The sequence below is a fragment of the Mauremys reevesii genome, linkage group 2 (genome assembly GCF_016161935.1).
Source record: "Mauremys reevesii isolate NIE-2019 linkage group 2, ASM1616193v1, whole genome shotgun sequence".
NCBI lineage: Eukaryota > Metazoa > Chordata > Testudines > Geoemydidae > Mauremys > Mauremys reevesii.
In genome coordinates this window covers 274,362,820-274,506,998 of record NC_052624.1, presented here as the reverse complement: position 1 = coordinate 274,506,998, position 144,179 = coordinate 274,362,820, and the positions used below count along the sequence as shown (strand labels likewise).

The 144,179-nt window shown below is 43.9% G+C and overlaps 3 long non-coding RNA genes across 5 annotated transcripts; 2 read left to right on the top strand and 1 right to left on the bottom strand.

Moving 5' to 3' along the window:
* Window positions 1–76,120: 76,120 nt before the first annotated feature.
* On the top strand, window positions 76,121–92,852 carry LOC120396903. The gene is made up of 3 exons (XR_005593518.1): window positions 76,121–76,245; window positions 79,898–80,173; window positions 92,641–92,852. It is a non-coding gene; the product is annotated as an uncharacterized LOC120396903 (long non-coding RNA).
* A 26,134-nt stretch (window positions 92,853–118,986) lies between these two features.
* On the bottom strand, window positions 118,987–120,965 carry LOC120399632. The gene is made up of 2 exons (XR_005595261.1): window positions 120,928–120,965; window positions 118,987–119,944 (listed from the first exon to the last, which is right to left on the bottom strand). It is a non-coding gene; the product is annotated as an uncharacterized LOC120399632 (long non-coding RNA).
* Window positions 120,966–121,132: 167 nt separating this feature from the next.
* On the top strand, window positions 121,133–131,230 carry LOC120398852. Of its 3 annotated transcripts, none has more exons than XR_005594748.1 (3): window positions 121,133–121,198; window positions 127,267–127,319; window positions 129,687–131,230. It is a non-coding gene; the product is annotated as an uncharacterized LOC120398852 (long non-coding RNA). The 3 variants fall into 3 exon arrangements; XR_005594746.1 differs by lacking the exon at window positions 121,133–121,198 and adding an exon at window positions 121,569–121,816; XR_005594747.1 differs by lacking the exon at window positions 121,133–121,198 and adding an exon at window positions 125,354–125,413.
* Window positions 131,231–144,179: the final 12,949 nt, after the last annotated feature.

Genomic DNA, 144,179 nt, shown 5'->3' with positions numbered 1-144,179 from the left:
AGAAAAGAATAAAAGTTAGGACTTCTGAAAAGCACTCAGATTAGTCAAACTCAGTCGTGCTGGGTCAGAGATGGTTTTCTAATCCCACAAATATTTTTGACAGTTCAAAATTGTTTACCATCCCAAATTGGGACAAAAAGTCAAAATCTCAATGTCCACAAAATCAAAATGTGAAAACCAACTAACCAAAATAAAAAAATTCAGTTTGGGTCAATTGCAGCATTTTGTTTGGATATTTTTGAAATGTTTTTTTTCCTTCCATTTTTCCTTTTTTCCCCCTAACTAGCTGAAATAGCAAAACAAAATGTCATTTCAAATCAGTTTTTTTTTTCAAAAATGGACAAATGAATTGTTTCAGCAATTTCAATCTTTTTTGAGTCACGAGAACCATCAAAATCCACCCTTGTTTCTCAAACAGTTTTGGTTTCAATGAAACATTATCAGACCAAAAAAAAAAAAAAAAAGTAGCAGAAACCTTTCCAACCAATTCTAAGCTCTTTGGGAGTAAGGTGAATCTTCTTCTTTGTGAGTGCACATAATGGGGCCTGAGCCTCTGACACTTACCAAAATACTCCAGCTATGAATGTGCCACTCCACTGAATTCAAAGTAAATGTGTCCTCCTTATTTCTCAAAGATTATTCTGAAGTCTTTGGATTCTGTTTTTCTATTAAGCACTTAGCAAAGGGTGCAATAGAGATACTGACCTGTCCTTAAAGCCCTTTTATGTTGAGATGCCTACAAAACACTTGACATTGGTTAGATAGCAGGGGTGCTACGACTGCTTATTACATTAATCACAATCATCCTGCTGAAGCCCTGTTCCGTGTGTTGTAGTCACCTGTTATCATATACTTGGAATGTAAATTTCTGGTGGCATGGACTGTCATTTTGTTATTTGGAGGCCTTAAGACATTACTGAAACACCAATGTTAAAGAAGTAGAGGTACCAGGATTACAGTCTGTTAGTAGATTTTGTACTTCATTTTGTACTTCAAATGATTCACCGCGCGTTAAGATGGCAATGCAAGTCCAGTGAGAGAGGAGTCTATTTATGCTACACCCTGAGAGCAATGTGGTACGTATACACAGACTGGAGCCATATGGCAGATTAAAGCATCAGACTAGCCTAAGCACTGCTGCTTTCCCACAGCTAGTGTTGAAATATTTATTTCTGCAGGGTGTTATAAAAAGGCATCAATATTGCACTTGACAGAATAACAGTAGCATGGCCCCAGTATAGTAGGTGACATGACAAAACCTGAGGGGCTGAGAAGCAGTCAAAGCAGAATAAAGTCAAAACCAGTAGAGAGGGGAGGACAGTGTAAACTGAAAGGCATCTTTAAAGACTAGAAGGGCAAGAAAGATCAACCAAGACTCTGCACACAACATGAGGGCTAGGCAAAGGCACCAATCTTGACAGAACATTGTGGGACCTTGGATCATTCAGGATATGTCTACACTGCACAGCTCTGACTCAGGTTTGAGCCCAAGCCCCCTTTTCATCCACACACAAGTCAGTCTGACTTGGATGAGCAAGTGTAACCTGTGCCTCTTTGGTGTGGTGCTATGTCCCACTCTAGTGGCACCTAGACCACCTAGAGATTGATGAGTCTGCTACAGCTCCCCACCCCCCTGCCCCAGGCTGGTGAAAGTGAGTGAGAGTGGGGGAGAGCAAGCAACAGAGGGAAGGCAGATGGAGGGAGGGGGGCAGGGTGTCAGAAAAGGGGTGTGGCCTCGGGGAGGGAAGAGCAAGGCCTCGGGCGGGGGGCAGGGCAGGAGTTTTCAGTTTTGTACGACTAGAAAGTTGGCAATCCTACTGTAAAGTGAGGATAATAACTCTTCCTTTCCCGTCTTGCCCATTTAGATAGCAAGCTCCTATAGTCAGGCACTTTGTACAGCACCCAGCACCCTGATCTTGGTTAGGACGCTTCTGAGCCACTGGATTATAAATACTAGTGGCAAATAGGCTGTGTAGAAAATGTAAAAGTGTAAAGCAAGCAAATAGAAGGGGGAAAGCAGCAATGTGGAGAAGAAACTGTGAAAACTACTCAGTGAGGAATTCAATGTATCTAAGCACCAGGACAGGTGTGGATTGAATTGTTTTGATTGTGCTGCACATCCTTTTAAAAAAAAAGAGAGAGAGAGAGAGATCAAAGCATACAGGTAGATCACTGTCCTTGTTCACTGAACAATGTAAATGTCTTAAAATGAGGGCTTGCATTTCCTATGATCTACGTCGTCCCCTGGGCTAATCAGGTACACTTTCTGCTCTTTTCACCAGTAAGCTAGTTACCGCATTAGCCTTCACAGAGAAAATGGCACAAAATATTAGTGCACATCCCAGATGCTGGAATCTGGCAAAGAAGGGACAGATCCTCAGCTGGTGTAAATCAGCATTGCTATGTTTAAGTCAAAGGAACTATGCTGATCTACACTGTTTGTAAAAGCGGTTCTAATGGCCTTCATTACATTGCCCAGGCTGACGGGGAAACATAATTAATGAAGCTTGCTGAAAAAAACCCATATTGCTATGAAGAGAATGAGTTACACTAATGCAGCTTCAAATGAATGCTAACAGGTTGTCTGCTTTTAAAAAAACCAACAACACAAGGATGTAAAAAGCAAGTTGTTTGTGTTTCCTTCCCTTTGAAGAAACTCAGGGTATGTCTACACTACAAGAGTAGTTCGATTTAACTTAGGTCGAATTTGTGGATTCGACCTTATGAATTCGAATTTGTGTATCCACACTAAGGACACTAATTCGACTTTGTGAGTCCACGCTAACGGGGCCAGCATCGACATTGGAAGCGGTGCATTCTGGGCAGCTATCCCACAGTTCCCGCAGTCCCCGCTTCCCATTGGAATGCTGGGTAGAGCCCCCAATGCCTGCTGGGGGAAAAATGTGTCGAGGGTGGTTTTGGGTAACTGTCGTCATTCAACCGTCACTCCCGCCCTCTCTCCCTGAAAGCGCCGGCGGGAAATCTGTTACCGCACTTTTCTGGTCAGTGACAGCGCGGACGCCACAGCACTGAGAGCATGGAGCCCACTGCGATCATCGCTGCACTTATGGCCGTTGTCAACTCCTCGCACCTTATCGTCCACCTCTTCCACAGTCAGCTGCTGAGAAATCGGGCGAGGAGGCTCCGGCAGCACGGTGAGGACATGAAGTGTCAGAGTGGCACAGACCTCTCACAAAGCACGGGATCCCGCGCCGCGGAGATCATGGTGGCAATGGGTCACGTTCATGCTATGGGACGGAGAGTCTGGGCCCGGGAAACAAGCACGGACTGGTGGGACCGCATAGTGCTGCAGGTCTGGGATGAATCACAGTGGCTGCAAAACTTCAGGATGCGTAAGGGCACTTTCCTTGAACTGTGTGACTTGCTGTCCCCTGCCTTGAAGTGCCAGGACACCCGGATGCGAGCAGCCCTGACTGTGCAGAAGCGAGTGGCCATAGCCCTCTGGAAACTTGCCACGCCAGACAGCTACCGGTCAGTAGCGAACCACTTTGGCGTGGGCAAATCTACCGTGGGGGTTGCTGTGATGCAAGTAGCCCACGCAATCGTTGACCTACTGCTCTCAAAGGTAGTGACCCTGGGAAACGTCCAGGTCGTCATAGATGGCTTCGCCGCGATGCGATTCCCAAACTGCGGTGGGGCTATAGATGGCACTCACATCCCTATCCTGGGACCGGCCCACCAGGTCAGCCAGTATATTAACCGAAAGGGCTACTTTTCAATGGTGCTGCAAGCACTGGTGGACCATAGGGGACGTTTTACCAACATCTACGTCGGGTGGCCGGGCAAGGTTCATGACGCGCGTGTTTTCAGGAACTCTGGTCTGTTTAGACGCCTGCAGGAAGGTAGTTTCTTCCCGGACCACCATATAAGTGTTGGGGATGTGGAGATGCCTACAGTGATCCTCGGGGACCCAGCCTACCCGCTAATGCCCTGGCTCATGAAGCCCTATACAGGCGCCCTGGACAGTGACAAGGAGCTCTTCAACTACCGGCTGAGCAAGTGCAGAATGGTGGTGGAGTGTGCTTTCGGACGTCTCAAGGGGAGATGGAGGAGCTTACTGACTCGCTCGGATCTCAGCGAAACCAATATCCCCATTGTTATTGCAGCTTGCTGTGTGCTCCACAATCTCTGTGAGAGCAAGGGGGAGACCTTTATGGCGGGATGGGAGGTTGAGGCAAATTGCCTGGCTGCTGATTACGCTCAGCCAGACACCCGTGCGATTAGAAGAGCCCAGCGGGAAGCGCTGTGCATCCGGGAGGCTTTGAAAGCTAGGTTCCTCAGAGAGCAGGGTAACCTATGACTGTCCAGTCTCTTTACAGAGAAGCTGAACCTGCCCTTGTTTCAGTTACTATTCACTTTTTTCAGCGGTTACATACCCCGTTCCCCAGGTTTCCCCCCTTCCAACAGACGTTTAAAAATAAATTTGTTGGAACATTTTTAATTCACAAAGTTTTCTTTACTAACGAATTCGCGTTAAAGGGTTCAAACAGGGACGCAGACTGTGGTGGGTAGGGTGTGCAGTGATGTACAGACCACTTCTACACTCGAGGACTGACAGGCTCCTGCTCCTACAGAGGTCTCTGGGGGGAGGACGGTTACAGGAGGGTGTGCAGGAAGGGGTGGGTTTGCAGGAAGGGGTGAGGGGTGTGTGGGAAGTGAGTAGGTGTAGGGGGATGATGGCTCTGGCTGGGGCTCAGGGCATCGGAGAGGTTCATGGCTAGGGTGGAAGGGCATGGTACGGGCAGCCTGCCTTGCCATTTGTGGATGCCAGGCACTCGGACCCTAGGGCAGCATACACCTCCCAGACTGACCTGGGGCAGCAGACACTCCCACAGTGACCCGGGTACCTAGTGACTGCACTCTGTGTGTGACCTGCTGTTGATCCTGCCCCCATGTCTGTACCCTGGTAAAGGAGGCTGTCCTATGCAATTAACAAACCCCTCCCCCGCCCTTCACACAAAGTCTTCTGCAAAGAAACATGACGGAAACAGTAATGAACAGCAAACTATTTTTAATACTCAACTACACAGCTGGGGGATGAAACTGGGATTTGGGATCGGGTGAGCCAGGAAGGGAAGCAATTCTCATACTTTAGGGAATGAGAGCTGTTTGGTACATGAGCGCTCTGCTGGGGTGGAGTGACAGTTTTCACGGCCCCTAGCGCCCCTCCTTCTTGTGATTTTGGGTGAGGGGGGGACAGGACTTTGTGGCGGGGGAGGGCGGTTGCAGATACAGTTCAGGGGGGCTCTTTGCTCCTGCCTGTGGTCCTGCAGAACATCCACAAGGCACCGGAGCGTGTCCGTTTGCTCCCTCATTAGTCCAAGCAGCGTTTGAGTCGCCTGCTGGTCTTCCTGCCGCCACCTGTCCTCCCGTTCACTGTGTGAGCGCTGCTGCTGAGAGAGGGTCTCCCTCCACTGGCTCTGCTGGGCCGCCTCGGCTCTGGAGCAGGCCATCAGTTCAGCAAACATCTCGTCCCGAGTCTTTTTCTTTCGCCGCCTAATCTGCGCCAGCCTCTGTGAGGGGGATGCCGGGGCAGTTCGGGAAAGAGCCGCAGCTGTGTGATGGGAAAAAGGAAGTGATTTCCTTGCAAAGATACATGTTTGCAAACACTGAACACAGTCTACTCAGTTTCTGTGAACAAGACCATACAGGGCACCTAATCTCATGTGCTCTCAGGACAAGTTCGAATTTTCGGCATTCGCTTTCATTGCCTGGGGTCTTGCACTGGAGATCGGACAAGCGGGGCAGGACAGCAGAATCCGTGTAGCAGCCAGGCCTGGTAAGCCGTAAACTTTAGGCTGCTTAACAGTTAATGGATAGCAGTGCCCTCCTGCTGCAGGCAGTCTGGAAAGCATAAAGTCTGACCCTGTTCCAGCCCCTCGCGGCTGTCCCCGGGAAAGATCCCTGTATGCTTTTCCTCTGCAGCCTCCACCACATGGGTGTTAAACGACGGTCATTGTTATGCAAAGGAAAAGTCAAGCATTCACAATAGTAACATTAAAGTAATTCCCCTAATTAGATGCAGCAGTCGCCGAGCGAGATCACCCTGAGGCGGGTCACCAGGAGAAACAGAGAGCGCATGCTGCGTGAATCCCTGCACAGACCAGGGCCCTATGCTGCCATGCTGGTCGAGGCAATGCTCCCACTATACCTCAGGATGGCCTGGCGCGGAAGAGTGTGCTTCCACGGAGCACCCAATAAGGCACCTCTCCCCAGGAACCTCCTGCGGAGGCTTTTTGAGTACCTCTACGAGAGCTTCGTGGAACTGTCCCAAGAGGATTTCTGTTCGATCCCTATATGCATTGACCTTCTTTTCATATAGTTTTTATTCCTGTTTTTTAAAAAATAAATGTTTACATGTTTATAGCACTTACCGACTGATCCTTCCCCTGATTCAGAGTCCGGTTAACGGCCGGGAGGGTTGGTAGGGGATCTCTGTGAGGGTGATGAAGAGATCCTGGCTGTCGGGGAAAGCAGTATTGTAAGCGCTGTCACCTGCCTCGTCCTCCACAAACCCTTCCTCATCTTCCCCATCGGCGAACATCGCCGAGGAACTGCCCGTCGACACTATCCCATCCTCAGAGTCCACGGTCACTGGTGGGGCAGTGGTGGCAGACCCACCGAGAATGGCATGCAGTGCCTCGTAGAAGTGGCATGTCTGGGGCTGGGCCCGAGCGTCCGTTTGCTGCTTTGATTTTTTGGTAGCCTTGTCTCAGGTCCTTGATTTTCACACGGCACTGTGTTGCATCCCGGTTATATCCTCTGAGTGCCATGGCTTTGGAGACCTTCTCGTAGGTCTTTGCTTCCGTTTTTTGGAGCGCAGCTCCGAAAGCACAGACTCATCGCCCCACACAGCAATCAGATCCAAGACTTCCCGGTCAGTCCATGCTGGGGCCCTCTTTCTACTCTGAGATTGCATGGACTCCTCTGCTGGAGAGCTCTGCATCGCTGCCAGTGCTGCTGAGCTCACCACGATGTCCAACCAGGAATTGAGATTCAAACTGGCCAGACAGGAAAAGGAATTCAAATTTTCCCGGGGCTTTTCCTGTATGGCTGATCAGAACATCTGAGCTCGGACTGCTGTCCAGAGCGTCAACACAGTGGTGCACTGTGGGATAGCTCCCGGAGCTACTAAGTTCGATTTGCATCCACACCTAGCCTAATTTGACATAGCCCTGTCGAATTTAGCGCTACTCCCCTCGTCGGGGTGGAGTACCGAATTCGAACTAAAGCGCCCTCTAGGTCGCATTAAATGGCTTCCTGGTGTGGACGGGTGCACGGTTAATTCGAATTAACGCTGCTAAATTCGAATTAAAGTCCTAGTGTAGACCAGGCCTCAGTGTATTGGGTAAGAACATTAAACAATACACAGTGTGTGAACTTTGAGATGCTACATTAAAATAACTCACCAGTACCGAGTGAAACAGAAAAAACAAAAGTGTGTTATTAGGGAGAAAAATATCATTGTTCATATTCTAAAAATATTAAGCAATTGAGTTGTTGGTTTGGTACACAAGGCACTGAGTAACATTTTCTCACTCCCATATATTTCAGCAATGATGCTCTTTGGGGAAAAAAAATCATGTCCTAGCTAGACATGATCCACCTTAAGACCCTCATGAAAGCCCAAAAATGACCATGTGAACCTTGCCTGGACTAGGGCTACTGGTGTCAGGCAAGCCTCTGGTGTTTGGGCCACCCATGTTACCTGGCTGGGCCCAGCCTGAAAAGGCAACGTGACCCTGTCTTGTGGCCCATCACCCGTGAGGCTAAAGGGGGAGGGGTCGGATGCGATGCCAAAATGGCAGCAAAGAAGAACAATGATGGATTGGCCCTCCACAATGGAAACTGACTCTAGGGATGTGGAATGTCACCTCACTGGCAGGGAAGGAGCCAGAGTTGGTGGAAGAGATAGAAAGGTACCAACTAGATATAGTCGGCCTCTCCTCCACACATAGCATTGGCTCTGGAAACATACTTGTTGATAGAGAGTGGTCTCTTTCCTACTCAGAAGTGGCCCCACAGGAGAGGCCCTGGGCAGGTGTGGAGATACTCACAAGTCCCTGGCTGGGTGCTGCACAGTTGGAGGTTGCCCGGATAGATGAGATGGTTGCCCCAATGAGACTCCGGGTCTCAGAGAGGAAAACGCTGACTGTTGTTTTTGCCTATGCACCTAGTAGCAGTTCAGAGTACTCAGGCTTTTTGGAGATGATGGGATCGGTGTTCAATAGAGTGTCACCTACCGACTCTGTAGTTCTACTGGGGGATTTCAATGCTCACCTGGGGAATGATGGAGATACCTGGAGGAAAGGGATTGGGAGGAGCGGCCTCCCTGGTCTGGACCTGAGAGATGAGCTGTTATTGGACTTCTGTGCTAGTCATGGATTGTCCATAACAAATCCCACGTTCAAACACGAGATTGCTCATAAATGTACTTGGTACCAGAGCACCTTGGGCTGAAGATCGATGATTGACTTCATAGTAGTCTCATCAGACCTAAGGCCATATGTTCTGGACACTTGGGTGAGGAGAGGGGCAGAGCTGGCAACCAATCACCACTTGGTGGTGAGTTGGATCCAATGCACGGGATGCTGTCCAGATAGACATGGGAGGCCCAAACCATCAGTGAGAGTTACTTGGGAATGTCTGGTGGAGGACCCCGTATGGAAAGACTTCAGTTCTCGCATACGGAAGAACTTCTGCATTCCAGGTGATGTCTTGGATATTGAGTCCAAGTGACCATGTTCAGGGACTCAATTGTTGAGGCAGCCATGAAAAGTTGTGGCCTGAAGGTGTTTGGTGCCTGTCATGGTGGTAGCCCAAGGACCCGCTAGTGGATTCCAGTGATGAGGGAAGCTGCCAAGTCGAAGAAGGAGGTCTTCCAAGCAATGCTCGTTAACCAGATTCCTGATATGGCTGAGAGGTACTGGCTGACTAAGAGGACTGAGACTGGGGTGGTTGTTGAAGTGAAAGCTCAGGCTTGTGAGGAGTTTGGAGATATCATGGAGAATGATTACTGGATAGCCTCAAAAGTGTTCTAGCACACCATTTGTCGTCTTAAGAGGGGCGAAAGAGACATTGCCCAGGCTGTACACAGCAAGGGTGATGAAATGCTGACCTCAACTGAGGAGATCGTCAAGAGGTGGAAGGAGCACTTTGAGGAACTCCTCAACCTGATGGGCAAGCCCCCTTTCAGGAGGCAGCATCGGAAACCTCCGGTGCGATTGGATCTATTTCTGATGCTGAGATCAATACAGTGGTAAAGTGCCCTCATAGTGGTGAGGCAGCAGGGGTGGCCAAGATTTGTCCAAAGATGTTGAAAGCACTGGACACCGTAGGAGTTTCATAAACACTCACATTTAAAATGATTCCCTTCTACCTCTTTTCCATTTGCTTCCCAAGATTGCTGAAGTCAATGCAAATATGCCCAATTTACCCCTAGCTGAGGATCTGGGCCTGAGTCTCTTGACTTTCAGTCTTATGCCTTAATCAGAAGACTGTTTTTCCTCCTCATTTTGCAGGTATTCTATAGGTGTCTAAACTGGTTGGAGTTATCTGTAACCTGAGAGGAGAGATGATGGCGTACTGCGTTCAGTTATACCTATTGGCTTGAAAAGGTGCCATGCATACACTCAAGGTTATAGGTTAAAAAAATAATCTACCGTATTTTCCGGCGTATAAGGCGACTGGGCGTATAAGATGACCCCCTAATTTTACAGTTAAAACATAAGTTTGGGCCTATACTCGCCGTATAAGACTACCCCCCCTTCCGAGGGGGGGAGCCCAGAGCCCTTTAAATCCCAGCCGCGGCCGGGAATCAGAGGGCTCTGGGCTGCCCACTGCGGCGGGGAGCACAGAGCCTTTTAAATCCCAGCCGCGGCTGGGAATCAGAGGGCTTTGGGCTGCCCGCTGTTTATACCCGGCGTATAAGACGACCCCCGATTTTTGGGGGTTGTTTTTTAGTATAAAAAGTCGTCTTATACGCCGGAAAATACGGTACTTGATAAGGATTTAAAGTAGAGCTAGCTGAAACTCCTTGCATGAAAATTTAATTCATCAAAACTTCCCTTTCCTCACAGAATGACACAATTTTATAAAACAAAAAATTGTTAATGTCCTTTTTTGGGTTTAGCAAAAATATATTATGCCTTTAAAATGTTTTTAATTAAAAGGTATTATCAAACTGGTTATTGCAATGTTTAATTTCCAAAAATAACCTCAGGTCTAATAAAACAAACTAACAAAAACACAATCATTTCCTCTCCAGACAGTTTTTTTGGTGGAAAAAAAATGAAAATTGTAGACTATTTCAATAAGGCTTTCAATAAAAAAACTCAGACTTTTTATATTAAAGCAATATTAAAATGATTATTTTTTTTAGATGAAAACAAGTTTGATATGTTGAAATTTTTAACAAAACTACTTTGGGATTTTTCTGCAACCTCTGATTTTAAGCCCTATTTTTTTAGAACAGAAATTTCTGAAAGCAGAACAAACCTCACAAGAGCTGTCATTTGGATGTTATTTTCAAATTGTTGATTGTGGTGGCACTGGCATTTCAATGCCAACTGACTCCTGAGAGACTCCAAACAAATAGCATTTTTCATATTTCATGACACTTTTAGAATGACTTTTCTTAAACTAATGGGTAGGGGATATCAATATCATGGTGCTCTGTACATTAGAGGAAACAGGGTTTAAAGTAGCTGCTATTTTTTCCTAAAATGATGTCACTTTTTCTCCCCAGTGCTTATAGAAAATATGTTTAGTGTTTCTTGCATTAAAAGAAAAGCAAACAAACAAAAGAATTATTTCCCTTTAAAATGAGGCTTTGGTTCAGATCCTCAGTTGGTGTAAATCACTGTTCTGCCCTCCAATTTTATATCTGCTATGGATCTAGCCCAATATCTTTCTCTTAAGTCGTGGAACCAGTTTTCTAGCAATGGCACAGCAGTGGATTGGTTGGGGGGGGGGCACAATGGGCATTGGCTGTACCACCTTAAGTTATACCTGTTGTCTGGATAAGATGCCATACATACACCTAAAGGCTGCAAAGGGAGGTGGTCACCCTCCCTGTTTCTCCTATTAGCTCCATTACTGCCTATTTTCTTAACTATATTCTAAGCTGTCCTGGAAATGTGTCACTTTCAAACAGGGCTATAACAATGCAAACGAGGTATCTTTTCATATGCGCCGGCAGTGTCCAAACGGAGCAATTAGAACACAACTCCTTGGCGTGCTCTGCAGATAAACACGTCCATAGTCTGCACTGTGGCACAGTGTGGACAATCCGTATATCTGGTGTCAAGAAGGAGCTGAGAGCTCTGTTAAAAAACAGGCCCCAAGTGATTTCCCAAAGGTCACATGGGAAGTCAGTCATAGAACTGGTAATTAAACCCACTGCCTTGACACACTATACCAGCCTTACTCACCTTCCGTTTCCCAAACCTCACGTGCTTATCAACTTTTCTCCTTGGTTTGTAGGTTGTTTTTCTTCCTCGTCAACTTATTTGGCATGCGAAATAAGCTGCCAGCTGCATTGTGTCTTCTCTGGGCAGTCATCAGAAACTAGTACAGATACCACCTGTCTGATTATTCATCTAGTCATGCCAGTTCTGATTCCGCTTGAATGTGTCCTGAGCAGAACAAAAAAAACCAGGATATTCTGCTTTTCTACAAAGCAAAATTAGCTCCAGCAAATGTCCAGACTTAAAGGAGCTATGATCAAAACTGCTTATAGTACCTAACCATCAGACTCCTGGTCTCTGATTAGTATCTTCATAATGCTTTACTTGTATCCCATTCCTCCCCCACAAACTGGGCATTTTATTTAGTTGTATTGGGATGATAAGGCAGATATACAGCCAGCAGTGCTCCTGGGAGAAGAGGAAATTAGTGTGGGATGAATAGTCCTACTTATATGTAGGGCCTGCTCCAGTCATGCAGTGCTCTGTGCGGAATACCATGGTAATGGGTGCAGACTCAGAGATTAAACTTGTATAAATAGTTCACTTACAAGTTCAGTGGTGAAATCCTGCTCCCATGGAATTTGAAGAGAGGGTGGCCGTTGACTTCCATGAGGCCAGGATTTCACTCTAGATGCTTTGCACAACTAGACCTTCTGGTGACATTTCCAGTGATTCCCACTACTGAGCCAGAAATGAGATAATAGGCTTTTTAAGTAGTTTGGGTCATTTTTGTTTCCAAGCCTTGATACTGGGAGCCAGACTTACCCTGCTCTGCTGTGAGAACCCCCACTCCTGGGCTGTTCACACACAGCCTCTGGCATGTAAGCTGCTCCCAGCTACTTGCAAGCAAATGACACTAGCCAATATCTCCGGTCCCAGACACAACCCTAGGAACCTCCATCTTGGAGTGTCCAGTTATGCCCACTGGATACTGCAAGCTTATATGAGTTCATACATTTAACAAAGAAATTGATATGTACCACCCTTGTTATCCCAAGGGGAGCCTCTGACACACTTCAAACCAAATGCACTGCTTTCAGAATAAACAAAGAGATTTATTAACTGTAAAGATAGATGTTAAATGATTATAAGTCAAAGCATAACAAGTCATATTTAGTCAAATGAAATAAAAGCAAAACACATTCTAAGCTGATCTTAACACTTTCAGTGTCCTTACAAACTAAGATGCTTCTTACCACAGGCTGGTTGGTTGCTCTTCAGCCAGGCTCTCCCCATAGATCAGCGCTTCAGTCATGGTGGTGTCTGTAGATGGAGGTGGAAGAGAGAAGAAGAGCATGGCAAACATCTCTCCCTTTTTTTAATGTCCTTTCCTCCCTCTTGGCTTTGCCCTCCCCCCACACCCTTTCAGAGTCAGGTGAGCATTACTCAGTCTCTCCAAACAAGGTTGAGAAATTCCCCTGGTGTGGCCTCATGCAGGTGAGTCATTGCATTGTAGCTCCCTTGCTGGACAATGGCTGTTGATGGGTTGTTTGACACCCAACCCAGGCACTGGTTACTTTCCTTGCTGTTGCCTCTGTGGAGCTAATATCTGGCTGATTCCTGCAACTTACAGCATGTTTTAGTGACAACCATACAACACAATTCTCATAACTTTATATGCATTAATGATATACATATATGGATAGAAAAATGCCTTTCAGCAGATCATAACCTTTCCTCTGATACCTTGCAAGGCATCCTTTATACGTAAGATCACAATTATATGAAAATGTGGAATATGGGGGTTACAGTATGCTTCCCCAAGGTGTAGAATGTCACAGACACACAAAGGCAGAAGTGATTTAAAATAAACAATAATGTGTGTATGTGTGACACAGCTAGAGGTTAAAAAGTGAGCCAGACCTCTTATCACTCAGGCACCAGTCAGCCCCCTAAAGAAATCTGATTGGGGAATATACAGCTATTTAGTTGATCAGTCTGGGGGCTGATGAACTAATTAGACATCAGCTGAGGGCTACAAAAAGACACAGGAAAGGGGGGAGGATTGGGTTAGGTGAAGCCAGTATGTGCTGAGTTCCCAGGGGAGGGAGATCTCTGTTCCTCTCTTGCCCTGTGCGAAAGTCGCAAGAAACATTACAAATACTTGGCTACACAAGGCTGTATGGGTGTTGTTGGTGAGATTAGAGTCAGAGGTTTCTGAGCTTCAGAATACAGGGATGGTGTGCACCCCATCACAAGGACGATAACCCATGCTTTTTAACTTCAAAAATTGGTTCAGATTTGGTTATTGGCCCAGATTCTGGGAGGAAGTTTTCTTTGCTTGAGTCAGTCCAGTTTGCCTTTTCTTAGAGGAATTCAGCACAGGATCATTAATGAGAGATGCACATATCATTTGATATGCATCTGGGTACTGACAATCCACCACTAATTATAGGGTGAATTAAACCAATTAATAATTCAAACAGCTTTATTGAGAGTTAATCAACCACAGCCTGTGGCTCTCTACTGTATGTAACTTTTACTTTGTGTAGTTGTCATTGTTCACACGTTTGTGATAACTATTATGTACACTAGCTACTATAACATTTTACAATTTAAATCAGGTCCATCTGTGAGATGATTAACATAAGAACATAAGAACATAAGAAAGGCCGTACCGGGTCAGACCAAAGGTCCATCTAGCCCAGTATCTGTCTACCGACAGTGGCCAATGCCAGGTGCCCCAGAGGGAGTGAATCTAACAGGCAATGATCAAGTGATCTCTCCTGCCATCCATCTCCATCCTCTGACGAACAGAGGCTAGGGACACCATTCTTACCCATCCTGGCTAATAGCCATTTATGGACTTAGCCACCATGAATTTATCCAGTCCCCTTTAAACATTGTTATAGTCCTAGCCTTCACTACCTCCTCAGGTAAGGAGTTCCACAAGTTGACTGTGCGCTGCGTGAAGAAGAACTTCCTTTTATTTGTTTTAAACCTGCTGCCTATTAATTTCATTTGGTGACCCCTAGTTCTTGTATTATGGGAATAATTAAATAACTTTTCCTTATCCACTTTCTCAACATCACTCATGATTTTATATACCTCTATCATGTCCCCTTAGTCTTCTCTTTTCCAAGCTTAAGAGACCTAGCCTCTGTAATCTTTCCTCGTATGGGACCCGCTCTAAAGCCCTAATCATTTTAGTTGCCCTTTTCTGAACCTTTTCTAGTGCTAGAATATCTTTTTTGAGGTGAGGAGACCACATCTGTACACAGTATTCGAGATGTGGGCGTACCATGGATTTATATAAGGGCAATAATATATTCTCAGTCTTATTCTCTATCCCCTTTTTAATGATTCCTAACATCCTGTTTGCTTTTTTGACCGCCTTGTTGAATGTCTAACAAGTGTTTCTAATGAAATGACCACAGTAAGGCATAAAAAACACAACATGATTTTAATACCTCTTAATGGACATTAAAAACATGAAATGTTTTGTCAGTTTTAGCTCTTATAGAAACACAAGACAGCATTCAGTACAGAAAAGAATAAAAGTTAGGACTTCTGAAAAGCACTCAGATTAGTCAAACTCAGTCGTGCTGGGTCAGAGATGGTTTTCTAATCCCACAAATATTTTTGACAGTTCAAAATTGTTTACCATCCCAAATTGGGACAAAAAGTCAAAATCTCAATGTCCACAAAATCAAAATGTGAAAACCAACTAACCAAAATAAAAAAATTCAGTTTGGGTCAATTGCAGCATTTTGTTTGGATATTTTTGAAATGTTTTTTTTCCTTCCATTTTTCCTTTTTTCCCCCTAACTAGCTGAAATAGCAAAACAAAATGTCATTTCAAATCAGTTTTTTTTTTCAAAAATGGACAAATGAATTGTTTCAGCAATTTCAATCTTTTTTGAGTCACGAGAACCATCAAAATCCACCCTTGTTTCTCAAACAGTTTTGGTTTCAATGAAACATTATCAGACCAAAAAAAAAAAAAAAAAGTAGCAGAAACCTTTCCAACCAATTCTAAGCTCTTTGGGAGTAAGGTGAATCTTCTTCTTTGTGAGTGCACATAATGGGGCCTGAGCCTCTGACACTTACCAAAATACTCCAGCTATGAATGTGCCACTCCACTGAATTCAAAGTAAATGTGTCCTCCTTATTTCTCAAAGATTATTCTGAAGTCTTTGGATTCTGTTTTTCTATTAAGCACTTAGCAAAAGGGTGCAATAGAGATACTGACCTGTCCTTAAAGCCCTTTTATGTTGAGATGCCTACAAAACACTTGACATTGGTTAGATAGCAGGGGTGCTACGACTGCTTATTACATTAATCACAATCATCCTGCTGAAGCCCTGTTCCGTGTGTTGTAGTCACCTGTTATCATATACTTGGAATGTAAATTTCTGGTGGCATGGACTGTCATTTTGTTATTTGGAGGCCTTAAGACATTACTGAAACACCAATGTTAAAGAAGTAGAGGTACCAGGATTACAGTCTGTTAGTAGATTTTGTACTTCATTTTGTACTTCAAATGATTCACCGCGGCGTTAAGATGGCAATGCAAGTCCAGTGAGAGAGGAGTCTATTTATGCTACACCCTGAGAGCAATGTGGTACGTATACACAGACTGGAGCCATATGGCAGATTAAAGCATCAGACTAGCCTAAGCACTGCTGCTTTCCCACAGCTAGTGTTGAAATATTTATTTCTGCAGGGTGTTATAAAAAGGCATCAATATTGCACTTGACAGAATAACAGTAGCATGGCCCCAGTATAGTAGGTGACATGACAAAACCTGAGGGGCTGAGAAGCAGTCAAAGCAGAATAAAGTCAAAACCAGTAGAGAGGGGAGGACAGTGTAAACTGAAAGGCATCTTTAAAGACTAGAAGGGCAAGAAAGATCAACCAAGACTCTGCACACAACATGAGGGCTAGGCAAAGGCACCAATCTTGACAGAACATTGTGGGACCTTGGATCATTCAGGATATGTCTACACTGCACAGCTCTGACTCAGGTTTGAGCCCAAGCCCCCTTTTCATCCACACACAAGTCAGTCTGACTTGGATGAGCAAGTGTAACCTGTGCCTCTTTGGTGTGGTGCTATGTCCCACTCTAGTGGCACCTAGACCACCTAGAGATTGATGAGTCTGCTACAGCCTTAGCTAATAATAAATGGAGATATACCCATCTCACAGAGCTAGAAGGGACCCTGAAAGGTCATGGAGTCCAGTCCCCTGCATTCACTAGCAGGACCAAGTACTGATTTTGCCTCACATCCCTAATTGGCCCCCTCAAGGATTGAGCTCACAAACTTGGGTTTAGCAGGCCAATGCTCCAACCACTGGGCTATGCCTCCCCTAAACCATGTGCCTTTTAGCTCATGCAGTCAAGGCTCATACACTAAGCTACAGCGGTCCCAGGTTCGATCCCACCTACTAACAACCAGGGCCTGTTGGCATTACACAAGCACTTAGAACCTGAAAAGTTAATTAAATTAATCTCAGATATGATACTGTGGAATTGGAGAGGTTCAAAGAAGAACAGCAAACTATTAGGGGCATGGAAAAAATTCTCATGTGAAGAGAGACTGAAAAGATTGAAATTATTCACTTTAGAAAGATGAAAAAGGGATGATAAAAGTATATAAAATAAAGAATGTTATAGAAAAGTGAAATCAGGAGCATCTGTTCTTCCTGTCTCATAACTAAGACTACGTTTTAATCATAGGAATTTTTAGTAAAAGTCAGAGAGGTCACGGGCAGTAAAAAAAATTCACGGCCCTGTCCACAACTTTTACTATATACCCCTAACTAAAACTTGGCGGGGGCTGTCTGGGGGCACCGCAGGTGCTGGAGGAGGGCAGTCTGGGTGCTGGGTTGGGAGGGCTGGCAGCAGCTCGCAGCCCGGGATCCCTGCTGGTGCTGGGGGGAGAGGGCAAGCAGCAGTGATCGGTGGGGGGGTATTGGAACATGGCCCGGGACCCCCACTGGTGCTGGGATGGGGTTTGACGGGGCCTGCAGGCTCCCTACCTGGCTCCGTGCCTCCCCTCCACCAACAGCAGCAGAGTTTGGGTGTGGAAGGAGGCAGGGGGATGGGGCACGGAACAGGGTGAGGCAGGCTCTGGGCGGTGCTTACCTGGGGGGCTCCCCGGAAGTGGCAGTATCCACCTAGCTCAGCTCAAAGGCAGAAGTATGACCAGGCAGCTCTGCATACTGTCTCCACCCAGAGCACTGGCCTCACAGCTCCCATTGGCCAGGAACCGCAGCCAATGGGAGCTGCAGGGGCGGTGCCCTGGGTAGAGGCAGCGCACAGAACTGCCTGGTCATGCCTCCATCTAGCAGCTGAGCAAGGGGGATGTTGCTGCTTCCAGGGAGCACCCCAGGTAAGCGCCGCCCAGAGCCCACCTTTCCCCGTCCCGTGCCCCAAGCCTCTGCCCTCTCCCACACCCAAACTCTGCTGCTGGGGGTGGGGCCTCAGTTGCTTGAGACTGACCCATCAGTGGCTGGTATGACTGGCGCTGGGGCTGCCTGAGCTGCCCCTGAGGCAGGTGCACCGGCTGCTGCAGAAGTCACAGATGTCACAGAAACTCACGGAATCCGTGACTTCCGTGACAAACTTGCAGCCTTACTCATAACATAAGGCGATAAACAATGAAACAGAAAAGTGGCAACCTCAAAACTTGTAAAGAAATCCTTTTTCACTCAAAACACCAATAGCCTGCAGAACTCATTGCCACACAATGTTGTTGAGTTGGAAAACTTAGCAAGATTAAAATAGGAATTGGATGTGTATTCGAATAACAAGAGTATCCAGTTATATTAGTTAATGCTAACGAAATTTTGAAGGGACAGTAAACCTCATGCTTCTGGTTTTAGTCCTATTAAGGTGAAGATCTAATATGGAGACAGATTATCCCACAGCTGTCTAAGCAAGATTTCTTTGACCCGCCTCTGAGGCATCTGAAGCTGGCCACTGTTGGAGACAGAATACTGGAGAATAGCTGGACCATGGGTGTGATCCAGTTGCTATGAATAAATAGGCTGACAGAGCGATGTTAGGGATCAAACTTGCCCGTTAAGCTTTAGTAGCCTGCTAGAGGTTTGAACAGATGACATTTCTTTTGTGCTAGAGGCAAAATTATGCTTTGATCTCGCTTATTATAGAAAAAGTGGGTGATAAAACCTCCTAACAGAACGCGGTATATTTCATACTCTCAGAGCTTTGACAATGCCTTTATTTCCAGTATACACAGGGAACTTGCTTTCCACCTCCACTCCCATTTTTTGTCTTCTAGCCAGACTAGAGTATTTAATTCCAATGACAAATTGAGCAAATTAATGTTATTGAACAGAACAGGGATAAGATATAAAGTTCCTAATTTTAATGAACATAGAACATTTTATGAGCTATAGAAACAAGAATTTCAAGCAGCTTTATTTACCCATTTTCTCAACCGGTGGAGTAACTGGGCAGGGTGTCCTTCACAATTGTTGAAACAAGGTTAAGTAGCATAACATACTTTTCCATATTTTCTACCCTTCCCAGAGATTAATTTATGGGATGTAGTAAATACATATGGCACCATTTCAATCTGTTTTATATCATTTGCTTTTGTGTTTTATTGCAAAAAGAAAGTGGCTACTAATGTATTCATATTACACTAATACCTGGAAACAATCAACCATATAATTCAGTCATTACACAGTGAGTAATAAAGACATAATGCAATTTTTAAAGTGGAGAAATAAATCTGCCTAGCTAATATTTTTCTAAGATGTGTAGAGATTTCGGGTGTCAGTATGTATATCTCCACCCTGACTGAAATCTATCTTTAGTGGATGAACAGGCAATCTGAACTGTTATGCAAATGTGACCTTCAAGACAGTTGAGACAGAAAAAAAAAAGATATCATCTGTCCAAAAGTATCTTGCAAATGCTTCTGATTTTTAAACAAAGGGGTTACTTTTAGGCTGTATGATCTCAAGATTAATCATCAAAACAATCTTTTTGAACTCTGTAACATAAAAGGCATACTGAAAAATGCCATTCCCGGCCTGTAACTTTCAATTCTTAGAAGAAACCAAGTAAGTTGAGAATTCCTAAGGCACAACTGATATGCCTTAATATTTGAAGGCTTTCATGGATAGCTCATGGTTTGCAAGTCGTATAATCCAAAGACCAATACTCCAGCAGAATAGCCTTGTCAGTCAAAGCATTTTTTTCTTTTGAATATCTGTACAAATTGTACATTGACTACCGTGGTTCTCTAAGCCAACTTTGTACACAATGTTCTGACTCAAGCAAATATATAAAATGTGTGAGATGAGCACTAAATTAATTGTATTCCCAGCAATTTGCAGAAATGTGACTCATCTACAAGTTATCAGGTGGCTGGAGTAACTGCTGCTGTGGGCAAAATGCATTACAGTTCTATAGTGGTGTTTTATGCCACTATACAATACACTCCAGACACTAAAGATTCAGAGCTTCATTCATGTGCATCTTCATTACATCCAAGTGCTCTTTTTCACTTTTGTTTCAAATGCACTAACCAAGAATTTGGTGGCTCGAACAGGAACGTAGTCAAATTTGGGGCCTACCAAGTTTGACCAATTCTTACAGGGCCTAATCAAGAAACCTTTGAAGTTGAAAGGACTGGGAGAGTCCTTTCAAGCAATTCAATACATTTTGGACTGGACCCACAGTTCCCGTTCCTTCTCATATTCAATTTAGTTGGAAGGCTCTGACCTCGGTGGTACAAAATCGGACACTTTGTTTTTAGAATTGTTTATAACAGGCCTTCACCACTTTTCTGGCTCATCTCACAACTTTATTTTCTTTATTATTGTTTGTTGTATGTATTATGGTAGCACCTGAACTTCTTATTTAAACTACAAAACTGCCTAAAGGCTCCAGTCAAAATCAGAGGCCTATTGTGCTAGGCACTGTACAAACATAGATTAAGAGACAGTTCCTGCCCCCAAAGGGTTTACAATCTACATAGGCAAGATAAAGGAAAAAAGAAACACAAAAAGGTGAAATGACTTGCTCACGGTCACACAGCAGAACAGTGGCAGAGGTCACCAAAGAACACAAGTCTCCTGAATTCCAGACCACTGCCATACCATCTGGACCTCGCTGCCCATAGACCTCAGTGGGGATCAGAGCACCATTGTGCTGGGTGCTGTAGACACACAGAGTGAAAGACCAGAGTTGGCCAAAAATAAACATTTCCATTGTATGGGAAATGCCAATATTTTGACATTTGTTTTTGTCCTCATTTGGGAGAAAAAGTCAATACCAAATTTTGCATACAATGGAAAAATTTATTTTGACATTCCCAAATGGAAACTTTTCTTTTCATCTCAATTAAACACTGAATTGTACCCACCTGAGCTGTTGTGGTGTCTCATTGGAGTTGTAGCACAGATACCTCATATCCCTATTTTCCTCACTGTGTGGGGCTTCCTGATCAGTCTACATTTTCCATGATGCACTGAAATCACTGGACTCATTATATCTCACAACGATTCAACAAAAGGGGAGCCCATGATGCATCATGCGAAATATAGTCCAGCCATGGATCCTCTGCCATGAGGAGAATGGATCATGAGGTACCTGAACTAAAACTCCCATGAGGCACCACAGCAGCTCAGGGAAACCCAGATTAATATTGAATTATCCTGAAATAGAACATATGAGTTTGGATGAACAAACCAGAATGTTTTAATTTGGATCAATCTGAGCCAAACTTCCCCTCCACCCCCATTTTTGTTTTTTTTTTCCTTTAGATTTTGCCAATAGAAAATAAAAAATGTTTGGCAAATTCAACATTTTCCTGTGAAACAATTTGAATGAGTAGAAACTGCATTTTCTGGAAAAAAAATCAATGGACAATTCCCTGTCCTGAAGTGCTTACAATATAAATAGACAAGATGGACAAAGGGTGAGAGATATTATTCCCATTTTATAGACAGGGAACTGAGGCATAGAAATTAAACAACTTACTGAACCTCTCCAAGGAAGAGTGTGGCAGATTCAGGAATTAAACTCACATCTCCTGAGACCCAGCTCAGGGCCTTACTCAGAATATCCATTTTCCTCTCTGGCTTGTCTTTTGGAGTAAGGACCTTTTACTCTGGAGCTTCTGCCATCATCAAGCATCTTCTTTATTTTTCCTTCTCAATTCTCCATCTCTTTTCAAATCACATCACAAACAGCCTTTTTGTCCACTGCCCTCACCCTTATTTATGTAGCTATAACTGTATTACCAAACTCCGTAAAATAATGCAGTTTGTAGAAAAGAGATTATAAAATATGGGCCCAATCCCGGAAACTTTCCAAACCTCAACCTCCTGCTGCAACTGTGGGGCCCATCTCTCACAATGACCCCTATCATTTCACTGGTAGTCTTCAGATATATTGTTCTTTAAAGCAAATGCATAATGCATCAGGTTGCTGTATTTCTGAAAACGAACAAAGCCAATACCTGCAGCTCAGACCTTACGAGCATCCCTAGAATAACGAATCATGTTATGCATCAAAGAGAGAAGGAGTTGTTAAGGAAACAGATTTTGGGTTCAGCTTCCTAGGGATTATTACAAACCAACAGTGAATTAAAAAAACACATTATGAAACAATCTTGGCAAATAACATGATAGCATGTTTTATGCTGGGCATTAATTTATACGAAGTTCTGAGAGAAATCTCTTATGCCATTACATAGCTCATTCAATAGTGAATGAATTCAGCGTGATTAACATTATTACTGTGATTTGCAAAGGAAGTAATAACAACTTGCCATTTATTATAAAGCCTTCCCAGAAAATGCAGAGATCTCTCACATCATCCATTGACAGCATCTACACACAGCGCATGTTGTAGCAGCAACAGAGGGGCTGGACGGGTACAGAGCTTCTGTGGGCTCTAATTAATGTATGGAGCATGGAGAGGCTTTGCGGGGTAAATCTTCAGTGTGATCCAGAGGGTATAGGACTGTGGCCATACAACTCCTTTTGGACTCAGTTATGAGCTGGCTATGTGCTTGGACGGGGAGTAAGGCACTTTAAGGATCCTCACTTAACTGTACTCCCCATGTGGCTATTTGCATCACAAGACCTGGCGCAGGGGCAGAGAGCAGCTGCCACCAGGATACTAATCCCCCACACACAGATGGGAACCGAGGGAGTGGACTAGTTGGGGTGCAAAGTAAGTGTAGCCATAGCTCCATGCCCTCAATGCACTGGCCACCACAGCTGGGTCAATGCAGAGGAGGAAGTCGGTTGGCACAGCTTAATTTCCCCATGGAGTAAGAGGGCAGCAGGGACTAGACTGTGGCTCGGAAACCCTGGGGCAGGCAGTTATGCACTTCCCCTTACTCAGGAAAGACTCTAGGACGATAGTCTACCCCATTGTTGTGAAGCTGAAGGCGTTCTCAATGGTTAAACTCTAGCAAAGGCACTGAGATACATTGAATTATCTGGATTTTGCCAGCTAGTTCTTGATCGAAAGCAAAACCTCTTGTAACCCCATCCATTGACAGTACAGTCCACAACATGCTGGACACACATGCTGGGAAGCAAACAGAGTAACAAGGAAAAGGTACGGTATGTTGCCACTGTACAATGGATCCTTTTTATAGTAAATTCAGAGTGGTGTAGAATGATCGTCACTTTGATGCTTTGCAATATTCCTACTGCAAATCTGGTTGTAAGCAACCTTTGCTTTTTAGGGCCTGATCCAAAGCTCACTGAAGCCAATGGAAAGACTACCCTTGATTTCAACAGCAAAAGCTCATACAAAATTAGTGGAGAGAAAATAATGACTACTTTCTGGAGTAAGCCTCTGCAGTGAAAGGATCTTGCCTCCAGCAGAACAGAAGTGGTTCTGCTGCCTCTTGGCTGCTGCAAAGACCTATTATTGGAAGGCCCTTCCATAGTGCATCAGAGAGGGCTTTGGAGAGTGAGGCTGGTGGGTCTACACTAAATAGTAAGAAGGGGTCGACACAGGGACTTTGAACATAGTACAGCATGGGGATGGATTCCTTCCCACAAACAGTGGTACATGCAGCTATGTAATTAATGTGACTTTTTTGTGACCTGCACCTTTAAACACTGACGGCTGGAGGGCAACAGACATTTTGCGAAGCGGAGTTGACGCAGCACATCATGGAGATATACACACTCCCAGCTGATGTAACATGGTACAAAAATATACACTCTCTGTGCTCTGCAGCTACTTTTGTTCTTTCTCAATTGTTTCCTTTAAAATAAAGCTAATTTTAGCCTGGACGTGCATGGTTACAGTTTGTTTATGGAGAAACATACATAATTCCCCACCTCAGACCTCAGTACGTGGGATGTGTCCTAGGGCTTTGACCTGATCAGATAGTCTTTCGCCATTCAGTTTTTTGACAGAGAAGGGATTTGATTTGTAACAATGCAGAAATAATAAAGCAGAATGATGGTGGACTTTTTATGCAGCCTCCACTGTTTTTTGAATGTTGCATCATTGCTGCCGAAGTGGCTTGTGTTACTTGTCACATCACCATCTCGCTTTTGCAGGCTGCTCACGAAATATTGAAAAATTACACAACAGGCTGATGTTTATTGGCATGACTGTTTCATTTGCTTCAAGCGTAAATATTTATGATCAGCGCATGGCTAGCACTGTGACAAGGCTCTTTTCAAATACAACACAGCGTCATGTAATTTGAAGAGAAGGGGCCATCTCCACTACAGTGACTGTATATAAACCTTTATCGCACTGACAGTGCAATCTCTGTAGACGAAGGTTTGGAATCTTGACACTAGATGGTACCCCATTACAGAAAGTAGCTTTCTGTTTGGGAATTAAGCTCAAGAACGTCATTAATATTGTTCACTCATCATAAATGAGCATTTGACAAGGAAATCCATGTGAATTATATATTCATATAAGTTAATGAATAGGCAACTTTTCTACATGCTCTAACACTAGTTACATATTTTATTTGTTGTAGTTATTCCTATCACAGTAGCCCCTAGAGGCTCCAACTGAGTTCAAGGCCACATTGTGCCAAAATACATAGTAAGAAATTGTCCCCGACTCATAGAATTTACAGTTTAAATAGATAAGATAGACAAGGGGTGGCAGAATTTTCCACGGGTTCCAGCCCTGCTTTAACCATTAGAAGACCTGCCTTTTATATGATGCTTACAAGAGTAGAACAAACCAAGGCTTTCATGGCATATATGCGTAAAGTAACTGCAGTAACATATAATTTACCTTCCATGCTTCATTAAAACACTGCAGATGTATCACTGGTAATTGTGAAATGTGACAAAAATGGTTAATATGAATTTTTGAAGCCTTAAAAAAATCTATTTATTCGATGGGGGTAGAACTGGATGACTTTTTTATCTCCTGATTATTATTTTGTAATGAAAAATGGTTCTGTTACAAAAAGTAGTGATAACATTTCTGTTTTTAGTTGGCCTTTTTCAGTTGAACGGACAAATGTTTGTCTTTTCGTATTTGGAAACCAAAACAAGATCATTTGTCAGGTTTTCAACAAAAGGCCCCAAAAATCCATCAAATGAAATTTATCACTGAAAATAAAACACATTTTCCTAAGACATCCAGAAAGGAGTTATCAGCATCAGTGACTAACAATTAGCTAGTGTATACAAGAAACTTCTTTTTCACAAAACAAGTAATATTCAAAAAGTGCCAGGAGTATAGCTAGGCTGGATTGCAGCTGCTTTATTGTGACTCTCAATTTTCTATTTCTATCTATGGATTGATCATGACGGTCCCTTCCGGCCTTAAAACTCAAGGAATCTACTGGAACAGAATTTAACTACAGCAATGTAACCCGCATGTGGAGTTTGGAGCTCCAATCTGAGCATCAAGGGGCCCTATCAAAAGGCCTATGATTATGATGGCTGTCATAGTCTTCTGTCCGCATTCCCAGCATCGTTGGAATGATGGGTGGGGAGAGAAGAAACTAAGAACACTGCTGGGGCCAATAGGGAGGCTTCTGCATGGGTGGGCTGGATGAGCAGTCCACTGGACCAATGAAAAGCCAGGGTCGAACAGCTCCCAGTGCATTAACGGGGGAACGGGCAGCCAGACTTTACAAAAAAGAGTTTGAAAGCTGGGAGAGAAACAGTGCAGCTTAGGGAGACCCTGCTAAATCCCCCTGTCCTCCAAAGGGAGCTTTTGCATTGTTCTGAGCCTGGATAGAGGGAATAGGCAGTTCCAGCACTGCAGTGACCAGCATCCAGAGAGAGAGAGAGATTTGACCTGGCACCAGCTACTGGTAGCCAGCTGAGACCCCAGGAGGATTCCAGACCAAGGAGCCAGTGAGCTGAGTTGGAGTCAGAGGACCCTGCCCCACCCAGGGATGAAGAAGAAGTAAGCCAGCTATTGCAATAGCCCTGCAAAACTCCATCTCACGACAGATGACCCTCGCTAAGCTAACTACCCTGAGAAGGTGCCATTGAAGGAGCTGGGGTTGGAGTCTGTGAGCGTGAGGAAGTGGAGAATTGGCTTATTTATTAATGTTTGTTGCTTATAAGCTAACCTGAACCCTTCCTTCTCAGATCCTATTTTCCTGTTCCTAATAAAGGCTCCTCGTCTGTTATGCTGTTATTACAGGGGTGTTATTTCTTCGCCGGGATTTTATTTATCTATTGTCCCTTGGGATTTACACTCCATGCCAGCTAGTAGGAGTATCACTGGAAATCCCATCCTTGTGTGTGTTTTTGGTGGCTGCTACACAGACCTCTGCACAGATGACATTTGCTCCTAGTAGGGAGGGGCTACATAAAGGGACATGGTCATGCATTAAAACTGCTTTTGCAGCCTATCGCTAAATCCTCAGCAATGGCAACAGCTCCACAGAGCTCAAATCAAGGGGTGCATGAAGCAGGTTTAACCCCCTGCTTTGTAATGCCCTGGCCCCGGTGCTATTCTCTCTCCCTTCCCCCTCACGTTGTATCAGAGAAGCACTCTGAGCGTTCTAATTTACGCTGGCCTTTAGTAGCCAAAAGTGGCTGAAAACCTAGTCCAGGATCACTGTGGAATAGGAGCAATGAGATCACATTCCCTTTTCTCTAACCATGTGCCCCTTTTTCCTGCTATGCAGGCAGCAAGTAGAGCATATGGAACACAAGTCCCTGCCGCATCAGTATGCTGTTGCAAGATCAGTCTGGAATGATTATTATTTATTTGTATTACCTCAGCCCCTAGGAGCCCACGTCATGGACCAGGTCCTCTTTGTGGTAGGTGCTGTATGAATGACCCTCCCTGGGCTCGTTACACAGGTCTTGTGGGCAAGGTACATCATAGCCATTCCATGCCCAAGGTTCTGGCCCTAGGTGTGCACTGTGGGGTCACTACTGTAGTAAGCTGGACATGGCCCTGCATGAACAAATTTGGTTAAGAGAGATCAGCCAGATCCTGAGCTGGTGTAATCAACATATCTCCATTTACCTTAGTGGATCTAAGTCCATTTGAACCACATGAGGATCTGGCCCATTGACTTAACTGGAACTACACCCACTTGCCCCAGCCAAATATCTGACCCATTGACTTCAATGGAGCTATGCCGATTTGCACCCCTTGAGTGTTTGGCCCACGGACTTCAGTGGGGCCACATTGATTTGCACCAGTTAAGGATCTGGTCGAAGGACTTTAATGGAACTAGGTTGATTTGCCCTACCTGAGTGTCTGGCCTAGGGACTTGAGTGGAACTACATTCCTTCACGCCATCTGAGGTCCCTGCATGTTAATGGCAGTATACTGATTAGCACCACCTGTATTGCAATTCAGAAGTTCCTAATTAAGAGCCAGCCCTTCTTATGAGCTCACCCTCCTCTGCTCACCAAAAACAACCTCATGCTTGTTGCTGCAACAGGAACAGAATGAAGTGCCAGGTGATGAGTGCTTCTGGCAGGCTTGTCATCCACAAGGAAATGACTTGGAAAACATTAATAACCCTAGAAAACATCCACTTTGACTGTATTTGATCTTCCATTCATTCACATAGGAGAAACTGGCAGAGAATGAACACGCAAGCCTATTGCATGGAGACAGACAGCAAGGCAAATTAGCTTTGATGTCCCAAGTGAGTCAAAGATCTTTATAGGAAGATCTTTTCATGAGCTCATATATTACTATATCACATAAAACATGTCTGCTAAAAGCAAGCACAGTAGGTTAGATATGAGATGGAAGTCTACAGGAAATGTACATATTGAAGAAGTTTCCTCTGCCAAACATTATAGGTGGGATTTTCAGAAATGCAAATATTGGCTTAGACACTCCCTCAGAAGACAATGAGAATTTACTGTCAATGGAAGCAGAATTAGGCCAATGCCATGCTCTTTAAAAATCCCACCCAGTGTTTCCAAAGGGCTTTTGTTAACACTCCAGTGTTCAGGCTCACCAGAGAAGCCAAAGATTGAATGTCATGTAGACTGACCCAACCTTTCACTGTAGAAGTAATGCCTTCAGAACTGCCTTGAGACATATGGGTGGGGAAGCTTGCAAATGTCCCAGTCTGCAAACCTGGCACCATTAAGCAGCACTGAAATTCAGCAGTAGCAATTCATTTTAATTGCATGCTTAATTCCTTATAATTTGTGAAAGAAAGAGAATGTGGTCTGATGAGCTCAGCAGAGGAGCCAGAACCTCCCAAGTTCTAACTCTGGCACCAGTTGTGAACTTAAATAGGCCCCTCCTCTACAACTTCTTGTTAAGGTGCTGGCTGCACTGTTCCCTGCACCTTTTAATTCATTCACAACTGATTTGTGGTCCTGCAATGTCCAGGGAGCTCCTCATCGACCTCCTCCTGGTATTGTCCAAAACAGCAGGAATGGGACATCAGACAGGGCAGGTTCTCTGCAGCCTGTTTTTTTGGCACTTTTACACTCATGTATCTGGGCAGAGTTCCTCTTGGCAATGTCTACAGTCTCCCTGTGTTCTTTCTTGGAGTGGTGAGCATTGCCTGGGGTTCGCTTCTAGGTGCCCCGTTCTGACTCCCTCATTTTGACCCTAGCAAATTCAGTCTCCTTCCTGGTTTTTTTGTATTATTTGGCCGCCATAATTAATTGAACCTTGGATTTTTGTAGCTCCTCCCTATACACCCACTTTCTTGTTGAGGGGCAGCTACTTACATTCCATGTAGACGGAAGGAGTTCGACCTATTCCTGGAGGGATCAAATTGGTTGGCATCATTAAGCAGCCCTCATGTTCTTGAGGTGCTTTTATTTTCAACTCCATGATTTGTTACTGAGAGAAGTGTGGGCTATTGGGCGGGTCACAGGACAGGGAATGAAGATGTCTGTTAGGGGGCTTTCCTTTCACTCCTCCTCTGATTCTTGTCATGCAGACAGAAAGCAGATGACCAGAAGTCTGAAGTGCAGGCAATGAGGTGTTTATTGGGGTTAGTTTCAAGCAAGCATATGCATAGCTGTAATGCCACAGAGCCTTAACCCATGTCCCCGTTTTATATTCCCATTTCCTCCTTCTTAGCAGGCCCAAATATACCTACAGTGCACATCCGTGGTCCCACCCCTTACAACTTATGGTCATGTTCTGTTTTGGAGGATCATGAGCCTGGGGTCTTGGTGCCACCTCTTTTGTATCCCATGGGAGGGGTAAGGAATGATGTGTTCTGGCCAAGGCCATGCCTTTCTTTGGCTTTTAGTGTTTTTTATGCTTCTCCTCCTCCCCGTTCCATTTTGCTCCCCTCAACCCCCGATTGGTTGCTTGACCTTGGCTTGAGAGAGGAACCAGGCTGTTTTCCAGTGTATGCTTGTATATTACACTCCCACCATACCCAGTAACACCTTTAACTCTATCCCTTATCTTTTCTCATTATACTAACAAACCCATCTGGCTGGGCAGAGGCAACACACAGTGTCATTGTTCTTTGTTAGTAAGGATATAAAAGTATCAAAAATCAGACCCAAAATTCTATCTCAGGCTAACAAACTGGCCTATACACTTACAACCTCCCGAGTTTTATTCCCAGCATCTTTGTGGCCTGAACCAAGTGCTTTGGTGGTGAGTTCCAGGTGAGACTGAGGGTGTGAGAGGCCTAGACTGATGAGATGGTGTGTTAAAGGAATCTGAGGTGCGTGTATAGTCTCATATGGTTCCTCTACAGGAAGAGGAGATCAGCTCTGCCATTGCAACAATGTGTGACTGGAAACAGCCACTCTGTTTACTATTGTATCTAAGAATGGCCTTGCCTGAGTGAGAGAAAAGGAGAGAATGATTTATTTTGACTGCTTTGTCTGAGGGTGAGCCTTTGGGGTCTGATCCAAAGTTGCTGAGAATTTTGCAACTGGCCCTTTAATCAGAAAGTGTTCCTAGTTAATCATCCTGATGGGTATACTGTGGGGTGGATTTCCAGCCAACCAGAGGGTATTTATGTTTTCCTCGTCCCACAATTCTACTTCCTGTGGCTGTCTTTCTCTGTTAACACAGCTGCTGCTTCTCTGTGAATCACTACATCACAGCCATCCCTTCATATTATTGGACAATGCACTGATAGAACTAGAGAAAGGGAGAGGGAGCGTGTCATTAAAATATGGGCATGGGCATTAGGCTTTTGAACAGAAATACATGGTTTTGAGCTAGATAAGGCCTATCTTTTTCCACATGGCCAAAGCTCAGAGAGGGAGGAGACTTGGTCACCACACTTATCATGAGATGACAGCAGCCCGGAGGCAGGATTTTCAAGTGTTTCACAGGTAACACTAGAAAGTGTTACACTGCAGAAAAAGATTCCTGTGCCACTGTGTCAGTTTGTGTCGAGGTTACCACAGGAATGTTATGAAGTTGGGGGCGGGGACAATTGATTTAGGAGCTGGCTACACAGCTGAGTCCCCTATGCTGAGGGAATTCTCTGCTAGGTTGGTAAGGCCAGATTCCATCCACTGCATCAGCATCATACAGTCACTGGAACAGAGGAGAGACTCTAACCCTGTATTTCTTCTTGGACCTACCTCACTGGGGTGTTATTGGGTTCGGTTAGTTAATATTTGCACTTTGAGAGCCTCAGAGGTACAATATAATTGCAATATATGGACATTTTTAACAGAGTCCTTTTCTCTTTTTCATTCAGTAAATAGTTAAAGAGAGCGATGGACTGTGGCCGCAGTTTATTTGAGACTGGATTATTTGTGTCTTGGATTGCGTATCAGGTGCCGGATTTCGTTCCAGGTTCCAGCTTATTTAAAAATCAGAACATCTGCCCCCGAATTCAGTCATTCTTCCTTCTAAGGTCAGAATGAAAAGCCTTTTCTGCCCCCCGGGTTACTGTCTGACAGTGACTCATCTCTGCTATTTCTGTCTCTCTGCCCTCCTTTCTCTCTCAGCTGGAATTAAGCAAATGCTGATATATATATATATATATATATATATATATATATATATATATATATATATATATATATATCAGCATTTGCTTAATATATATATATTATATACACACTTCATACTAGACAAGCGGTCTGCACTTAAAGATTTGCTTCGCTCCCCGCTCCACCCCACCCCTTGCCCTTTACATGAGTTTTGTATTTGAAAAAGTGAATCCTGGCGGTGCCTTAGGCACGTCTCCCAGACTTAATGAAGTCCTGGAGAGGGTCACCAGATCAGCTGCTTCCCTTGACCTCACCTGTCCTGTGCCAAGATAGTATTGGATAGTTTGACGCACTGCAGAGCTAAAACCTGACTCTTTCAAAGAGCCCACAAATGATTAGGGCAAAGGATAAAGATCACGGGGCAGAGCCTCAGCAGGTGCAAACTGTCAGAGCTCCACTGCCTTAAGTGACAATTTACACCACTGTGAGGAGTCTGGGTCCATCATTTTTAATGTAGTCAATTGATTAAAGCATTTCTAAACAAGCCTACAATTGTGCAAGGCCCTGAACAGGGGTGGCTCTAGCGATTTCGCCGCCCCAAGCACAGCGCCACACCCCTGGGGGCACTCTGCCAGTTGCCGGTCCCATGGCTCCGGTGGACCTCCCGCAGACGTGTCTGTGGAGGGTCCGCTGGTCCCGCGGCTCTGGTGGACTTCCCGCAGGCGACCCTGCAGATGCTCCACCGGAGCCGCGGGACCAGCAGACCCTCCGCAGGCACACCTGCGGGAGGTCCACCGGAGCCACCTGCCGCCTTCCCGGGGACCTGCAGAGCGCCCCCTGCGGCATGCCACCCCAAGCACGTGCTTGGCGTGCTGGGGTCTGGAGCCACCCCTGGCCCTGAAAATGACCCTGATCAAAGAGCAGAGGGCGCGCTTTCAGCCCCAAACTCTACCAGACTCTATTTTCCTCTCCCTATTTCGCACTATCTGTCATTCACCCAACTCCTTGCCAACCCCCTTCGCCTCCCATCAGACTGGCACAAGAGTGGTAGCTGTTCCTCCTTCTCCTTTCCTATGCCCTAACGGGAAGGCAAAGGTTTGGGGGAACATGGCACTTCACCAATTCATAACTGGCATATGATCCTATAGGACCATAGCCAGCTGGTGTAATTTAGATTGGCTCCTGAGCTGCTCTAACTCAGGCAATTGACCAGGACTGGCACAGATATACCAACAGGAATTCATATGTAAGGAATGGTCCTGTTCTACTTGGCACTGGTGCAGCCTTAACTGTAGTACCGTTTCCAGTTTTGGCACCGCATTTTGAGAAAGATATAGATATATTGGAGAGACTCCAGGGGAGATCAACAAAAATGATGAAAGGTTTAGAAAACCCGACCTATGAGCAAAGGTTAAAAAAAAAGCGGGCATGTTTAGTCTTGAGAAAAGAAGACTGAAGGGGGGACCTGATAACAGTCCTCAAATATCTTAAGGGCCGTTATAGAGAAGACATGATCAATTGTTCTCTATGGCCACTGACTGTAGGACAAGAAGAATTGGCTTAATCTGCAGAAAGGGCCATTTACTTTAGATATTAAGAAGAACTCTCTAACTATAAGGAGAGTTAAGCACTGGAATAGGCTTTCAAGGGAGGCTGTGGAATCCCCATCACTGGAGAGTTTTAAAATGAGGTTCGACAGGGATGGTCTAGGTCAGGGGTCCCCAAGCTTTTTTGTCCGTGCCCCCCTCGGAGCCACGGTCGGGATCCAGGGCTGGGAGCGTGGCCATGGCTGGCACTGCATGTGGAGTCTCGGCCAGGAGTGGGGCTGCAGTCAGAGCAGGGGCCATGTCTGGGAGTGGGCCCACTCTAGGGGCTGGGAGCCAGGGGGCACAGCTGGAAGCAGGGCTGGGAGCAGGGCTACGGTTGAGGCCAGGAGCCTCAGCTGGGAGGGGGCTGGGAGCAGTGGCTGAAGCCAGGGCGGGGGTTGGACCTGCGGCTGGGGCTGGGGCTGGGTGCGGGGCTGGACTGGAGCTGGGGACAGAGTGGGGCTGAGTGACGCTCTGTCCACACCCCCCATGGGGGCTGGCCTGGGCCCCACCATGCCCCAATGAATGTTCCTCCACATCCTCCTGTGGGGGTGCGCATCACTGTTTGGGGGCCACTGGTCTAGGTGTATTTGGTCCTGCCTCAGATCTCAGCACAGGAGAGTATCTGAGCCAAAATATCCATTTCACAGCCCAAATGAGTCAATACAATGTCATGACATCCTTCTGTACTGAGGTCTATATCAAAGCAAGACAGAACTGTTGTTGTTTTGTATGAGATGTAGGTGGTCTGAGCAGAGGATATATAGTATGTAGAGTGCATGCACGAAACGGTAGTGTAACCTGTGTTGTCAGAGCATCCTTCAGCCCCAGTTTCAGCATCTAGGTAGCTGTGTAGGTGTGTTCACGTTCACACACAGTTCACAATCAATGTTGCACACACAACAGCTTCTTCCACTTCTTATTTATGGACACAACCACCCCAGTGTGTCTGTGTGTGTGAGTGTGAGAGTGTGAGAGTGTGTGACATTGTTGGGTAACAACATTGCTGAACAAATAACAGCTGCTAGCAAAACAATTCCCTTGCCTTTCTTCCCCTCTCTCTCGTTTCTCTCCTTCCCTCTCTAGTGTGAGAATTGCTTCATCTTCCACACATCCCTTCAGAGCACACAGGCACTGCACCACCCTTCTCTCTTTCATCTGCTGCATGCTTCACTCTGCACACAAGCAACTCACAGTCAGGGGAGGAAATGCAGAGAAGTGAGTTTTATTTTTTTTTATATTAAATTTGAAGTTTGGTGAAAGGTGACAGAAAAGGAGGCTCATTTGAGAAGCACAGGGACGGATGCAGCACACACCTCAGCAAGGTGAGGGCAATGCTGGGTTTTAGAGCTTGTTCAAGAAGTGAATTTTTTTCCCTTTGTAAAAAGTTTTGACAAAAACTAAAGTATTTTATGCATGCCAGTATTTTATTTTAAGATGTTTTGGTTATTCTCAGAAAAATGAAAACTTCAAACAGGAAATGTCTTGGCTTTTTCAACAAAACGCCTATTTTTTTTAATGCAAACAGAATATTTTTCACTAAAATTGCCATTTAATCAAAAAGCCAGTTTTCATGAAAAAAAAATTGATGAAAAAGGTTTGACCAGCTCAACCGTTTTTCAATTAACGAGAGGCATCCAGGTATAGATGATGGCCACTGTGAGAACATTGGTGGCTGCAGAGAGGGAGGGATAGCGTCCCCATACTGTCTGAATCCTAGTCTTCAGCTACTGATGTCAGAATAGGTCAGTCACTGTGTCCCCAGGGGCGGCTCCAGGCACCAGCGCACCAAGTGCGTGCCTGGGATGGCAAGCTGCAGGGGGCGGCCTGCTGGTCACCATGAGGGCAGCAGTCAGGCTGCCTTTGGCGGCATGCCTGCAGGAGGTCTGCTGGTCCCACGATTTCGGTAGCAATTCGGCGGCGGGTACGCCGAAGGCGCGGGACCAGCGGACCTCCTGCAGGCATGGCGGACCTCCTGCAGGCACACCACCGAATCCGCGTTACCAGCGGACCTCCCCCAGGCATGCTGCCGAAAGCCGCTTGACTGCCGTGCTTGGGGCGGCAAAATACATAGAGCCGCCCCTGCGTGTCCCAGCCAGTCCTTGGTCTTTGTGACTGCAAAATACTCATTAGTGCCATCCATCATCACCATTTTAGCTCTTTCAAGGAAGTACATGGCCGTGCTACCTGTTCGGCCTGGGTTCTCACTGCACCTTGCGTCGTCATTTACAGCTGTGCAAAGCTGTTGCAAAGCACCTCCCTTTTCCTAGCATCATACAGCCTCTTTGTTCTCACATAAAGAGAATCAGGACAAGCGTATCTTACCACTCTAAGAAATCCACAACCCTCTCTGTGTCATCTCTGTTTTCTCTGCTGCTCTTTCTGTATCTGTGCAGATAGCTCAGCTATCATGTGATATACCGTGGATAATATGCCAAGGAGGGAACAGGACAAGAGACTGCGGTGTCAGCGGAAAAGGTCACCGAACACTGTCGATTTCTGTTTGGGCCTGTAGCTTTACTAAACAGCACAGCATGTAGAACAGGTTTCTACATATTGTAAATAGGTTGAACTACAGGGGAGGCTGAATTAAAGTACACATGGAAGAACTTATGGCAATCGAGAGAGAAGGGTAAGCCTGGGAAATTAATAAAATAGAGAAAAACTGAATAATCAGAGATTTCCTGAGGGGCAGCTACACTGAGTGAGATGAGGGGATGGAACAGTGGCAATGTGGCCATTTTGGGCCAATGTGTGTTCCCATTTACACTAATGTAAGAGTTTGAGTAATGCCAGTGAAATCAATGGAAGTGACTCCGGGTTTGCACCGTGTAACTAAGTGCAGAAGGTGTCCAAAGAATGCACCAGTCTGATAAATTATGACATTGCTCTGTGAAGTGGCTTTACAGAAGACACCTGTTGGTTCCACGCTCATTATCTCTCAGGCCTTGTCTTCACTAGGAAAAAAAGGTGTGTTCTCAAGTTGAGTTAACCCACTTATGTGAAAGCTGCAAACTGCCTTGTCTTAACTAGGATTTTACTTTGAGTTTAACTCAGTTTAACAAATTCAAGTTAAGAACACACCAGCTCTCTACTGAGGACACAGCCAAAATGACTCCCTTAGCATGTCAGCTAGGTTTACAAGTTGCAAGATGATTTTTTTTTCTAAACTGGCCAACTGAGCCTGGGAGCTGAAAATCAACGTGGGCGCTTTAATCATCTTTACCTATAAAGTTCTTGGACCAAAAACTCAGACTGAAATTTTCAAGGCGGACTGTGGGATTTAGCAGCAAATCTCCAACTCAGCTTTGGAGACCTCCATCTGCAGTCTGTCTTTACTCAAGCACATTTCCAGTTGTTGGCACTGCCAGAATAAAAGTAAAAAGAGGGTAACAACCTCAGTCATTGGTCTTTTGCAACTACAATTTAGAAGCCAATTTTGTTGATGACTAGAGCTGACTGAGAAGCAGAATTTAGGTCTCACAGAAAATTCTGCTATTGAAATATTTATTTGTGTCCTGGATTGGGAAAAGTAGTTGTGTGTGTGTATCATGAAAAGTTAAAAAAAAAAGTTATTTGGGCAGTGCCAAGCTCTTAGTATTCAAACATTTACTGGAAATCCAAAGCAGGAATAGACAAGCAGTAATAGACTGACAATGTACCAGCAAAATAGCAAAGGAACACAACTTTTTACCAACTTTTTACTGCCCCAAACCACCTCACGATCATTCCCTTGTCTCCAGGTGCCCCTGCAATCTTCTGTGTCATTGCTGATCTTGGGTGCCCACCTTTCACTCTGCTCATGCCACAGTAATTCAAACTCAGTCTGGTAGGAAAGAAAAATTTTATTAAAGCTAATGTTTAAAATCCAAGTTACTATTAACTAAGGTTTGTAACCTGTCCTTTAAATCTGCTTCGGTACCCAATGACTGGAAGTTAGCTAATGTAACGCCAATATTTAAAAAGGGCTCTAGGGGTGATCCCGGCAATTACAGACCGGTAAGTCTAACGTCGGTACCGGGCAAATTAGTTGAAACAATAGTAAAGAATAAAATTGTCAGACACATAGAAAAACATAAACTCTTGAGCAATAGTCAACATGGTTTCTGTAAAGGGAAATCGTGTCTTACTAATCTATTAGAGTTCTTTGAAGGGGTCAACAAACATGTGGACAAGGGGGATCCGGTGGACATAGTGTACTTAGATTTCCAGAAAGCCTTTGACAAGGTCCCTCACCAAAGGCTCTTACATAAATTAAGCTGTCATGGGATAAAAGGAAAGGTCCTTTCATGGATTGAGAACTGGTTAAAGGACAGGGAACAAAGGGTAGGAATTAATGGTAAATTCTCAGAATGGAGAGGGGTAACTAGTGGTGTTCCCCAAGGGTCAGTCCTAGGACCAATCCTATTCAATTTATTCATAAATGATCTGGAGAAAGGGGTAAACAGTGAGGTGGCAAAGTTTGCAGATGATACTAAACTACTCAAGATAGTTAAGACCAAAGCAGATTGTGAAGAACTTCAAAAAGATCTCACAAAACTAAGTGATTGGGCAACAAAATGGCAAATGAAATTTAATGTGGATAAATGTAAAGTAATGCACATTGGAAAAAATAACCCCAACTATACATACAACATGATGGGGGCTAATTTAGCTACAACGAGTCAGGAAAAAGATCTTGGAGTTATCGTGGATAGTTCTCTGAAGATGTCCACGCAGTGTGCAGAGGCGGTCAAAAAAGCAAACAGGATGTTAGGAAATCATTAAAAAGGGGATAGAGAATAAGACTGAGAATATATTATTGCCCTTATATAAATCCATGGTACGCCCACATCTCGAATACTGTGTACAGATGTGGTCTCCTCACCTCAAAAAAGATATTCTATCACTAGAAAAGGTTCAGAAAAGAGCAACTAAAATGATTAGGGGTTTAGAGAGGGTCCCACATGAGGACAGATTACAGAGGCTAGGACTCTTCAGTTTGGAAAAGAGAAGACTAAGTGGAGACATGATAGAGGTATATAAAATCATGAGTGATGTTGAGAAAGTGGATAAGGAAAAGTTATTTAATTATTCCCATAATACAAGAACTAGGGGTCACCAAATGAAATTAATAGGCAGCAAGTTTAAAACAAATAAAAGGAAGTTCTTCTTCACGCAGCGCACAGTCAACTTGTGGAACTCCTTACCTGAGAAGGTTGTGAAGGCTAGGACTATAACAATGTTTAAAAGGGGACTGGATAAATTCATGGTGGCTAAGTCCATAAATGGCTATTAGCCAGGATGGGTAAGAATGGTGTCCCTAGCCTCTGTTCGTCAGAGGATGGAGATGGATGGCAGGAGAGAGATCACTTGATCATTGCCTGTTAGGTTCACTCCCTCAGGGGCACCTGGCATTGGCCACTGTCAGTAGACAGATACTGGGCTAGATGGACCTTTGGTCTGACCCGGTACGGCCTTTCTTATGTTCTTATGTTCTTAAGTTAAGTAGGAAGGTACTGCACATCTGGGGTCAGGCTTAAGTTATGAGAGGTTACAAGTAATGGTTACGAGGTTCAAAAGATACATACATCGCACATAACCAGCATAGACCCAGACTGGGGTGTGGCAGTTTTTAAAGAGTCAGTGAATAAGTGATCTCAGGTATGCCACCCATAGAATGTATTTAGAATCTAAGGCCTGCTCTACACTGGGGGAGGGGATCGATCTAAGATACACAACTTCAGCTACGAGAATAGCGTCGCTGAAGTCGACATATCTTAGATCGACTTAGATTGACTTACCTCCTGTCCTTGCTCCGCGGGATTGACGGCCGCCGCTCCCCCGTCGACCCCGCTTCCGCCTCTTGACCTGGTGGAGTTCCGGAGTAGACGGGGGCTGAGTTCAGGGATCGATGTATTGCATCTAGACGAGACACGATACATCGATCCCCGATAGATTGATCATTACGCGCCGATCTGGAGGGTAGTGTAGACATACCCTAAGTCATATTGTTATAGCGAATAGGTACCTGGATTGGGTGCGTCCCTTGGTTCGTCAGGGGAGTAAGTGGGTTATTTTCCCTGACCAGTGGTGTTGTTTACTAGTCCTAGTACTGACGGTGTCCCATGATGTGCTCCGTGTAGTTGTCTCTGGACCACCTGATGGTGTCGGACACCATGAGCTGTCTCATGAGCTGGGCGTAGCGTTGACTGACTCCTCACGCTCTCAGCACCGGCTCGCTGTGGGGGTCCCACGTGCCCAAAGCTCCCACAACCAGACTAGCCAAAAGTGTTCTATGGCAGCTCCTGGCAGGGTGTCTTATGGGCCAGGGATAGGTGAGCCACATAGCCTGTTCCTGTCCCCGATCCATTGTCCCCACACAAGTAACTTCTTGCCACTCTCTGAACCCTGGCAGAGGGTGTAGAAATATGTTTGTAGAAAATTATAATTTAGAGACACTCCCTCAGAAGGGACAGTATTATGAACGTAGGAATCTGGAGATGTGTCCTGGAGGCTGGGTTGGGAAGACCACATGGCTGGGTGCAACAGCTCACTACAGAAGCTCTCTAGTTTATTTTATGAAAGTTTTATTCCTTTCTCATTCACTGGCTTGTTATTTAATGAACTATGTGATTGTTTCATGGTGTCAGAAGTGCTGAATGAGAAGGAAACTGCAGATATTTTAAAGTTAACTCCTGTGTTTGCAGCTGAAAGCAGAGACAAGGGGAGGCACCATGGAAGCATGAGGAGCACCAGACACTGAGACTTTTGCATGTGTGTGGTGAGAACAATAGTAGCTTGACTAACTTAAGAAAGGGGAAAGAAGCCAAATATGGATGTGTTGCAACAACTATCCAGTGTGCAATTGTCAGGCAATGTTGCAGAGGACTGGAAAAAAATTCAGACAGAGATTTGAATTGTATTTAGCAGCCATGGGGACAGAAGAGAAAAACGATAAAAATGAAATCAATCTTTTTTCATTTTGTTGGGGAGGAAGCATTGGATATTCATTACAACTTTAAGTTTGAAGAAGGTGAAAGAACGAAGTTAAGTAAAATACTGACTAAATTTGAGGAGCTTTGCATGCCAAAAAGGAGTGAAACCTTTAAGAGAGACACATTTTTTACATGCATGCAAAAAACTGATGACACCATAGAGCAGTGTGTCACAGAATTAAGGAAACTCAGTAAAACCTGTGACTTTGGTGAGCTGACAGTGTCTCTGATCAGAGATAGAATCATGTGTGACATTAAAGACAACGTGTTAAGAGAGAGATGGCTCGGTGAAGGAGACTTAACTTTTGGAACAAGATCTCCAAATGTGCAGGGCAGCAGAAACTGTGAAAGCAAAAAAAAGAACTGAATTCACCAGAAGGAGCTATTCATGTACTAAGTAAAAAAGAATATAGCCAGAATAGGTCAAATCAAAGAGTAGAACCACTCGCTATGAAAACTACTGCTAGAGGGAAGACTGGGTACAGATGGCCATGTGGAAAGTGTGGATCACAGCATAGCCCCAAACAGTGTGTTGCCTTTGGGAAACTATCATAAATGTGTGATTTAAAAAAAAAATGCTGAAGATCCCACATGCAGTGAAGGCAAGTGCATTCAGTTAAAGACAATCTGGTTGAGGAGTTTTTTATAGATGCACTGGGATTTAGCAAGCCTGATGAGAGGGATTGGATACTGCCTATGACAGTGACTGGAACAATGATTCCACTGAAACTGGACGCAGGAGCTCAGATTAATATTCTGTCTGAATGTGATTATGAGAGACTGAAAACAAGCCCAAACCTGGGACGAACAAAAATAAAAGTCACTGGTTATTCTGAAACAAATATTTCAGTGAAGGGGAGGTGCATTGCTAGCATCAACCATAAAAACACCACGTACATGCTCCCTCTCATTGTAGTGAAAAGGAGATGACTGAGGCAGAAACCAGATATGGACATGTCAGGATGGAGCTTTTAGGAATATTGTTTGCCTGTGAGATATTCAATCAGTATCTTTATGGACAGACAGTGGAAGTTGCCACAAGCCCCCTGAAAGCGTTATTTAGCAATCCACTAAATGACTGTACCTAAAGGAGTCAAAGAATGATGATAAAGCTGCAAAGTCTGATTTGGTTGACCTACGCAGCTGGTAAATTCATGTTCACTGCTGCGTCACCTTCCAGAGCAGTGGCTCCCACGAAACCAGAGAAGACTTTAGAGCCAGAGATGCAAGCCTATGTAGATCTGATAATAAAGCCAATTTCCATAGCTAACAGGAAACTGCAACAAATAAGAAAGGAAATGGATAAAAATGAATCATTTCGAATTTTTAAAGAAGTCATAATTAAAGGGAGGCCTGAAGAAATAAGCATTTGCTGTCCAAGTATAAGAGGATATTGAAACTGCAGACATGAACTTACTGTGATAAATGGGGTGATTTTCCAAGAGCAGTAAGGTTGTAATTCCAATGAACCTCCAAAAAGCAATGCTATGGAAGATCCACGAGGGTCATTTAGGACGTGCAAACAACGAGCACAAGAGATACTGTATTGGCTGCGGCTCAATCACGACATCACGAATGTGGTAGAAAACTGCTTTTCAAGCTTGAAATACAAGCCATGCCAACAGACAGAGCCACTGAGACCTCATCCAGTTCCACAAAGGCCTTATGAGAAGGTTGGCACTGATTTACTTACCTGGCAATCAATTTAATAGTCACAGATTATTATTCTCTGTATCCAGAAATTTGCACACAGCACAGTACTGATAGTAAGTCAGTGATAGCTGGCATGAAGGGAATCTTCTCCAGACATGGAACTCCAGATGAAGTCCTTAGTGATAATGGCCCACAATTTTCCAGTGCAGATTTTAGGCAATTTGCCATAGATTGGGATTTTCATCACAAAATATCAATTCCAAATTTCCCCCAATCAAATGGACTTGTCGAAAGGGCTATATAGACAGTTAAGAACCTTATGTAAAAGACTCTTGACAGTGGGGGTGATTTGTATAAAGCGTTACTGGTTTACTGAAGTACACCCTGTAGAATGGCTTTTCTCCAGCTCAGCTGTTAATGGGAAGAAAGATCAGATGTAATTTACCAATTACTGATAATTTACTGAAATCTCATAAGAATGAAACCATACAGAAGATGAAAGAAAATCGGAAGTGGAAGCAGAAACATGATTTTGACAAAAGGGCCCGTGATCGCCCATCTCTTAACCCAAGTGATAGAGTGTGCCTGAGGAAACACACATCCAGTACTTGGGGCCAAAGGGGTACAATTAAAGAACAGCTGCATCCAAGGTTTTATATAGTCCAGAAAGACCAGGGGGACACATTTCAACATAATGGAGGAGACCTAGGAGTAATCCCAGAAAGCTCCAACACACTGCCAGCTGAGGTGGACTCTGGCATTTCCCATCTGACTGATGCTTTATCATCAATACACAAAAAAGAAACTGTCAAGGAACAAGAGAACAACTCAGACTCTAATGAAAGGCTGAGACTGAGAAGATCAGAATGGGAGATTAAATGTCCTGAAAGACTCATAGAGTTTTGCTAACCTGCCTGGAGAAGGGGTATTTGCGGAAAGTGAGTGGTAAAGACTCACTCAAGAGTGATGTGCTGGTAACCTCTCCTCCCTAGGTACTTGACACATTGGGTTTATGAAAATGTACTACGTGGGTTGAGAATTCAATGTATGTTTTATTAGATAGTTGTTAGCTCTCTCTCTCTCTGTGTATATATATCTCTCTCTCTAAATTATAGTTTTCTACAAACCTAGCTCTACATCTTTCCTCTCTCTCTCTCTCTCTCTCTCTCTCTCTCTCTATATATATATATATAAAGTTAATTTGTTTTTATTTAAGAGGAAAGATGTAGGGCTATGTTTCTAGAAGATTATAATTTAGAGAAAGTCCCTCAGAGACAGTATTATGAACATAGGAATTTGCGAGGTGCTCTGGGGGTGGGGCTTGGGAACACCACATGATTGTGTGCAGCAGCTCACTACAGAAGCTCTCCAGATTGTTTTATTGAAGTTTTATTCCTTTCTCATTCACTGGTTTGTTATTTAATGAACCCCAAGATGGTTATAGAGGTGATACATAGAGGCAATAAGGGAAGGCAGCATTAAAATACGAAAGGGGTTCCATGTGGTAGGTGCTCTGCCAGTGCAGGCTGCTGTGTCAGGTACACAGAATCAAGGTATACAGCTGGTCATGCTCCCTCCCCTGCAAGCACCACCCATTTGGCGACTGCACCACAGGCTGGGCAGAAGAGAGCTTGTGGGAACTTCCTGTCACCACAGTCTGCTCCCTGGTGGAATTTCCGCCACAGGGGCTCAGTCCGGAGCACAGCGGCTGTTGCGGAAGTCTGTACAGACTAGGGAGTGGACCCGATTCACTATGTATGAGAAGTGTAGCTGTATTAAAACTGCACTAAATCGAAACATTCAAATTAGATGTGAAAGGTAGAGATCAAATGTGGCCATAAATGCAAATGAGGTACACTTCATCCGAACTTCAATGTGTAGCTGTGGTAAATGCCATAAGTAGAAAAACTGGGTAGGTCTTTGTACCACAGCAATGGTATTTTTACCAGCAAGAAAAAATAGGGTCACATCATCATCTGGTGTAAATTAGCATAGGACTATTGAGGTCAATGATGCTACTCCAGTTCACACCAGCTAAGGATTTTGCTCATAATATCTACTTTCCACCTGTAGTATATTATGTATAATTTTGTGATTGGTTAACATGAGATTCCATTGCTGATGAGATTCAAGAAGATTTATCCTAATGTGAAGTTCATTGGGATATCCTTGCTTCAGCTCAATGTGAAAATGAACTTGGAACTTAGAGTTAAATTAAAAAAGGCTTCTGCGTGTTTTATGCCATTCAATAACTAACCGTATTGCACACTAGAGACTTGCTATATTAAAAAGCACTGAAATTACTTCTATCAATTAACAATATTATACTTAAACTCCAGATAAATTATTAAGAGACATTTCTTGCTACTGTGGGAAAATCTAAATTGAATAAGAAAATGCAATCGCCATCACTTCTTCTTTGGAAATGGCTGCAACTAAGGTTCCCTCTTGGGTAAGATCCATCACGAACCTCATGCAAACTGACTTGCATTCCCTCCAGCTGCTGAGGACTTAACTCATATTCTGTATGTTCTGAAACAAGAGCAAACAAGTAGGGATATACGAGCAGATTTGGAAAAAATAAGAATGGACCTGAACCAAATCTACCGTAAAACTCCAAGTGAACCCAAGACATTTTTTTCTTTTGACATCCAAAAAATTTCCAAAATTGTATGCACCTCTCAGGTTTAGGATGGAGCTAGAAACAGTGACCCAAGTATTTCTTAAAGCACAGTTGCATCAATAATGAAATATCTCTTGAACTAGTGTTCAAAATGCTTAACTGCATTACAGCTGCAGAGATGTTCCTTGCAGCAAATGTCACCCCACATATATGGAGTCACGCTGTGTTTTTAACCTCTGTAGATTGCTTGTGGTATGCTGTGGCATAGTGAGACTGCAATTACAGAACACAGATTCATTGGTGACCTTCTGCTTTTGTTCCCTTGTTTGTGTGTAATTTCTCAATGTGATTAAATACAGGTGAGCTCCTATCTATCTATCTATCTATAGATATTTGCCACTAGCTTTCAGGTCATATATCTAGTTTTAAAGAAATCATATGGGCCAAATTCACTTTTAGAATAAGCAATAACAGTTCTATAGAACTCCAGATTTACCACATGCCAGGAACAATACAAGAACTATTCACCACTTAGGTCCCACTTAGGCCTTCAGTAGTTAGTTTGAAAAAAAAATGTAAGGGAACTTCCTCTGTACAGAAGCACTGGTCACGCCTACACCCAACACTTCTGGATGTTCTGAAATGTTCAGCTATGTGGCCTCTAATTGGTTTTCACTTCTGAACATCTTTGCACCTTCAAGGTTTCGGCTGGAACCTGCTGAAACAGCAGTGGAAAGAAACAAACAAGCAAACTGTTCTTGTGACATTTCAGCCAATACATAAAGTAAGACGTCTGAGGAATCTCATGAGAACTCCATCCCACTTTTGAAGACTCAAGAAGGCCAGAAAGTTTGAGTAAGCATCCAAAATGTTGGCTGTTTGAACTGCATTCAAATGGGGCATCTTTTGAGGTTCAAACATCCCTACTGTAAGTCAAGGGCCAGACTGTGGCTGACCTCTGGCTGGCTGCTCATGGGAGGAGAAGGGCACAAGGAATTTTCCCTTTTCTTTTAACCTTAGTCCAATGACCATCCCCAGTAACTCCCCTGAGAACAGTGATTTGTCTTGCTAATGGCATCTAAAACTCAGGCCACCTGAGAAGTGTCAGGAAGATGTAAGCAATATGTGGACACATGGTCCCACCCCATCCCACTCCAGCCAAGCAGAGTTGACTAGTCAGTTTATACCAGATAACGATCCTGTCCATTATTTAAAAGCAAGGAGTAAAGAGAAACAAGTTGTTGGAATTGTGGGAAATATGACATTCAGGAAACTGACTCAGTTGAAAATGTCATTAGTCCATAACTGTTTATGACACTGCTTTGGCAGGATCCTCAACAGATTGCCTCAATACATATCACCATTCCACAATAAAGTGCACAGATACTGTGGTGATGGGCACCAGTATAAAACCCAAAGGTAGACAGCAATGTGTTTGTCAATGGAAAATGTCTAACATAAGACCAAGTGTCATTAAATCTGTGAACTCTTTCCTATTCTTCTATGCTATTCTTCCAAGGGCTGCCTTGCAACTGTCCTACCTTGCTGTCTTGGGAGATGTAGGTCATTTCCAGAGTCCTGATATCAGATGCTTTGCTACCAATGAACTTAATAGGAACCAGCATTCTCATGAATCAGGAAGTGCAAATTCCAGTTGCTGGGCTCATTATGAACACTGTCTGGAACAAAAAAAGAAATATTGAGTTAATTCTTAACTGTACCTTGTCCCAAAATGTCCTAATGTTTGGACCTCTCCATCATATTTGCTCGGTAAGCACCTTTAACTGTTCCAAATGTATGAAAGTGTTTCATTGAATTCCCTTTCATAAGGATAGGGAATGGATATTTTAAAAATAAGAGAGACCATTGGTGTCATCTAGTCAGAAATCCTGCATAATACAGGACACAGGACACCCTGTGATTCCTGTAGTGAAAGGAATGACTCTTCCCTACCACTTAGGTGAAAAGGTTGGATCCTGCTCTCAGTAAAGCCACTAAATGAGAGCAAAGTTTAGCTTAGTAACACAATATACCACTAAAGGTCATCCATAGGGGCTGAACTTGGGACAACCATCTCCAAGGGTGAGACCTCTATTACTCAAGCTAAAGAAAGAACTTTGGGCCAGATCCTCAGATGGTGTAAATTGGCATTATTATTCTTGCCAATAGAGCTGTACCCATTTACACTGAGCTGAGCATCTGGCCCACAATCTCTGGCTCATCTCATAGCTATGGACATTTTTAAGTGTATTGATGTTAGGTGTGAAGTAGGGAACTCTTTCCATCTCTAAAAGTAATGTGTATTTTTAGGGATCTCTTCGGACCTGTAAGTTGGAGCCCAGAGCATATGACTGGGTGGAGAGGGATCATTATTGAGAACTTTTTTTGTATTATTTTCATAATTTTTCCCAATTCTTGGAAACAAGTTTGTTCTAATTAATACTCTAACTAAATGTCAGAGTCCATGCCTCATGTTTAGTGCTGTGCTATGGCTGCCAAATCACTGTGCTCTCATTGGATATGACACAAATTAGAAGGGAAGGGAAGCTACAAAGTAATTGACCTAGTTATTATAAATCTAAGGGACAGTTGTCTAAGATTATTATTGCAAAGAATTGTAAGCCACCTATGGCCATGGATTTGCAGTGATGAGATCCACCTTCGGCTGTCCTCTTTATCCTTCAAGTTAAGTTTAAATATATGCCGTGAATATATTTGATTTCAGTGGACTTCATAATTCACTTAGACTTAGGTATTCATTGGTCCTTAGCGTGTTTCATAGCATATTAACTTCAGTCTGGCACATAGTAATTATAGAATGTACTACTAAATGGATACAATGTCTATTTTGATCACACCCTCTCCTCCCATTTGTTATGAAAAATGTCTGTCTAGTACTGTTTTCTCTATAGTAACCATCACTGTAGTTCTAAGCACTTAGAGGTCCCAGAGGTAAAAGCCCAGTGTTATAACACAATGAAGTACAAATCTTCCAGCTCATTTTGAGGCGCATGTAATTTAATTACAAAGATGCCACAGAAAAGAATTTTTTTTTCATTAAATTCTCTAGTATAATTAAGAGTTTCATATGATAATATGTGTGAATACGGAATGTCAGTGTGAATGATTAAAGTTGGTTGAATAGTAAAATAAATAAATAAATACATAAAATCCTGGTTTGCTGAGATTCATGGTGTGGTATTATCCATTATTCACAGGTTTCAGACAGCAGCTGTGTTCTCCATGTTACATTTCAATCTCAAACATTTCACAAGTTTTAGAACAAATGACCGTTCATTTGAATGGCCTTACCAGAAAGTATGTTATTCTGGAACCATCTCCCAATAGGAGTTGTGGGGGCAAACAACTTAATTAGTTTTAAGACAGAGTAGTTTATGAGTGCAATTGTATGATGGGGTTGCTTTCGATGTTGGGGGGCAGGGCTCAATGGGCCTCACTTCTGGTTTAGCTGTTATGTTCCTAAAGCTCATGTTTCAGCATTTCAGCCACTCACCTGCAAGGGTCAGGAAGAGATTGTTTCCCCCTCCCCCAGTGTATTCTGGGAGTTTTTCTTATTGTCTTCCTCTGAAGCATAAGGGATGGACAAAGCTAGAGATGATACTTTGGGTGGTCAGGGCTCTGATATGGCATTGAGCATTCTCTCCTTCTGGTGCTTGGCTGGCTAGTTCTTGTTCAAATGCTCAGGATCTAACTGATTGCCATATGTGGGTTGGAGAAGGAATTTCCCCGCTCCAGGTCAGATAGGCAGTGCCTAGGAGGATTTTGTTGTTGTTGTTGTTGTTGTCTTTCTGTGCAACATGTGGATTATCTGGATATATCTCATTTATTCATTGCAGGGGCCTTGAGCACTGGTGCACCTCAGTCCCTCCTATTGTCTGCCTTTGGCATATAATGGTCTAGTCTCTTGTGGGTCTCATTTACTTTGGTCTCATTTCCATTGTTGGGTTTGGTATATGGGTGGTGTTCATGGCCTGTGCTATACAGGAGGTCAGACTGGGCAAACTAGTGATCCCTTCTGGCCTTAAACTCTCTGACTCATTATTAGCAATTCCTTGATCTCCTGTTTATAATTTTTCAGTCATTCAATCTGAGAGCAGAATGCTTAGTGGCTGACTACATGACTTGATTAACAAATAGCAAGGTGAAGCTAACAGGTAAAGCAGAGTTCGAGAACAACCCCTAGTTTGAAAATGATTCATCCAGACTAGCGCTACTAAAAAAAATGGAAATGTCCAATTCCCTAAAAACAAAACAAACAACAATTAGTCTGCAGAAGAGAAGAGTGAGGGGAGATTTGATAGCAGCCTTCAACTACCTGAAGAGTTCCAAAGAGGATGGAGTTCTACTGTTCTCAGTGGTAGCAGATGACAGAACAAGGAGTAATGGTCTCAAGTTGCAGTGGGGGAGGTGTAGGCTGGATATTAGGAAAAACTATTTCACTAGGAGGGTGGTGAAGCACTGGAATGGGTTACCTAAGGAGGTGGTGGAATCCTTATCCCTAGAGGTTTTAAAGACTCAGCTTGACAAAACTCTGGCTGGGATGATTTCATTGGAATTGGTCCTGATTTGAGCAGGTGGTTGGAGTAGATGACCTCCTGAGGTCTCATCCAACCCTAATCTTCTATGATTCTATGACTGCATCATAAAAAAAATCTTTTAATTTAAATTTAGAAAAAATGTGACTGCGCTGTAGTCCAAACTGTGGTTTCATTAACTAAAAAATCAGATTTAATGCATACTTTTTAAAATTAATGACACAACCAGCCATGTGAATAATAAAGGTAAAATGGACTTCAATACCTTGTGGTAGCATTAGTGCTTCATTCTGCATCTGTTGAAGCCAGTGGAAAAGCTTCCATTGAGTTGAATGGTACAAGATCAAGCACTTAGGGCTTGTCTTCACTAACAGGGAGATTGACACTGCTGTAATCAATGCAGGGGATGTCGATTTAATGGGTTTACTGAAGACCCACTGAATTGAAGGCAGAGTGCTCTCCTGCCAACTCCGGTACTCCCGCTCCCCAAGAAGAGTAAGGTAAGTCAACAGGAGAGTGTCTCCCGTCGACGCAACTCAGTGAGGACACTGGGGTAAGTTGACCTAAACTACATTGACTCCAGCTACATTATTCACGTAGCTCGAGTAGCGTAACTTAGGTTGACTTACCCCAGTAGTGAAGACAAGCCCTTAGTTAGGAGGCCAAAAGGAGGGGGCCTTAAGAGATGTCCCACTGTGGAAGGTATCTGCTCTACAAGGCTCCCAAGCTGCATTAGTGCAGGGACACTGCTGACCAAACACTGTGCTCTTCACTCTCCTTCAGTGAAGGGGGGGCGTGGACAGGAAGTTACCTTGAGGAAATAACTCTAAAATTTCAGATAGGGTGTTAATTATTATTTTTCATTCTGTGAAAGAGAAGGATCAAGTTATGGATGCGGTCAGCAAGGACATTTATTTCCAGTTTAAATAGATTTTTTTCCATCAGTTTCATGAAGACCTCTTGGTATGGAAGGCACTTGAAAAAGCTGAAAAACAAGGCCACAGTTCTCTAGTCAGAACTTTTGCAAAGTTAAGACTAATATGTAGCGTAAGGAGTGGTATGGAGATGGCCAAACATTGTAAGTGCTTGATCCACAATTTAAGCCTGAAGTCTCCCATTGGATCAGCCCTTAAATGATTGGGATGATGTACTATGTTTTAAAGGGCACAATACTACAAGATGCTGGCACCTTCAGCGCCACTGAATTTGTTGGGAGCCAATTGAGCGAAGCCCTTAATCCCATGAGCCACTGAAGTCAATGGGATTTAAGTATGTAAAGTCAGTGAAACTTAAGAATGTGCCTACAGTTAGGAATGAGGTCCTATTAGGTAATATAATGGACACTGCGATCATGGTTTCTGATCCTGTTCTGGTGCTGAATGGGGCAGGATGATATTTTGTGGCCAAAACTGTTTTTGATGAAAAGTGCAGATTGGGCAATAACAAATGGTCTAACAAATTCAAGTCCATTTCACCAAATTGTTTGTGTAGAGGGAAAAAAAGATAACAAAAAAGTCAAAAAGTTTCATATCAACATTTTTTAAATGAAACATTGCAATGTTTTGACTCAAAATGAAATTTATTTTGAAATTTTCTTCAATTCCATTTTTTAAAAAGGTAAAACACACTGAAAACTGAAATGAGATATTTCATTTTGACTTGAAAAAAATGTTTCATTTAACCCAAAATTATTTTTTTAACTTTTCAATTTGCTAAAATTTTTGAAAAAAAAAAAGTTTTGGGTCAACTCAAAGCATACTTTAAAAAAAATCTGAATTGACAGCAAGGAACAAAATCAGTTGTTCACCCAGCTCTACTGCTGAAACATCAGAGTACTGATTAGAATGTCCTGTTCTTAATTATTTTTTGCCCTCAATTTTCCTTTTTTAGTGTTTCAGTGCAATATAAACAGCTAAGTCATTATAATAATGGAACAGCACATTATTATCATGAATTGTGGTTTACTGAATACAACTCTGAGATGTGCAACAGTAATGAATTATTCCTTGCCCCTTTCCTTCTGACTTATCATGATAATCTATTCATTACATTTATTTATGAATTGGGAAAAAGTGACTATTTCAGTGTGTGTTTTCCCTTTTTCTTTTTTACAGGGACCAGACCTAAAGTTCACAGAACTTAATGAAAAGCTTCCCATTGATTTCAGTGAGCTTTGCATTAAGCCCTAGATGACTATTTTCTTATATTTTATTCCCTCTATAAGTAAAATTCACCCCTAGACTAATAATAATAATAATAATATTTTGCACTTCTGGAGTGCCTTCTATTAGATGATCTCCAAGAGCGCTTACAAATATTAAGGATTTCAACCAAATAGCACCCCTGTGAAGTAGGGACATGTTACTGTCCACATTTAATAACAGAGGTGCCCCATTGTGATAGGACACTTACCACCACATCTCAGAAAGATGGCCCTTGCCGCACAGAGATAATATAAAACAAGAAATGGACATGAAAGAGCACAAGGTAACTGTGAGAAGATACTGGCCATCATGATAAGCAGCTGTCACATACCAGGGCCCAGATCCTCAAAGGAATTTAGTTGTCTAATGTCCATTGAAGTCAATAGGAATTAGGTGCCTAATGACCTTTGAGAATCAGAGCCCAGTGACCCACCCATTTATGTGGTTTTTGTAGGCGTCATGGCAGAGGAGAGTTTTAAGGAGGGGCTCCCATTCCTATGCCTTAGCCACAGACTCATCCTCCCTCCCTTATCACTTATTTATGCACTTTCAATGCTCACTGGGACAGACACTGCCACCGTTCCACTCACTATGATGAAGTTGGGCTAATTTACATCAGCTGAAAATCTAGCTCACCACCTTGGCTGTCAAAATATCCACTCTGACAAAAGCTGTGAGAAACTGGGTGGTGAGTTTAACAGGAACTTTCATACCCCTGAAATTTGCTTTGAGTTTCAGGTTCTAACAAACTTAATGCAACACTCAGCTAAAACGGGAATGCTTTGAGCTTGAAAATATGAGGGACCATTGAGTTTCTGATGGTTCTTAAACCGGAATAGCCCATATTCACCTGAATTGGATTTTTCAGCTTGGAGCCAAACTCAAATCTAGCTGAGTTTTCCCTGTTTTGTTGTAAAAGTCTCACACAGCTCTAGTCACTTACTTTGTCTTGTTTTCATGTCCTTCAATTTAGGATCATTTTCATGGTTACCTAAACATCAAATGTTTCCTGGTGTAATTGTGCATTCACATGAATGGCTGAAAACATGTTTTTCCTTGACTTCTGCTGTGAGAATCTGAACTGTTGGGAAATCATGTTAGCATCCTGTTCTGCAGGAGGGAGAGAACACACCTTTCTAAGTATAATTTAGCACATTTAAAACACGACCTACTTTCTGGTAAACTATAGAATATTTAAAAAACCCTCAGGGAAGCTTGAAAAATTTATTCAGATTCAGCAAACTTCAGAGTTTACCGTTATAACTAAAAGCAGTATTTGGTCAACTCTGTTCAATGGATGTAATTGAGGGGCCTGCAGCTGGAGTTTATTATAGTTATTCTATCTGGAAAATAAGGCACACAGTCTTTGGGTATGGCTACACTTGCAGCTGCACAGCGCTGGGAGTTAAAGCTGTCTTCGTACAGCTGAATAGGGAAAGCGCTGCAGTCTGGCCACACTGACAGCTACCAGCGCACTGTTGTGGCCACATTTGCAGCATCTGCAGCGGCATTGGGAGCAGTGCATTATGGGCAGCTATCCCAGCGTTCAAGTGGCTGCAACGTGCTTTTCAAAAGGGGAGGTGGAGTGTGACAAGGAGCGTGGGGGAGAGAGAGAGTGGATTTTTGGAGCCGACACTCTGTCAGCAACTGCAAGTTCCGACCCCCTCCCCTACCCCTCTCTCGCTCACTGAAAGCAAATAGCTTTCTTCGTTTTTTTCCTCACAGACCAGATAAGCAGCCTCCCCGAAATGGACCCCCTCCCTCCCGCACACCGTGCTGCTTCTCTCCTCAAGCCCCCCTCTCTTCAAGCAAACACTAGCTGTGGGCATTCCAAAGAGAGCTCATTCAAACAGTAGCTGTGTTTGGTTTTTTAGATAAGCAGCTCCAGGAGCCTGGAGTTCACAACAAAACAAACAGAGGCATCACAAGTAAAGAGAGTTATCTTTACTTAAAAGCATTATGGGAAGCTTCCGGAGGCCAGCTACAGCATAGTAAGATTATTCCCTGTTTACACTGGCACCCCAGCGCTGCAGCACCAGCGCTATACTCTTTATTCCTCTTGTCAAGGTGGAGTACATGCAGCGCTGTAGCCAGGGAGATACAGCGCTGTATGTGCCTTGCCAGTGTGGACGGGGAGTGAGTTACAGCGCTATAAAGCCACCACCAGCGCTGTAACTCTCAAGTGTAGCCAAGACCTTTATTTCAAAAAAGACACCTGATCTAATTTAAACAGTTAGACAAAGTAATTAGTCCTCATTGAGGACTGACTAATCACCTGCCAATTTTACTCACTCAATTACTACTCACAATGCATCAGTTATGGGTTCAGCTAACTTCAACTAACTGATCCCATTTGGAGTTTTATACAGGGCCAGATTTTCCAAAGCGCTCAGAGCCAACAACTGAGACCAGATTTTCAGAGAAGCTCGGATCTCATTTAGGTACCCAAATTAAGAGCCCAGATTTTCAAAAGAACGTTGCACCTAGCAGCATGCTGAGAACAGAGTTTGCTGCTGAGTGCTGGCCACTTGAGTCAGGTGCCTAAATAAGAGCTGAACTCTGTATTTAAAGTCTACTAGCTGCTTATTTAGGTGTGCAGATGGTGGATTCTGGGTTTTTTTATTATTTTTTTAACAAATCTGTCCCATAGTATCCATCCATGTGTTGCCAATGTTCCTGATAAGAAATATCACACGTCCTGAGTTCTGGGGATCCACCTCTCTATTGGGGAGGCAAGTGCGAATCACACAGTATTCAAATGCTGGAAAGAGATGTGACTCCTAATACAAAAGCCGGCAGCCCAGCTGTTCTGTCTGTATCTCTGGCTCTCTCTAGCTCTTCCTTCCTCGCCTCCCTCTCCCTGTGCTTCTGTCTCTTGTTTTGATGGATGAAAGTTCAAGCAGTGAAACACACTGTCAGACTAAAACCATTTGTCACAGAAGGGTGGCACTGGTCTGCTCACAGATACCAGGTCTGAGTCATGTCTTTTCTTCTGACAAGGATGTCAGGGCTATTTGTCACAGTCTTGTTTATCTGCCAGATCAGAATGCCATTTTGCTACTGGGGTCACCGCATAGGGCAAGGAGCTCACCTACAGTAACACTATCAAATTACCCTTAGTATAAAGACACTGGGGCTGGCGTCTTTGTATTTTTTAACTCCAACTAAACAGCATTAGGTAATGCACTTTGCCAGACCCTGGACAGCTTTGCACTATGCCAAGACAGCTCTCCCATTAAAAGTACAAAAGAATGCATGGAGAAAATATGGAGATGGAATTTTTTTTAAATGGTTTTAATCTTTATTTCAAACAAGAGATATCAGAAATGACCATTTTTATCGTTCCTATACTCTTTACATGTTGGTATATCCTGTGATCAAAGAATGCATTGGCTACTGACAGTATATGAAGCTAAACACTGGGTCTTTGGGCTAGAAATTAATCCCTGCTTTAATCTTCATGTTAGCAGAGAACTCAATTGCAAATGTAGCCATAAATGGTTGGAATTTGTCCCATTATTGGGTTTACAAACATTAATGTGGGGATTTTTTTATCTAAAGATTGAAGGATTTGGGAAGGGATTTGTGTAGTTCTCTTGTTCTCTTAAAATCTTCTGCGGCTTTTCAAACGTGAATTACACAGACAAGTCACAAGACATCAGGAAAAAAAACCCTGAAAAGTAGTACTACAAAGGCTGCATTTGAGCCTGGAAAGGCAGATTAATATGCTAATGCATAAAAAGAGTAGATAAACTAAATATTTCAAATCCATCAGATGGCTCTTGCTAAGTACTCTTATTGGAAAAGATTAGTTTCATTTGTAAATATATTGTGGCTGTGGTTCAGAACCAGAGCTTTAAAAGTTTTCAAAAGAGCTTCTCTATGTACTTGAGGAGGGAAATGATCTATCCAGGCTGGTTTGGGTGAACTGGGTCAGACAAAATAACAAGCTCTCCCCTGATCATCCCAACCTTTGTCCTTTTCTGGAACCCAATCTGAACCAAAGGCTCTAAAGTGTTCACTGTGTTTCTTTCCCGTTATCTTTCACTTTCCATGCACTGTTGCACTTCTATGCCCATGATGGGATGTCCCCCGCACACAAGATGTGAAGGGGTGAAAGTGGGCAGGTGGACCAATTAACTCCCCAGGCTGCACCTTCATAGGGAACAGGGATTGATTAAATGAGGCTTAGCTGGACAGGAGCAAGAGGGGCCCGTGTAAAGCCCAGGAGCTGAGAGCAGCTAGGGGCTACGGGGAAGGAGTCTGCAGTCACTCCTTGGGTGAAGAGAACTGTGTTGGTGCTATCGAATACTCTACACTTACTCCCTGGAAGGAGGGAGTCTGGGCTGGTAAACCCAGAGAAGGGTTATCTCTTGAGTGAAAAAGCAGAGTTTGCATGTATTACAAATTAAAGCTCACCATTGGGCTGGCTGAGAGGATTTGTAATAGACCTTGGAGACTGGGTTTATGGGTAGTGAGTGAGAGAAGTTTCCATCTTTGCATTTTGGTTCAAATCCAGTCCAGATTGCAGAGACTAAAGACGTCTGTTTTGTTGCCTATGTGATATAAACTGGTGGTCTCAGTCCTGCTGGCTCAGTTTCCATGTCATAAAGCGTCCCAAAGCTGGTATTCTTCTGGGCAGTTTCAGCAAAGCGACCAGGGATTGAATGGGCCATGAAAACTGAGTTACAGTCTCATCTCTAGAGGGCCCCCCAGTTCACAGCTCAGGATCACCCATGTGCCAGTGTAGAGAAATTTTGCAGAGCCTTTAATATAAGTGATCCGGCAATAAGGAAAGGACTCCATTCTCCTGAGTTAATGAAGCTGGTACCTTTCATGAGAACCATATTTACTCCAAACAAAGCATAACAGAAACAGCCCAATCCTTCATTTCTCCAGCACATCTCCTATTTAAGTCAGTTGAGGTGTGCATGAGTAAGAACTATAGGACTTGAGCCCAGGAATTCAGTTTTAGTAATAGTAAGGCAAAGAGAGCAACTCATAAGGCCAACAGCATCAGCTTGAGTGGGAGGGCTATCTACAAGAGGCAGCATCACATGATTAGCCGAGACAGTAGATGCCAAAAAGCTACAAGTTCTAATCTTGTCCTTTTTGCCATCTTATTCAGTGGCCTTCATCAAGTTCTGCCATTTTTGTTTGCACGCTTCATATGTATCCTCCAGATTGCAGATGAGGAAACAAAATATTGTTAATATCAGAGTGCTTTGACAAACTCAGGTAGGTTTTTCTCTATATATATTACCGGTAATTGGTACAGAGAGTTGGAGAGATTTGCCCAAGATCACAAGAAGTCATGGGGAGGTTCAGGATGAGATTCCAAAAGAGTCCTGATCTCTGGCCCTGCAGCTTTTACTCAAGGGATTAGTGCTTCTGCATTAACAGACACTTAAGAAAAAACAAGGAAGTCCACTCTGCCTTGAAATGTTTTAAACAAACTGATTATTTCACTACAGCCACCAAGGAAACCCTCTAACGAACTCCTTGCTATGGACAGAGCCAGAAGTTGAGAGTAGTGCTATAACAAACATCATGGGCTGCCTCTGTTTACAAATGAGCTATCCATTGACTTTCCTGATTTGTGGAGTTTATTTTTCTGATGTTCACTGATTAATTTTAGGTGAAGTCTGGAACATTTTAGGAGTAAAGCACAGGTTAGGTGATATCTGTGCTATTTTTCCTTTCTTGAATTATTATTATTTTTTTTTCTTCCTGGGACCCTTTAAAGCTCCATGATCCCATTGTGGAGCTTCCAATCTGCACATTGACTCTTGCCATAAACTGTTTTCAACATACAGAAAAGGATACATTTGACATAGCTGCGAATAATGAAATATGTTCAAGTTTTGCTTTGGCTATGTTTTATCAGTTTTGACTTAAAGCCAGAATCCCTAATGATTCTTGGGAATGGGCCAGAGCCACAAAGCTTGGATCTGGATTCAATCTTCCCCTAAATTCTCAACAGCCCTGTGATACAGAGGCCTACTGGTGATTCACTGCTGTGTGTCAGCAATGCCTATCAGGCCTGACAAACTCCCTGCACTTACACACTTTTTTTATATCCAAAAAAGTCTTGTAAGGTATCAAATGAAAGCCAGTGACACACTGGTTACTAGTATCATTGGGAAATGTACGTATTAATGTTATATGAGGAATTATGCATACTTACTGATGTTATGCTCTAAAGTCTGTAACCAAACACAGGGAGAAACAGATTTTCTTCCAGAGGAGGGAAGCTAGTTATTTCCCTGCCTCTAATGTAAATTAAGCACTGGGAAACCAACACAAAGGAAGCTGCATTTGCATGTAAGCCAATAGGAAAAGCCAAGTTTGATGGAAGGAATGTGAAATCATCCTGGCAAGACACCAGAGACTAAAGCCTTAGCTTGTGGCACTACTGCAATGACAGAATATTGCCCAGACCATGTTACACCAGAGATCCCTAATCAGTACCGTTGTGTGGCACTTGTGGGCTGCTGCTGACTGTTGCAGGGAGCAGTTCATGTTAGCAGTGGGTGGTTTCATGTGATGTGATGGGGCTGGTCAGTCATTTCTGTGTCAGAAGGAGCTGTTCCCTGTCTCTCTCATTTAATACAAGCAATGAGCCCATTTAACTGTGATACAGACCATGTCAATTTTTGTGGCCAGTTACCAAGTATTGTCTGCTTCTCCAGGCAAGATACTAGACTCAACCGACCTATGATCTGATCCATGATTATCAGTCAGGGCCATACTTCTGTTCACAGAACTGAATGAGTAAACATAGCCTTGTCTTATACACGTTACCAAAGCTTTCTGTGTTCCATGAATCAGACTGGACTCTTCTTTCTATCTGATCAAGGGGAAAACTTTGATGAAATCAAAGTCCCATGTTCTTGTCAAGCCCTTTTCTGATACTTATGGCAAGACAGATGTCCTTCTGGTTATTTTGTTAATCTGAGTGGAATATTCTGTTTATCTCCTCCTGCTTGGGTAGAGTGGAATTTATTGAAGCATTAGCTGTATTGGCTCCACTGCGGTGAGTCAATGGCTGACGCTCCCCTGTCAACTTTGCCTGCACCTCTCACTCTGGTGGAGGACTGGAGTCGATGGGAGAGTGCTTGGCGGTCGATTTATTGCATCTAGACTAGACGTGATAAATCGACCCCTGCTGGATCGATCGCTGCCTGCTGATCCTGTGGGTAATGTAGACAAGCCCTCAGATTCTCCCCTGTGTAAATCTTGAATAATGCCACTAGAATTAAAGAACTTGGGATTTACACCAGCATAACTGAGAATTGGATCTGATCCTGAGATATCCTGTAACGTACCTGGGGATCCTTCTGACTCAAAGGCTGTATAGTATTATCATCATTTCTGCATTCAAGACCTAGTTGATGATTATGAAATCTGTGGGACTCATTCATTTCTGGTATAAATCCATTGAAGTCAAGGGAATTACACCAGGGTTGAACGTGAGCCATAAAAATCATAGATATTCGAGATGGGAAAGAAGTATGAGGTCATATACTCCCCATCCTCCTTCTAAAGCAGGATAGTTCAGTCTATCAGAAAACATATGCATACACAAAATAGCTCCTTTGTCTGCATTCAGTGTTTGGATAGATAGGCTTGTTAAGAGAATAGAGCTCCAGATGAACTTCAGGAAGAAATCAGTAGCTTTTGAGGAAAACACAAAACACTGTGGCATTTTGTCTGTAAGGCAAGTGAGAAGAAACTTGATCTTCTTCCCAGAATCAGCTCACATTTAGGCATGTTCCACGAGTCATGAAGCAGCGGTGTGTTAGTTCAAAGTCAAGTTGTCTCGTTCTTGCTATTCATGCTTAGCCGGAATTTTGTCTCCATGCTCTGTAGTCCTTAGAGAGCAGCAGATGGACTCAGTCAGTCAGCACTAGTAAAACAGAACAATGGTTTTATGGGATAATACATATATATCAATTTTTATTTGTTGCTGGAGGATCTGCATAGCTATCACTCCTGTCAGGCTATTTACCAGCAAAGGTCAAAGCAGTAACTACTAGTATGTTTACAATCACACAGTGTAGCGAAGCTGGGGGAGGGGAGTGTTCAGTAGACACATGATGGGCCAGATTCTCTTCTCATGCCCCTTGGTGCACATAAGTAGTTACTCCACTGAAGAAAATGGGTCTGAATCTTCATTGTCTGGAGCCGCATGGAGTCATTTGCACCTGTGCAAAGTGCTGTAAGATTCGACAATTCTAATATGGTTTCCAGGTGCACAAGATTACCTTAGGTACAATAGCAGTGGAGATTAGCAGTTAGATTGGTGAATAACAAGTCCTCCTCTCTATTTCTTTCTATTAAGTCCAATTAAATTTTGATTGGATCAGGTTCTCAAAAATGTTAATATTTCAAAGCTCCCATGGTTCAGCCACTTGTATCTTTAAACACATTTCTATTTTTTCACCCTTAAATGTTTAAAGGGGAGCATGGGTTCTGAGATAAATTGGGAGTCATTCTATTGAAATCAATGTAAAGTTGTTGCAAGTGAGTGCAGAAAAAGGTCCCACAGTCCGGCTTTGTCATTTAAATGTGAAAAATTCAGTGCATGCCAGTTCCTTGCTTTCTGCTCAGTAAATATCTCTTTGTTCATCAGCCCATGAGGCATATTTCTCAAGGGAAGTGCTTTCAACTCTAAAACAATAAACATATTGACCATTGCATAGACACTTGTAATAAGATTTGTACTACATAAGCAAGCCATGACTTTCCTTGCCCGGTGTCATGGCTAACATGTAGCCTATGTGAAATGTCTGAGTAGATAAGATGGCAGCCCGTTGTTTCTTTGGGTTGTAGCACACACAAACAACCCATATATTTTTTGCAGATGAGATCACTTCTTCCCAGACTGTGCTGTCTATCTCTAGTAGTGGAACGGACTGGTGAGTGTGTTACCTGTTGCAACCTCTCCCCCGCCCCCGCCATGCTGATCCAAATTGGATGCGAGTCTATTACAGCCCCAGGTAGGGAGCCTTAATGTAAGCTGTAGCAGCTCCTGCTTTAAGGTCTGGAGATCCCTGGTTCAAACACTCATGCGTCAGCTAAGATGACAACCATTGCCGTAGCAGAGTTTTGCCTTTAGGAGAGATAAGCAGTCTTCTCCGTTTGAACTTCAGCCACTCACTGAGAATCTAGGGCTCGTGTGTGCTGTAACTTTATGGATATAAGAACACAAGAATGGCCACACTGGGTCAGATCAAAGGTCCATCTACCCCAGTATCCTGTCTTCTGACAGTGGCCAATGCCAGGTGCCCCAGAGGGAATAACAGAATAGGTAATCATCAAATGATATATCCCCTGTTGCCCATTCTCAGCTTGTGGCAAACAGAGGCTAGGGACACCATCGCTGCCCATCCTGGCTAATAGCCATTGATGGACCTATCCTCCATGAATTTATCTAGTTCTTTTTTTAACCCTGTAATAGTCTTGGCCTTCACAACATCCTCTGGCAAGGAGTTCCACAGGTTGACTGTGTGTTGTGTGAAAAAAATACTTCCTTTTGTTTGTTTTAAACCTGCTGCCTATTAATTTCATTTGGTGCCCCCTAGTTCTTGTGTTATGAGAACAGGTAAATAAAACTTTGTTATTTACTTTCTCCACACCAGTCATGATTTTATAGACCTGTATCAGATGCCGCTTAGTCATCTCTTTTCCAAGCTGAAAAGTCCCAGTGTTATTAATCTCTCCTCATATGGAAGCTGTTCCATACCCCTAATCATTTTGTTGCCCTTTTCTGAACCTTTTCCAATTCCAGTATATCTTTTTTGAGATGGGGAGAGACCACATTTGCACGCAGTATTCAATATGTTGGCATACTATGGATTTATGTAGTGGCAATACGATATTTTCTGTCTTATTATCTATCCCTTTTCTTAATGATTCCCAACATTCTGTTTGCTTTTTTGACTGCCACTGCACATTGAGTGGATGTTTTCAGAGAACTATCCACAGTGACTCTAAGATCTCTTTCTTGAGTGGTAACAGCTCATTTAGACCCCATCATTTTATATGTATGTATATTCATTTTATGTGAATAAGGTTCATGTCCCCCTCGGCTGAAGAAATCCAGTAGAAAGATGTGGTGGCAATCAGGAGTTAATTGTTAATGCCTCTCTGTGGGAGCATTGCATGTGAGCTTTTATTATAGATGGAATTGTCAGCCCTTGCTCAAGAAACCCTTGCTTGATGCTGACAATTTCTACATTTCCCCTGTTGTCATTTCACCTTCTCTCAAATCTTCTCTTTCTGGTGGGAGATAAGACGTTGACAAAAGACCTTAAATAATCCTTGGAGTCTTCTGGTCTTCAGGCTTCTTTGATCTTGCTTGGTTAGGTTTTATGTCTGGATAAGGTTTGGAGACACTGTTTGTGGTGTTGACTGATGAACTTTTCATAAATCAATTGTCCATTTTGATTCACTTCAGTTTACCTGCTGCCTTCGATACCAGAGTGGCTCTGTTCCTTTCTTTCTCAGTGATCCTAGTGGGAAAATTGCCCATCTGATCCCAAAACTTTTATGGGGGTTTCCACAGGATTCCATTTTTCTATCAGATATAAAGCCGCTCAAAAATTACTCTTGCTAGGGAAGGTCAATATTATTAAAGGCAGGTGCTAGACTTAAAAAAACTGGAACTGATATCTGGTTTATGTCCATCACTATGAAGAGAAATAACCTTCAGAAAAAATATATTAGGTGCTCAGATACCATGGTTAAGAGCACAGTATTAAAAACTCAAACTTTTTCATAGTAACTAAACATTTTGTGCCAAAAACAAAGCACCTCTAAAACCCATTTTTTATTGAAAAACAATTTTGATTCCCATCTCTCCAAAAATCCACAAATGGAAACAATTGTGTCCTGCATACAAATAGACAGATGATGCAGAATATTTTTATTACGTATGAGAGGCTGTGTGTGATTCATGAGATTCCTGAGGACAAGAAAATGCCCACTTTGGTTGCAAAGTTAACTGGTAAAGGATTGAATATGTTCAATGAAATGCCAATTCAAGATGCTTTATATTATTCTAAATTCAAAGAAACGGTTTTAAAACAATTTCAGATTATCCCTGAAACATATAAGGTGAAATTTAGGAAATTTTAAAAGAAATGTTGGTGAGAGTAATGGAGAATATGTAAACAGGATGAAAGATCTGATGGGAAAATGGGTGAGGGGAAAAGGGATTGCAAGCTTTAAAGAAATATTTGACCTTGTTGCTCAAGAGCATTTCCTAAGCATATGTAAAGATAATGTGAAACAATGTCTATGGGACAAAAATGTGAAAGCTGTGGATGAGATGGCTCCTCTAGCGGATGCCTTTGAGGAGACCCCCATATCTATTGAAAGTAAACCACTAAAAGAGTATTCTAAACCTGGTAGAAAGCAGGGTTCCCGTTGTACCCCTGGGAAAAAGAGGGTGGCTGGGATGCTGGGCACTCACTTCCCCAAAACCATTCCTCTAATCCCCATCCCAAATCTCCTTTGAAAAGAGAAGAGTCCAAAATGTGCTATAACTGTAATTTGACTGATCACCTGAGGAATAAATGCCCTGGGCTGGGAGGAAGCAGACAACAAATAGCTCATGTTAATTCCGGTATCCTCAACACAGAAACCTTTCAGGCAACACACTTATCATACTGGTGTTGTGGGATTAGCCTCTGCAGAACCAAACATGGAGTACATAAAAGTTGTCAAGATTAATGGCAAGGAATACTTAGGGTGGGAGGATACAGGTGCAGATATTTCTGTGGTTAAGCATAGTGTAATTCAAGAAGGTGCCGTATTGCCAGGAGAAAAGGCAGAGCTTTTATTAGTAGGAGGTTACAGGATTCTTGTGCCTTTGACCAAAATGCATATAGAAACTGATGGTTTAGAAAGTATATTAAGAGTGGAAATAGTAGACCATATTCCCATTGACATGCTTATTAGGAATGATATTTTTGATATAACTCAGACTGCTAAGGTATTTGCCCACAGCAAGGAGGAGTATTATGCTGGGACCCCAGAGGGAAAGGGTAAAGTTCCAGGAACTGCTGAAGGAAAAGGGAAAAGTCTCTTTGATTCCTCTGCAGCAGGGGGAAGCAGCCTACTTGCATGTATGTGTGGGTGGCATTGAGACCGGCTCCTACTCTGCAACTGAAGGCAATATCTCTTCAGGAAAGGAAGGGGGGTGAGGTGACTGTCAGTGAGAGAACTGTCTAGGTTGTTAGCTGCTGACACATTGCAGTGTAACAAGGAATAGATCCCACTTTAGAGAGCATAGAGAGATGTGTCTTAGAGGGGGCCCAGAGAAGAAAACTGGGGAAGGAATAGTGAGAGGATGTAAATATCTCCTCACTGGTCACTTGGGAGAGGATGCCCAGGATAGAATGGCTGATTTGGCATTTGTGCAACCAGGCACTCATAGAATATCAGGGTTGGAAGGGACCTCAGGAGGTCATCTAGTCCAACCCCCTGCTCAAAGCAGGACCAATCCCCTGACAGATTTTTGCCCCAGATCCCTAAGTGGCCCCCTCAGGGATTGAACTCATAACCCTGGGTTTAGCAGGCCAATGTTCAAACCACTGAGCTATCCCTCCCCCGTCAGCCTGTGACTCAGGTTTTGAGAGGGAACTATGGAACTGGCCTTTCAGAGGGGCTCAGTCAAACAGCTGACTTCTCAGGGATGGAGAAAGTGGTGACAGAGGGTACCCCAATCCAAGTCCCAGCTTTTCATGACACCTGTCTTCTGATATGTCTGTGGAAATGAATAGGATTTCAGGATATTTAAGACAGGATGCAAATTCTACTGAAAAAATGGTTGTCTGTGAGAATACAAATGACCCAGCTGGCAGAGGGGAGGATGGCTTTCCTCAGGCTGATAAGAAACAGAAAATAGCTGAGGGAAAGCTGCTGGGAAAAGGTGCATCTTACCAAAGAGTAGACACTCTTAACCCAGAGAGCACAGATCACAACCCCCTAGGGAAGGTCCCAGGGCTCGGAGGGGGATCACAGGGAAACCCCAAGAGGGGAGATGGACTTTTTTGTATGTGAATAACCCTGGGGTTGGCAGACAACTCCACAGAGGGCCAGCCAATATATAGAATTCCCCTACATCCTTACCTCGCCAGACCTTGGGCTACCAAAGTCCCCAAAATATGATTGGATTGAGGACCCATACTGAAAGAGACAAAGAAGGGAAAGAAAAAAACCCAGTAACTGAGCACATGTTAGGGATCAGGAAGGAGTTGGAAGACACAATGCATACTGAACAAACCAGACTGTCTAAACAGAAGGTGGGGTACGATAAAAAATACTTTGAAACACCTATCTGTGATGAAGGATTTGGTGTTACTGTTAAATCTCATGATAAAAGGTTTGATGCTCCTGGTAAATCTTATGACAAAGAATTCGGTACTGATGGTAAATCCTATGAAAGGGTGTAATACACACAGTTTTGGGGAAAAAGCTTTTGGACATGCTAAGAGTGGTAAATAAGAACACACCTTGTGTTAAGAGACCCTGTGGTAATGCTGCTTCTCTGCTAATACCTGTAAACAGGCTTGAAGCTTGTCACAGCAATGAAACCACAACAAACCTGGTCTGCAGCGTGGAAGGGAAAACTGAGAAACACCACCTCGTGGCATTGATAGCTAAAGGCCAAAATACCTACACTCTAGAAAACAATAATATCTGCTTTGATTTAACACCTTTTGGTAAGGCAGAAGGGTAAACAACGCTGCACAGATACAAAGCAATGCTCTCTAGCAACCCAGAGAAGAAAACACTTGCTAACTTTTGAGATCACCAGAGTGATCCACAGTGTTAAAAGATACACCAAACTCAGCAGAAACACGTGTGGGTAGCACTACAATGTTTAGCAATGCTTGGGCGTTGTATTGTGAAAATCTAAAGAGGACCTTGGGCACTCAGTGATTTACACTCCTGCAGTAAACTCCGGGGGGAGGTGTGACACTCTGTCCCTCAAAGTAGCACCCTGGAACCCCCGTTTTCACCACTGTGATATGATTATGATGTGTTTTGTACAATGCATGCCTTGTGAGGTATCATTTGAAAAGACCACCTGTTGAACATTTATATCCTGTTGGATTGTATCTATGATGATTATATGTGAAGTTATTAAGTATTGCAATGTGTGTTACTGAAATACGTTATGAGGTTGGGAGACAACAACCTTTCACTGGCAACAAAGGACCAGCCAGACATGTGCTGATGGCCCATTAAAAGGGAGTCCACTCTCCCAATAGCCAGTCCAGAAATTTCTCAGAGAGAGCACATGTGCAGTGGAGGCTGCTTGACCAATGGGGACAGCCTGATCCGCACGTCACAGCAAGGATCTTTCCAGCAAGCTTGAAGAAAGCATAAAAGAGGGGAAAGTGACATCATCACTTGGCCTTTCTCTTCTCTCCCGCCATCTCAACACCTGGAAGGACGTCTGGAAGACAAAGACTTTGAACTGGGGTATGGTGGTCCGAGGCTGGACTGGAAGTCCAGTCTGTATATTGAGGAACTGTAACCTGCTTTTACCATCTGTCCGGGTAAGACATTGTTGGATTCAACAAAAGTTTAGGATTTAGAATATATATTTACTTTTCATTTTCTAAAGGTCTGAGCTTTATGGCTACCACTTATAATCATTTAAAATGTACCTTTCTCTAGTTAATAAACCTGTTTTATATTTTACCTAAAACAGTGTGTTTTGGTTGAAGTGCTTGGGAAATCTCAGCTCAGTTTACAAAGGCCGGTGTGTGTACTGACGAACTTGCTCTGCCCAGGGGAACCTTGAGCAATATAATACGGTACAGTCCTGGGGTGTAGGGCTGGAGCTGGGGGGAATTGCTGGGAGCCTCTCTATTGATGGTTCATGAGTGACTGGGAAATCATTCATGTAAATCAGTTGGGTGAGTCCCTCCCTGTGGACGTCTGTGTAAGTGCAATTCCTGTCAGAGGCTTGAACCTTGACATCAGCATCACAGTGTCCGGGGCAGCCAAGGTTGGTGCGTTCAGAGGGCTCAGCTGTCTCACAGTCCAGGTTGACAAGCAGTCACACTTGACAAGCAGTTTCTTCTTTCAGTTGTAATCCTCGTCATCACATTGGGTGGGATGACTAGAATAGTCTCTGCACAGGGGTCTGCCTTTAAACCAGTCAAAAACTACGGAGAGTGGAGTACGCAGAGGCCTGTTTAGCAAGCAGTATTTTCCCAATAGAGCATATTACTTTTAGTTGGGCTCTTTCAGGGTGCAAACTAAAGTTTTGTTATCAACAAGTAAAATCCCTAAATAGTCTTGATCCTGGTGTGTGCGAGATAGCAGTGCTCTCTGATTTGAGTCATTATTATGATTCTATATAATGTATATTCTTTTTCTCCCATTGTTCTTTGGGCCTGAAACTGCTTTTTGATCACAACTGCAGAAAACTAAAAGCACTTGGAATGTGTGGAGCTGGGAATAATGGGTTTTAACAGATAATTTACTCTGCAGGATGGATCCATTTTAAATATTACTGTTATTATGACCTTCTGATGCTCTGATGTGCGCATCAGCACCAGAACAGTTAAAGTTTCTTTGAATTATGTTAAAGTGTTCATACCTAGTGAATTATTCCTCCCAGGAGTACATGTGCATGAAATCAGAAAAAAAGATTGCAGAGGAGAATCGCACTTCATACATATTCTAATTTACTCACAAAATAGGCACTCTCCCAAATGCATTGATATTTGTTTTAAAAACACAAAAGAAAAAAATAACAGTCCCACGAGCACCATTAAATTCAAAATACTGTTTCCTTCATTATTATGATTTCTGTAAAAGAGTATAAGGGTTTAGCATAACTTCTCCCACCCCAGTGTATGCACACAACTGATACAGGACACGCCGAGTAGCAGGTGGAAATGGGGTCAATCCAAACTTCTGACCTGGACATACTAAGACTTTGGGAAAGTGTTGTGGCTCTGCGCTTTATGGCTTGGTTCGGATGTAGCAAGACATGATCCCACAGATGTTGTTTGTTGTATGCTAAGCTAGAAAAATATTAGTAATAAGTTATTGCCTGGATGTGGCAGTTAAGATCAGGGCCTCATTGTGCTAGGCACTGTGCAAAAAGCACAGACACTCTCTGCTCTGAAGAGATTACAGCCTAAATAGGAAAGACAGACAAAAATGGAAGGGCAAACAGAGAAAGTGTCTTGCCCAAGCGCTCACAACAAATCAGTGGCAGATCCAGGACCCTGTTCTCCTGATTCCCAGTCCAGAGTTTTGTCCACTAGCTCATGCTGCCTCTAAAATAAGATGTGGTTAGTGTGTTACTTTGGGGTGTATCTCCTGTCCTTGAAAGGAAAGAGACCCATCAATAAGAGCTGGATGAAATATTCCTAGTGAAAAGTTCCCACTGTGAAATTTGCTTATTCTTGCATTTTAAAAAGGCAGCATTTTAGGGCTATTTCACAGTTACAACGGTCTTTGACACATATTTGTCACTGTTTGTTGAATGAGAATTGCATGACTTTGCCTGAGGTGTAATGAACTAGAAGGCACTGTCGCTTCTATTTTTTTCCTGGAAATCAGGAGAGTTGGGTTCTAGTCCCGTTTCATACAATCAAAAGGGAACATTATGATCATTTAGTCTGACCTCCTACCTAACACAGGCCATGCAACATCACCCAGCAATTCTTGCCTCTAGCCCCACAACTTGTGGTTGTGACGCTGTATTTCTATGTGAGCTTGGACAAATCACTTCAACTCTTTTAGCCTCAGTAAAATGTGGACAGTGATGCTGGCCTGCTTCATGCTGGTGTTGTGAGGTACCACAAAATGAGGTTTGTTCAAAGTAATAAAATCAATCAGAAATGGGAAGAGAACTGTGGATTTCTGGCTTCTTGTCTGTGCTGAATTCAGTAGGCTGTTCTGCCTACAAAGACTCAAGCCATGCTGAAAGTTCACACGTGAGGATTTTTCATTCATACTGGCTCTTCAGTTTTCTATGGGTTTCTGTACTAAAAAAACAAAAACAAAATATAAACAAACAAAACCCTGAAAACAAACAAAAAACGCCCAGCTTCCCAAAATGACAAGGCTATAAAAAAAAATGAAACACATTAATAAAACAAGGTCAATGGAAAATTCATGCAAAAATTTTCATCAGTTTCACTCATCTATTGATCTCAAAGAAATCTTCTGTCTCTAACTACTAAGATATTATTACCATATTATGATTTTTAAAATATGTATATAATAGTATATTGTGTGCAACTGTTAATTACATGTAGGGGCCATATGGGTCAGAAAGGCATTGGCCTTTGGCTAGAGTAGTGAACACCCAGCAATTCTGCTGCTGTGGCATCTCCCACGTATTTGGCACAATCCATCCGTACCTTGCACTTGTAGAGTTCCAGCATGAGTAATGGGAGCAGACCTCAAGGCTATACAAGTCTAATATTCATTGTATACAAAAATCATTTAGACCCTGATACCCGCAAGGGGGATGGACCGGTTAAGCAGAGAACTACATCTGCTATCATCCCCCTCCCCACTGCACATCCCTTCCTCTGGCCAGGTAGGGGGGAAGGACTCTGAACCAGGGCATGGGTGGACTCTGCCTTTGGGGAAGCGGTGGCCCCAGGGCTGGTCAGGAGCAGCAGAGAGAAATCCCCAGGAATTGTATGCAGAGCTGCATGTGGAACAGGCTGAGAGTGCCAGATGTGACAGCAAAGTGCAGCTCTGGGTGGGAATTACGGGGAAGCAGCAGCAGCTGGGCAGAGAACCAGTGCTGAGGGGACCCAGTGAGAGATGCTAACTAAGCATGGTTTGGAAACCTGCAAGCACCTCTTTGTTAAATAGAGACTGAACTGGAGAGAGAACCCCAGGCACTAGGCCCAAAAAGCCCTGACTGCCTCAGGGCCTCCCTCCAGAACCACTGTTTCACACCTTGAGCTGCAACTGTTTATGCCCCTGTACTTATGGTATTTGCAACTTATTCCTTTCCTGCCAGCCTTGCTCACATACCTTTTCCCTTAGCCTTGTGCCTGGTAGTTATTGGGATTCCCCACAGGGAGCACCTAGGAGGCCTTGCTGCTGAAGCACCTACAGCGCTTGCCTCTGAATCATGGTAAGCCTGGTAGGCTATTGGCTGCTTGGGGGTGTTGTGTGCTCCCGGACTGAGCAGCCCCAATACTGGCAGTAAACTTTTTTGGGCAGGGACCATCTTTTTGTTCTCTGGTTGTACAACACCTACCACAATGGGGTTCCGGTGCACGACTGGAGCTCCTAGGTGCTACTACAATACAAATTAATAATACGTGGACCCAATGATGATACAGAAGTAAGGATCTGCATGGGGAGATTCCTGCAGAGAAGGGGGTTGGAGCTGAATCTGGAGATGTACTGGTACTTGCTGACAGCTGTCCAGCTATTATTGTTATGTTATATTATTTTTATCATAGCGGCCAGAGGGCTAAAGCAGGCCCTTGTGATAACGTCATGGGAGTTGGCAACGTTGCTGTGCACAAGCAACTCATGAGTTAAAGCTAGTTGAGGTTCTTTCGTGTGTTTTATGTTCTTGCTTGGCCAAGCTAACTTTTTTTTCTTGTTCTAATGAACATTTGGTGGGACAGATACCTCCCAGCTCTGTCTAAGTAACGTTCAGGGAGCTGCTATTTAATCTGATTTAAAAAAAAAAAATCTTAGCAACGAAAAACTCAATCCACAGTACAATTTTTTCCCTTGCGCCTGTACCTGACCCTTCTTCAAACAAACAGTCTCTTAACCCAGCACCCTTAGTTCTAATGCTATGTTCAGGGAACTGAGCAGCTGGAGATCAGAACACATTTCACTAAGGCCATCCACTGAGACTGTCATAAAAGGCCAGGCAAGAACTTCCACCCCAGTGCCACTTGTAATGCGTTTCAAATGGATTGCTTTTTAAGTTAGCTATTTAATGTGTTTATTTTTTTTTTTAAATGCTACACTTGCTTAACACAGTTACTTTGTGACCAGGTAGCATAAGTCAACATGATACATAATTCAATAAAACAAAATGGGATCTTCACTGTGTGCTTGTTTTCAGAGTTTTGCTGTGATTCCACTCTCGTGGCAATGAAAACTGGCGTTTACCATCCTGTAAGCCAGGCTGATAAAGGGGAAAGGAAATAAGTTGTAGCTGATGTGTTTTAGTTCTGATCAGGTTCTGGTATCTTTTTGCACCTGCATTTGCTGGCTTTGCAGACACAGCAGCTGAGATTCTAGGCTATGCTTGTTAGAACTGCAGCACACAACTTGCAGCCCTTGGAGTGAAAGGTCTCTGTGCCTCTATTGCACCCTGTCGATTCTGGACTGTTCTGGTAACCATATATGTTAGGCAGCTTCTTTAATGAAAGCAGGCCATCCGAGGCTGCCCATAGGCTGCAGCACCACCCAGGCACCTGTTGCCCTCTGCATATACCTCATGCCTGGCCTCTCTCCCAATAGACTGTGTGTTTGTGACAGGGGCCTATGCAGAGCAGCTGATAGCTGTCCTATGCAATGCCTGTACTAGGAAATTCTTCCTCAACTGTCTATAGGGCCATAGCGGGAAAGAATCCTTCCCAATGTGCTTTGTAGAAAAGGGTTACAAACAGAAGACTAACAGACTGCTGCTGAGACAAGGCGTGTGAGGCAATATTTTTTACTGGACCAACTTTTGTTGGTGTAAAGAACAAGCTTTCAAGCTACACTGGGCTCTTCTTCTGTATAATTTCAGGCATACATTGCATTAATTACAAACTAATACTTTGTCTGATTTACTTTTAGCTCAAATTAAGAGAACACAGTCCCAGGAAAGCAGAACTGTCTCCAGGAGTGTGTGTGTTCTTTGTAAGTGTCTGCTTTGAAATGAGCACAAAATGGCCACCAGCCTCTGCAGCCGACAAGGTCCTTTAGGGTTGTCAGGCATCCAGTTTTCGACCAGAACACCCGGTCGAAAAGGGACCCTGGCGGCTCCAGTCGGCACTGCCGACCAAGCTGTTAAACATCCAGTTGATAGCGCAGCGGGAGCCTGGGGCTAAGGCAGGCTCACTTCCTGCCCTAACTCTGCATGGCACCTGGAAGTGGCCACCAGGTCTCTTCAGCCCCTAGGTGCATGGGCGGCCAAGGAGGCTCCACATGCTGCCCTCGCCCCCAGTGTTGGCTCTGCAACTCCCATTGGACAGGACCTGTCCCAACTCTATCTGCCATGACAGGGGTAGATGAAGCTTATCCTTCCTCAGATACTGAAAAGATAATTCCAGGAGATCCAGGAGAGCCCTCACCCCCTCCCACACCCCAACCCCAGGTCCCAGCCCGGTGAAAGTGAGTAAGGGTGGGGGAGAGCAAGCAACAGAGGGAGGGGGGAGGGGGTGAGCAGGGACGGGGCCGCAGAGAAGGGGCAGGGGTGGGGCCTCAGGGAAGGGGAGGGTTCGGGTGTTCGGTTTTGTATCATTCAAATGTTGGCAACCCTAAGGTCCTTAGGGATATGAAGATGGAGTGTGAGGTTTTCAAAGACACAAGGCATTTAGACACCTGTTTCATTGAAAGTCTGTAGAAGCTAGGTGCCTATCTGTCCTTTTGTGCATCTGAAAATCTAATCTGTAGTATACAGAGAGACTTAAGAGTTACACAGCTGCATAACCAGAGTTTTCCACTAAAGTTCATATGGCAACATGTTAAATTTGCATCAGTCATTTGGCTTCGTCAGGAAAGTGTAAAGCAGCAGAATGAAGTTTAGCTAGGTTACCCAGTAATTCCTAACCACTCTGTACACTCCCTCCATTTACCCATGATGATTATTTTACTTACTGTAGTTCTTGTTCCTTTTCTCTGCCTCTCATAGGCATGGTAGAGGAAAACACCATGAAAATGATTTTAGGGGTAGATTTAGACAATGGAAACTAGTCATTGCTGCATTCTTTGTACATGCAAAATTTCCATTGTCTTTACAGGAGTTAAACGCACATATGGGCTGAGTGATTAAGCCTTTCCTGAAGAATTGTTTCTGTCAGCTTTACAAGAATTGAAATATTTTGTAGCTTTGCATTAAAACTTTCACTGTTTTTCACAGCTGGAAAAGTGATTTCAGTGCCTTCATGGATGGAGGGGCACAGAATGAACCTGCTGCTGTTTTCCCAGGTAAACTCAGCGTCCTGCACCTGGTGAAATCCTATATTTTTCTGGGCTTATTCTTTGGTATTTAAAATTAACAGAATAGGAGGGGGCAGCTAGGAGAATGGAAGATGAAATATAGAACCAGTTTACTATATTTATAGCTATCGATATTTCTAATCATTGAATCACACTTCTCACAATAGTCTGTTTTACTATTTTATCTGCATCTCCTGGAATTATCTTTTCAGTATCTGAGGAAGGATAAGTTCATCTACCCCTGTCATGGCAGATAGAGTTGGGACAGGTCTATATGTCATAATTACAACATAATCTAGTAACCCAGATTTACCAGTCTGTTGCAAGTAGATCCGGTCTCTGGGACCCATGTGCTTCAAAGCCAACTGGGTCGGGGTATAGTCTAGCCCCTGTTTCTAGCTCTGGGACTCCAGGACATGATCCTAAGCTCAGACATCTTGTCTGATTTCTGTCTTGGGGACATGGAATGCCACCATGCAGACCCCAAAGCCAGTGGTTCAGCCCCTCCTCCCAAGTCCCTGAGTAGCTTACATATGTTCCTTCAGTGCTCCAGGTAGGCTGTGGGCATTCTAGGCTTCTAGCTCAGGGGTGGCCAACCTGAGCCTGAGAAGGAGCCAGAATTTACCAATGTACATTGCCAAAGAGCCACAGTAATATGTCAGCAGCCCCCCATCAGCTCCCCTGCCCTGCTCCCAGTGCCTCCTGCCCACGGGCAGCCCCACCAATCAGCGCCTCCCCCTCCCTCCCTGCACCTCCCGATCAGCTGTTTCATGGCGTGCAGGAGGCTCTGGAGGGAGTGGGAGGAGCGAGGGCACGGCAGGCTCAGGGGAGAGGACGGGAGGGGGTGGAGTGGGGGCAGGGCCTGGGGCAGAGCCAGGGGTGAGCAGTGAACACCCCCAGGTACATTGGAAAGTTGGCGTCTGTAGCTCCAGCCCCGGAGTCGGTGCCTATACAAGGAGCCGCATATTAACTTCTGAAGAGCCGCATGTGGCTCTGGAGCCACAGGTTGGCCACCCCTGTTCTAGATGAACCTTTTCAAACACAAAGTGGTAGGAAAGCAAAGAGGGATTTCGTAACCCCAGTAACTTTACTCTTAAAGCACTCAAGAGTTTCAGATCTTAGAAAATAACAAAAGAGCAAGGCCGCACCCTCCCTTCCTCTGAGCTCATCCCTTCTGTGCGTTGATGATTTATCAATGCTTCAGGCTGGGCAGAGTCCACCATTCCCTCTCTCTCTTGCAAGCCTGTCTTATGCGTGGTGATGGTCGGACACTGCATAGAGCAGAGGCCCATTGTAAAGCAGGGCCACAGTTTCCATCCCACATGCACACGCTGAAAAGCGCCTGACAAACCAGACATACTTGCCCCTCTCCCCCTTGCAAACCACGCCATGGCAAGACCACTGTTCCATGGAGTGGCCCAAGAGAGTCGGTCAAAGCTGATAGCCCTTGATGGCTCTCAGTGATGATCCTTCAGTGAGGAGGAGAACCTTACCCAGGCATGGCAGCTGTCTGGAATGCAGCGTAACAGTCTGCCTTTGGGCTAGTCCGAACTAACACGACCACAGTGCCACTGGTTCAGCACAGATACAAAACAGATTTCACGGCGTGATAAGTCATATGTCATTCCATCCCAGTCATCTAGTCCAGCATCTTACAAGTGTAGAACTGTTCCCTATAGAACACTTCTTAATGCTTTGTGAAGCCTGGTATTAAAAGCAACAGATTCTACTCCCATTAAAGTCAATGGGAGCAAGATTAGGTACAATATCTCTAGGTAACTTTTTTCAGAAAATGACTTAGGAGCCTAAGACCTGGAAATATTTTACCCTCTGGGTTTTAGCCTTCCTTTTTCTATACAGCCTTTTAGCAACAAATAAAAAAAGAACATTCTTGCTTAATTAAAAATATGAACTCTAAAGTTTTCCAATACAATACTTTGCATTCCTATAACTTCAAGGGATCTGAAAGCACTTCACAAAGTTAGGGAATAGATTATATTTATTTAATAGATGGGAAAACTGAGACTCAGTTCGACTTGATCTCACTGGGAGTCATGGGTGCTCTAAAAATCAGGCCACTTATACTTAGGTGTACAGATTTGGGTCTTATTTTAGTCACCCGACTTTGAAAATGTTGGCCTACAACAGTGACTCTCAACCTTTCCAGACTACTGTACCCCTTTCAGGAGTCTGATTTGTCTTGAGTACCCCAACTTTCACCTCACTTAAAAACAACTTGCTTACAAAATCAGACATAAAAGTACAAAAGTGTCACAGCACACTCACTGTTACTGACAAATTGCTTCCTTTCTCATTTTTACCATATAATCACAAAATAAATCAAATTGGAATATAAATATTGTATTTCATTTCAGTGTCTAGTATATAAAGCAGTATAAACAAGTCATTGCCTGTGTGCAATTTTAGTTTGTACTGACTTCGCTAATGCTTTTAATGTAACCTGTTGTAAAAGTTGGTAAATAGCTACACGAGTTGATAGACCTCTGTGTACCGTTGGTTGAGAACCACTGGCCTACATGAGCTGCCTAAAGTCACACAGCCAGTCAGTGGCAGAGAAACCCAGCAGTCCTGACTGCTGTGAGTGAATAATTGATTTTTCTGGGTTATCGTTTTATTTGTCCAAATTTGAATTCAAAACACTATTTAAAAATGAAAACGCAAAGTGAAACTTTTCAATTTTTACAATTTTTTTTCACATTTTTTTCTTGGCCAAAACTATTTCATCAAATTTGACCTGAGTTTGTGAATACTTTTGGAGCGCCGAAAATGCATTTTTTAATAAAAACTACTTTACAAAAAAGAAAAGAAAACTGCCCAGCTCTACTCCTGACTTCCAGTCCTCAGCGCCAAGCAACAGAAAAGACTTCCACATTTTTAGAAGCATACAGACTAATAAAGCAACACTGACTGCTTCTGTGTCATTTATGGTGTGGTAAAAGTATGCAACGACCTTTTATTTTTTAAAACAAATTAAATAAACCCCTTTGTTACCATCAAACTAAAATTATCTCCAGCATGTCACAGGCATCCAAGTAAGGCATACAATTATCCAACGAAAGGCTATAATGCTATTAAGGAAGATTTGTATCATTTCCCAGGCTCCTTGCAATCATTATCTTCAGAATGGATTCATTTGGTAGCGTTTTATCTTCCCACTACAATCTTTGCCATGAGAAAGTATCAGAATTTTAATAGCCGGCACACTGTTAAAAACTATATACTCCTAATGGACTTATAAACACAGACTTTAACCTTTTAAATATTCTGTATCTATTCCATTTCTCTCTCTTTATAGAGTGTGGAAGAGGTAAATGGGGGACAATGAGAATGGCAAAAGCAACAAGCCAAGCACTTTAAAGGTAAAATGAGATAGCTTAAAGGACGGATGTGTGTCTGGAGATTCGGCCTCAGGAGACTTGGATTCCACTGCTTATTTCTGCCACTGACTGACTTTGTGACCATAGAAAAGTCTTAGACCAACATTGTCAATTTGAATTAGACATTTAAATTAATAGTTGAGGCATCTATGTAAAAGTGACCTGGATTTTGCATCTCTCATTGTGATCAGGTCACTCAACCTCTCTGGGAGACATATTTACTTCAAAATGATTTTGCAATGAAAAATGGCTTTTGCTTTTCTTTTGTTGTGAAAATGGGTATTTCTGTCACAAGAGTCTGTTTTCAATTATATTTCTGAGGTTTTCATCAAAGAATCAGAAAACCCATAAACCTGATTTTGTTGTTGTTTTGTTTAGCTTTTGTTTGTTTCAGCAGCCCAAATATCAAAATCTTCACACACACACACACACACACACACACGGAAAAATGTTCACTGTTTCATTTTTGGATGAAAGCCCAAAATCTTTTGATGAACATTTTCAATGGAACCAAAAGCATTGTCAAGGTTGTAAAAATGATGGGAACAAAAAACCGTCCATAACCAGTTCTATCGCTACCTCAGAATCAAAGGGGAATACTTACCTACCACAACACAAGGCAGTCTAGAGATTATCCCAGAATGGCTTGTAGATTTTTGAGATCTTCAGATTAAAGCTGCTATGAATGTGAAAATCAGCATCACATTATTATTGTTATATAAGAGCATATAGCTACTGAAGATGCTTTAAATTATTTATGGGAAATGTGGATAGTGGAATAGTGAGTGCCTGATTGCTAACGGTCGGTGCTTTAACATTTTCCTCTGTTTGTGTTTCCTGGGTATAGAAGGAATTAAAGGATTCAACTCAACTCAGCCTAAGAAAGTCACGAATTTAAAAAGAAACAAATCTGAAACTGATTTAATTAAGGTTTTCTAAATACTTTCTTCTGCGAGTGGTTTTAGAGATTCTCTCCATTGACTTTAGCACCATGTAGGGATGCTCATCCTAAGAGCCATAAACAAAAGAAGACAGATGTATGGAACATGTGCATGTGAAGGTGGTAGTCTCCATAGCAACAATAACCATGCCAAAGCTTTCAGAACACTGGCCCTGTTCACAGGCATGCTGCTTAGTCATTTATGGACCTTGAGATGGAGACACTGATCAGAATTTATTGAAATGGGTGAAAACAGGCCAGATGTTGACAAAACCCATCCCTTTTGTCCAGCTTGCCAGCTGCCTCAATTGTGCTGGAAGAGGTGACTGCATTTCTGTATGGGGTTTAAAAGTTGAAAATAGATCATTTCTCAAGTTTTCTTGACAGCAGCTTTGCTATGGAGTCAATCTCAGTTCTGAAAGTAAAAGACCCCCCCCGGCCAGGCTTTCTGCCATCCCAAGCAGCAAAAAAAAAAAAAAAAAAACACCACGGCAGCACGATCGCGCCGCTCCACTCTTTGGCGGCAATTCATCGGTGGGTCTTTTGCTCCGAGAGGGACTGAGGGGCCCCCCGCAGAATTGCCACTGAAGACCCGGACGTGCCACCGCTATAGCAGCCATAGTGCTGCCCCTTGGTATTGGCCGCCCCAAGCACCTGCTTCTTTAGCTGGTGCCTGGAGCCGACCCTGCACCGCCCTCCGGAAAGTCTTCTAGTATAAATAAGGTTGTTATAAAGAGGGGATGGGGTTGATAAATCATTCTCATTATCCACTATGGACAGGACAAGAACTAATGGGCTTAAATTGCAGCAAAGGAAATATAGGTTGGACGTTAGGAAAAACTTCCTAACACTAAGCATAGTTAAGCATTGAAACAAATTACCTAGGGAGGTTGTGGAATCTCCATCAATGGAGGATTTTAAAAACAAGTTAGACAAATATCTGTCAAACATGGTCTAGATAATACTTAGTCCTGCCTCAGTGCAGGGGACTGGACTAGATGGCCTATCAAGCTTCCTTCCAGTCTGACATTTCTAGGATTTGCGCTTTAAATACAAGGTGTTAAGGGATTCAAATAAATATGGTGGGTGAGTTTTTCCAAAGCAGTCTAAGGGCTTGTCTACACTGGCACTTTATAGCGCTGCAACTTTCTCGTTCAGGGGTTTGAAAAAACACCCTCCCAAGCACAGCAAGTTTCAGCTTTATAAAGCTCCAGTGTAAACAGTGCACCCGCACTGGGAGCTACGCTTCTCATAGAGGTGGGGTTTTTAGAGCAGTGGGAGAACTCTCTCCCAGTGCTCTGCTGCAACTACACATGCCATGTTAAAGCACTGCCGTGGCAGTGCTTTAATGTTGCCAGTGTAGACAAGCCCTAAGAGATTCAACAGATCTTTCATTAGAATTAATGGAAGATATGAGTCTAAGTCCTCTAGGAATGCTTTGGAAGTTCCAAATGGTAAATCAGCAAGGCATCTTCAGAAACTGGTGTGATGATATGATCTTACCAACATGATCCAACATGATTTAGTTGGGAATTGGTCCTGCTTTGAGCAGGGGGTTGGACTAGGTGACCTCCTGAGGTCCTTTCCAACCCTGATATTCTGTGATTCTATGATCCTAAATAACCAATATTTGCAATTAATGCATAGATGGGAACATATAATGGATAGAGAGCTGGTCGATATTTTTTTACCAAAATATTTTCATGTTGAAAATGCGATAGTGTTAAAACCAAAGTTTTCCATGGGAAAATGGCCATTTTGATTTAATATTTTGATTTTTCCACCCAAAAAGTCTAAAAGAAAATCTCATTGTGAATTGACAGTTTGAAGTGAAATGAGGGGGGGGGGGGGTTCATTTCAAATTGACATTCACACTTGAAATTTTTGTTTTGATATTTTTGTCTTCATTTAAAATGTCATTGGTTCAGTCCATTCTGAACTGAATTTTTTCACAGAATTTTGTTCTGTGAAAATATTTGATGTTTTGACATTTCATTCTGATTCTGAATCAATCAGAATCAAATGTCAGAAGGTCGGAATTTTCCAGAGGACAGAAATTCTGTTTTTCAAACAGCTCTAGTATATAGTTATACTGTAGGAAATAGCAGCCAAACAAATCCTTATGTCAGAAAGAATGTAACTAGATCAAGGCAAATATTCATAAGGAAAAAATATTCAATTAATTTTGCTTCTTTCAGTTCAAGCTGATTGATGCAAACATGAAAAATTACCGGCTGGAAATATTTGTAATGTTCACCAATCTCTTGGTATGAGCCAAAGCCTTTCCAAAAGTGGATAGAAAGCTTTAAAAGAAGTTCTAGTAGCAACAGGTTCATTTGGCACATAGACCTGATGTTCTTAGCTAGAGCTCTGACCCCGAATTTGAGGTAAATCACACACGATAGGGGACCGTCCCTGCTAAGAGACATTTGTTCAAACACAAATTTTATAGTGAGGAGCGGGTCTGGGATAGTAGTGTGGCTACAGATCAGGACTGAGCTGTATTTGTAGGGTTCTACAGGGAAGTTTAATAGCCTATTCCAGGGGTGGCCAAACTTACTGACCCTCTGAGCCACATACAACAATCTTCAGAAATTTGAGAGCTAGGATGTGGCTTCACTCCCAGAGGAGGAGGCACCTGCTTGGGCTGAGAGGTTCAGCCCTGCTCCTGCTGAAGCTCTGAGACCCAGCAAGCAAGCCCTGTGGGGCTGAAGCCCTGAGACCCCCCTCCCCACTGGGTAGAAGCTAGAGGCAACGCATGGGGGGGGAATATGTGGGATCATGTTCCCCTGATTTTTGCCATGGATTGCTGGTCCCACTCAGTCACATGGTGCCACTGGGCCCTCTCCCTGCACGGCAGCTGCTGGAGCCGGCAGGATGGAATCTGTGGCCCTGGGGAGAGGCAGTGACAAACAGCTGGGAGCTGCAGGGAGAGCCTCCGCTTTTGCTGCTGCCTCTCCCCACAGAGCTAAAGCAGCTCCCCTCCCTGCAGTGCCCAGCTAACACCTGGGAGCTGCAGGGAGGGGCCACTTAGGGTAAGAGGGGGTGTGTGCCTGGGGGGGCATGACTCACGCTGTTGGGGGGGCAAACCTTTAAATTGTGCCCCCCCCCAGCAGGGACCAGTCATCTCTGGCAGCAGCCCTTAGCCCCACCACCCCACCGCAGGGCAGAAACCCTGAGCTCCCTGCCTCCCTGTCTGGTAGGTAGAGAATGTGGGTGGCCTGGGGGGGCTCCGCGTGCTGCACTTTACCTGTAAAAGAGCCGCATGTGGCTTACGAGCCACAGTTTGGCCATCCCTGGCCTATTCGTTCATAAACAGAGATGTTAATAGTAGCTGCAAGGGACTTTTTGTAGGATTGCCAAGTCTTGTGCAATTGTATAACAAGTCGCACAATAGTTGGTGTTTAGTGACCATTCCAGCTCCTGGAGATCAGTGATTATGCAGGGAAGGTCTCATGATTTTCAAAGCAGTTTCATGATTTTGGGGGCCTGATTCGTGATTTGTGAATACTTGGGGTTGGCAATACAGCTGATGTGATCACTGAGAAAGGTGGGGTGAGGGGGAACCACTCACTTAAACATTTGAGACCTGAACCTGCTGTTGATCCTTACTCAAAAGTTAGGAGTTACAAGGGAATGTGTGAATTCTGCAGGTGGAATGAGGATGGGGCAGGGCCCTTAAGATGCATGAACAACATAATTTAGTTTTTGAATTCTGATATGTGGGTAGTTAGTGATCTTCAAATAGTTAGAGTGATAGAGTTTAATGCCAGAAGCGACCATCTAGTCTGACCATCTACATATCACTGGCCACCAGTACCACCCCACACCTGCACATTGAACCCATGGCAGGGAATTGATTAAGTGAGATATACCTAAATGATCCTAGATGACCTTTGCCACATGCTGCAAAGGAAGATGAAACCCATACCCAAGGTCACTGCCAATCTGACCTGGGGAACAATCCTTTCCAGCCCCACCTATGGCGATCAGTTAGACCTGAGCATGTGAGCAAGACCCACCAACCAAGCACCTGAAAGAGCAAATTCCCAATACTACCGCAGACCACTGTTCAACTCCATCCAGTGTTCCATCTGCAGCTGTGGCCATCTCTGATGCTTAAGAGGAGTGGTTTTGAACCTGAGGTGCACGCACTCCCTGTGGGTGCAAGATGCCCTTTCTGAGGATGTGAGACATGCCAGATTTTTTTAGAAGGTAAATCATCGAAAACACAAATTAAGCACAGGCACGTAAGTACAACTACTTTGTTTCATCAAACCTATGTATTTATTAACATTATACATTTTTAATGATTACTGTAATATACAAACAGAAAATATATCTAGGTTTAAGGGAAGCAAAAATATATTTTTTAGCTTTAAGGGGTACGAGAACATATTTTGAGAACCAAAGGGGTGCAGGCTGCAGTAAAGGTTAAGGACCACTGCTTTAGAGGAAGGAGAATACATTGGGGAGTAGGAGAGGAATCTCTTCCTGACCCTGGCAGGTGATCAGATGAAGCCCTGAAGCATGAGGTTTTAGGAACATCAGACATGAACCAGAAGGGACAGTGATAGTGTACAGAACTCGTCCACCTGAAGAAACACCATACTGAAATGTATCAGAGCTGCACACTTTCCATTCTACTGCTGTGCCTCCATTCAATCTAAATCAATTGGCCTGTGTGAGAATGTCTGCACTGTTCCTTTAAATCTGTAGCAGGAAGCCCAGATGGATGGGACTTGGGAAGATTGTTTGCATGCGTTCTACAAAGAAATAGAGGAGCTTTACAGATAACACCATCTTTTCTATTGTAATAAAGTCACTTGTTCAGTGTTAAAAGAAAACAGCTCCCACTTTTCTCTCTCTCTTTCCTTATTATTGTGCCATGGCAGCCTATTCTTAAACAAGCAGCAAAGAGTCCTGTGGCACCTTATAGACTAACAGATATATTGGAGCTTGAGCTCTCCTCGGTGAATACCCACTTCACCGGATGCATGCATTCTTAAACGAGTATCAGTTTGGACATGTAGGAAGAACTGGTCTGAAGTGAATTAAACACGTTACTTGCAAATTCTACAGTTGTGAAAGTGATGCTGGACATTAACTCATTAATAAAAATATAATAAAGAGGCAGAAGCAGTGGGTGTTGATGTCCACATCTTGTTAATTAAATTTCTGAAAGCCATGGCCGGCCTTTTAAGGAATGGACCTCTTTTCTGGCTCAGCCTGTTATCAGCACCTCTAGGGTCAAATACAGAGAGTTTTTAGTGCCTAACTGAATATTAATAGAGGGAAGTCAAAGCTATTTTTGACAGCTGGAACTACAATAATATATTATCTGTCATTAAAGAATTTTAAGGTGCAGGAGCAATTTGCAAGAATAGTAAGCTCTGTTTAGCACAAGTTCAAATAACTAGGGTGACCATACATCCCGTTTTGGCCAGGACAGTCCCTTTTTAATCCCTGTCTCAGCTGTCATGACTTTTTTTTAATAGGGTTTAATCAACACAATACCACTAGAATGTACTCTTGTGAATATGCAGTCACTAGGAGTAAATGTAACTCATCATTATAAACTCTCTTATCAATTGACCTGTTCTTTGGGTGAAAACCCAATGAACAAGAGGAGGTTATTGCAAACCATGCACTATTAGCTTGATCCCGTAAGGTACTGTATCCCTTACGGAAGGTACTAAGTCCCATTGGAATCAGTGAGCACGGAGGGTGTTTAGAACCAAGCAGGAAGCACCCAGGGGCAGAGTTTTTGAAACTGAAATCTTTTGTGAAAACATGCCAGTTTTGACAAACTTTCCATTGGGCAGGGTTTTCAAGGTCAGGCAGAATAGGGATATGGGTCTCCCATGTGTAGGTTTGGAAGGATTCAATTTTTATTGGTAAATATCAATAACTGTTGATTTCGTTGTACACAGAGACTGACAAAAAAAATGCCATTGATAATCATTGAAATTTTCAAACAGGCAAATCAAGAGAAATGCTGCTTGGGAACTTCTTAGAGTTCGATTTAAGAATATTTACTTTTGTAAATGTTGACATGTGATGTTGACAATTTGTGATTTGACCGTGATAAGCTTTATTTTTTTTAAATCAGTCTCTACTGTCATTAAATAATTATTGTCTAACTTACCCTGTTGTCTGATCCCCTCATAATTTCCCCAGACTGTGAACATTTAAATTGATAACAATAAAAAAATGCTTAAAAGATACATTGATAGTGGGTGGGTTTGTAGTCAGCACAGCTCAGCCCCTACCTAGGCTACCGTGGCTACACTGCTATTTATACTTGAACTATCTCTATGACAGCTAGCACATGTATGTGAATGCGAATAGGGGAATCACACCCCTAGCTTGTAGTGTAGACATAGACAAAGTCTGTGCCTATAGGAAATCAGAGCTAATTGGAACTTATTTTCACTCCTTCCCCCTCCCTCCCTCCATCTTCCTTTTCATTTAAATTCAAAGTAGTATCCAGACGAGAAGTATAAGGCCTTTGTTTTTACTAGAAATACCCAATACTCCATTTTCCAAAGTCTTGAATAGGTTCGGAATTAACTACTTTCTACTGATTTTAAATCTTCTGGCCAAGCTGGCTCAGATCTAAATACGAATGCTAAGGTATCTATTGATGGGATCTTCTAAGTGAATCAATAACCCCTGAGCCTCTTTTTAAAAGTGCAATATTAATTACTAGCACAGAGCTAAGAGTAAGTATATATGTCAAAAGCAGACTTCTGTTGGCTGAGACTTCCTTTCCAAAACAGAAATCCCTCTTAAATTTCCTGAAGCTAAAATTATAATCTTGCTCTCTCTGTATTCAAGTCCCTTCTAAATACTCGCTTCTGCTAAGCCAACAAGAATTGATTAAAACAATCTGTGAAGTTTAGTAATTGCATTGCACTTCCTATATCACCCATTCTTCTCTATTCATTGTGAAGTTCTCTGTTCTGTTAACACTTACTACAACAGTTGAGTTTGCAAGGGGACTACTCTTGTTACTAAGTAGAGCTGTGTGAATAACAAATGCTTTTGTTTGCTGGCAGTTACAAGGAAACCAGGAATAAAAGTTGGGGTTCAAACAAAAAAAATTAACTTTTCAATGAATCAAACAGTAAAAAAAAAGTTTTGGGTGGATCTAAACATTTCATTTTAATTTTGAGCATTTTAAACATTCTTTTGTTTTTAAATAAAATGAAAGGAAATTTAAAAACAAAGTCACTATGGTTCATTCTGAAAATGTCAAAATGAAAAGTTTCAGTTTTGTTTTAAATTGCTTTTAAGGGTTTAAACAGAGAGACAATTCAGCAAAATCAACACTAATTCACAGAATGTTTTGGTGTCACTATATCTGCATTTTTGGTCAAAGAAAAGTTTCAGTCAAAAAATGTCACCCAGTTCTTTTAATAAGCACTATGCTTATTAGTTCTTATTTGCAGAATAAGGCCTTTTAAACTGAGAACACATCAGGGCAGGGAGTACCATTATTTTGTGTGCTGCACAAATGATACTAATACTGTAATCCAGGCTCTGCACTGGAATTGGCCATCATGAAATGCATTAGGGAGCAGAAACTAAACCACATGACTTAGGCAACCAGTCCCATACCTTTAGTACAGGATCAGGTTGTCAGTATATGCTGGCAACATTTTCACAAGGGGCTCTCTCAGAACTGTTCCACATTGGTCAGTGGTGAATGCAACACTCCCTGTGCAAAATCCCCTCCCATTCCTACCCATAAGCAAAATCTATCACTCTTTCTCCACGCCCACAAAAAAAATCTCCACGGATCCATACCTTTTTACTTTCTCAAAGAATCCATCAATTCTATAGGCCGCCCTTTCCCAAATCCCTCAGTCCCTCTGCCACCCCTCCACCTAGTGGGGTGAGGGCACATTTCTCCTCAGTGTGATGGAAGAACAACAGCTGTTGAGAGTCCCTCCTCAGTACCAGCCATTTAGACCTCACCCCTGGGCCTGAGCAGGCACTGGCAGAGGAGAGAGGTGAGCTGCAGTGGCTTCAGACTTTCTACTCTTTGCATCTGAATCTTAGCCTTGTATTTTTGCTCCTTCCTCCTCATGTGCTGGAGGAGGGCAGTTGAATGTGCTGCAGGGAGTATCCAGTACAATTCCCACAGGTGGGAAACACCAGAACGGAGATCTTGCAGCAGCTGATGATATTGAGTGAACTCAGAGGGTGCTGAGCAAGCTGGGCCAGGCTTAGCATTTTGAGGCAGGGTGTGAAACAATGTTTTGTTTGCTTGACAACCCAGGTATCATGAATTTGTGCCCACCACCCTCACACCACTGTTCCCGTCGTCTGCCTAGGGATTCCAGAGAGGTGTGGTAAGAGAGTTCTTTCAGCCACACTCAAACCTAACAGGTTTATGAGACATTGTACACAAAAATAATGGGTTCCTGAGGTTGGGGTTTCTTAGATCCCCCAGGCTTCTGCTGCAGATGTGGAGCCCAGCTGCAAATTGCTTTCAGTCTTTGCAATCGATTTTTATCTGTTTGCATTTTCTAGCCGATCTTCACAAGGGGCTAGAGATGGGAAATCTGAGATTGTCTTTTACAGGGATTAAAAGGTGCCTCAGTGAATAAGACTTTCCAGCTAGCCCCTGCAACCCCCTTGCACTTCATCTGCAGGTATATTCAAAGGAATGCTGTAGCTGAGCCAGAAATTATGGGACTTGCCGCAAGACTTGCGGAGTGGAATTGTTTGGCCTGCATTCTGCAGGAGGTCAGACGAAATGGCCATAATCATTCCCTTTGGGCTTAAAATCTATGAATATACAGAAACTATGAACACCTATGAATCTACAGCAAGAAGTCTCTAAGCAATCTATAACCCCACATTCCATTTGAATAACTATCCCCTGAATAATTGAATATGGCAAATGTATTTTTTTAAAAAACAAGCAAGTTTGCAGATAGTCGAGGGGGAAAGGCTAAATTAGCAGAATAAATTGTCTGCTATTATTTATACTTAAGGAGCACCATGGGACCCCAGTCTGAGTGGGACCTGTGTGTGCTAGGTTCTGTACAAACATGTAGGGAGAGACCTCAAAATGTACAGCATAAACAAGACAGGCAACAGGTGGAAGAGAAAATAAAGGCATCGAGAGAGAAAGTGATTCACTCAAAGTCACAAAGCAGAACATTGGCAGAGCCAGGAATAGAAACTGTCCCAGTCCAGTGACTTGCCATTGATACACTGCTTCTCACATAGTTTACCTTGATCTACTCTGTGGTGGAATACAACAGGTTGGGCTAGGAAGGGACAATATCCAGCAGAATCTGCAGTGATTAATACAGATAGAGAGACTGTAGCTGCCAGGGCTGGGATTTAGACAGGATTAAGGTTATCGATGAATGATATCTCTAATAACCACAAGTGATCAGGGCCTTAAGTTTAAATCTTACCTGTAAGGAAGCAGCCCAGTAGCCAGTATCACTTTGTGGTGGCATTGTTTCAATATTGATTCGGGAAGAAGAGTGACACCTACTGAATCACCAACACCTTTTTTCCCCCTCTTACACATCCAACACCACAGAGCTAATTTAGTCTGATCCTGGTTAGCTTGTGAGGTCTGCTGTTCTCACAGCATTAGGTAGCTGGGCTGCAAAGGGAGGGGAAGGGAAATCTAACCCCTCTCCACCCAAACACAAAGACACCCTTATCTAGATGGGGCAGATTGCCTGTCTTTAAAATAAAGTAACTGGAGTCAGTGGTCTCAATCCCATGCAGCTAACTGCACGGTCCATTCACTCTTTGACTCTAGTACAGGGGAGGACAAACCACAGCCTATAGGCTGGATCTGGGCCATCAGGGCTTTCAATCTGGCTCACAGGATTGCCAGCCCCATGGCGCAGCTCCCTGCCTGTCCTGACCCCGCGCCACTCCCGGCACCATGTCCCTGCGGCCCCTAGCGGAGGGGGGCCAGAGGGCTCTGTGAGCTGCCCTCGCCTGCAGGCACTGAGCCCCGTAGCTCCCGTTGGCCAGGAAAGGGGAACCGCAGCCAATGGGCACTTTGGGGTGGTACCTGCAAGCAAGGGCAGTGAATGGCAGAGCCACCTGCCCCACCCCCACACAGGAGCCACTACTTGACATGCTGGCTACTTCCGGGAGTGGTGTGGGGCTGGGCAGGCAGAGTGCCTGTCTTAGCCCTGCTGCACGACACTGCCACCCTGGAGCTGCTTGAGGTAAGCGGTGCCAGGCCGGAGCCGGCACCCCGATCCCCTCCTGCACCCCACATCCCAACCCCCTGCCCTGAGCCCCCTGCTGTACCCTGCAACTCTCCTGAACCCCTTGATACCCTTCTCCACTTCACAGGCAGCCAGGTCCTTCTCTCTCAATGAAGCTAGAAAGAGTGTCTGTCTCAGCCTCTGGCTCCCAGCCCTTTTATAGGGCCAGCTGTAGCCTGATTGGGGCATGGCCCCAGCTGTGGCTGCTTCCCCAATCAGCCTAGCATTTCTCCACCACAGCCCTCTCCAAGGCTGCTTTTAACGCCTCTTAGCCCGAGTGGGGTAACCCCCCCTACAGAAGCCAATCAGTAAAGAAAGCTTAGGGGTGCATGAAAATACTAAGGAGCAAGAAACATTGTCTGACAGTTATGCTGCTACATCACAAGTGGAAGAGAGCAGCGACAACTCAGAAGACATTCTGCTAATGACATTATCCCTTTTTAACATCAATGATCCTTCAAGAAGGCCCAATTCTATAGATGACGAAACAAGAATAAACATAATGAAACATGAACCATTGCAAGTTAAAGGTAAATGTTTCCAAATAATGATGGAAGAAGGTTTACATAAGAAAATTATATAAGAAAATTGAAAAATAAAGAAATTATACAAAGACACTGTCTCATCTATTCTGGTAAAGTGGACGCAGTGTTCTGTTTTTGTTACAAATTATTTCATGATGGCAAGCACAGTCTCATTGATGGTGGTTCTCAGGAATGGCAATATATCCACAAAATACTCAAAACTCATGAGAAACACCATGTTCATCCTGGAAATATGGTGAAATTGAACAACGACTGAAACTGAATCTGCAGTTGACCAACCTTCACAATCATTGATTGAAATTGAGAGTTAACACTTATGTATTTGAAAGAATTACAGCCACTGTTCTTCACTTAGCTGAATGGCACCTAGCATTTTGTGGATGTCTGGAAAAACTTCACACATGTAGAAATGGAAACTTTAGGCCAAATCAAATTAATGACTAAATCTGAACCTGTGATGAAGGAACACAAATGGTTCTTTGCTAAAGAAGACAGACATAATTACTTAAGCTCTACAATACTAAATTATATCATTTTGAAGTTATATCAAAATGTAACAGGTTCTACTATTAATGGCATAAACAAGAAGAAGTATTACTCCATTACTTTGGATTTCATATCTGATATCAGTCAGGAGGAATAAATGTCTGCCATTCTGAGGTATGTTAAGATCCAAGAAACAGAAGTCAACACTGAAGAGCACTTCCTATCATTTCTGAATGTGCTGGAAACTACCAGAAATACTGTCATATGAGATACTTCAGGAGTTAACCAGACATGGTCTGATTTGATAAGTATAGAGGACAGGAATATGATAACGGCGCTAATTTGAGAGGATGGCACCAAGGTGTGCAACTTCTATAAAGCAAGAGATCAAAAAGGCGGTTTTTGTTCCTTGAGGATGCTATTCCTTAAATCTAGTATTGAGTGACACAGCAAATTCCTCAAACTGGTCGAAAAGTTTTTTCAGTCTTCTTCAACGAAAGTACACTATATTTGCAGTTTCTACAAGTAGGTGGACAGTTCAGAAATCCTGTGTGAAAATAATATAAAAGCCTCTGTCTGACACAAGATGGGAGAGCAAAATTGAAAGTGTCTACAGTTTCAGACAGAGTGTACAATCAGCACTGCTGAAATTGAGAGAAACAACAAAAGATAATAGAGTATCTGGAGAAGCTGGATCACTGGTGGATGAACTCTCCTCATTTGGGTTCATCATTTCACTTGAGTTTTGGCACAACTTACTGTTTCAAATTAATATTGGAGGCGAAAAAGTGCAGAGGTCAATGCTTGGTCATGATGATGTCAGCAAATTAGTTGCAGCTACTTGAGAGAAATACAGAATTACTGTGAAAATGCATTTGAAAATGCAGTTAATTGCTAAACAGATAGCAGAAGAAATATCAGTGCTTGTGGAAGTAGCTGAAATACGAGTCTGCAGAAATAAATTGTTCAGCTACGAAACAGAGGATCAAGCCATTGGTGATGCAGAAAAGAGATTTACATTTAACTTCTTAAATATTACTATAGACACTGCTTTCATGAAGCTGGGAGAACATTTTGAATTATTACGAGAGCACAAAAATGGGTTTAGGTTCCTGTGTGATGTGAAAAACATTGCAAACTTTTTTTTCCAGCAAGTGAATTGGAAAAATTGTGCAGTAACCTGGAAACCGCTCTGATGAGTTTTGATGGCAGTATTCTGGATATAGATGAGTAAGACCGGGCACATGAACTCCAGAATCTTTTTTGTGTTTTGCCACAGACAATAGATACACTTAAGACACTTCAGTTCATTTTCAGGAGCAGTTTTTCCATGATGTACTCAAACACGTATACTGCTCTACGAGTGCTTCTCACAGATCCAATCTCTGTGACAGCTGCAGAAGGAAGTTTCTCAAAGCTTAAATTAATAAAAACTTATTTGAAGTCTACCATGTTTCAAGAATGTTTGGTAGTACTGACTGCATTGTCCATAGAAAGTGACATTTACAAGACACTGGCCTTGAAGGATGGGATAGAAAAACTAGTCAATAGAGCACTGCATTACTCAAAATATACAAGGTAAGAAAAACATTCATACTTTTTCCCAGCAGCTATCCACTGACAAGTAAAATGCAACAAGAAATTAATGAATTAAGCTGTGCTGGTATTCTCAACCAATAACTAGTTATGTATTTGTATATGTTATTTGTATATGTTGATGACATTGATAATGGAATATTATTAACAGAAAGGAGCCCACCAAGGTTCTCGCATAGGGGGCCCCCAAATGTATTGCTGTGGCATTAACTGGACCCTTTGCTTGCAGAATCCCACAAGGATTAATTTGCTCTTTGATCCCTTTCAACATCTCCATGCAAACGCTAGGTACACTGGCATGATGATAGGAACTCAAGTACCAGCAATAGGCAGATCATACATAGCTCTCCCTATCCTTCACCCCATACAACTATAGTACTACCACCAAGCTAGCCCACTGCTTGGACGAGGTCAATTTATGGAAGAACAGCAGCTGGTGGAAGCTGAATCCAAGTGAGACAGGTGATGCAGATGAGCAAAGGGAAGCACTTTGTAGAGTGTGCAGACATAGTACAATCTTCTCTGGCTGAAGGCACACACCCACAATTGGTCACTTCAGTCTGTAGCTTAGAAGTACTCTTGGATTCCTCACTGACTCTAAGCTCTCACATAGCAGCAACTTTGAGTAACACTTTCTGCTACCATCAGTTGGCTAGGGGACTCCGTGCTGTCCTGTTGAACAACGACTTGGCATCAGTTCTACACACATTTATCCTCTCTCACCCAGCCTACAGCAGTGCAATATACCTGGGCATCAAGTTATCACCACCCCTTAGGAAACTCCAATTCGCACAGCGGAGACTCTCCTCAGGAACAGAGGATACCGCAAGCACATCAAACGTTTCCTCCATGCTTTACACTAGCTTCCCATAGAACAGTGGGGTAAGTTCAAGGTCTTGGCCTATATCTTCAAGATGCCCAAAGGTCAAGGTCCAGCATATCTAAAAGTCCACCTGAAGCTCCAGGATGCAGATGAATGACAACTCCTCAAGCACAATGGAACTGTCTAGCATAAGTGTGGAGCTTTCCCAGGGGCCAACCCACAACTATGGAATGAACTAAAGACCATCATAAACCACTCCACCTTCTGCTCCAACTGCCAGATACATTTTTCTAATATGAACTAGAGCAGTGTGTACACACAAAAAAACCCACTTTACAATGACTGCATCATTCTTCCTCCGGGAAGAGAATGAGAGAAAGAATGAACCACACACATGGCAGATGTTATTCACAGCACTTAATGCTCTACTGGAAGGTGTTTAGATATTATAGTGATGAGGGAAGTATATGAACCTATACAGAATAGCACAGAAACTGCTAAGAATGGGAAGAGGGGGAAGATTGTGAATAGGACTAGATTTATTTTATCAACTACGCAGCAGACAAAGCTCTTTCAATGAAGATAAATGAAGAGCTCCATCATCTCACTTTGTAGACTTATTTAACCAACAAACTGTCTGTTATATGATTTGTGATGGCTTTACCCATTAGAAACTAACTGAGATATATCATGGCTGTCAAATCCTAGTATTCCAGTGGGTTTCACATACAGTACAATAGAACCACTTTCATTATCTTTGTGTTACAGATAATGGATAATAAACCATCTAACAGTACCCAAAGGAGAGACTCGAAACACTCCTAATACAAGGGCTATATTTTAAACCTCCTTTTTTTCTGAAATGCCTTTGAATCAATATGAAGATGGCTTTATTTTTTAAAAACCTTAATCATTTTTTTCAAAGTCTTTGGACTGAAGGGATCCTTAAACTATCACTCTAGGACTAACTATGTAGTTATTCTTCCTTCCATGGTACAGAGTGAGGCTTTGTGGAAGTGTGAACCCCCAAAGCAGTGGATATTTCTAATTTTCAACAGCCTCAGCTGGTTCACTGTTACCACCATCTGATTTTCGACTCCCTACCTTCCCTCACCGTGTAATGTGCGTTAATCTTCCTGATCCTTGCCCCTCTCCTTTCCCTTCACCTCTCTAGGCCTGACCCCTGCCCACTACCCATTTCCATCTCTCCATCCCTCCCTCTCTCATGTGCACTCTCGACACCTCCCTCTTAACTTCTAAACATCTTGTAATGGAACCATCAGATTGTGCTCACAATGGACCAGATACATCTTTGTGCGGGTGTCAGTGTAGGGTTAGAGGCAGGACAGCTTGCACCTCCTCTACTCAGGGATAGCTGGGGGCTAGTTCGGCCCTCCAAGCTCAGCCATGTGGGCCACTGCACCATTGCAGAATTACCAGGACATAAGAATTCCCTGGCTCAAACTCCTCCCAAGCCAAATCTGCTCCTTCTCTCCTCTGCCCTGCTCTCATCCCACCTTGCCTCCACCCGGCCCTGGAACTCCTCCTACACCATGGGGTCTGCTGCAGAAGCAGAGCTGGTTTTGCATTCAGGCATAGTGGCCTCTTGGGCTGGGGATCACTCCTACCTGAGAGCCCTTCGTATCAACCTATCTGATGCCAAGGACCAGAGGCAAATCTGAATCAGGTCCATCAAGTCTGTAATACGATTACCCTTCCCTTCCCTCCCCCATCCCATTAATTACTATTATCTATTGTTTGCATTGTGGAAGTGCCTAGGAGCCCCTGTCATGTGCTGTACAAACACATAGCAAAGAGATGGCCCCTGCCCCAGAGAGCTTACAGTCTAAGTAGCAATTAAAATTCCTTCCTATTGTTTGTTACATTCACTTATGGTGCATTGTCTAAAATTAGCTTACCAGCTCTTCAGGGCAGATAGCTTCTTATGTGTTTGAGTGGTGCATAGCACAATGTTGGATACTGGGTTCGTATAATAATAATAATAAAAACAATTAATACTCACATTGGCCTGTTCATTACTGTACACCTACAATGTAGTCTTATTTAGTAAATACTTAACTATCTACCGCGTTATAATTAATCACAGTCGTTTTCTTTCTCAAAGTCCTTCTGTTAAGGCTACCTAGAAGTTTTATGTGCTGACCATAAAAAAAAATCTGCTTTTCAGAAAAGAAAGCTATGATAGAAAGCGCTGTCTCTTTGCACAGTAATCCAGCCCCACAGCATATGTTTGCTTATAGTTGGTAATGATTTGCTTTACCATGGTAAGAGGACAAAAGGAAGGTCAGTTATTTAGGAGGCTGAGGAGGCAGAGAGATGTTTTAAACAAGTTCAGAGGTGCAGTTTGAATTCTTATCCAAGTTCATCTCAAAAGCCGCATAATCCAGCAACTCAGGTACCGGTTTGGGTGTCTGGAGCCCTTACTTCTATTCCCAGCTTGGCTACTGACCTGCCATGTCACTTTGGGGAAGTCCTTTCACCTTTCTGTGCCTCAGTTTCACCATCTCTATAGGAGAGATAATATTGCTTACCTGCCTCTGTAAAACACTTTGAGATCTGTACATTAACGACACAATCCCAGACTCAGAGTGTATAAAGGTGGGTTATAGTAACCAGACCCAAACTCCAAGTTGCACTCAGACATAGCCTAGGATTTGGTCACCTAAATATTGATTTAGGCACTTTGGTCCATATCCTCAAAGGTAGTTAGGCTCCTAAATACCTTTTAGCTTCTGTCTGCGACTAATCCAAATCCCAATAAGACTGGAAAATCGCTCATTGATCACATTGGACCCTTAAATAGGGATTTGTGTTGTATTAGCATGGGCAGATCTGGATCGGGTCAGTTATTCTATTTTCAAGCTTTGGTGTTTAACCAACAATGCGGATATAGTTGTTTCACTCAACGTACTCGTGTTTCAAACTGCAGGCTAATTCATTTTATTTATTAAGTATCCTCTTCTCTTCCTTGCTGAACCACCCAGGGCACTGAAGCAAAACAACAGTAACATCAACATTACAATGAAAATATGCAGCTTCTTAACGCATGTAAAGAGAATCAATGAACAATGCTGGGAGCTCAGCGTATTCAGATTCTTTTCTTGATTATAGCTGATGAGATGAAAAAGCAAGACTCCAGGTGTTCGACAAACAGGTTTTTTTTAAAAAACATCCCACTGTAAACTAACTGCCTATGAGGCTCTACAATAAAGAGATGATTTAAATAAGTGCCTTCTGCAAGTGTAACTTACTATTCATTACAAAAGCCCAGTGGAGAGAATTGGAAATTAATCTAAAATTAGATGATCATTAGAATTGTGTGTAAAATGATGTGCTCTACTGTAGATATCAAGCCATTCGACATGAAGGGTTAGGCTGAAACTCAGCAAAGCTTTGAGCAAGGGCTGGTGCAGAAGCTGCTAGGAGGAATAGTATCTCTGAGATTCCCAGTTTCTTCCCTTCACACGCTATGCTCCAGTGAGAGGTCATCTGCTCTTGGCCTATGCCAGTAATAAATTACTACTTTTACCCCACACTGAATCAACTGTGCAGGCCGCAGTGTGGTAGGAGGTGGAGTCAAGGTTAAACTCAGTGTAGCTAACTCTCGTGATTTTATCATCAGTCTTGACGTAATGGGTGCATCACTGAGAGCCCCTGCTCCTTTAGCCGAGGGATTGTGTAAGAATCTTATTTTTTTTAAAGTATAATTCTGGCCATCATGGTGGTGGAGAAAATGACAATGTGGCCCTAGTGCCCCCTAAACACTAAGAGCCCAACGTTTATTATATTTTTAAATAGTTTCTTGATTTTAAGTAGGACTGTCAATTAATCGCAGTTAACTCACATGATTAACTCAAAAAAATCAATTGCTCTTAATCACAGTTTTAAATCACACTGTTAAACAATATGTGACAGGGTCAGGCTAGATGGCTACAGGAGAGTGATCCTGTTGGTGTCCAGGCTACAGGAGAGTGATAGAAGGCAGATATATTAGCTCCAGGTTAAGTAGTCCCCTTTCCCTGGGTAAGGTAACAGGGAAGGTTACAGAACAATCAGGAACTTTCTGGAAACAATTAAAGCAGACAGGCTGATTAGAACACCTGCAGCCAATCAAGAAGCTGCTAGAATCAATTAAGGCAGGCTAATCAGGGCACCTGGGTTTAAAAAGGAGCTCACTTCAGTTTGTGGTGCGTGTGTGAGGAGCTGGGAGCAAGAAGTGCAAGGAGCTGAGAGTGAGAGGGTGTGATGCTGGAGGACTGAGAAGTACAAGTGTTAACAGACATCAGGAGAAAGGTCCTGTGGTGAGGATACAGAAGGTGTTGGGAGGAGGCCATGGGGAAATAGCCCAGGGAATTGTAGTTGTCGTGTAGCTGTTCCAGAAGGCACTCTAGGCAGCTGCAGTCCACAGGGCTCTGGGCTGGAACCCGGGGTAGAGGGTGGGCCTGGGTTCCCCCAAAAACATCCCAACTCTGGATCCAACACAGGAAGATATCTGAGGCTAGCAAAATCCGCCAATAATCGCAGGAACCACCAAGGTAAAGGAGGAACTTTGTCACAACTGGTGGTAGAGGTGGGATTCGGTGTGCATGGCGTGGCGGAAGAAAGAGCGTGATTTTTAAAAGAAAGGGAGAGGGTTTATTTCTTTTTTCATCACAATGGATGATGTAGTACAGGCATCGATACAAGCTACGGCGGCACAGCAAGAGGCTACCCATGTCCAGGCAGCAGGGCCGGCTCCAGGCACCAGCTTATCAAGCAGGTGCTTGGGGCAGCAATTCCAGAGCGGGGCGGCACTTTCAGGTATTCGGCGGCAATTCGGCGGAGGGTCCCTCACTCCCGCTTGGAGCGAAGGACCTCCATCTGAATTGCCGCAGATCACGATTGCAACTTTTTTTTTTTTTTTTTGGGCTGCTTGGGGCAGCAAAACCCCTGGAGCCGGCCCTGCCAGGCAGCCGCCCAACAGGAGGCAGTGCGGCTTCAGCAAGAGAGTAATCGCCTGCTGATGGACCAGGCTGCTCAAGACCGAGCTATGTGGCGGGAACTGGTAAACCAGGTAAAGACGCTTACAGAGCTGAACCGCGGCCATGATGGGACGCAGATCATAGGGGCCGGCCGTTGGCTGCAGAAAATGATGCGGGAGGATGATGTAGAGGCATACCTTCTGGCCTTTGAGAGGATAGCCCTACGAGAGGCTTGGCCTCGAGATCAGTGGTCTGGCATCTCGGCCCATTTCTGTGTGGGGAGGCCCAGAAGGCCTATTGTAATCTGTCTGAAGGGGCTGTGGCAGACTACCCCCAGCTGAAAGCAGAGATCCTGGCCAGATCTGGGGTAACGACCGCAGTGCGGGCCCAGCGGTATCATGAGTGGAAGTACCAGGAAAACAAAACCCCGCGGTCTCAATTGTACGACCTCATCCATCTCGCACTCAAGTGGTTGCAAACTGAGTCCCGGAGTCCGGAAGAAATGCTAGAGGTTCCGGTCATCAACCAATACATGAGGGGACTACCGCTAGACCTTCATGCCTGGGTAAGCCAGAATGAACCCTCCACCTATGATGAGGTTGACACACTGGTAGAGAGGCGAAGGACAGCAAGGGAGCTCACCCAACCAGCTACAGAAGAGGCACCCTGGCTTAAACTAGCATCACCAAGCCCTAGAGCTCGGGTGACTGGGCCACCAGGAGAGCCAAGGTGGAAAAATAGAGGGCTGAAGGCCCACCAGAAGCCACAAAGAGTCGGAGCACTGAGGAAGAAGAGGATCGTGATGTTAGTCTGCCCAAACCAAGAGACCAGGGAATGCCTAGGGCCCCATACAGCTGTTACGCCTGCAGGGACTGGGGACACATAGCTGCACAGTGTTCCAATGCCGAGGAGCCTATGCAGTGTAACCTGGGGAAGTGGGCAGACCCATGCTCCCTAATCCACCTTGTGTGGGTTCCACTAACCCCACATATGTACACAAGACCAGTAAAGCTAAATGGGGTAGAGACTACGGCACTGGTTGACTCGGGGAGTGCTATCACGCTTATCTCAGGGAAGTGCGTGAAGCGTAGTCAGCTGCTGCAGGCTAAAAATAGGGGGATAACATGTATCCATGGGACTGTTAGTTACTACCCGACCATCCCAGTAAAAATTGAAATCCAGGGGAACACTACTGAGGTAGCAGCAGGTGTAGTCCCTAAACTCCCATACCTGGTACTCATAGGGAGGGACTTCCCAGGGTTTGGAGACTTACTCCCAGTAGGAGGATTGGAGAAAGATGGAAATCCTGAAATTAGTGAGGCATCCACAGTAGACTGTCAACCCCCAGTCTTCTCTGAAATATCCCCAGATTTGTTTTCCATTCCCAGGTCAGGTAGAAGGATGAAAAGGGAAAGAAGGGCAGCTAAGGCCTTGGGGACTCGGATCCTGACCCAGGGACAGAGGGTCTCCCTTGTAGGCAGGCGGACCAAGGTAACTGAAAAAGAGGCTGCCCCAGAGGAGGAAACACCCGAGCCTGACCTCCACCCTAATATCTCTGAACCAGGAGAGGCAACAGAGACTGCCCCCCTAGAACTTGGACAGACCAGCCCTGGGAGAGAAAATTTTGGATGGGACCAGGCTGAAGATCCAAGGTACGACAACTTTAGGAAGGAGGTGACCGAAATAGATGGGGTCCCAGTGGAAGGAAAAACCCAGGGACCAGGACCCGACTTCATAATGAAGAAGGATCTCTTGTACCGGGTTGCAACCAGTACAGAGGCAGAAGGTACAACAGTTCCTAGTACCTCGAAAACACCAGAATGCTGTATTAAGCCTTGCCCATGGCCATCTTTTTGGGGGGCATTTAGGGGTAGAGAAGACCCTGGCACGAGTCCTGCGATGGTTTTTCTGGGCCGGGGTACACGAAGAAGTGTAGAGGTATTGTGCCTCCTGCCTGCAGTATTAGCAGTCCCCATCCTCACTTGAGGGCACCTTTAGTGCCCCTTCCCATCGTAGAGGTCCCCTTTGAGCGAATAGCGATGAACCTAGTGGGATCCCCGGAGAAAACTGCTCGGGGCCACCAATATATAGTCGTTCTGGATTATGCTACTCGCTACCCAGAAGCCGTGCCCCTGTGGAATATGGCCTCTAAAACGATAGCTAAGGAGTTGGTGGGGATCTTTGCCTGAGTGGGACTACCAAAGGAGATATTAACAGACCAAGGTACCTCCTTTATGTTGAAGCTAATAAAGGACCTCTGTATGCTGCTCCACATACATACCCTGAGAACTTCAGTCTATCATCCACAGACCGATGGGCTGGTAGAAAGGTTTAACCGAACCCTCAAGGCAATGATAAGGAAAGTGGTAAGTCAGGACGGGAAGCATTGGGAAACCCTACTATCCTACCTTATGTTTGCAATCCGGGAGGTACCTCAGGCCTCAACTGGGTTTTCCCCCTTTGAGTTATTATATGGATGCCACCCCCATGGCATACTAGGTATCGCAAAAGAAATCTGGGAAGAGGAACCCAATGAGGGGAGAAATATAATTGACCAAGTATTGCAGATGCGAGACTGGATAGCCCGGGTCACCCCTATTGTACGGGGACATTTGGAAAAGGCGCAGGAGGCCCAGCGAACCCATTATAATCGCCAGGCAAAAGTCTGACAGTTCCAACCAGGGGATCGGGTGATCGTGTTGGTACCCACGGCAGAAAGCAAGCTTCTGGCCCAATGGCAGGGGCCCTATGAGGTGTTTGAACCGGTGGGGCAGGTAACCTACAAGGTGCGGCAGCCAGGATGCCGGAAACAAGAACAAATGTATCACATTAACCTCTTAAAGCCTTGGCACCAATGAGAGGTGTGTGTAGTGGACCAAGAGACCCCGATCCAGGGAAATAACATACAGGAGCAGATCAGGATATCCACTGATCTGACACCAAACCAGAAGGAGGAAACTGAGATGATCAATCAATACCAGGACGTGTTTTCAACCAAACCAGGTCGGACCACCGAAGTATGTCACCACATTATCACAGACCCTGGGGCAAAGGTAACTTTAAGGCCCTATTGGGTCCCAGCAGCAAAAAAGGAGGAGATCAAGACAGAGGTAAAAAGGATGTTGAAGCTGGGAGTCATCCAAGAGTCCCACAGTCAGTGGTCAAGCCCGATTTTGTTGGTGCCCAAACCTGATGGCACCACTAGGTTTTGTAATGACTTTCGCCGGCTGAATGAGATATCTAAATTTGATGCATACCCCATACCCCGTATCGATGAGTTAGTTGACTGCCTGGGCAATGCCCGATTTTTGACCACCCTTGATTTAAAAAAGGGATACTGGCAGATTCCCCTTGCCAAATATGCAAAAGAAAAGACGGCATTCTCTACCCCAGAGGGTCTGTTTCAATATACTGTTCTTCCTTTTGGACTGCATGGGGCACCTGCCACCTTCCAGCATCTTATAGACAAGCTCCTACGGCCCCATACCAGTTATGCAGCGGCGTACCTGGATGATGTGATTATTCACACCCCTGACTGGAAAACCCACTTGAAAAAGGTGGAAGTGGTTCTGGACACACTAAGACAAGCTGGCCTCACAGCCAACCCAGCCAAGTGTGCTATAGGGCTAGCCGAGGCTAAATACCTTGGCTACATTGTAGGAAGGGGCATGGTCAAGCCCCAACTAAACAAACTAGAGGCTATCCAAAATTGGCCCCGGCCGAATCAGAAAAAGCAAGTCCGGGCATTCCTGGGTGTGGTGGGGTACGACCGACAATTTATTCCCCATTTTGCTACCAAAGCAAGTCCCCTGACAGACCTAATAAAAGCCCAGAGTCCAGACATGGGGAAGTAGACAGATGCCGCAGAGAAAGTATTCATGGATCTACAGACAGCCCTCTGCAGTAACCCCGTGCTTATAGCCCCAGACTTCAACAAAGAATTCATTTTACAAAACAGATGCATCCGAAGTAGGATTGGGAGCTGTCCTATCACAGATGGTCAGAGATAAAGAACACCCAATCCTCTACCTCAGCAGGAAACTCCTCCTGAGAGAGCAGAAGTATGCCATGGTTGAGAGAGAGTGCCTAGCTGTGAAATGGGCCATGGAAACACTATGTTATTACCTTCTGGGACAACGGTTTACCCTTGTGACCGACCATGCACCCCTCCAGTGGATGCAGCAAAATAAAGAGAAGAACGCAAGGGTGACCAGATGGTTACTCTCCCTACAACCTTTCCAATTCACCATACAACACCAGGCTGGATGCCACCATAGCAATGCAGATGGCTTGTCACGGGTACACTGCCTGATGTCCCAAGTTGCCCAACCCCGTGGTGTTGAGCAGACGGGGGGGGGGGAATATGTGACAGGGTCAGGCCAGATGGCTACAGGAGAGTGATAGAAAGCAGATATATTAGCTCCAGGTTAAGTAGGTCCCCTTTTTTTGGGTAAGGTAACAGGGAAGGTTCCAGAACAATCAGGAATTTTCTGGAAACAAAGCAGACAGGCTGATTAGAACACCTGCAGCCAGTCAAGAAGCTGCTAGAATCAATTAAGGCAGGCTAATCAGGGCACCTGGGTTTAAAAAGGAGCTCACTTCAGTTTGTGGTGCGCGTGTGAGGAGCTGGGAGCAAGAAGTGCAAGGAGCTGAGAGTGAGATGGTGTGCTGCTGGAGGACTGAGAAGTACAAGTGTTAACAAACATCAGGAGGAAGGTCCTGTGGTGAGGATACAGAATGTGTTGGGAGGAGGCCATGGGGAAATAGCCCAAGGAACTGTAGTTGTTGTGTAGCTGTTCCAGAAAGCACTCTAGGCAGCTGCAGTCCACAGGGCCCTGGGCTGGAACCCGGGGTAGACGGTGGGTCTGGGTTCTCCCCAAATCTCCCAACTCCAGATCCAACACAGGAAGATCTCTGAGGCTAGCAAAAATCCACCAATAAGCATAGGACCCACCAAGGTAGAGGAGGAACTTTGTCACAAATAGAATACCAATTGAAATTTATTAACTATGTTGGCTGTTTTCTACATTTTCCTATATATATTCTATTCTGTCTGTGTTGTAATTGAAATCAAAGTGTATATTATTCTTATTACAAATATTTGCACTGTAAAAATAATAAACCAAAAAATAGTATTTTTCAATTCACCCCATACAAGTACTGTAGTGCAATCTTTGTCATGAAAGTGAAATATACAAATGTAGACTTTGTTTTGTTACATAACTGCACTCGAAAACAAAACAATGTAAAAATTCTGAGCCTACTAGTCCACTCAGTCCTACTTCTTGTTCAGCCAATCGCTAAGACAAACAAGTTTGTTTACATTTGCTAGAAATAATGCTGCCCTCTTCTTATTTATAATGTCACCAGAAAGTGAGAAGAGGCATTTGAATGGCACTTTTGTAGCCGACACTGCAAGGTATTTATGTGCCAGATGCTAAACATTCGCATGCCCCTTCATGCTTCAGCCACCATTCCAGAGGACATGCTTCCATGCTAATGATGCTCATTAAAAATAATGCATTAATTAAATTTGTGACTGGACTCATTGGGTGAGAATTGCATGTCCCCAGCTCTTCTTTACCCACATATGCCATATACAGCAACTCCTCACTTAACGTCCTCTCGCTTAACGTTGTTTCGATCTTGCGTCCCTGCTCAATTACAGAACATGCTCCATTTAAAGCTGTGCAATGCTTCACTATAACATTGTTGGCTGCCTGCTTTGTCCACAGCTGGCAGCCCCCCCATCAGCTCCCCCACACACACACAGCGCCTCCCATCCACCAGCAGACCCCACATATCAGCGCCTTCCCTCTCCTCCCCCACCTCTTGCCCGCAGCAATCAGCTGGCTTGCGGTGTTCAGGAGGGAGGGGGAGGAGCGAGGACATGGCACACAGGCTCCCCCTCCCTCCCCTACCTCCTGAACAACACAAGCAAGCTGATTGCCCCAGGCAGCAGGCAGGGGAGGCAGTGTGGAGGAGAAAGGATGCGGCATCGGAGTAAAGAGGGAGGAGGGAAGAAGAAGAGGCAGATTAAGGGTGAGGGTTTGGGGGGAGGGGTGGCAAGGGCAGGCCAAGGGTTGAGCCCCCTGCCCCTGGTGCTTGCAGAGTAGGGGAAGCTGCCACTGCTGCGGCACAACATGTTTCTCCTAGCCTACAGCACCTTCAGCCTCCTTGCCTGCCTCATTGCTGCAGTGCCAGTGGGCTGTGCCTGTGTGGGGTAAGGCGGGGGCACCTCCCAACTATAGTACTGTACTGTACTGAATGGCAAAAATATATATATATATATTCCTGGGAACCTAACCCCTCCATTTACATTCATTTTTATGGGGAAATTGGATTTGCTTAACATCATTTCACTTAAAGTCACATTTTTCAGGAACAGAACTACAACGTTAAGTGAGGAGTTACTGTATTTCACGTTATAGCAGTCTCAGATGATGACCCAACACATGTTCATTTTAAGAACACTTTCACTGCAGATTTCAGAAAATGCAGAGAAGGTACCACTGTGAGATTTCTAAAATTAGCTACAGCATTTGACCCAACGTAGAAGAATCTGAAGTGTCTTCCAAAATCTGAGAGGCAAGAGGTGTGGAGCCTGCTTTCAAAAGTCTTAAAAGAGCAACACTCCAATGCAGAAACTACAGAACCCAAACCACCAAAAAAGCAAATCAACCTTCTGCTGGTGGCATCTGACTCAAATAATGAAAATGAACATTATCGAGCAGAAACCATCATCATATGGAGGCATGTCCCCTGGAATGATGGTTGAAGCATGAAGGGAGATATGAATCTTTAGCACATCTGGCACATAAATATCTTGTGACACTGACTACAACAGTACCTGTTCGCCTGTTCTCATTTTCAGCTGACATTGTAAACAAGAAGCAGGCAGCATTATCTCCCACAAATGTAAACAAACTTGTTTGCCTGAGTGATTGGCTGAACAAGAAGTAGGACTGAGTGGACTTGCAGGCTCTAAAATTTTACATGGTTTTATTTTTGAACATAGTTTTTTGTACATAATTTCATGACAAAGGGACTTCACCTCATGCAAGTACTGTAGTGCATTGAAAAATACTATTTATTATGTTTTTTACAGTACAAATACTTGATTACAGTGCAAATACTTGTAATAATATATATATATATATATATATATAAAGTGAGTACTGTACACTTTGTATTCTGTGTTGTAATTGAAATCAATATATTTGAAAATGGAAAAAACATCCAAAATATTTAAATAAATGGTATTCTATTATTAACAGTGCAATTAATCACACAATTAATATTTTAATCACACAATTAATTTTTTTTATTGCTCAACGGCCTGAATTTTAAGCCAATGATTTTTAAGACAATTTCATGAATTTCAGGTGTATTTGTCTGAGACATGAATATTGAACAACTAGGATAGGTGACACTGCACCCACTCCATCTCCATCCACCCACTCCAGAGACAGGAGTACCTGGACATTAATGTCTTGACTTTGTTCAACACCACAGTGATGAGTGACATAGCAGAGTCTGGAAAGAGGGGTAACCACCATTCCCATCAAATGACCACCTTTGAAGTAGTGTGCGCCTAAACATCTCACCTACACTCGTCTCTGCAAGGCAGGTCAAGTGTGGCAGAACACTTAGAAACCTCTCTTTGGCAAAAGTAGCAACTTACATTCACAGTTTTTATTTTAAACTGTCAGTCATCATGAACGGCATTTCTCTGCCCAAGTGGCACCCCAAATATGAAGCAACATTGTATGGTCAGATTTGAAGAAATCCTGTTTGACTTTACTGGGGAAGCTTGCTTAAGAATTGGTGTCACAATCTGTCTCCGTTACTATCTTTACTTATAAATGGGCAATGATCAATTGAGAAATTTTGCAGTGAAGTAGGGGAATGTCTTCACCACAGTAAGGTATATTCCAGAAAGTAAACTCTTTCTCTTTCTTCCCCTTGCTCAGAAAATATCTTTGCACATATCACAATGCTTTAGTGCTACATGCATTTTGTATGAGTGTCAAGTTCTGCCTTCTTGCATCAAAAAGCTAATGGGAAAAAAAACATTCCTTAAGTGTCTAAGATGCAAACAAATTATAGCCCTGGAAGGGATGATCCAGATATAGTTTCCCTGTTGGGCTTTCAGGATGAGATATTCAAATCACCTAGGGGCTTTGGATACCCAATCACTATTAAAATTAATGAGACTTGGGCATGCAAAGCCCCCTAAGTGTCTTTGAATATCTCATCCTCAAATTCCAGACTAGTCAACAGTAGTAAACGGCTTTCTGCTAGCGAGCTTATATCTTATCTATTTTATCTAAGGTTTCTGTTTCTGATATACCTAGCACCACCGTGTCTTTTGGTGGGGAATTCGCCAGTTAGGCAAATTCCATTCTGTTCCAATAGGCCACTATCATACCATTAGCTACTGAAACAGCCAACAGCCAGGACTTCTGGTTGATCAGCCAGCATCTGTATACATGTTCCAGCCTTCGAGTACCAGATTAATACCTAGATCACTAGCCCCAGTATTTCAAACGTTGTTCATTGAAGTATTTTCAAAAACATAATTGGAGTTGATAAAGTCTAGTAAAGTACTAATCATTCTCCACTTAGGGGCTCATCCACATCTTGATGGACAGGGCTTTCGGCACAGATCTCCCATTAACTCTAATGCCTTGTGAATTCTCTAAAACGCGTTGAGAAGCTACAGCCCTCTGAATGAAAGGCCTCCTGCCTTGAAATGATATCCCTTAATGTGATTATTTAATCAGTTTATTAAACAAGCCCTGGGGTATTTCTGATACATCAGCACCACTCAGGCGGAGCCCATGGTAGAATGGTACTGGCTCTATTTAAAACGCCACCACATTTGCTTTCTTCTTTTCCTCTCTTTCATACATCTCAACGGATCGGTAGATGTGAGTATTAATACCAAGGGCAAATAGGTGAAATACAGGACCAAATTCTGCCCTGAGTTTCACCTGTGTAAATCTGGAGTAACGCTATCCACTTGCATGCAGTTGCTTCACCTATACATCAGTGTGCTTTCTCCCCTGCTGTCCCTCATGCTTGGGAGGAGCTCCCTGTAAACAATCACAAACCAACTCCTTATCCTCCTTCAAAACCCTCCTTTCCCAGGCAGCCTGTACAAAACTTGATGGGGGTTAGGCTGCTGGTGTGCAGAGACCACAGTCCATCATGCTGTCTCATCACTTCTTTGCAGGGCTGCCCAGAGGTGGGGGCAAGTCCTGCAGGGGCCCCGCGAGCCCTGGCCCGGAAGCAGTGCAGGTCTTCGGCGGTGGGGGGCCCTTCAGTGCTGCTGAAGACGTGGAACGACTGAAGGGCCCCCTGCCACCGAAATGCCACCAAAGACCCAGACCACCGCCAGGTGAGTACAAGTGCTGCAGCTCCCCCGCTTTGCCCTAGGCCCCCTGAATCCTCTGGGCGGCCCTGCTTCTTTGTACTGCCTCATTGGTCTCTCTGTATCCATTTGTTGTCTCATGTCTTATACTTTGATTTTACGCTCTTTGTCTTTTTGTTTTTCCACATGGCACAGTGGTGCCCTGATCCATGCCTGGGTTTCCTACGGAAAACAACAAAACCAGGGTGAATTATTACTATTATGTATTCATTTATTTGTATTATGGTAGCAATATGAGGCTGCAACTGAAATCTGCACAGGCTGGCCTGCCATGAAATCTCTCATATCCGCCATTTGATCCAAATTGCATTGTAGTCCATGGGAAGATATCCAAAGCCCACTGAAGTTCCTGGGTAACACCCTATGTAGACCAGACAGGAAAGGGTGGGGAAACGATTTGGTAATGGAAGCTTTCCAGAATTCTTGTAATATTTATACCATCACACAATTTTATTTTGAAACTGTTATCTGCCCCCTTTCCTATACAAATTACAGACTAGGGCCAATTCCACAAACTATTTTGAGTGAGAATTTGTTTGAATTTTTAAGTGGATTTGGTTCGGTTGGGCTAATATTCCTTTTTAGCAGATATTGGAGTAGCCGAGTTTACTCCCACATTTCTCACTACAAATGAATTGCAAATTCACATCAGTGAGTCCCCAGGCAAAGAAGCCAATTTTAACTCTGCACGTCTGAGCACTCACACCAGCACTGCTCACTCTTGATGAAATTCACCGCGTTCAAAAAGCCAGCACGAGACCTGTGTGTCACTGAAGTCCCACATAAATTGCTCACCATGTGTATGTTTATGTGCATAGCATAGTGGAGTAGCTCGTTGCACATCTTTGTTGACTCGACTCCTGTGAGCACAGTAGTACAAGTGAGTCTTCTGGGGACTTGAATGGGGACAGGGTAGTGGCCTGGCTAATGATAATCTGTACACGGTGGGATCTCAGAAGCTAAAAGGAGTAAACGCTCATCTGCATCCCTCAAATCAGCAATACTGACCCCAAAACACTCAGTGAAAAGAGATATTGAGTTAGAAGGAGACATTTCACAGTTGACCATTAGGAGGACAAAAATATTTCTACATTCCAACTTTCAGCCTCCTAAAATGTCTCTTTCCTTATCTTTATCTTCAAAATCTGTAGAGCAGAGTGAATCACAAGCCGCTTATTGATTGGAAGTTTTAGCCTTCTTTTTTGTGTGATGGAAAGCCTGATCCAGAACCCATTAACTCAAAGGAAAGACACCCATTGACTTCATTGGATTTTGTTTCAGGCCTGGAGAGCTGATGAGAAAACTGTGATTTCTTTACTAGTGTGTTTTCTCACAGGTTTTGTTCTCTTTCTGAACAGTCTGCGGCAAGTATTAGAGATTCAAAATTCAAGCTGTGCTGGTGAGTAGCAATTGGTCACATAATTCAAGTGGGGTTATTTGTGGTCCCTGATTAGATGAGTATAGCTCTTACAGCGTGAACTTCACCGCTGCGCAGGGGGGCCTAGCACAAAGCCGATTCAAATCCCACCTAACCCCTATTTGGAGGATTTATGTGGGACTTAAGTGCAGCACTTGTGCCGTCTTTTTGAATGGAGCGAATTTCACCCACAGCGAGCAACGCTGGCATGAGCGCTCAGACGTGCAGAGTTAAAATTGGCTTCTTTGCATGGGGACTCGGTGATGTGTTGATAAACAAATACTCAATCAAGTCCTGCAGCTAAGGACAGATCTCAGAGCTGTTTCACAGTGCAGAATTACCCCAAGGCTACTTCAACAGAGGGAACGATCCAGGGGGAAATATGCCAAAAAATTTCACTTCGCTTATCGCGTTCTGTGGTGTGTAACTGGTTCCTCCCTCACCTTCTCATTCTGCCAGTTTCCTTCCATGCCCTAGAGGATGTTACTTCATTATAAATTCTACCAGTCAATTTCCGGTACAGATTATTTGACTAGGCCTAGAGTCACAAGAACAATACATCTCATGACCAAACACAAGGCATCCCTCCGCCCCTTGGTTTGCATGCTCCATTTTGACACACACCCCCCCATACACTTTTAAGGGCCTGCACTAGTTCTCATTGAAATCAATGGTGTGATTCCCATTGATGGGTGGCCATTGACTTCAACAGGGCCATGATTTCACCTCTAGACTTCAGTGAGACTAGACCCACAGAACATTCTCACGATGATGTCACATGCTGCCATAGCATACAAAGCATGTCAGAGCCTGTGAGCAAAAATAGAACCACAGCTTTCCCACGGTGTTACTACATTTTATGTCATGTGCAGTGCGGGGGCTGCATCTGGCCACACTGTTCAAAGACCCTGCAGAAGATTAAACTCTTCCTGAGCATAACACAGGGATCAGGTCCCAGACCTGCTCTGGTTCTGCCTGGGAAGATAGCCCGCCCTTCTCTTCAGGAGGCATGACACTGTGTGATGCAAAGGTGAGAAACACGGTCAGCAACTCTAAATTCATTGCCAGTATGAATGAGGACAATCTTTGTTTAATTAGATAAATGAAGGTGCTGGTAAGACTTAGTTGTTTAAAAGCCAATCGTGCAATTTTACATTGTCTCTTAACTGGGGCTCAGGTTCCAACATTCAGATCCGGATCCAGATCTTGACGACTCTAAGAGGTGTTTGGATCTAAGGTTACCGACTAGCTCATTTTTAAAACAGGGGAAATATGCAAAATGTGGATCTGGGTTCAGATTTCAAACACACCTCCCTTCAGAGTTTGTGGTGGGGTTGGTTCAGATCCTTCGCTACTTTTAACGTCAGTGTAGAGTGATAGGGTTAAAAATTGTCAGCGAAAGTCTTGTAGAGTTTGGTTCTTGACCAAGATAAATGTGCGGTTTTAGGTGATAATTCAAGAGTAAAAGGTTTTATTTATAGTGAGCATTTTGCACCAAGGTAGCTTTTCCAATATAGCTGTACTGGCATGAAACCTCAGCAGGGGTGCACTTCACTCAACATAAAAAGTTGTATGCACCCGTGTGGCTTACACTGGATAAACTAGGGTATACACACACCCTAAAAAATCATCTGGCCTTTTCCTTGCAGACCTTGGGAGTCTGTTTATATCATTCTTTTTGTGATGGATACACCAAGATATACATGTTTTGTTTCATTATCCAAATGCCAAGGATGCTCAAAAGTAAATGAGTCTAGCTGCAGAGAAGCAGAGGTGTGAGTGCCTTTCATTTGGTATTTCTTGTAAGTGAAATATACATGTGCTGCATTCCCCACTAGAGATTACTGATTTTATAGCTAGCGCTAACAAAAAAACTAGCTTGCTAAAGACTGGGAAAGATACAACATTTGAAAAGCCTCTTGAGAAAAACAGCAAAGTGATGGCAGTAAAAAAAAAAATCACACTGAACCACAGATAATTTGAACAACTCAACAGCAGAGTTGTTCTAAAGCTATCACTGACAGGTGCTACAGACAGCACATTTACAAAGTATCCAAACATATCAGTGATTGGTTCTCTCTAGAGAGAGCCAGTCTTATTTGAGCTACAGCTGATGGCCAGAAAGGTTATTCAGCTAAGATAATCAAGAATAGCATCCTGTTGGCCCCCATCACGCCTCCTGTGAGTCCAGAATGCCAGCAGCGACCAGGAAACCAGGCCAGGGCGAGTAAAATAGCAACAAGGTCCTTTCCCAGCATTAATCCCTGCTCCTGCATTCACACCATGCGACAGATAGAGGCAGTTGCATTGTCAAGCTCCTATTCTTTTTATCACTGAATGGGACCAGAGGAGAGGAACATATGTTGCTTGAAGCATTGGAAGACAGTGGGCGCTGGTGGATGGCACTAAATAAGTCATCAGGAACAGTGTGTTTTATTTTTGGCTCTACTACTGATTTCCTGTGTGACCCTGGCCAAGTCACTTCTCTCTCCCTCTGTTTTCCTCCCACTTTTTGTTTGTCTTGTCTACTTTGATTGCAAGCCTTTTGGGAGAAGGGACAGTACCTACCCATGTATACATACAGTGCCTAGCACAATGGAGCCCCAATCTCGCTGGGGCATCTGAGCAGGACCGTACTCCATACCAGTAATAAAAGTAAACTGCTAACCCCTCACAAAGCGGTGATCTCTTCCTATAAGCTGTGGATGTTAACAGGCCTTTGTTGTCTGATGTTCAGATCCAGCTGCAGAGAGAGAGGACTTTGTTCTGCTCCCAGCTCTTCCACTGATTTGCATGTTAACTTGGACAAATCCGTTAACCTCACTCATTTCCTAAGGTGTTTTGTGGGTTTTAATTAATGGATGGCTGTGAAGCATTTTGAAGACCTCAGATGCGGGTAAGTGAAGTTATTGGCATATTGTTCCACCCTTCCTACAGCCATGTTAGTGGGGTTACTGCTGCCTAAGGCTTTTAGTCTGTATTAGAATCCCTGCCTGCATGCAGAGTCCATTTAAACTCAACAGGACACCCCAGAATCTCAGGCATCCACTCCAGTGTCTAACTAAGGTACTTTTATGGCACCCATCACCATAGTACCTGAGCACCTCATGATCCCTACTGTATTTATCCTCACAACACCCCGATGAGGTAGGGCTGCGCCATTATCCCCATTGTACAGATGGGGAACTGAGGCACAGGGAAGCTAAGTGACTTGCCCAAGGTCATACAGGAAGTCTGTGGCATAGCAGTGACATATCCCAGCTCTCCCAACTCTTAGGCTAGCACTCTAATTATTGGACCATCTTTTCTCTAGTAAATCCAAGATCAGGCCTTAAATATGAATTTGCTCTTGTCTCCTACAACACACCTTTTGATCAAGAGGACTGAGCCTTATGGTTAAGGTAGAGAATTGGATCCTGGCCCTGCCTATGCCACAGAGTCCTACATGATGCTGGGGGACTCTCTTAATCCTTTCACAGGCGGTCACTAATTGTGCATTCGGCAGTTTGAGAGTGCCCAACTTGATATTTCTGGGATCTGGTTTTCAGAAGTGCTGAGCACTCACAGTCCTCTGACCCCTGCTTCATTCAGTGCACACTTCGTCTGCTCAATGCACAGCTCCCATTTGCAGCTGTTAACTATACACCTTCCAACTTGTGCAAAAAAACGAGGCAAGGGTCTGTGACGTTCCCCTCTGGTGTTATCTGGAACAGTGATCTGCTAGGTCACTCCAATCCTTGACTCTGGGAGCCAGCCTTACCCTGCTCTGCTGTGCGAAACCCTGCTCCTGGGCTCTTCACACACAGCCTCTGGCATGTAAGCTGCTCCCAGCTACTTGCAACCGAATGACACTAGCCAATATCTCCAGTCCCAGACACAACCCTAGGAACCTCTATCTTGCAGTGTCCAGTTATGCCCACTGGACGCTGCAAGCTTATATGAGTTCATCAATTTAACAAAGAAATTGATATGCATCAGGCTTGTTATCCTAAGGGGAGCCTCTAACATGCTTCAAACCAAACGCACTGCTTCAGGTAGAATAAACAAACACATTTATTAACTATAAAGATAGATTTTAAGTGATTATAAGTCAAAAATAACAAGTCAGATTTGGTCAAATGAAATAAAAGCAAAATGAATTCTAAGCTGATCTTAACACTTTCAGTGTCCTTACAAACATAGATGCTTCTCACCACCGGCTGGCTGGCTGCTCTTCAGTCAGGCTCTCCCCATAGATCAGCGCTTCAGTTGTGGTGGAGTTTGTAGATGGAGGTGGAAGAGAGAGGAAGCACATGGCAAACGTCTCTCCCTTTTATCATGTTCTTTCTTCCCTCTTGGCTTTGCCCCCCCATTTCAGAGTCAGGTGAGCATTACCTCATCGCAGTTCCAAACTGACCATAGTAAGGGGGGTGACTCACTCGAGAGTCCAACAGATCCTTTGTTGCTGCCTAGGCCAGTGTCCTTTGTTCCTGTGAGGCTGGGCTTGGTTTGTCCCATACCTGCCCTGATGAGGTGTGAACTGCCCCTCTGCTCCTGGAGAGTTTTTGTCTGGGCTTGCTTTAAGCCACGAGAATACATTTTCAGCCTCATAATTATATATATGAAATTACAACCTATAACAACAATGCTCAGTACATCATGAGCCTTCTGAAAACATCTGACATAAACTTTGCATTGGATACCACACAATCATTTTATGGGGATGAACATGGGGTCCTACAAGCAACAGCTGCCTTTACAACACAACCCTGATTCATCCCCAGAGCAGTCCCTCCTGTGCACTGAAAAAGTCAGGGGTGGAAAAAACTAGTGTGTGATCAAATAATTAGACTGTTTCATAATGCATATACACAAGGGCGGAGGAAAAATTCAAGTTGTGCAAGCATCTTAATTCTGGCTTTTCCTAACTTTCAAGTACTTGACATTGTACCCTTAATAGCATTATTTCCATGTCGTTTTTTTGGCTCGTAATATATATTTTGACTATGTTTTTTATTCCTCTTCCTGCTTTTCTTTTAAAGGCCTGAACAAAGCCCAGTGAAGTCAATGAGAGTTTTTGCATTGATTTCAACAAGCTTTGGATCAGGCTGTTAAATTGTTATCCTTGGTGCTTAGTGAGCACCAAGCACCAGGGGACACTCGCAGCCTATGACTTGTACATTATGTCCATATCAAGGTTGCATTATTTGTCCTTGAAAGCATCCTGAAGGGCAGAAGAGGAACAGGAAGATGTCAGAATTTGCCCTAACAGAGACAAAAGATCATGGCAGATTGTGACAGATTGAAAGTTCTGGAATTCCAGGAGACAAAAAATGTTTAAAGGTAATAATTGGAGATATACCAATCTCCTAGAACTGGAAAGGACCTTGAAAGGTCATTGAGTCCAGCCCCCTGCCTTCACTAGCAGGGCCAATTTTTTTTTGCCCTGGATCCCTAAGTGGCCCCCCTCAAGGATTGAACTTGCAAACCTGGGTTTAGCAGGCCAATGCTCAAACCACTGAGCTATCCCCCCCATGTTTTCCATTTAGGGAAAACAGTTTTAAACTGGGGGAGGGGGATGGGCAAGAAAAAGTCCTAAATTTACAGACTTGGTGGCCAGATTTTCAGAGGTGCCAAGAACAGGTCGCTCTCAGGCTGTTTGTACTCAGGTATCCAAATATGGGTTTAGGTGCCAAACTGCAGACACCCAAGCTTAAACATGTCAGGGTGCAGGTTTTGCTTATTGCAGGGGTCATTAACTGTACAGAAGAAAGCCAGAGACACAGCGAGCACACAAGCACTGTATTCTACAGGCAGGCTAATTTCCTTCAAGACCACTATAGCCAGAACCTTCCCCTCCAAACGCTGATATCTGACAGCTTTCATCTGAGATTGCATAATTATAAATGCTATTCAGTCTTTTTATAAAAATACCACCACAATATTTGACTTGATGACCTCCAGGAATAGCAAAAGTTGCAGGTTAATTATTTCCTTACTTGCATTCTTTGTTCCAGATATCAAAGTATTCTAAGTATCCGTCATTTTATAATGTTCTTTGGTTTCGGGGTCATGCACTCTATCACCCTGCATCCATTTATAGATTGTCACTTTCCCAATTATCCAGATCAGTAGATGGGAGAGGGAACATTCATTTTGTACCTTCTCTTTTAACAATTTAAGCAAATAACAGAAAGTCAGATACAAAAGGTGATCCGCTGGAAAACAAGAGATGCTCACATAGCTGATTAGAACGCCAGCATGTACAGTGGTTTTATTTAAACAAGATCTTTACATTCATCTAACCTTGTTGGGTAAAAAACTCAGCAAACAAACAAATCGCTAAATGTGGATTCAGTGCCTACAAGCTCCCTGTCACTGGTTACTTAATGAGAAGAACACAGTTGCTTCCTGATGAATTGCTGCTGGTTTCTGAGACAATGAGCCACACACCTGCTGAACACAGATATACAAATTAAAGGAAATGGTGTCTCTGTTTGTATCGCCCTCCTACAAATGCTCATGTCATCCCTACTTTGCTCATGGAATCTCATGGCGAGGTAGTGGGGAGCTAACAGCAGCAGTTGATCCAAATCTGTTGATGCTGAGGAACAGTACAAACAATGTTTTCCCCCCACAAATCGCCATCTCAGCATCCCATTCAAACAAAATGACTTTCCATTCATCATCCTGCAATGTTCAGCTGAGACTGGGTTTGCTCAATTTTCTTTAGCGCTCTTCATTGCCATGGGTTTCCCTTGATCATCTGTTGATCTCAGCTACGAAATAAGGTGGTGGATGTTATTGTTGATGTTTGGGATAACAAGATCAGCAAGGATATAGCAGTAATTACACAGAACAGTGCCAGATATGTGTAGATATTTTATTATCTAGGTACTCACAACCCCAATGCACATTCCCAGTTGTGCAATATCGGTTTCCATTATAATTAATTTTACTTTTCTTTCACTATGGGGATTGCTTCTGGGAAGTAAACAATCCTTTCTTAATAGCACATGCAGCATTTGGCATCCGGGTTTCATTCAGTCCATGTAGCTAATAGGTCACATGTTATACTTACATAACCATTTATAATTAACCTCACTTGCTACTCTGCCTCAGCGTCATCTTGACACTGAACAGTTGCTGAAGACTCACATTCCCATGTCTTAGAACAGGGATCGGCAACCTTTGGCCCAGGGCCTGCCAGGGAAAGCCGCTGGCGTGCTGGGCTGGTTTGTTTACCAGCAGTGTCCGCAGGTTCAGCCGATCGCAGCTTCCACTGGCTGTGGTTCGCCGTCCCAAACAAATGGGGGCTGCAGGAAGGACGGCCAGCACATCCCTCAGCCCACACCACTTCCCGCAGCCCCCATTAGCCTGGGGCAGCGAACTGCAACCAGTGGGAGGTGCAATCAGCCGAACTGCGGACACTGCAGGTAACAAAGCAGCCCGGCCCGCCACGGGCTTTCCCTGGTGAGCAACGGGCCAAAGGTTGCTGACCCCTGTCTTAGAAAGTGCTGTGCTCTGCCATTTCCAGCACCTTCCAGCAAGTGCCAAATTTATCACCTCATTAGCAAAGGCTATGAAGCACTAACCTTGTGTGCTAACAATGGGCCACCCAAATACCCAGCGAGAACTTGTTTCAATACAGAAATAAAACCCTCTCCAACCCTACACTCCTACTTGTCACCTACCACCACACACTGTAACCCTTACAGGGTATCATCAAACAACTACCGGTCATACTCAGTGGGGACCCCATCCTGAAAGAAATATTTCCTGAACCCCTTCTTCTGGTCTTCAAATAACTGCCAAGCTCATCATCAGAAGCAAGCTCCCCACAGACCAGAACATACCAACTCAAAGGGGCACCAGACCCTGCCAGCACAACAGATGCAAAACCGCATCTCCGCTGCTATAATGATCAACAGCCCCCACAACACACCTTTCAAGATCCATGGGTCCTACCCAGGCCTATCACAACATGTGGTGTACCTCATCCAGTGCACTAAATGCCCCAACAACAACAATGTGGGTGAAACCAGAGAATCTCTACGCTATCAGATGAATTCCCACAGGAAAATGACAGAAGACAAAAACACCCCATCGCCTGTGACTAAACTCTTTTCACAAAGTCATCACTCTCTAGCTGACCTATCAGTCCTCATCCTCAAAAGAAACCTGCACAACAATTTCAAAAGATGAGCCTGGAAGCTTATATTCATATCTTTGCTAGACACTAAAAATCAAGGCCTTGATAAAGACACTAGATTTGTGGCTTATTACAACAATCTGTGACCCCTGCCCTCCTTTTTCTCCTATGACTACAGGGGTGTTGACGGGCCACTCCATCTTGAATGGTCCCTTGGAATATGTGCTAACTATTTATGCTAAACTATCTGTTCGACCTTGTATTTAGCGGTCACACTCTTTCCCAGACCTGAAGAAGAGCTCTTTATGGCTTGAAAGCTTGTCTCTCTCTCACTAACAGAAATTGGTCCAATAATGATATTACCTTACCCACCTTGTCTCTCTAATATCCTGGGATCGATGTGGCTAAAACAACCCTGCATGTTACTACAGAGAATTCTTTCCTGGGTGCTGGCTGGTGAGTCTTGCCCACATGCTCAGGGTTTAACCGATTGCCATATTTGGGGTCGGGAAGGAATTTTCCTCCAGGGCAGATTGGCAGAGGCCCTGGAGGTTTTTCGCCTTCCTCTGCAGCATGGGGCACGGGTCACTTGCTGGAAGATTCTCCGCAGCTTGAGGTCTTCAAACCACAATTTGAGGACTTCAGTAACTCAGACATAGGTTAGGGGTTTGTTACAGGAGTGGGTGGATGAGATTTTGTGGCCTGCGTTGTGCAGGAGGACAGACTAGATGATCATAATGGTCCCTTCTGACCTTAAAGTCTATGAGTCTATGTTAACAATAAGCAGTGGCGGCAGCGTTTGGTATCTGCAAATATCCACAATAAGAGATGGTGTTGTGTTCCCTTTCAAATTTCCAGTCCCACTTTGTGGGATGGGGGGTAGACTCATGCCATTCATAGTTACACCACACTTATGAATGCTAGTGACCGGGCAGCTCGGATCAAGTTAATCCTTTCACAAAAACTACAGTTCCCATCCCAGGATTAAAAAATCCCCCATAAACTACTGTGTGTGAGGTATGGAGGCTACAATAGGCCTTATAGACTCAGCTCTGCCAGTGAAGTCCTGGAATGGATGCACACGGAAGACAGAGCAGTCTCAATGCCCCTTCCAAGAAAGAAATGATCAAGGGAAGACTTCTTGCATGTGATTCTCAGCAAAAGATAAGCACAGAGAATGGTAACGATAAGCCTCACTGAAATGGTTGTTGATACAGCAGAGGTAAATTCGCTTTCCCAGCTCCGGGGGTGAGAGCAATTGTGCCTCCTGAACACTCTTCATCTCTTTTCCACCCCATCTATCTAACGCAGCAATGGACCTAAGTCCCTCTGCACGGTGGTCCCATTTGGATCAGAGCAGCCAATGCATTTTAATGTCAGGCAGTGGCAATGGAAGGCTTGGGGATGGTAGCTCTGCTCTGCCAAGGGTCTGTAGAGACAGGGACTAGCCCGCCCTTGTCTAAGGAGAAGTCTGGCACACAGGCATCAGGAATCAGCTGATCAGGCTAAACAGCAGCTATTGTTTGGCTCTGGTTCCCAGCTGGAAGATAGAACTAAGGACCCAGCACTAAGACAGGGCGAGCTAAGAGAGACAAACACTTCCCTGAGTACCAGCAGTCACCACTGCTGCCGCCCCTCTCACTGGCTGGCCCTGTGGTTCTCCATGAGCCTTGAGCTACTGGAAGGGCACAGGACCCTGCAGTATCAGGCCAGGCCAGGACTATCAGTTCAGTTACTTTTCCACATTTCTTGTGGTTTTTTTAGCCTGCAAGCTCTTATTCTTCTGCCACGCAGAGTTGGGTGTGGCTGACTGTTTTATCCCCAAGCTGCTGGACAGGCCCACCATACTACAGGGATACATAATGTTTATTTGTTTAATAGCTACTAGAGATGTATCAGCTTTTGAAGGGAGCAGATATCAGTTAGAGAGGAGCAATGACATATTGACTTGAAATATATAATTCAACCACTAAATGTCTCTGTGCGCTATATTGAATTTCAAAACGGGGCATAGTTCCTGGTAAACAAGTCAGGCAAAGCTGGAACTGGAGCTGTGTAGAAATGTGAGTGTATCTGTCTTGTGAAACTATCTATGTAACAAATACTCTTATTTAAGAAGGACTCTGACCCAATTACTTCATATAACCTGAAAGAAGAGAGATCAAATCTGATTACTGGCAAATATCAGCACAGAGACTTGCAAATACTTGACAGTTGAAAGATGAGGGGGAGGAAACTGTCTTGTAATTGAGATTGTAGCTGAAGGTCAAGATTCGAGCTTCTTCTATTAGTGAGTTAGAACCAAGCTTATTAGACTCACATTAAATTGTTTTATAATTAGAGACAGGCTGAGGATTTGATGTTGAAATCTTGATAAGGGCTAGGTTTGGGTTTCAGGTCTGAGGCCCAGGTTTGAGGGTAAGGTTTGTGGATGGGAATTGGTTAGTAGCCTATTGAAATAGTTGAGAAGCCCTTGCGTGGGACTCCTTCTCTTGTATTGCAGAAGTCACCAGAACCTAATAGAATAGCAGCGTGTGTATATAGTTAAGTCTTGCATGTGTATATGAGACACATGATATCCTTAATGTTGTGTAGAGAGCATAGCCACAAGAGTAAGGTTCAGAATAGATGGTGCTGAAGTCTCAAGAGCTGTTTCTTGGGAGATTTGGGGCTGCTTCTGAATAGGACCATGATGGTATCTGGTGCCTACCATATGCCCTGCCTCCATGGGAGTGAACGGAACGTCACAACCTCAGAGCTGGGTGAAAAAGCCAACAACTCCCCACAACTAAGGGAGGTGATGAAGAGACACTGGGTGTCACTCAGGAGGGAGAAAGGAAGATCTGAGCCACAGTAAAGACTGTTTAACCGGCTCCTTGTTTTATAAAAATGTTCCCAAGAGAAATGGTCATTTGACTGAGTGACAGAGTTTGATGGAATGATTGCATATGTGTGTGTGTGTCTAAAGACTGTTGGATGTGTGGAGCAGGTGCCATTACTCTCTCTGTCTGATGAGGGTTAGCAACTGTACCTGCCTCCTGACAGTTCATGAGGCAAAGAAAAAGGAGCAATTTCACCTTCAGCGACAACGACAGAAACAGCCAGGGCTCAGATCAGTCCTTTCCCTGACAGCCGTGCAGCAAAATGGCAGTGATTTGTTCATTTACAAATCAACTCCAATGACAATTGCACACATCACGAGCATTCGTGCCGTACGTTGCCCAGGTGAAAATTGGCCTCCGCTAAATGCAGATGATTCTCCGACGTCTGTCATTCTGTCCATTGCTCTGCTCCGGCAGAGATGACGCTATTCACTCGAGAGGAAAAAAAAGGGAAGGGGAAGAAAATAGAAAAGGATGGAATTTTTATTTTATTGGAGGTGATTATAGCGCTACGTGATGTGCAATTTGTGCTCAGGTTACTAAGGGGTGAGCTCTCCTGCAGGCCCTATTCAAAAGGCAAAAAACAAACAAACAAACAAAAACGTTTGTGAATCCACCAGCACAGTTTTTGCCTACACTCCAGGAGCCCAATTGTGGAATCTATTAGGCCACTTTGTGCCATTTTGATGGTCCACAGCATCTATAAAACCAGTTAAACCAGCCAGTAGAAGATGCCCCCTGCCTAGGGGTATCCTGTCGTAGTTTGGGAGCTGCCCTAAAGGTCCCTCTGCCTTTTGGCTCTCAGGACAGGTAACAAAGTTGGGCAGAAGGATGCACGTCCTGAGCACTGATATATCCAAGTGATCCCTGGAGTGCAGCTGACATTACAGTACTTTGCATTGGGCACCAGCCTGGCACAGAGCTGCCCTAAATTTTGGCTGGGGGGCAGGGTGTAAATATGGTTTAAAGCCACATTTGCACCATCCTCTCTTGAGTAGCAGTAAATGCAGTTTAGTCACTTCCACAGTCTAGGCCCTCGAGCTTTAATGAGAAAACCGGATGGACTGCACGCAGTAAGCGAGGACGCCAGAATTATCAAATGAGCAAAGGGAAACTGAGTTGACTAGCACAGCTGACTGGGGCATCAGACTCCTGGGTTCTATTCCAGGCATTGCCATTAGCTCTGACCCCCTATTACCATAGTGGTGGAGTACCCTCACAAGCTACAAGGTTTTTATGCACTCCAAACCCCTGCGAGTAAGGGCAATGCTATACTCCCATTTCGCAGAAGGGGAACTGAGGCACAGAGAGATTAAGTGACTTACCCCAGGAAGTCACCTGGGTCTCCCACACCCCAGGCTAGTTCTAACCACGAGGCCCCTTGGTACTGACTTACTCGAAGGCCAAGAAATAATCTCTCTCATACTCCATTTACCAATGGATATAATAATCATAACACGTCCATATCTCACAGCAAAGTTGTGTGGCTTTGTTATTTAAAATTTTGTAAGGTATTTTGATATCCTTGGGCAAGCCATATAACTAGGAGGCACATTTAAGTGCTAATATCATTACGACGTCACTTTCATGGTGCTGGTTCATTGAAAGAGATTGTTGGAGCCTCTTTGGGGAAAACTGAGGCATAGGGTAACTCTGAGTGGCTGGACTTCTTTGTTGTGCTTTAAAGAAGAAACTGTGTGCACCCCTCTAGAGGCTTTATCAGCAGTCACTGGGCTTAAGAAGGGTTGTGCTTTGTGCCTGTTGCACTTGTAACACACTAAAGGAAGGGAGGAGGAATACATCCACTTGTTGTTGTCATCTTGTCCTAGTTTAGGTTGTGTAACCTCTTTGGGGCAGTGTCTGAGTGGTACCTAGCACCGTTTAGTCTAGTGCTTGATTGGGTTCTCTGGATGATGCTGTAATCATAAAATATCATCATTAATGGCAAGACAGTGTGGGTGAGGGAATATCTTTTACTGGACAGACTTCTGTTAGAGAAACAAGCTTTTGAATTACACAAAGTTCTCCTTCGAGTAGTGTAGCTCAAAGGCTTGTCTCGCTCACCAACAGAAGCTGGTCCACTGAAAAATATTCCCTCACCCACCTTGTGTCTCTAACATCCTGGGACCAACACAGCTACAGCACTGCAAACAACAATAGATTGTTTGCAGGGAGGAATTTTTGATGGCGCCAAAATCTAGTCAGGTGCCTGCAGGGAATATTCCCAGGAGATTATATCCCTTACTGCATCCACTAAATGGCTAATGGGAGTAAAGTGTTACCAGCCAGGTCTGACTCAGAAATACTAGCAGCTGAAATCTTCAGAAAGACAGGGAGGAAATCTGAACGCATTCATTAGTGCTCACCAGGGCAAGGCCACATGCAACAGGGAGAGAATCTTTCTGCAGCACCCTAGAGCTACAAACTGGCTTGCAGTGAAGTGACCTGTGTTAATTACTGCCTGTTCTCAAATATCAGTGGGCACCATTGCAGAAATGGAGAGACATATATGTAACTCCACAGCAAGCACACTCAGGAAAACCCAGTCCCTGCAGCATGGGAGCAAGAGATGGAGACCTTATAATATGCTGGTGTTCATCTGAAGTCAGTAACACTTATCATCAGGATTAGAGCCAGAGCAGTGAGCTGCTCATGGGAAAGGCATGCTGCAAAGAACAAGTACAAGCTGTCCTGAGCTTCAGGTGTTTAACCCAGTGATCTGATTGCTATTCCCCTTTCCAGTGTGTATTCAATTGTCACTACAGTGCTAGTGCTTGACACTTCCAGCTGGAGATCTCAATGCATTTTACAAACACAAACGAGTTAAGTTTCACTCCCCTCCACAAACTAGGAATTAATTCTCTCTCTCTCTCTTTTTGGGGGGGAGGGGGTGTTAATTCTATTTACATCTTAATTGAGCTCTCTTCAAGGCAGGAATTGTCATTTCATATGTTTGTAAAGCTATCAGCACACTCCTGATACTGTACAAATAGTCATTTTACAGCCAGGGAAAACCAAGGCTCAAAAGATATAAGTAACTTGCCCATGGCTATTCACCAAGTCACTCGTAGACCTGGAAACAGAACAAAGACTGCTTCTCGAACCATTAACTTGCTCCCTTCCTTCCTTTGTGTATACATTGTCAGACCAGCAAAAAAATGTGTACAATTTAAATCCTTTTGTGCTTCATTGCAAGAGAAAATTAAATACACAGAATGCCTCTGAAGGACCAAATACAGATACAATGTTCTTTTTACTTCTCCACCTACATCAAGGTATAGCTTATTCCAGCCATGTCCAAAATAGGGCTCATTAGAATAATAAGATATTTTCCTCCAGGGTGCAGCCTTTTCATATTCTGATCCACTATAATTCATCTTCCCTTATTTAACCTTGGGGTGGAGAAGGTGTCTGATGTAGGCTAATCCCTGGAACTCATGAAGAAGGATATGAGCAAGACCCTACAATATCAAGAGCAGGATGTTATTTCATGCATATGGGACAACACAGAGAAAAGCACAGGCAGTGGAGCAGGAGAAAGAAAGGGGTAGGATAGAATCAAAGTCAGACTAGATGATTGTGATGGTCTCTTCTGACTTTATAGTCTATGAATCATTAAAACAGTTCCTCCTAAGAGTAAACTTAGACTAGATTCAGAAAGAGATGAAGGCACCCATGTCCAATATTTAGCCACCACTGCTCAGCTGCTGCCTAACCCTCTCAGAAGAAAAGCTAAGTCCACTCCAGGAGAGGAGTCAGAGCTGTGAATCTCAAGAAGATAGGCATCCCCCCTACAGAGACCTAAGGTACCTATATCTCTGCAGGGATCTGGGCCCTTAAAAAAAAAAGATATCTTATCTCCTAGAACTGGAAGGGACCTTAAAAGGTTATTGAGTCCAGCCCCCCTGCTTTCCCTATCAGGACCAAGTACTGATTTTGGCCTAGATCCCTAAGCAGCCCCCTCAAGGATTGAACTCACAACTGTGGGTTTAGCAGGCTAATGCTCAAACCCCTGCACTATCCCTTCCCCCAATAAAGTTACCCAGCAGGCCAGTGGCAGACCTGGGAATGGAACCTAGATCTCCAGCGTGTCATTCCAGCGCTCTATCCACTAAGCTGCACTGCCTACTGATGTCCTGCATTTCACTGCTGGTTAATTTAGGCAGATAACCCCTCATCCTAGGGCTTCTGTATATCCATTTCATAGGCACCTAGTTCATCTCATAGAATCCACAAAGCTCCTGAATGGCTAATTTAGAGCTGAGGATCCATTGAGTAGCAGGTCACTTAAAGGTCAGACATTACAATACAAAGCACTGCAACCCCCAAATCCCTTTGCGGAGCTGACCCTGAAACCCTCAAGTCACTAAACATAATATAAAAATCTAGGGACAAAAAGGCAGACAGACAGACAGACATACATACATATATATATGTATGCTACCTTCTACACAGTCATAATCTAAGATAACCACAGCACACTGACCATTTACCTGCCAGACCAACTGGGTCCAGTTTTATAAGGAATCTTGTTTGGCCTAACTGGGGTACAGTAACAAGAGGACTTGGCTCAGCTGTGAGCGCGTTACACTCTGCCTGAGGTTATAAAAGCCTCACTTGGGGGCATTAGGCAGGGACGATTAGCAGAGGTTTAGTCTGGACGTCTCAGCTCCTCAAAGGTACTTAGGCCCCTAATTTCAATTGCTTTTAGTTAGGTGTGTTCCCTAGAAGCACTCTGCCTTGTGGGGATTGGAGTCTAAAAAAATATTCTTTCTTGCGAGAATTCTGCAGGGTGAGATAGGTTCTCCCTTCTAGGGACTTTGTCTGGAAAGAGATTCATTTGCTAGAGATGTGGGAGGGTTTTCTCCAAGCTTGAGGGATTTTTTTTATGGTCTGTAATCTTCTATGGGTTTTAAAGCTAGAACCTAGTCTTGTAGGAATAATGACATACTCTCCTCTCCCCCCCACCCCCAAACAGACAGCTTTTGCATTGCCTGTCTCAACCCATCCCCCAGATAGAATCTAGTTGAAAGAGGAGAGCTGGATACAGAAATACATAAGGAAGTTGTCACTGGGAGGCAGAAATCTTTGAAAGCTGTATAGGGGCTTTGAAACTGGCTAGATAATTTAGTGGACAACTTATCAGAAAGGCTAGCCATTTATACAACTCAAAGAAAAAATGTGGATAGGATTTTCATAAAATTTTCCATACCCTCCATGTTCCTATATAGACACCAATTATCCCTATTCAAAGCTCCAGGGATCTTTTTTCATATAGCTGGATGTCTATCTAAAAGAACGACTCTAGACCAGATGGAAGTCATGGACCTGATGTGGGTGAAATTCTGTTTCCTGTGTATGTAGGAGGTCAAGCTAGATGATCATAATGCTCCCCTCTGGCCTTAAAATCTCTGAATCATTTCATTCTGTGCTGGTATATCTGCTATTGTAATAAAAATATTTAACAAGTGGGCACTGTGTTCTGTCTCCTTGGAGGCTTCTCTGACTAGCAGGGAGTTGCAGTGCCTAATTTGGCTGTAAATTGCCACTCCTGCTTTGTTACATTGTACACTTGTCGGGGATGAGTACGAAGACTCTGCCTGCTGGGATTCGGGTTGGGCCATAGCAACCTGCTGGAACAAGGACATACTGCAGAACTAGAGGGGTTCAGAGAAGAATACTAATGATCAAGGGTCAGAAAAAGAGCTATGCAGAGACAAATACAAGGGGCTATGATAAAATGAATGGTCTAGAGAAAGCAGAATCAGGAGCTGCTGTCCCCCTGTCTCCTACTCTAAGAGCAAGGGGATATTCAATGACATTATGTTGTGGGAAATTCAAAACTGATAAAGGACATGCTTTCTCCACAATATGCAGTTAAACTGTGGAACTCATTGCCACAGGAAGTGATTGAGGCCAAGAATTTTAAAAGATTCGAAAAAGGATTGGATTTGTATGTAGATATTTAAAATGTCTAAAGTTACAAAATATTTATTGTCCTTAATTAAGGTAAGATTGGTTTAAACCCTGAGGCATAATGTTTAATAATCTCTAACTATTAGAGACCCAGATGAGTCCTAATGTGGGAAGCACATTAACCCACAACAGTGTAGTGTAAGATTCTTACACCTTCCCCTGAAGCAACTGGTGCTGGTTATTGATGGACTTAAGGTCTTATCCAGTCTGGCAATTCTAATGGGCCCTGACACAGCAGCCCAGCACGGTAGCATTTCATTTCAGAAAGAGGGACTACACAAAAGTGAGGAAATTAATTAAACAGAAATGAAAAGGTACAGTACCAAAAGTGAAATCCCTGCAAGATGCATGGAAACTTTTTAAGGGCACCATAATAGAGGCTCAATTTAAATGTATACCCCAAATATAAAAAAAAAAAAGTAAGAAAACCAAAAAAGTGCCACCAGGGATAAACAACAAAGTAATAGAAGCAGAGAGAGACAAAAAGGCATCCTTTAAAAAGTGGAAGTTAAATCCTAGTGAGGAAAATAGAAAGGAGCATAAACTCTGGCAAATTAAGTGTAAAAATGTATTTAGGAAGGCCAAACAAGAATTTAAAGAACAGCTAGCAAAAGACTCAAAAAGGAATAGCAAAATTTATTTAAGTACATCAGAAGCAGGATGTCTGCTAAACAACCAGTGGGGCTACTGGACGATCGAGCACTCAAGGATGTTAAGGCCATTGCAGAGAAACTAAATGAATTCTTTGCTTCGGTCTTCACAGCTGAGGATGTGAGGGAGATTCTCAACCCTGAGCCATTCTTTTTAGGTGACAAATCTGAAGAACTGTCCCAGATTGATGTATCATTAGAGGAGGTTTGGGAACAAATTGATAAACTAAACAATAATAAGTCAGGACCAGATGGTATTCACCCAAGAGTTCTGAAGGAACTCAAATGTGAAATTGCAGAATTAGGTACATTCAATGGCCATTAGCCAGGACAGGCAGGGATGGTGTCCCTAGCTTCTGTTTGCCAGAAGCTGGGAATGGGCGACAGAGGATGGATCACTTGATGATTACTTGTTCTGTTCATCCCCTCTGGGGCACCTGGCATTGGCCACTGTGGAAAAACAGGATACTGGAAGACATGGACCTTTGGTCTGACCCAATATGGCCATTCTTTTTATTGTGAAGGGAGTTATAAAAATACATGGATAGGTGCTGTGCATGTCAATTTCCCTCAAGATAAAAAGAGAACAACTTACTTCATCCCAGTGTGGGTAGATGTGACCTTTCTAGCATCACTACTAAATGTGACTGGTCTATTAACCCATCCATCCATATGGCACAGTGAATTAGATTTCCAGAGAGTGTGAGCCATCATTGGAAAGGACTCATGGGTAATAGTAAGATCACCCAGGCTTATCCAATGAAACTGAGGATCTGAAAAGTGCAGCAATAGAGTTGGATTTTCTTATAATTCTTTTGCTTGTTCTTCTGTGGTCTAAGCTTTTTTTAATCACTGTTGTATATTGAATCTTCCATGCCTGTTAGTTATCACATTTTTGTATTTTTAACTAATTTGAACTGTGTTTTAACAGGACTAAACCCATAGACCATTTGTTCAGAGATAGACACTAGTGCTTATTTAACTAGGTGTCTGTACTTCAGTCAGAGGTTTTCTGATTATGGTGAGCCCTTTACGAATTGTTTTAACTTGGGGTAGGTCTACACTTACCTGCCGGGTCGACGGGCAGCGTTCGACTTCTCGGAGTTCGAACTATCACGTCTAATCTAGACGCGATAGTTCGAACTCCGGACGCGCTCCCGTCGACTCCGGAACTCCACCACCGCAAACGGCGGTGGCGGAGTCGACGGGGGAGTCGCGGACTTCGTTCCCATGGCGTCTGGACGGGTAAGTAGCTCGAACTAAGGTACTTCGACTTCGCTGAAGTTGCGTACCTTAGTTCGACGCCCCCCCCCCTTAGTGTAGACCAGGCCTTGGTAACATCTGGATAGTGATTCTGTGAAACTTTAGTGTTTCCTTCCTTCTTCCTTATTTCCTCTCCTTCTAATGTCCCCTGCTTCTTACAGGTAACCCTAAACTGCACTGAAGAACAAAGCTATGCTAAACACTGGTTTTTCAGTTCACAGGCAATACCTTATATATATAATATCTCAGGTTGACCCAAAACTGTTTTTTTTTAATTATCATAAAATCAAGAAGTCAGGGGGAAATATTTGTTGTTTTTAATACTTTTTTAAAGCTTTTAAATTAAAGGACATTCCTAAACAAAAAGTTTTAATATGAACAATTTGTCAAAACTGACAAGAATTTATTTAATGTTTTGGTGTCATTGAATGGCCATTTTTGTTCTTTTTCTTTTTGGCTGGAAGAAGTTTCAGCTAAAAGATTTGCCCAGCTCTGCTGAGGATCTGTTTTAAGTTCCTTAGGCCTCTCATTCCTCACTTAGGATCTGATGTAAAGTACAACTGAAGTGAATGGAAAGACTGTTGATTTGGCCCCTACAGTGTTCCTCTTCAGTGACATCTGATCGCTCCTCCCCTCAACAGAGTGAGCCCCTTCCACACACCCCTAGGTGTCTGATTCCCTCCGCCTTGGAATGCAATAAGTAGGGAAAAATTAATTTAGCACTTAGTAAGAGCCTTGGCCTTTTCCTTGCTGCCAGAAACTCTCCCTGATCTAAACTGATGTCCTTATGCAGCCAGCTTCAGCCTTGGAACCAGGTCCCAGATATTAAACATCTGGCAAGTAGGTAGCTTTCTAGGGTTAGTAGGAGTGTAACCTTCCACTGGCTTCCCATCAAACATAAGAGACTTGTCTTCATTATCAAAGCTCTTCATGGCGGGCTGAGGGACTTACTGGCCACCGCTTCCAGCAGCTCCCATTGGCTCGGAGCAGCGATTCGCAGCCAGTGGGAGCCACAATCGGCCGGACCTGCGGATGCAGCAGGTAAACACACCAGCCCGGCTTGCCAGGGGCTTTCCCTACACAAGTGGCGGCCCCTGTTTGAGAAACCCTGCACTTATCTCTTTTTTTACTATCAAGATACCAACTCCTGTCTCTAGTTGGTGTCAAAGTTAGACTCAGGACTCACAGTTTGTCAGACCACTCTGTTTTATTAGAACTATCTTATTTATACAGATAAAAGGATGAGAACTTAACAAGATAACTACTAACTACTACCCATCTTCTGTTAATGTTTTGCCATTAGCACCATTGTTTATGCCTAATGTTTCTTTTCCTGGCACCTGTATTTCAACATTTCTTATTTCTGCTTAAAGGTACATACAACATTTCTTTAATCCATTCTTATTTTTACAATATAATTTATTCTACTTTCACATTGGCCAATAATGGCAATCCGCATCCCCCAGGTGCTAAATTTTCAAATAAGCACATTTGTGTTTTCTCCAATCCTTCCCTCACTCTTGGGAGGCGCTCCACAAAGCTCCATTTTCCTCCTTCAAAACTCCTGTCAATACTCCCCTTTGGCAGATAGCTGAAGTGCTGAGAACCCTTGCCTATCATGCTGACCAGTGTTGTCTCCTGGTATTCCTTCATCATCTGTATCCATCTGTTGTCTCTTGTATCATAATTAGATTGTAAGCTCCTGGGGGCAGGGACCATCTTTTTGTTCTGTGTTGTATAGTACCTAACACAATGGGATCCTGGTCCTTGACTGAGGCTTCTAGGCACTACCTTAATACAAATATATCCTATTAATAATAAATACTTTTTCTAGAGACTCCCTGAATTGCTATTCTATCTACTTCTGTCAGAGACATCACAACTAACAGAAACAGGAAGCAATGAATATTTCACTTACAGAAATACTGTACATCTTATGTGCAACAGGAGGACTCTTGATTTAAATGCTTAGGATTCTGCTTTTATTATTATGGCCAATGGCATGAGAACTTTTATAAATCTCAGGGAAGACTCCATTGGACCAAGGGAAGAGTATGTGTGTTTGTTTTGTTTAATGCCCGATACCTCATGGTTATTCCAACTCTGCATGTCTCTATATCCTGTCTTGACTGATTATTCAAAGAAACAGGCAAATTCATGTTGCTAAAAGAGAACTTTGGTAACAGTTTTTTTTAAGGAGTTAGTGAAACATCTGAGTTCAAAATATTACTCTTCATTTTATTGTTCACCACACAATATGCACTGTACAGGATGTAGGGGGTTGTGACAAGGGAAATCAATTTGATACTGATAAAAATGTAGTCGGTTGTCATGCTGTAGGGTGTACGACCATGAACTACTGTGATGGTCAAGAATTTCCCTTCCCCATGCAGAGCATTGTAAAACTGCTAGGGACCTGATCCAAAATCCATTTAAGTGAATTGAAAGACACCAGTTGACTTCAGTGGGCTGTGGATGAGGCCCTAAAGGCATTATAAGAGGTCATCACCTTCCTCTGAAGAATCGGGTATTGGCCATCACTTGGATGCAGATGAGCAAACTAGATGGACCAGAAATCTGATATGCCATGCTATGCCAGCCATCACTTGTTTTTTCTCTTATCTTCCCTTCCCATCCCATCTCCTTTTTCTAATCTATCTTCCTCAGAAGAGAAAAAACCCTCTATCACAATCATGGTACCAAATCTTAAATTACATTCCCATGACAGTGGCTTAATTTTTTCATCCAAAAGTTTCCTTTCTTTGTGCTCTTCCTATTTGCCTTTATATTCAACTCTGTTAAAAAAGCAAATCTTCCTCGAAGCTTTAAATGCATGTGGGCAATAAGCTGCCAAGCTGGTGATTTTCATATGATTAACTTTTTTTTCTTCACAGGTGATCCGGAAGAAGAAGATAATTTTGTTGGTACAGCATTTGTAGCCTGTCTGGTAAGCCCGGTTCATTCTTGGTTCATCTCCTGTTTTGAACATAACACACTCATTACAAGAACATGAATGGTGTCCTCCAGTGCAGTCTGTGGTAATCATAAAATTCTACTGATTAAACAACTGTTAATTATTTAGATTCCTTTAAACTGTCTCTCCATATTTGGTAAGTACAGTACTTGGGACTCTTAAGTTATTCTATATTTTGCTCCTAGGTAATGCTTGTCTTGCATTCTTTCATTTCCATTTAAAATAGTTTCTTCCTGAGCTGTTCCAGCTAAGAGCCTCAAGGGTTTCCTCCATCCCCATCAAATTAAATTTATTTAAACTTTGAACATAAAGAAAACACAGACCATAAACAAGGGCTAAGTTGTCAACCTCACTCATTAGTTACAGTTAATGGGCTAAACTGGGTACTGTGACCAATGTGCAAAACATCGAGGAGTTCAGCTACATGGAGACTGGACAGATTTTAGGGTGAACAACTTTTCTATTTAAAATGCACATTTTTTTCTATTTAATGAAGTCATATAATTCTCCTAAAAAGTGTTTCTAGCTATCCGCACAGCCACCATATTGTCTGTCACTGTGCCTAAATCATAGTGGGAAGGGGACTCTCTCTAGAGGTGAATGGATAGTCCAGTCTACCTAGTCATACTATGCGTGGCCTTGATGCTGGGATTGTCCACATATGAGAACTATCTGTGGCAGGAGGAAGTAGAGTCTCAATCCACTAACTCATTTCACTCAGACCACCTGATGGCCATAGAATGGAAAGAACTTTTGATCACTACTCAGCTGGAGAAGATTTAAACTAGCAGCTGGGGTATTAACAAAAATGAGTAGTGTGGAATACCCGTCATCTGTGCCATTCAGTGATTGTTTTTGCTCAGAAGCATTCCATTGGCTTCATTCTCTATGCCCTTGATAGCAATGACTGCACACATTTTTACTGGCCTTAACTGATTGCACTGCCGTCATGCACTGAAATCGCAAAGAGTGTTAAAGCTCTGCTTAGACAAGTATATCAGGTATCATGATATCAGAAGAATTTTTCCCCCTTGAACTATGATTCTGATTCAAACTCAAGGGAGTCTTTTAGTTAATTTCAGTGGTCTTTGGACGAGGCCACGTGTACAAGATTTTTCTCAGCCACGAGGCTCTCGCGTAGTTATTAAATACTGCGCCTATTTTTTAAAGTGAGATTTTCTAAAATTTTGACTGCTGATGCTCTGACATTTCAGCTGATTGTTTTGACATCATGAAGAATATTTTAATGAGGTCAGGAAAGTCATCTAGGGCTACGCTGCATTTAAGGCATGGCCCTTTGTGGAGAAACACAACCTTGTCGTGAAGCACTTACAATGCATCAGGTGGCTGTAGGAGAATGTAGACCAGAAAACACTTACTACACCTTTTCCATGGGGGCATCATAAATCTCTGCTGTGCTGATACAACTCACTGTGATGAGTTTAAGTCCATGGTCGTGCTCTTCCCCATCCTTTTTAGGGAGGGTAGCCCCCACTGTCAGCACTAGCCTCAAGCAGTCCTTGAACTCAGAGAGAATTTGTGCAGAGATGCAAGGTGGATGAAGGCTCCTTGGCACTTTGACCATCCCCCTGACCCCCTTGTACACCTCGGAAAGGTCTGACTCAGCCTGGCCCATACTGTATAACAGCTGCAGTTTCTGATGCCTTGTCTACACGGGCAGGGGGGAATCTATCTAAGTTACGCAACTTCAACTACATGAATAACGTAGCTTAAGTCGACGTACTTAGATCGAATTACTGTGGTGTCTTCACCGCAGTGAGTTGACTGCTGCTGCTCCCCTGTCGACTCTGCCTGCGCCTCTCACAGTGCTGGCGTACAGGAGTCGACGGGAGAGCGCTCGGGGATCGATTTATCGCATCTAGACTAGATACAATAAATTGATCCCTGCTGGATCAATCGCTGCCCGCCGATCTGGCCAGTAGTGAAGACATACCCTAAGACAACCCCTGTGGGGTTTTTCCAAGATGATAATGAACTGGTCCTTTCAGGAAACACAAGAAAACATGCCTGAGCTTCCGATAATGACAGTCTATTATTAAAGAAAAAATCTTCTTTGTATGTAGCCATAATGACATCCATTAGTGGATGGAGTCTATCATAGGTGTTTATGTATTCCTCTAGAAAAACCCAAACAAGGCCATGCTGTGCTTTCTTTAAGAGGCTTAGCCAGAACTGAAATTGAATAGTGGCTGTGCACAGAGGTTGACAATACATCCTTTCCTTTCCCCAATGACAAACAATGTTGCTTTTCTTTTAATTAAAAATCACAACAAGCTTGAGTGTTTAGCCATATTTAATCACCCTGTTCCCTACTGGCAGGTAAATGAACAAGCACTCCTTGGGAGAAGGAATTATGATGACATTCCTTCAAGTTATCCCCACTTTGTCCAGCTGACTGCTTTGGAGAGCTAATGGTCTTCCTTGATGGAGAACATTGAAACACAAAACTTCTCCGCCTATTGAAATGGTGATGATCATTCCTGCTATCAGTTGGCAGTGGAAGGCAAATGAATGGCAAAGACAAAAGCATTCCACAGCCAATGAGTTCAGACAACAAGCAGTGTCCATCAGGGGAGATTTAATTACAAAAAAACATTATGCTCATTTTTGTACTATATGTATTAAGCATTTATTTTGTACTTTAAAAATTTATTTTGATGTATATGAAGACAAAGTATGGCTCTCTGGCTCCTGGTAGGTTAGCAGTGTTCTTGATGCATCCTCTGCCTCATAGTATCAAAACTGGTCTGGACTTTCACCCATCCCTATTTATTCAAATTGAATTTCTTTCAGATTCAATTCAGAAAGCTACTCAGGCATGCACTCTGCAGTGAATGGGATCACCTGCTGATACTGTGGAGAAGGGAGTAGCTTGCTCAAAAGGACACTGTGATGCAGCGGTGGAAAGCTCAGAAAAGTGCCAGGTTTAAAAGAGGGTAACTGCCCGGCTCATTGAAGCCACTGGGCCACATTTGAAAGTGGAGCTAGCTATTGGGACTAATAGGTCAGGGACCTGATTATGGAAGTAGGTGGCTGACCTGGCAAGATTAATTTGCCACGGGTGAACAGAATGAGTCATTGAGTGAGTCAGTTAAAGCTGTGTTGGGGAGGTTAGGAAGGGCATTCGCATATGCAGAAAATCATCTGCCCTATTGGATGTTACTCAACTTGTGAAGCTCTTGATGTTGGCCCATCAATTATAATAACTTAAAACAGGCAACAAAAGGTCCTTTTCTGAATTCAAGGGACTATATTCATATTAACATCCCAGCACTTAATTATGTTTTATATTAAGTGATAAATTTAAAATTGGAAGTATTAACAGAAACTGGGAATTGCTAAGGATGTCCTACTGAATGCCCCTAAAAGCCATGATTCCACATGCACGCACAAAAGTTACTGGTCAAAAAAGGTCTTAGTTAATAGGATATGTGAGGGCAGCACTAAATCATAAAAAGTAAATATATAAACATGGAAAAATGAAGAACTTAGAAATAAATGCAAGTTGAAAATGTAAGTGACTTATAAGGGTAGTTGAAGAAAACAATGAAATATCAATGGGTTAAAGACAAATAAAGCCTTTTAAAAACACATTAGGAACAACAACAAAATACCCTAGATTAGGCATAGGTCCATTGCTAGTTGCAGATGGAAAACTGTATATAGAGATGCAAGCAGAAATATTTCTGCTCTGAATTTGGAATGAAACAGGAGGAAGTAGCTATCCCATATGATGATGTGGCTGGAATAGAAAGTTTACCATCTGTAACAAAGGAAAGATGTGAGACAATGTCTTCTAAAATTAAACATTTTCAAATCAGTACACAAGAGTCATAAAGGAACTAGCTGAGGAGCTCTCTGAACTAGAAATGTTAATTTTTAACAAATCTTGAAAAACTGAAGAATTCCAAGGGATTGGAGGAGTGCCAACATAGTTCCAATATTTAAAAAGGGATGACTCAGGGAAATATAGACCATTAGCCTGATGTCAATCTCAGGCAAATTAATGGTTAATTTGGGCTCTATCAACAAAGAATTTGAGGCTAAAAATTAATGCCAGGCAATATAGCTTCAGGAAGGTAGGTCTTGTCAAACAACCCAGTTGCCTTTTTTTGACAGGATTATGGGTCTGGCTGATAAAGGTAACTGGTTTGGGTTTAGTATACTTGGATTTGTTTTAGTACCACATGGCGCTTTAATTTAAAAACTGACAGATATCAAAATGTAGCTGTGAATGGGTAGACACCAATGAGTGGATGTAATGGTTTAGCGGCAGCGTTCCTCCCCCTCCGGGTCTGTGGGAGGCCACTCCGCCTCACTACGTCTCGCCTGTCATTGGGAATTAGTGCACAACAAGAGTCTATAACTCAGGTCTGTGTTCAGAGCCGAGCACCAGACACAGGCAGTTCGCCCAGACCCTAAGTCAGGGCAGGGCAATGAGGGCCTATAGCCTGGGCCTGTGGTCAGGGTTAAGCAGCAAGGTGTTCGGGCATCCTGGCTCCGGCAGATGGCCGACAAGCACTGGCTTCTTGGCCTAGAGTGGAGGGAGAGGGGATTGGGGTGGCATGGGGGACACAGGCCCACCCACTCCACTGCGTCCCGGCCCAGGGCTCTAACAGTGGCAGAGGGTCTGCCGTGGGGTCAGCGGGGATCCTGACTGCAACACGCTGACCTAAGCTCAGGTGGTGCTGCAGCCAGACTAGGATCTGCTGCCCCGGGGCCACTTCCTAACTCCTCCTCGGTTATACCTGTGTCTGTAGAGGGCTCTCCTGATCGTCAGGGTAGAAGGCCTGTGGCCGTCCTGGCAATGCTTCCATGGGCTGGTCAGCATACGGCTCTGGCAGCCCTCAGCTCCCCAGGGGCTGGCAGCAGTCTCCCAGCTTAGGAGCAGGCAGGAGGCGTCTAGATCCTCCGGCAGCTGCAGCCCAACTGAGCTCCCAGACCCACATTTTCTACTTCCTGTCCTGTGCACTGACTTCTGGCGGGAGCGGTGAACACATCCTGGCTCCCCGCACCAGGGCTCACTGTGGGGTTCGTCCCCCTCCAGGCCCATGGGAGGTGTCTACAGGAGTTAGATTGCTTGCTTCCTTGATCTGTCTCCGGCAAAAGCCACAGGGAACAGACAGAACAAAGCCTCCCCCACCACTCGCCCCCCGATTTAAAAGTATCTTGTCCCCTTATTGGTCCTTTTGGTCAGGTGCCAGCCAGGTTACCTGAGCTTCTTAACCCTTTACAGGTAAGAGGATTTTGTGCCTCTGGCCAGGAGGGATTTTATAGTACTGTATTCAGAAAGGTGGTTACCCTTCCCTTTATATTTATGACAGGAGGCCAGTCTCCCTCACTACAGTAGGGCTGCAACTAGCAGTGTCCCAGGAGATTGGTTCTTGTTCCAACTCTAACATTTTTATCAACTATCTAGATGATAACATAAAATATTTGCGGGCAAAGTTTTCAGATGGCGCAGAGTTTAGTGGGGTAGCAAATACTGAGGATAGACTACTATTATTACCTGAGTAACCTGAAGATGGTCACAGTCCAACAAAAATGCATTGTAATACAGCCAAATGCAAGTCATCCATCTGGAAACAGAGAATGCAGGTTGTACCTGTAGGATGGGAGATTGTCTTGGGAAGCAGTGACTCAGAAAAGGACTTGGGGTTATTGTGGATAACCACATCAAAATGAGCTCTCAGTGCAATGCTGTGCCAAAAAAAGGCTAATGCAATCCTTGGATATATAAGAAGAAGAGTACCAAGTAGAAGTAGGGACATAATAGCTTTTCATGAAGTTTAAGGCGATAAGGGACCATTAGATTATCTAGTCTGGCATCATGTATCACACACACCATTACATTTCACTCAGTTACCCATGTGGAACCCAATAATTTTGGCTAGTCTAAAGCATTTCAGTCCTCAAGAGACTAACCTTTTGTGTGCCATAGGCAGAAAACAGGAGAGACCAAGTGCTGCCGATACCAGTGCCTCTGCAATATCAGGAAACTGGTTAGGTGAATATGACCAAGATGATTTCACCTGGTGATCCAACGCTACATGCTGCAGAGGAAGGCAAAACAAAGCAAGTCCCAGTCAGTCTGTTATGTGGAAAAAATTCTTCCTGTGTCTAAACCCTGGTGGTCACCGGGACCCTTAGCATGTGAGCAATACATACCAGCTAGCCATCTCAGGCCTGGTCTACACTGGTTCTGGCCCTCAGTGCAGGGCAGAGCAATAAGCAAGGATGTAGGCTTTTGGACCTAAGGGAAGCATGTGGCCAATCACCAGCTGTGAGGTTGGCAACAAGTTGGAGTAGGGGGACTCGTGCCCTCTCTACTCCACCAGGTTCCAGCCCAGGTCCCTCCACAATGCATCTCATCCTGGCAGCACAACCCAACCAAAGTCTGATTCCCTTAGGCTATTTCCTACCACCCTCTGTTGGCATGGCTCTGCAGTCAGTGAGTCCTCAGTCACTTCTGGGTAGAGGGCTTACAGCAGTCCTAGTAACTCCTCTCCGCTCTTGGTCTCCTCTGGTGGCAGGACGTGGCATGGCTCGGTGCCAGTTCTGGAGACCTGCAGGGGATTTGAGATGTCTGCCTCCTTCCCTGGCTTGGCCCCAACTGAGCTGTCGGGCTCTCCCTAAATACTTCCTCTCCTGCCCCTGCACTTCTGGTGTGGGCGGCAGGGCTGATTTGGCTCTGCCCACCAGAGGGAGTGCAGTGGTCCCTCAGGCTCAGAGGTAGGCCATTCTGCCTAATGGCAAGCCACATAATAAATCTAGTGTATGAATTGAAAATAATTCTTCCTGTTCACTGCAGCCAACCAGCTAAAGCCCTTAAACATGAGATTTCATTTTAGTCATTGCCTTCATGAAGAGCTACAAATGTTATTATCATGTTGAGAGGACTGCACAGCTAAGCTCCCCATGGCCTGACGGGAGGGAATAAATAGGGGGAAATAATAGACTGCAATGCCAGAGGGGACCACCATGACCATCCAGCTCATCCCTCACATACATGGACCATGATATTTTCTCCCAGAGACTGGATTAAAGCATGTCTTTTAGAAAAAAAAATACCTAATCTTGTTTCAAAGATTCCATGTGATAGAGTCCACTATCCCTGCTGCTAAGCTGTTTCAGTGATTCATTATCCTCACTGCTAGGAAACTGCATCTTATTTCACAATAACTAAGTCAGCTCAACCTTCTTTTTGCTCCTTAAGCCTCACATTGTAAGGCTTGTTTTCCAACCTTAAGTCATTTTTGTGGCCTTTCTTTGAATTCTCTTCAGTATTTCCACATCCTTCTTGAAATGTGGACACCAGAACTAGACACAGTATTCCAGCAGTGGTCTTACCAATGCTGTGTACAGGTCTCTTGCTCTGTATTTAAAGTCTTCTATTTTATACCATTGCCAGCACCAGGTAACTACCGATGTTACAATGTGTGGGAGTCAGTATATGAGGCCCAAGAGCTGTGTTTCTGTATAAAGGGTTGCTCCAAAGATTATAGTCTCCAGTGTTCCAGCTTTGTCTCCTGCACTGAAGCCACCAGCATGCACTTTGTGAGGCTACTCCTCACTCCAATAGATTTAATTTCAGAATGTCTTTTTTCCCCTGAAATTCAGCCTAGCTTTTCTTTTCTCTTTCATATCCCATAATAACTAGTTATCCCTACTAATTAAGTCCTCTCCATTCCTGGAGTTTACATCTTCAATATTGGTAGACTGTTATATGTCACTTTAGTGACTTATCCAACTTAGGCCTGGTCTACACTAGGACTTTAATTCGAATTTAGCAGCGTTAATTCGAACTAACCGCTCAACCGTCCACACCAGGAAGCCATTTAATTCAAACTAGAGGGCTCTTTAGTTCGAATTTGGTACTCCACCCCGACAGGTGGAGTAACGCTAAATTCAACATGGCTAGCTCGAATTAGGCTAGGTGTGGATGCTAATCGAACTTAGTAGCTCCGGGAGCTATCCCACACTGCACCAGTCTGTTGACGCTCTGGACAGCAGTCTGAGCTTCGATGCTCTGACCAGCCACACAGGAAACGACCCGGGAAAATTTGAATTCCTTTTCCTGTCTGGGCACTTTGAATCTGACGTCCTGGTTGGACATTGGGGCGAGCTCCGCAGCACCTGCAACGATGCAGAGCTCTCCAGCAGAGGAGTCCGGGCAATCCAAGAATAGAAAGAGGTCCCCAGCATGGACTGACCGGGAAGTCATGGATCTGATCGCTGTGTGGGGCGAGGAGTCTGTGCTCTCGGAGCTGCGCTCCAACAAGCGGAATGCAAAGACCTTCGAGAAGGTCTCCAAAGCCATGATAGACAAAGGATACAGCCGGGATGCGATGCAGTGCCGCGTGAAAGTCAAGGACCTGAGACAAGGTTACCAAAAAGTCAGAGCGGCAAACGGACGCTCCGGAGCACAGCCCCAGACATGCCGCTTCTACGAGGCACTGCATGCCATTCTAGGTGGGTCTGCCACCACTGCCCCACCAGTGACCGTGGACTCTGACGATGGCATAGTGTACCTGGACAGTTCCTCGGCGATGTTCGCCGATGGGGAAGATGAGGAAGGGTTTGTGGAGGATGGCGCAGGCGACAGCGAACACAATACCGCTTGCCCTGACAGCCAGGATCTCTTCATCACCCTCACAGAGATCCCCTACCAACCCTCCCCGCCCATTAACCCGGACTCAGAATCAGGGGAAGGATCAGGCGGTAAGTGCTACAAACAGGGAAACATTTATTTTTTAAAAAACAGGTATATAAAAAATAGAAATACTATATAAAAAATTTAAAATCTCAAACTATACAAAAAGTAGGTCCACACATATAGGAATAGAGCAATAATCCTCTTGGGACAGTTCAAAAAAGGTCTCAGAGAGCAGCTCGAAAAGCCTCCGCAGGAGGTTCCTGGGGAGAGGTGCCTTGTTGGGTGCTCCGTGGAAGCACACTCTTCCGCGCCAGGACATCCTAATGTACATAGGAACCATCGCCTCCACCAGCATTGCTGCATATGGTCCTGGTCTGTGCAGGGCTTCCCTTAGCATCCGCTCTCTCTGACTCCGAGTGACCCACCTCAGGGTGATGTCGTTCTGTACAGGCTGCATCTAAGTAGGGCAATTAGTGTATTGTTACTACTGTTAATGGTTTTAAATTAGGTTGCATAACAACGACCCTCGCTTAACAGCCACGTGCTGGAGGCCACAGAGAACAAGCATACATTGATCTTTCCCGTGCACTGGCGGGAGGGGCTGGAAAAGGCTCAGCCTTTCTGCTTTACAGATTGCCTTTAGCAGGAGAGCACAGCTATCCACTAAATGATAAGCATTATCTACTTTAAGGCTTACCAGGACTGTCTGCAAGACGGATTCAGCTGTCTCTCCCCGCTTGTCCGCTCTCCTGTGCAATGGCGCCGCCAATGAGAGCGTATTCCGAAATCTCGAACTTGTCCTGAGATCTCGTGGAACTTGGTGCCCTGTATGGTCTTGTTCAGAGAAACTGACTACACTGTGTTCACTGTTCGCAAACATGTATCTGTTCAAGGAAATCACTTACTGTTTCCCATCACACAGCTTCTGCTCTTTCCCGGACTGCCCCGGCATCCCCCTCGCAGAGGCTGGCTCAGATTAGGCGGCGAAAGAAAAAGACTCAGGACGAGATGTTCGCGGAACTGATGGCCTGCTCCAGAGCCGAGGCGGCCCAGCAGAGCCACTGGAGGGAGACCCTCTCTCAGCAGCAGCGCTCACACAGCGAACGGGAGGACAGGTGGCGGCAGGAAGACCAGCAGGCGACTCAAACGCTGCTTGGGCTAATGAGGGAGCAAACGGACACGCTCCGGCGCCTTGTTGATGTTCTGCAGGACCGCAGGCAGGAGGAGAGAGCCCCCCTGCACTGTATCTGCAACCACCCTCCAACGCCAAGAAGTCCTGTCCCCCCCTCACCTAAAATTACAAGACGGAGAGGCGGTAGGGGCCGTGAGAACTGTCACTGCACCACAGCTGAGCGCTAATGTACCACACACCTCTGACGCTATAACTGTGTAGAAGCGCTTCCCTTACAGGATCACCCAGTCCAAAATCCAAGTTTCATCACCCCACTATGTAGTAGATTAATAAAAGCTGTTTGCTGTTGTTCACTCTTTCCGTCACGTCTTTCGTGTCACAAGACTGTGTGTATGTAGGGGGGGGGCAGGGGATTTATAATTGCACGGGATAGCCTACATTAGCAGGGTACAGAGTATCGGGGGCAGGGCACACACAGACTGCAGTCAGTAGTCACCAGGGTCACTCTGTGTGGTGTATGCTGCCCCAGGTCATTCTGTGATGTGTACGCTTGTCCACGGTCCTAGCGCCTGCCACCCCCTAATGTTAAGGCATGCTGCCCTTACCATGCACTTCCACCGTAGGCGCGATCCTCTCCGCTGCCCTGAGCCCCAACAAGAGCCCTCATCCACCGACAGATACTCACCCTTCCCCCACACCCATCACCCCTTCCTACGCCCAAACCCACAGCCCAGAGCCTGCATCCAAATCCCTATCCAAAGACGGCCCCACTCGCCCCTTCCAGCAAACCCACCCCTACATGCACAAGCACTTGAAACCGTCCCCCACCCCAGAGACCTATGTAGGAGCAGGAGGCTGTTCGTCCTGTATTGTGCAAGCGGTCTGTACATCAGTGCACACCGTACCCAGCACAGTATGCGTCCATGTTTCAAACCCAGAACAGAAATGCAAAGTAAAAGAAAGATTTATTAACAATAACTGTTCCGTTTAATTTGTTTTAAAACGTGTTTGGGAAGTGGGGGAAACTTGGAGAACGGGGTATGTAACTGCAGATCTCACTCAACACATAGAGACACAGGCCCAGGATCAGCGTCTCTTAAAATCAAGTGGAGAGTCATAGGTTAGCCTGCTCTCCGAGGAAACTTGCTTTCAAAGCCTCCCGGATACACAGCGCTTCCCGCTGGGATATTCTTTCGGCACGGGTGTCTGGCTGAGCGTAAACAGCAGCCAGGCGATTTGCCTCAACCTCCCATCCGGCCAAAAAGGTCTCACCCTTGCTCTCACAGACATTGTGGAGCACACAGCAAGCAGCAATAACTACGGGGATATTCTTTTCGCTGATGTCCGAGCGAGTCAGTAAGCACCGCCACCTCCCCTTGAGACGTCCGAAAGCACACTCCACCACCATTCTGCACTTGCTCAGCCGGTAGTTGAAGAGTTCCTTCTCACTGTCCAAGGCGCCTGTATAGGGCTTCATGAGCCAGGGCATTAGCGGGTAGGCTGGGTCCCCGAGGATCACTGTAGGCATCTGCACATCCCCAACCGTTATTTTGTGGTCCGGGAAGAAAGTTCCTGCCTGGAGGCGTCTAAACAGACCAGAGTTCCTGAACACACGCACGTTATGAACCTTGCCCACCCACCTGACAAAGATGTTGGTAAAACGTCCCCTATGGTCCACCACAGCTTGCAGCACCATTGAAAAGTAGCCCTTTCGGTTAATATACTGGCTGGCCTGGTGGGCTGGTGCCAGGATAGGGATGTGAGTCCCATCTATAGCCCCACCGCAGTTTGGGAATCCCATCGCGGCAAAGCCATCTATGACGACCTGGACGTTTCCGAGAGTCACTACCTTTGAGAGCAGTTGCTCAACGATTGCGTGGGCTACTTGAATCACAGCAACCCCCACGGTAGATTTGCCCACGCCAAAGTGGTTCGCTACTGACCGGTAGCTGTCTGGCGTGGCAAGTTTCCAGAGGGCTATGGCCACTCGCTTCTGCACACTCAGGGCTGCTCGCATCCGGGTGTCCTGCCGCTTCAGGGCAGGGGCCAGCAAGTCACAGAGTTCAAGGAAAGTGCCCTTACGCATCCTGAAGTTTCGCAGCCACTCTGTTTCATCCCAGACCTGCAGCACTATGCGGTCCCACCAGTCCGTGCTTGTTTCCCGGGCCCAGAATCGCCGTTCCACACCATGAACTTGACCCATTGCCACCATGATCTCCACTGCCCGGTGTACCCTGCTTTCTGAGAGGTCTGCGCCACTCTCCTCACCGCGCTGCCGGAGCCTCCTCGCCTGATTTCTCAGCAGCTGACTGTGGAAGAGGTGGACGATAAGGTGCGAGGAGTTGACAACGGCCATAAGTGCAGCGATGATCGCAGCGGGCTCCATGCTCGCAGTGCTGTGGCATCCGCGCTGTAACCGACCAGAAAAGTGCGCGAACAGATTTCCCGCCGGCGCTTTCAGGGAGGGAGGGCGTGATTGACGGTTCGATGACGACAGTTACCCAAAACCACCCTCGACACATTTTTTCCCCCAGCAGGCATTGGGAGCTCTACCCAGCATTCCAATGGGCAGCGGGGACTGCGGGAACTGTGGGATAGCTTCCCACAGTGCACCGCTTCCAAAGTCGATGCCGGCCCTGTTAATGTGGATTCAGAAATTCGAATTAGTGTCCTTAGTGTGGATACACAAATTCGACTTCATAAGGTCGAATCCACAAATTCGACTTAAGTAGATTTGAAATAGTCTTGTAGTGTAGACAAGGCCTTAGTGATTGTTTATCCAAGCAAAATATATTTCTTTGTTAATCTTTCCTCAAAAGTCAAACCCTCCTACCCAACTCCTCCATTAATGAACTTTCTCTAAGTTGCCCAGAGGTGAACTTCAACCACAAGATGCAGAGATTACTGAGTGAGAGTCCATGGCTAGTGTTATAAAAGAGTTCAGACTAGATGATCAGAGCAACTTTAAAATCTATGAAGCCAAGAACACTACAGATGTGGCCTTACCAGGTACCTGTTTGTTTTGTGCTGTGATGCCTCGCAGTATGTAGCCCCAAACCACATAAGCCTTTTTAATTTTAGTTGCCATATTGTTATGCACACTAAACAAATGATCTAATTTGCTGTCCATTACCAGCTCTTTTAACATTCAGGATTCTTTCTCTTATTGAAAAGTATCGTCCTCACTTTTTTAGCTTGCATTTTCCTTGAGATGAATGCAATGTTATTTCCTCTGCATTCTTCTAACCCATCTATGACCATCTGCATTATTTCTCTATCTTCACTGCTGTTTGCAACATCTCTCAATATTGGACCATTCATTAATTCCTACAGAAATTCCTTTATTTCTATACAGTTAATGAAGTTGTTCCACAAAAATGGACTTACAAGCAACCTACCAACCACCTTCCTGCAACTTGATACATTGTCACTTTTTATCCATTTTTATGGTCCTTTGGACAGTTTTCCATGCATGTGAGAATGTCCTTACGCCAGCTGATTTTGTGAGTAAGATCCCAGGAGACATTAAATAAAATGTGCACTGTCCTGTGAAGCAATCTAGTGCACTCCCCAAGCTTTATTTAAGTGCAGTGAATGTATAATAGTCTGAATACTATGCAGATACTCTTGAAGCTTTCTAGCATGCATTGACATACTAATTGCTTTATTTATCTGAAGTGGTGGCAAAGTGGATTTGCAGTACTTTATTTTATATTATAGTGCTGTGCTCCTGAGATCTACTATTGACTATTGCATGCTGTCCTCACATCAATACAATCATTGTCCTGGGTAAAGCAAGTTAGCCGTTATATATATTTTTTTAATTCCGCAGAATAATGGTGGTCCAAATAAAAATCTCTACTGATGTAGTAAAATAACTGTGGCCCATAAAATTCTAGTCATTATCATGTAAGTGAATCATAATAATGCAGTTGCATTGTAGCATTTCCCATGGCCTTCTCAATAACTGTTGCAAAGTTTACCCAGAAGCACCCTATAAAAGCCATAAACATTTTTCAAAGGAGTCAGATAGTGTTGAAAGCTTTGTTTTTTGTGCGCGCCTTTTTGTTTTTGTTTTTTACTAACGCTCGTAAAATGAATAATGAATTGTGCATAAAAAAACCACTCACAAACTGGCAGAAGAATAATATCAAAATCATTGCAGGAGTGTTAGTCGTCTGAATTTTTGCATTTACAGGATATTTAAGTTGTGCTGTAGAAGCAGGAAATAAACATGCCAGTATTCATCACAAAAGCTGTATTTAATCTCAGAGAAAGTACAATGCAATGCTCTACAGATCATATTCTTTGGAAGTTTATTTTGTAAACTTCAACTTTTGCAGAATCTGCTTCCTTGCTGTTTTTGCTTCTGACGTGAATTTGTGCTGTTCTTTGGAAGGTGCCATGTGCACTTAACGGAAGCACAGTGAATCTGATGTAAAATATGTGCTCCCGTAATACACACTGCATACTCGTTGCCACTTAAATCAAATCTCGGCAACATTTACCACTGCCCTGAAATTGCTTTACTAACAGTTAGTTTTATTGCTTATTATTAGAGTCTGAATTACTTTCCGTGTGTTCATCCTGTATTGCAGTGTAAATGCCAGTGGTCAGTGGTAGTATTCAAGACGCTTGCCCATTGCCTTGAGGAAAGCAAGGTCCCTATTTTATTTTGGCTAGACCTAGCTGCAAGGACACAGATCTTAGTAAGGGGCAGGTTTCTACTGCAGAGCTGCAAAAGCATCCCAGTGGCTCAGCAGGTTTCCTCTAGTTCCATCTTGGCTCCCAGAGATAGGCCTGTATTAGCAAGAAGTCTGCAGTCCAGGAAAGGACTGAAGCTCATGTGTAACTCTACCCATTGTCTGCAATAGGACTAGTCATATGCTTATAGAAAAGCATGGACTTTGGTGGTACAGGGGCCTAAGTAATTACCTACCACGATGCTGGCTCAGCTGGGCGGGCCAGTAAAGTGATGGGGGGAAATAGAGACAAAGTCGCACCCATTCCTGCGCCCAGATTCAAGGTTCAGATACTCTGCGTAGGGGTCTACGGGGTGGGAGGGGGAAGAGTGGGGGGTTCTTTCTTGTCTTTTGTGCAGGAATGAAAGGCAACCCACCATCTAGCCCCATGTTGCCAGCCTTAAGCAGGGTTTCATGTCATCACAGGACTTTAAGTATTTGTGGGAATAGAGTTCCATTTGCTCATATATGAGGAATTCTGAAATCTTCCTGTGTATCCAGAAACATCCCCTACTTCCATTCTTCTTGGACATATTTCACCTATCCCAAGAAGTGGAAGAGGCTGCTCCCATCTAGCTCTCAATCCACTTGGGAAAGCTGGGCAGTCAGGTACCAGATACACTCTGTAGAATAATACCTGGTTCTTTTCAGCCATAGAGCTCAAAGCACTTGACAAAGGAGCTCAGTATCATTATTGCCATTTTTCGGATGGGAAACCTGAGGGAGAGAGTGACTTGCTAAAGCTCACCTAACAAACCAGTAGCAGGCTAGGAATAGAGCTCAGGTCTCCTACATCCAGGATGGTGTATAAACCACTAGACAATATTGTGACATTCTAAACCTTGGGGGAGCATAATGTAACCCCCATATTCCTCATTTTCACAGAATTGTGATCTTACATATAACCCATGCCTTGTAAGGTATCAGGGGAAAGGTAATGATCTGCTGAAAGTCATTTCTCTATCCATATATGTATATCGTTAATGCATATGAAGTTATGAGAATTGTGTTGTATGGTGGTCACTAAAATATGCTGTAAATTGGGGAATGAGCCAGATATTAGCTCCCCAGAGGCAACAGCAAGGAAAATAACCAATGCCCGGGTGGGGTGCGAAACAACCCATCAACAGCCATTGTCCAGCAAGGGACCTGCAATGCAATGACTCACCTGCATGAGGCCACACCAGGGGAATTTCTCAACCTTGCTTGGGGAGACTCAGCAATGGCCCACAGAAATGCCTGGACTTGTGTTCTACAAGCACACAGACGGAGAGTATAAAACAGACAGAGAGGACACATACTGGGCCTTTCTCCTGCCCCCACCTATGCTTCAAGCAACCAAGACACTGAGAAGAAGACAAGACTCCAACACAGGAGACTGGCCCAGGTTTAAGGAACAAACCTGTACATTAAGGACTTCAGTATCTGGGGGATGAGAAAAACTGATTAATCTAGATGTTACCCAGTCTAATAGGGTTGATAGTTTAGACTGTGTGCTTATATTTCATTTTATTTTGGTAACTAACTCTGACTTGTTATACTTTGACTTATAATCACTTAAAACCTATCTTTATAGTTAATAAATCTGTTTGTTTATTCTACCTGAAGCAGTGCGTTTGGTTTGAAGCTTGTCAGAGGCTCCCCCTGGGATAATAAGCCTGGTACATATCGATTTCTTTGTTAAATTGACGAACTCATATCAGCTTGCAGCGTCCAGCGGGCATAACTGGACACTGCAAGATGGAGGTTCCTAGGGTTGTGCCTGGGACCAGAGATATTGTTTAGTATCATTCGGTTGCAAGTGCGTGAACAGCCCAGGAGTGGGGGCTCTCACAGCAGAGCAGGTTAAGGCTGGCTCTCAGAGTCAAAGATTGGAGTGACCTAGCAGATCACAGGTCCAGAGAACACCGGAGGGGAACGTCACAAATACTGCCACCTTTCAGGCACTGCCTCCATTAACCCCTAGCCCTCTGTTTGCTACTGTAAGTGAGAATGAGGGGAATATATTGTTCCAGATTGTTGCACTGATTGGGTGCCAGGAATTTTTTAAGAAGACTCATGCCAAAATGTATGTATGTAGGATTTTGTTTCATATTTTAGGCTTAACGCATAATATTATAATCCCTTTATTGGGTGCATGGGTAGCATGCTCTTAACAGTTAGAATTTGGTATTCTGCTCATTAAGTGAAGGCTGCTTTGTTTTGTTACTGCTAATTCTTGCGTCCTCTACACCAAGGTGTACCAGCTGAAAAGTATTTGGTCTTGCGTGGGGTTGTGTTTT